This window comes from Haliotis cracherodii, unplaced genomic scaffold, assembly GCF_022045235.1.
Source record: "Haliotis cracherodii isolate W230 unplaced genomic scaffold, xgHalCrac1.p SCAF_7, whole genome shotgun sequence".
Lineage (NCBI taxonomy): Eukaryota > Metazoa > Mollusca > Gastropoda > Lepetellida > Haliotidae > Haliotis > Haliotis cracherodii.
The window spans coordinates 30,429,438-30,573,616 of NW_027266330.1; the positions used below are offsets into that span (position 1 = coordinate 30,429,438).

Below are 144,179 nucleotides of genomic sequence, written 5' to 3' on the forward strand. Positions count from 1 at the left end.
CAGGTCCGAAGTGGTAAACGTCTGAGACCTACATCACTTCGGGCTTTCCTCTCACATTAAGCTGACACGCCGCGATATAACTGGAATACTTTTAAAAGCGGCGTAAACCCCAATTCACTCACTCACTATAATTTTGCAATATTTTTAAAAGAAAGAAATGTGATGGCATATCCATCTAATCTGTCTCATCTATTCCACCCTATTGATAGGCATATTTAGTTCTCGTAAACTATTAACATCATCATCCAGTATTGGTGTCCACGTACTCAATTGCTATACAATGCGTTGATGTCACTCGAGGTCGTGCTCGGCCATGTTTTCCTTCTTCATGTGTGTACTTACACACTAGGTGTAAATGTGTGTGTGAGGAGAATATTACGCTGGCATTAGCAATTCTGGGGAACCTCTGACATTGGCCACACCACCTTACAAATGGACAAACTTTGTTGCTTAACTTAACTAGTGTCCTACACAGTGCAACATACTTCGTGTAATATGCGGAATCAATAAGAGTGAGTAAGTTGGGTTTAACGCCGCTTTTACAGTATTACAGTAACAGTAAACTACGGTTATAACGAACACGCTTATGACAAACTAACGGATGTAACGAACTAACTTTTAAGTCCCGACTGTATGCTGTAGTTATGCTGTATATATGCTTATAACGAATTACGGTTATAACGAACTAAAATTAGTAGTCCCTTTGAGTTCGTTATAACCGTAGTTTACTGTATATCGATGCGTGCAAGCTCAATTTGGGAGGAAAGCCCGAAGTGATGCAAGTTTACCACTTCGGTGATAACCCACGAGCACGGGTATGGTGCTGACAAACCTAGAAACATAATCGGGGCGAACCGGGATTCGAACCCACAATCATAGGTTTCTGGCGTGCCCAAGGGACGCAACTCTGCACAGCGAATAGCGGCGCCTTAGACGACTGGGCCACCCGTGCCCCCGGAATCAATATGGAAAAGGCCTTTTTGTGGATTACTAAATATTTTACCTTTGATTATGATTTTTTAAAATTAGGTATGAATATTGTATTATCCGACATACGTCCTCTCCCGGTGCGTTCATACGCCGTATTTATATAATGTATGATATAGCAATACTCCAACCATATACTTGAGAAGGGGACACCAGCAAGGGGTTTTACAGATTGTACCTTGGAATCGAACGTTGGTCTTTGGCGACGATCCAACGCTCTAACCATAGGTTTCTTCACCAACCAACAGTCGTGAGATATACCGAATTCTAAACGAGGCTTGAACATTCCTTTGACATTAAGAGTTTGATTGATACATGACTATCAATATATCAGACATTAGTTCTCTACAGGTGGGCTTTAAGAAGTTCCCATTCAACTTAAGTTTCAAGGTCACGTCACCCAGCTGGTCATGTGTCCTACCTTGTAGCTATAACTGACACAACCAGCTTGGCTATGTTTGAAATACCGCTCTCACTATTTGCATTAATATGTTCAGCATGTCAAGCAAATGCACCTTTCCTCAATCAGACTACATGACACATACATAAATGGCATTGCTGCAGACAGTTTTGTGAAGACTGCCTGCACGTCATGATATTCAAATAAGTTCAAGGTAAATGCAGTAACAGAGAGCAACTCGGTGCATTGCAAAAAAACACAATGACACCATTTAAAGTATTATAAGAAGACATGTATACATAAACGTAGGCCAAATAACGTGCTGGGCTATCTATTTGTGGAAAAAATGGTTTCTTTATTATTCATACAGACACATCTTTTAATAATACATCGCCCACCACAAGCCGCCTATTCACTCGTTTGGGACAAATGTTAAGAGAGCATGAAAGAGAAGCCACACCAAATGAATTAAGGTGGGTATTGCGATAGTTTCAACAAAATGTTTCCTCCATAAATTGCATGAGTGAGTGAGTATGGATTTACGCCGCTTTTAGCAATATTTCAGCAATATCACGGCGAGGGACACCAGAAATGGGCTTCACATATTGTACTCATGTCGGGAATCGAACCAGGTCTTCGGCGGGACGCTTTACCCCTACCCACTTTGCACCCATGTGCCCCCCCCCCCCCCCCCCCCACCCCCCCCCCCCACACACACACACACACACACACACACACACACACACACACACACACACACACACACACACACACACACACACACACACACACACACGCGACACATTCGCTGGTAAAATCAGTCGCTAAAGACTCACCTGATAGTTCGTATTCTCCTAAAGTGACACAAATTCCAGCAAATACCACAAACAATATACCAATCATGTTGGCAATAACACCAAGGGGGATGCGATTGTTCAGAGGAGTTTCAGAGGTACCCGTCCCGTGCTTGCTACATGTAAGTGAATACTGTCAACACTAGTCCGCCCGATATACAGCCGTCCTTGCTTGATAGCAGTCCTCTCAATATGCGCAGGTAGTCTCACTCAACACTCATCTGCGCATCCTCTTTCATGTGTGATAAACAGACATTACACAAAAGATTATATCCATGAATAAGTACAATTGTCAATGTGAGGTTAATATGTTTTTGTCAATAATACATCGGCACAAAATCTACAGCTGACTTGAAACACAACAGACATGTAACAACACTACAAAAGACTTGTAACAACACTATAACATACTTCACACTACACAACATACATGTAACACTTCAACAGACCTGTAACAACACTACGATATACATGTAACAACACTACAGCAGACTTGCAACAACCCTTCAACAGACATGTAACAACACTACAACATGCCCGTAACAACACTACAACATGCATGTAACAACAATACAACATGCATGTAACAACACTAAAACATACATGTAACAACACTACAACATGCCTGTAACAACACTACAACATACATGTAACAACACTACAACATGCCTGTAACAACACTACAATACGCATGTAACAACACTACAACATGCATGTAACAACACTACAATACGCATGTAACAACACTACAACATACATGTAACAACACTACAACATGCCTGTAACAACACTACAACATACATGTAACAACACTACAATACGCATGTAACAACACTACAACATACATGTAACAACACTACAATACGCATGTAACAACACTACAACATACATGTAACAACACTACAACATGCATGTAACAACACTACAACATGCATGTAACAACACTACAACAGACATGTAACAACACTACAACATGCATGTAACAACACTACAATATGCCTGTAACAACACTACAACATGCATGTAACAACACTACAATATGCATGTAACAACACTACAACATGCATGTAACAACACTACAACATGCATGTAACAACACTACAACAGACATGTAACAACACTACAACATACATGTAACAACACTACAACATGCATGTAACAACACTACAACATGCATGTAACAATACTACAACATGCATGTAACAACACTACAACATGCATGTAACAACACTACAACAGACATGTAACAACACTACAACATGCATGTAACAACACTACAACATGCATGTAACAACACTACAACATGCATGTAACAACACTACAACATACATGTAACAACACTAAAATATGCATGTAACAACACTACAACATGCATGTAACAACACTACAATATGCCTGGAACAACACTACAACATGCATGTAACAACACTACAACATACATGTAACAACACTACAGTATGCCTGTAACAACACTACAACATACATGTAACAACACTACAGTATGCCTGCAACAACACTAAAACATGCATGTAACAACACTACAACATGCATGTAACAACACTACAACATACATGTAACAACACTACAACATGTATGTAACAACACTACAACATGTATGTAACAACACTACAACATGCATGTAACAACACTACAACATGCATGTAACAACACTACAACATGCATGTAACAACACTACAATATGCATGTAACAACACTACAACATGCATGTAACAATACTACAACATGCATGTAACAACACTACAACATGCATGTAACAACACTACAATATGCCTGTAACAACACTACAATATGCCTGTAACAACACTACAACATACATGTAACAACACTACAACATGCATGTAACAACACTACAACATGCATGTAACAACACTACAATATGCCTGTAACAACACTACAACATGCATGTAACAACACTACAACATGCATGTAACAATACTACAACATGCATGTAACAACACTACAACATGCATGTAACAACACTACAATATGCATGTAACAACGCTACAACATGCCTGTAACAACACTACAACATGCATGTAACAACACTACAACATGCATGTAACAACACTACAATATGCCTGTAACAACACTACAACAGACCTGTAACAACACCACAACATGCATGTAACAACACTACAACATGCATGTAAGAACACTACAACAGACTTGCAACAACACTACATGTATACGAGGGCCATTCAATATATAACCAGCCTAAGCTATTTATCAGATCTTAACGGTTGCATGTTTGTCACGTGCTGTGCACCAATGTATGTCACGTGCATAGACACTCGTGATCTATAAAGATGGCAAGGGTAGATTCTGCCAAATTTTCTTTCGTCAAAGGTTGAATACAGGGCTGTTATTAGGTACCTCTACTTACAAGGGAAACCGGGAAAGGACATACATAATGAATTGTCAGATGTTTCGTATGCACAGGTCAAATTCTGGGTTGCAGAATTTAAGAGGGGTCGGGTGAACCTGGAAGATGAGCCTCGCCCTGGCAGGCCTGTAGAGGTGACAAATGACCAAACCAGTGAAGCTGTGAGACAACTGGTTGTCAAAGACAGGCGAATGAAGGTGTCAGAAACGGCCAAGGCCTTGGACATTTCAGAGGGAAGTGTCCATACCAGTTTGCATCATCGTTTGGGTAAGAGGAAGCTGTCTGCCCGATGGGTCCCGAAATGTCTGAGTGATGATCAGGAGACTGTACGTGCGTCAATGTGTCAGGCACTTTTGACACAATGCAGTCGGGATGCAGACAACTTTATGGAGAGAACTGTTACTGGTGATGAAACCTGGGTACACCACTATGACCCAGAACCCAAAGAACAGAGTAAGCAGTGGACTGGCTTTGCTTCACCCCGTCCCAAAAAGTTTAAGACCCAACCATCGGCTGGCAAAAACATGGCAACCATCTTTTGGGATACCAAAGGGGTCTTGCTCATTGACGACTTGCCACGTGGCCAGACTATCACTGGAGAGTACTACTCCGATCTCCTGGACCGTTTGCGGACTGCTATTGTTGCCAAAGCCCATTTCTGGTGTCCCCCGCCGGGATTTTGCTGGACTAGTGCTAAAAGCGGCGTAAAACCATATTCACTCACTCACTCACTCTTTTTCAGTTTTTTTTTACCAATGAAGCACTCACATATTTTCAGATGGTCAGCAGGATCATCTCCAAAGGGTACAACGAATGAAATAGTTGTTAAGATGCATGGTAGAACCCTGCCCCCAATGCTCAGTTTTGCGGAAAGGTTTTGAGATAATATTTTGTTGATTACTCACTGAAATTATTACTCACTTGATTCACAGCAAACACCCATGTTTGAACAGTTGTTGATACTTACATCTTGATATGTGCATTATTTGTTTGTTATTTGATGTCTTTCCTTTCACAAACTTTATACATTATTTACCATTGATACTACAATCATAAACAACGTAAGGTGTATCTGGAAGGCTTACGAGGGGTCTCCTCCCACTAGTAAGACAGCCCAGTTGTGAGACACCTTAAAACAACAATGTCAAACCTGGTTGCACATGTTAATCAGGTAATTAACCCCTATCATGAAAATGGACTTGTCTTATTTTTCTTATAGACAAAAGAAATGACTCAAGATGCTTGATACCCTCTTTTACTTTATTGCATTCAACATTTTAATTCATCCATCCCTTAAATCCATTGTTTTAACATATTCGCCACTTAGAGTTCAGTTAAAGTTAATATCACAGTTCACATCACAGTTCACATCGAGGATGTCACACTGACACAACCTTAATCCATCTTCAGAAGTTTGCCAACAGCATCCAAGAACTGGAGTGGTGTCTTGACACCCTGGGATGTAACCCTTACGAGGCAGTAATCCTCTATCTACTTTGATAAATAAACATCTGGCAATCACTATCAATACGAAAATACATAGTTCTGCGTGCTTGTAAGGGCGGTCGGGTAGCCTAGTGGTTAAAGCGTTCGCTCGTCACGCCGGAGACCCGGGTACAATGTGTGAAGCCCATTTCTGGTGTCCCCCGCCGTGATATTGCTGGACTAGTGCTTAAAGCGGCGCAAAACCATACTCATTCACTCACTCACTCTGTGTGCTTGTTGGGCTTCAGCTCCGCATTTAACTTTATTCCAGTTATATCGCGGTGTGTCAGCTTAATGTGGGAGGAAAGCACGAAGAGATGCAGGTCTCAGATGACCTCTGGTATGGTGCTGACAAAACCTAATCGAGGCGAACCGGGATTCGAACCAATCATAGGTTTCTGACACGCCCAAGGGACACAACTCTGCGCAGCGAATCGCGGCGCCTTAGACGACTGGGTCACCCCTGCCCCGCCTGTTTACATGGTTATAATCATCATATATATTATAGACATAATTATGACTGATGGAATTTATTCCTTTATGAGAAATCGAGAAAATGAGTCATTTAAGTCATCAAGGTAGATGCAATTTGTCAATTAACGTAAATAATTCCTCTCTGGTTTCTTCTACGGCTGGTTGTCATAGGTATGCGCGTCACGTGCCCGACTGAAAGGATACATTGCCTTTAGGTTATACAAACGTAGCCACTGCTTGATTGGTAGAATATATTCAGTGGATTATATGTGTAATTCCACACGTTTGTCCTAGTGTTGGTGTTGCATGGCACAATAGGTCCCAAGAATGTTGCGATTGTCTTCCTGCGGGTGTCGCAAGCAGACACGTCCCAAGCACCTCGTGATTGTCCTCCTGTGGATGTTGCGGGCAGAATAGGTTCCCAGGACCTCGTGAATGTCCTCCTGTGGATGTTGCGGGCAGAATAGGTCCCCAGCACGTCGTGATTGTCTTACTGTGGATGTTGCGGGCAGAATAGGTCCCAAGCACCTCGTGATTGTCTTACTGTGGATGTTGCGGGCAGAATAGGTCCCAAGCACCTCGTGATTCTCTTACTGTGGGTTTTGCGGGCAGAATAGGTCCCCAGCACGTCGTGATTGTCTTACTGTGGGAGTTCCGGCCACAACAGGTCCCCAGCACGTCGTGATTGTCCTCCTGTGGGTGTTGAGGGCACAACAGGTTCCCAGTACGTCGTGATTGTCTTACTGTGGGTTTTGCGGGCAGAATAGGTCCCCAGCACGTCGTGATCGTCTTACTGTGGGTGTTGCGGGCAGAGTAGGTCCCCAGTACGTCGTGATTGTCTAACTGTGGGTGTTGCGGGCAGAATAGGTCCCCAGCACCTCGTGATTGTCTTACTGTGGGTGTTGCGGGCAGAATAGCTCCCCAGCACGTCGTGATTGTCCTCCTGTTGTTGTTGCGGGCAGAGTAGGTCCCCAACACGTCGGGATTGTCTTACTGTGGGTGCTGCGGGCAGAATAGGTCCGAAGCACCTCGTGAATGTCCTCCTGTGGTTGTTGCGGGCAGAATAGGTCCCAGGCACCTCGTGATTGTCTTACTGTTGGTGTTGCGGGCAGAATAGGTCCCCAGCACGTCGTGATTGTCCTCCTGTGGTTGTTGCTGACAGAATAGGTGCCAGGCACCTTATGATTGTCGTGAGAGTTTTCTTCGATGGTGTTTGGTTTGTCATTCTGCGTGACTTGGTTGACTGCAGATAAGCATATCGTTGTTCATGCTGTCAAGCACCTGTTTCTGTGTAGGTTATTAACTGCTGTGATATAACATACGACAACATATCCGAAGTCTGAACTTAAATCTTGAATTGGTACATATTGTTGATGGTTACCAGCTGAGGGAACCCGATGCCAAGCAGAAGTATGAAGCTGATCTCATCTGATCTTAATTGATTATGAATCTGGGATTCGACTTTCGGCGCAATGCACAACTAAGTCAACACCTCAGTCATGACCAACGACACCTGATGTTTGTTGCTTAACGCCGCACTCAGCAATATTCCAGCTATATGACGGCGGTCTGTAAATAATCGAGTCTGGACCAGACAATCCAGTGATGAACATCATGAGCATTGATCCACGCAATTGGGATACGATGACATGCATCAACCAAGTCAGCGAGTCTGACCACCCGATCCCGTTAGTTGCCACTAAGGACATAGTCGCCTCTCACGGCAATCTGAAGAACAATTCCGGCCCAGTCGTCTAAGGAGGCGCGATTCGCTGTGCAGAAACCTCTGATTGCGGGTTCGGATCGGTTCGCCCCGATTATGTTTCTAGGTTTGTCAGCACCATACCCGTGCTCGTGGGTTTCACCAAAGTGGTAAACGTCTGAGACCTGCATCACTTCGGGCTTTCCTCCCACATACAGAAGACACACCGCGATATAACTGGAATACTGTTAAAAGCGGCGTTAAATCCAACTCACTCACTACTTTTGTGATTTTTGAAGTGGAATTACACAAGGTAATCCGATAGTACAAACTAACCACGCCCACCTACCCGTGGCTGTGTTATGACAACCAAGAGGACAATAAAACCCTGGTTACCAACATATTATAGCCACTTAGGCGTGCAATTCACCGGACGGAGCACAGTTAGTATGTAAATCCTTTAATGGGGTTACGCTTGTGTAAGCATCGACAAGTATCTTTGACAAGGATGTATATCTCACACAAACATAGATCGAATTACACATACCGACATGATGACTTATATGAGAGAAATGTGTTAACAATGAGCATGATATGTCTGTTTTTGCATCCCCCTGCCGACAGCTAACCATCTTTATAATACAGTGATGTATTTTTTCTAGCATTTATTTCCCAACTGAAAAAATGACTTTGTTTCACATAATATAAGGGTAAGGCTATTTTTCGGGGCATTGTCATTTGCAGGAGCCCGAGGTCTTCCATTTACTGCCCGACGAAGGAGTGCAGTTGAAAAGACCGAAGGCTTCTGCAAATGATAATGCCCTGAAAAAATAGCGTTACCGTTATTACAGCTAAAATGGATGGAATTTGTTATCAAATAAAAAGAAACAACAATATCGGTTTTGAAACATTTACTTCAATCAACACGAATGTCACTAATCCACTTTTACAAATATGGAAACGTCATAGACCAAATCAGATGACGTCACCATTAAACGTGACGTTACCTATCCCTATCCTATGACGTCACCTAACAACGGGCGTGATAATGGCCTGTTGTCAAGCAATATGAGGGCATTATCAAGTTACAGTGGCCCGCTCATTTCTGATAACATGCGGGCGGTTTAATGATAGTTCTATATTATTGAAGTTTAACCAATTTGTTTTCTGAAAAGCTTCATACACAAATCACAGATTTGCCTTGTGGGGATGTTTTCCAATTTGTCTACAGGTTTTACTACTCCATCAGTCATTTGTTCGAGCAAGCAGCTTCATTGTAATAAGACTGAGAAATCTGAGAGCTGTAATGGTATGATTTTGTGTAGGATTTTTATGTTTTTAACTCATCCAGTAGATAAAACTGAACTTGTTTTTTCAATATTTAAAGTTGTCCCTTTTGATATGCTGACTTATACTGACTGTGACCACAGATAGTTTCAAACACTTGATATTTGGTGCGGAACTGGGGCGGTGCGCTTACCGTCCTGTACGTGGAAAAGAGCTGGCAACCGCATGCCATTTTTGTGTGTCTTCATTGCTGCCTTGAAGCCAGACTGCACACACATGAACATGTAATAGAGGTTGAATGCCAATTTATGTATATACAAATAACACGTAACCATGGATGTCTTTTGGAAAACATTTAGTTTTGTGTAACCAATGTCTGATTGTCAATGTCTGATAGATAATTCATCACACTTTAAAAAATATATTTAAAGTGCTATCCATGTCGCCAAGCCGAATGGACCCTTTTTCAAATTTGGGATTAGGAAAAAGAAACGTTTGATGAAAAGTATTATACACAGTGAAACGTCCAATTTAACATCGTTTTGCAGCCAAGCATTCGTTATACAATGATGAATATATGATGATGATTGACGATAATAACTGATTACCATTACATTCAGAGTAATTATCATCATAGATGACCATATAATACACTGGATAATGACGAATGCTTCCGGACTTGCACTTTGCTATTAATTTGATGACTAGGTATTCCTCGTGAGTGGTTTGATCAGCAGTAAAACAGCGCCAACATACAGCCCCGCCCCCTGGAGATGGCACGATGTTATGTAGCTTCCGGACAGGTCACGGAGTATGCCTGAAACACGCGTATTGTTAAAGAGTTATCAACAGAACAAAAGATTACAAAACATACATTCCCAGCAACCAATAAGATTTGTTTGGTTCATTGTTGTTTAACGCCGCACTTGGCAATATGCAAGCTATATGACGGCGGTCTGTAAGTACGAGTCTGGACCAGACAATCAAGTGATTGACATCATGAGCATCAATCCACGCAATTGGGATCGATGACATGCATCAACCAAGTCAGCGAGCCTGACCACTCGATCCCGTTAGTCTCCTCTTACGACAAGCATAGTCACCTTTTACGGCAAGCATGGGTTGCTGAAGACCTATTCTACCCCGGATCTTCACGGGTCCAAACCATAAGAGGATCTAGTGGTCAGGCTCCTTGATTATGCAAGTAATCAATATCATTGTATCCCAAGACGTGGTTTGGTGCTCTTGGACTATTTTGTTCACACTCGATTAAACACTGACCGCCGTCTATAGCTGGAGTATTGCTGAGTGCGGCGTTAAACAAATGATTGTGAAATATTGCTAATATTAACTGTTCAATGCGGACAGGCATTTTTTTATAAACCAGTACACTGTTCTTGTCACTCTTTGACTCGACTCACTCACTCATTCGAGCTATTTTCCTTTAATATGGTTTGACTTTAAAAAGTAGGACAATAAAAATCATTTTCATACTAAATGACAAGACTTACCTATTATTGGATAACTGACTGTGATTACAAATCCATGTGCAAACTGGACATAACCGAGGACCTTGGCGAATCTTTCTGCCCCAAAAAAGTCAACAGCTATGATGGGATGCAGGGAGTAGAAGGACCCACTGAACATGCCAAACATGACCACGTACGTTACCATCAAAGGAAAGGATGTATAGTAGCGGACAAACTGGTACAGTGTCCCTAATATAAAAAAGGCCACGGCCAATATTTTGTATCTCTTAAACCATCCCTGGTCAGCTATGAATCCTGTACATGTCCTACAGAACAGATCAAGTCCAGCGTGGATGGTGACAAGGAGAGCACCTTGTCCATCGCCTATTCCATTTTCCATGGCAACCGATGGGAGGAAGGATGGATATGACATTACACCGATGCTGAATAGATGGAAGCACATGAAGACATAGAACAAAGGATTAGTGAACAGGGACGTGTCCATCATGTCGCCACACTTGACAAGTATGCTTCTTCTGCTTTTGGCTTTGCTAGTGTCTACAGGGTTTGACTTCGAATCAAATGCATACAGCTGGTCATGTTCCATGTTTTGATTTCCATTCAACTTCGACGGTAAAGAAGCTGACAGATTGGTGTTTGTGAAACCATAGTTCAATATATGGAGTCCTTTGTCAGGCTGATATGTGGTTGGAAACATGCTATTCAAATCACACATACTTTGCGACATTTGGCCGACTTTAAGTGGCACAAAAAATGTATTCGAGGTGATTTTATTTTCGGTAGTTTGGTTAATGTCAATATCCTGACCATGTTCTGCATCCTTGCAGTTGTCAGGGTGCCTCTTCCTCTTTGGTTTGATGAATAACATGGAAGCTGGTATCAGATGGAGATGCAGCCCTCCCAATATCAACATGGCTCCTCTCACTCCATAAAGGTCCAGAAGGTACCGCGTAAACGGGGGATACACCATGCCGCCAATACAACCCCCACTGTATGCTAACGACATAGCCAGTGCTCTGCGCCTTTCAAAATGTTCTCCAAGAAAAACAATCCCTGGAGCAAACACCATCGAGTTGCCAATTCCTGAAAGTATTTACAGGGTATAGAACACGTACATATGTTAATGTTAGATGAAAAGGCATGGTGTGCATCTCTTGCAATCATACCGTGTCGTCTTACCAAGAGTGAGTTAATCCTGCTTGCAACTATTCAAGGCGAGCGTGTGACAAAGAACTGTTGGATAAATGATAAATGGGTGAGTTAAAATTATATTTCACTGCTGTTCTATAACAAGAGAGCTTTGGAGTTGCTGCAAGTTGGAAATATTCCTTATTATGTTTTATAATCTTTGTTTGATGTCTAACGCCGCACTCAGCAATATTAAAGCTATATCACGGCTGTATGTAAATAATCGAGTCTGGACCAGACAATCCAGTGATTAACATCATGAGCATCGATCTACGCAAATGGGTCCTTATTATGAGTCAACATCACAAAATGACAGAAATGTTTTAACTCACTATTTTCACTCTCATTCATATTTCATTCATAGGTGGAAATGTTTGAGCTGCCTTGAGTGTCAGTAATTTGGCACTAACTGACAGCAGATTTTCACTTAACTCGACACGAAATATTTTTTAAACTTTATGAATTAAGTAAATGTTGGAATACAGCTGTGGTAGTCTTTATTCAGCTATCGTTTTCCCCGCAAGGAATTCCTCTTTAACAGTTTGGACCAACCGACAGTCTATTTTCGACTTTTATAAGAGCCTTATTCTTAGCTGTTCAGCATTGCGTGTCGTTTTACGGTAAGTCGTAGACCCATCATTCTCGCAGATTAAATTTTAATTTGAAAAGTTTATGTCACTGAGACTTTTGTGATCTTCGACATCACTTATAATGTTTTTGTGCACATTAGGAAGGAATCTAGACATTTTTCGCCCCAAAAAGCTGCAGATTGCTATTTCCTCACTCACTCTCTCACTCTCTCACTCACGCACTCACTCACTCACTCGCATGACTGTAATGGCCAAGTAGGGATTCTTTTCAGCAATCCCCAAGGTTGGTCAGATGGACGAGAGATAAAGAAATGTCCTTACCGACGCAAACTCCGGTCGTGAACATAAGGAAGCCGATTGACTGAGCGAAGACTCCCATCCCAACACCTAGAGCAAACAGGATGCCTCCAACTAACGTCACCGTCCTTGCCGATAACTTCTCCAGGAGGATGTTGCACGTGAACAGGGCTTTGAAAACATCATGGGACTGTCTATAATTGATTTGACTTGTTTGACATTTCATTGCAAATGCTTATACGCGCATTTAACAGTACTTCAGCAATATATGGTACGGCGGGAGTCACGGATCTACATTTAACACATGTTGGGAATAAAAACCAGGCCATCGTTATGACGAGTAAACACTCCCATGACCTTTAAGCTTTACAAATGCATATGGTGCTACCTGTTGACGGAATTATCGAAACAATGTTCGTTGTAAGAATTCATACATATATTCATACAATTACGTTGACGGATAAAGATAAATCTCATTAAAATCAGATCTTAGTTCTCGCTACCTCTAAACAAAGATCTGAGGGCATCCCATTACGTGTCAGAGGGGTCAGAGCGTCGCTTACCAGATCATGAAAGTGACAATCGGAATGTGATTTCTAATCATGCAACCTCGAAAACTTTAACACAGGGTATTCCGAACGATAGTAACGGGCTTAACGACTGAATCCATACAATCTAGACCATCTATTAGCCATTCCAGAATGTTCTTTTGTTCAGGTTTCAAATTTGTAATCGAGAATTTGTCAAAATATGTTTCGAAGCGTTGTAGCCAGTTTGAAATTAGTGCCGTAAAGCACGAGAAAACTGCCTTCTGATTGGCTATTGTCGACATCTTGTCAATCATTTCATTGGTCGGTCAAAGTTCGCGAAAGGTCGTTCTAACGTGACCCGTACTGGGATGTCCTCAGATCTTTGTTTAGCGGCGTATGCGATTGGATAAAGATAAGTTTAACCACAACTTAATACCTTTTAGAGGTGTTACCAAAACGAAACTCCAATAGTTTCAACATTAAGAAGGCGTCTTATTTTACCAACAAACAATAAATTGCACGAGATGGGATACATAGGCAACTTATGTTGCTTCTGTTCAGATTTGAAAGAAACTATTGAACACATATTTGAGTCGTGTACGAAGGTGAGCTCTCTTTGGATAGATTTAGGAAATGGATATTTGACAGAACACAGGTCAAATACGAATTACTAAAGACGTTGTCTTAACAGGTTATCCAGCACAGAACTACAACTCGGTAAATGTATTGATTATTGCATCACAGAACTACAACTCAGTAAATATATTAATTATTGCATCACGGAACTACAACCCAATAAATGTATTAATTATTGCATCATAGAACTACAACCCAGTAAATATATTAATTATTGCATCACAGAACTACAACCCAGTAAATGTATTAATTATTGCATCACAGAACTACAACCCAATACATGTATTAATTATTGCATCACAGAACTACAACTCGGTAAATGTATTAATTATTGCATCACAGAACTACAACTCAGTAAATATATCAATTATTGCATCACAGAACTACAACCCAATAAATGTATTAATTATTGCATCACAGAACTACAACCCAATAAATATATTAATTATTGCATCACAGAACTACAACCCAATAAATGTATTAATTATTGCATCACGGAACTACAACTCAGTAAATATATTAATTATTGCATCACAGAACTACAACTCAGTAAATGTATTAATTATTGCATCATAGAACTACAACCCAGTAAATATATTAATTATTGCATCACAGAACTACAACTCGGTAAATGTATTAATTATTGCATCACAGAACTACAACCCAATAAATGTATTAATTATTGCATCACAGAACTACAACTCGGTAAATGTATTAATTATTGCTTCTCCCATAACAGGGCTTGATCTCCAATCGCCAGCAGTGGTTTATTCGTAGTGGTTTATTTTTATTTACGCAATCTGATTGGCTGGCTGAGAGTGGAGAGCTGTGTCATCGTGTTTTGATTGGCTGTCTAAAAATAAATTCCGGCACTATTTTCGAATCGGGGATTCCCGAGGTCGTCTGGTGCAGGAAATACTCAGCTGTCAAAACATTAGGCCCCACCGTAGTGACGATGTTTCAATCACCGAAAGTTGGTGATCAAGTGAAAATTTGTGGAGGAGGAAGGGGTGTGATATGCGGAGATGTATCTGAGAATTTCGGCTTCCCGATGTACGAGATTAAAGGGGCACTGATCTAACGCAATTCCCCGGGACTGGTTGTTGCCTTTGTTATTGTTTTTTCCCAGTGAGTACCCGGATGTAGAGCAGAAATCTAGACTAGCTCGCGACCTCTGTTGCGCCATTCGTAAGCGCATTAGTCACTTTTATGGATACCGGTAGTAATAAGAGCGTATGGTCACATTGATCAACAAAATGAAATACAGTTTTGGAAATAATAAGGAAATGTAGGCATCTTTGTGGGTAGCATCGGTAATGGTGACGAAGTTTTGATAAGTCACTTGCTTGGTAATTTTGAGATTTTCGTTTACACTATTTTGACTTGCAACACAAAGTAAATATTTCACCTGAGCATTGCTTTTTTTATAGTGTGTATATTTTTTTACTGTCAAAATGTGTAACATATTTATTAAACGTCTAAATATTCAGTTATTTTACAAAGTGACTGAAAAACATTTCCATCTGTATTATTATGATAACGAATTCCAAACATTTTGATGTTTAATGTCATCACCAAGAGACTGAAAATGTTACGTTGAAAAGTACATTTCTATGTTGTTTGGCTTCTAATCCTACATAATAACCTGTTGTGATGTTTGTAGGCCCTTTTGATCGTCTTAATCTGGACAGAATTTTTAGTCAAAATGACTGAAATATTTACACATTTTAAAAATTGCCTGAGAGAATCACATTTTACAAATTGACGGTAATCTATACACGCTTACAAAGGAAATGACCTGTGAAAACAACGTCTATCGCGCATTGAAGAATTTCCCAACCAAGACGTAGAAAAACAAGAACGAATCGGTTCAAATGAAGGAAAACAAAATGCAAATACCATAATTACAACTTACCAAATTTATGTGTATAAATAGGCAGCTTCCTTATTCGAGGAATGTATCCGTGAATATCCACACAAAGGAATAATATCCCACTCGTCTGCAGCTATACAAAAAAACTTATTCGATGTCACGTGTCTCTGTATCTATCAAATATTCTAAAAGATATATATCGTTTCGGGTGTCAAGTCTCAAGGGTCGGCTGAGAAAGGCCACGTGACAACTATTTTCATTACGTCGACGGTTCCTAAAAAATCCATTGAGTTTGATAACAATGAGCAACCAATCAACGTATTATCAGTTAACCCTTCGAACAAATTGTATGTTGTTTTTACATCGGCACTTCACGCCATTATATGAGTGTATTCCCTTTGTTTTAGTAAACCTAGACATGTAAACACTCACTTTTGACATATCCACTGTGCAAGATAACAGTGATTAATCAATCAACGTATTTTCTGTTAATCCTTTGATGACTAGGAACGATCCGTTGATTTACAAAAAAAAGTAAATCAACTGATCATTCATCTCTTGCTGGGCTGCCACGTGCATATTACATAACCTCACTTCAAACCTGGATTTAGATTGAATAATTACCCCAGACACAATAAATGCCAAATGAGAACCTTTGTCAGGTAATCTAAGTGGTGCTACCACTAATTGTACCTGTAATAAATTCATTAACTGAGCATCAAGTGAATGACGACAAATAAACAAGTGTAGGGTTATACGAGAAAACGTGTATGACAACAAGGGAGTAGTAATTGTATTACACAATCCGAAATCCGAAAATGCTTTCACTGCATTGATACTTTTTTTAGTATTAAACTATAACCATCTGGGGTATTTCCAAATGACGACTTCCGATGAGCTCCGCCGTTCTTTTTGTCTGTTTGTTTAGGCTGAAGAAATTATTTAACATGCGCCCTTTGTCGAATCTTTATAGATCACAGTTAACCAATCAGTATTTATGCAAAAATGCGTAAAACAAATATTGCCTCCAGCCTCCAAGTTTATTTAGCTGTCCTTGCAGACGGTAGCCCAGTCTCTGGTCACGCTCAGTTGCGTTGCGTATCATCCGGGTACTCACGGGGGAAAAAACAATAACAAAGGCAACAACCAGTCCGGGGAATGGCGTTAGATCAGTGCCCCTTTAAGTCGCAGAATGGGAAGACGGTGACCGAAGCAAGATACCGCTTAGATATTACGGGACCAGGTGAGCCATTCCGGTAGATTCTTCACTGGGCGTTTTCAATGATAATAAAACAGCTAATGAAATACTTAATTAATTTATGTAAAAATACTAATAAACTTCCATATTGCTTTTGGTATTTTAAAAAATTAACCATCAAACACATAAGCAATGTCACGTTATAAACGAAATGTTGATATGGAGCCGATCGATCGTTTGTGTAACCCAGCGTCCAAAGCATATTTCATAGTTATTTGACAATAATAGAGACATAAACTTCATATTTCAAGAAAATAAAGACTCAAATAATTTGTATCTAACGCAATACTTCATTTTAATGAAGGAAACGATCATACCACAGCAGTTGTCTCCCCTTACAACAGGTAGAGTTTATCCAGATCAATATAATTCATCTATTTGGGCCTATATTTATTTGGGTTTTTTTTGTTTTTTTTTACCTTGAAGACTTCAATAATTGAAACATACAATTTCAGGGAAATTATGAAGCTCATTTTTTAAATAAAAAAACAACAACATTACCACATTTAAACTTGAATGTATTAAGTTATAAGTACCTTGATCTCTGAAAACTCAAGAAAGTAATATATGTATTTATATTTTTTCTTAACTATTTTGATTTCTTATAGGTAGCAGTGAAAAAATAATTTCATACTATTATTTTAGGTAGAAACTCACGAGCGAAAGAAAGGAATGGGTCAAAGAAAAGATCAAGAGAGAGTTCTCCATTCAGAGGTAAAATTATGATATAATTTTTTTTTGGAAATTCTGAAAAAATTGTTATTTTGGTTGGGTTCGAGGCTTGCCGAGAACTTAGCCATAGGAACGAGGCTTGCCGAGTACCTAACCATGACTTACCACAAGTATAAATATATACAATAAAATATACACACATAAATCGATGAATAACTGTTATTAAATCTCATGTTGTTTATTTGTAGATGTTAGACTAGATGGTTCAGATGATGAGTTTGATGAAGAGTTCAACAACTGGATGTCATGTAGCCAGGAGGAAATTCAGCAATTCATCAAGGCACAAGAAAATAAGAACACCGCCAAGAAAACTAATTCAAACATGACAACACTTGCCAAGTGGTTAGAGAAAAATAGAGGTGAAACAAGACCCCTTCAGTCCATCCCTCCACACAGACTTAACAGTCACCTTTGCAAGTTTTTTATGGATGCCAGGAAAAGTAACGGTGAAAACTATGAACCATCATCCCTTAAAGGTAAAATTACGCACTTTAGAAACATTATTAAAGTAATATCCAATATTATAAAAACATGGGCCTCAGATTGGCAACTTTTCACTATTACATTCACAGATGTTAACAAACATGATAAAGAAATTGAAGTTTAATATTTTGGTAAACATCCACATCATTCACTTACTGTCATTCTGATAGCAATGTATAGTGTATATTCCAAAATTAGGAACAATCTGATTACAGTTAGTTTAATAGATGACACATAATATTTGAACATCTTAAATTTCAAAGTAATTATACAAATCTAAATTTAAATATATTGTTATGATGATTTTAATTTTGGTTTATTCTACATTAGGATAATACACTTAATATCAAATTATTATTTAGAACAGTCTGCTTATTACTAAAAGTATGAAGCATGCTTATCTTCAAGTTCTTAAAGACATTTTACTTACAGGAATGTTATCATCATTTAACCGACATCTGAGGGAACACAATTACGCCTACTGTCTCATTAGGAGCGAGGAGTTCGCCCAACTTAATATGGTCATTGCTTCCAAACAAATGGAACTGAAAAGAAGTGGGAGAGGAAACAGACCTCGTAAAGCGGATTGCCTCACAGAGGATGAAGTTGACAGGCTTTACTCATCAGGTAAATCCATGTTATGATAAATTTATTCAGCTCTTAACATCCAAATATTCTGTGACAATTAGTTCTTTAGCTATGAAAAAACATATGAAAACAGCTAAAACTTTTGTAACGAGCGAAGTGGTGCTCTTCACATGTATGTTATAAAAGGTCTGTAGGTAATGTATAATTGGCAGGTGTTCTCTTTACTGATATAAAGTCTCCCTCTCTCCTTCAGGTCAACTGGGATCACACACACCGGAGGCGCTCCTGCACACTGTATGGTTTAACAATACCATATACTTTGGTATGAGAGGAGTGCAGGAGCACCATGATATGAAGTGGGGCGATTTGAAACTGAAGCAGGACGGTAATGGCGACGATTATGTCGCCTTCTGTGAGCGATCTACAAAAACAAGAGGTGGAGCAGATCCAAATAATATCAGGTAAGGAAAATAAATTGGTGATGATTTGTGAGTATGAATATTATATAAATACAACTTAATGTGCAACAAAACCAAAATATTCAATTGTTTAAAATATACTTCAATAAAATTGATTTTAATGTAATTTGAAATCATCTTCTGGTATGTTTTATGGATGAAAGAAATGTAACTCTTATGAATTATAATGAGTGACCTTACACAAATAATTTTGTAATTAATCAGTAAAATAGATCATCAATGATGTGAAAGATACTTTCACTATTTCTGTCTATCATGTGTTTGTCTTACAGACAAGTTGAGCCAAAGATGTGGGCTACCAAGGAGAACCCAGAACGTTGTCCTGTAAGGATGTTCAAAAAGTATTCAGAATTGAGGCCAACACACTACATGAAGGAAACTGATCCCTTTTATATATCAACTTGTACAGACATGAATAAGTCCAAGAAGTGGTTCAGGGGACAGCCAGTAGTGATCAACAAGTTGGGTTCCTTCATGAAATCTATGGCGAAAGCAGCAGGTAATATATGTTGAACTATATGATCTAAATATCAATATAATAAGAGAACATGTAAATTGTTTATATCAATACATGATAATGTTTACACTACAGTGATGATAACTTGACTTAATTACTAAATGCAGATTTAATATAACAAATGTAATAAAGTTTTCGAATAAACCATTATGATTCAGGTTTGACAGATGGAGGACCACAAGCCAAAAGGTTGACCAACCATAGTGCGAGAAAATATGTTGTCCAAAAGTTGTGTGATGCTGGTGTTCCTAGCAACCAAGTGATGCAGGTTAGGAGCTTCACTAAGTGCTAAATCAGTGAATATTCAAAGTTAAAAAATCAAATTTCATGTTTGAAAACTTGTAAAGATCTGTGCAACTTCTTTATGTCAACGTGATACAAAGAAAATACTTATAACTAAATTTTAGGAATGAAATTGACATACCCCATATCTCATAAAAATGTATTATTTATTAAGCTTATTGATTGCAGATATCTGGCCACAAGAATGTGCAAAGCCTAAATGACTACAGTTCACTGAACAGCAACCAACATAGAACCATATCTAAGATTATTGGTGGACAAGCAAAAAGACCCAAAAGCACACAAGGTCCTGTGAGCCCCATACCAGATCCTGTGAGCAAATTCATTGTTTCTTGTCATTCTCAAATGTGGGAAAATTAGACAACTCATTTAGTAACATTTTTGGTGTTATGATGGTAAATAGTATGTTCAAAAGTCAAATATTGAATTATTTACTGTGAAATTAGTTTAAAGAGCAAAATTCGTTTACAAATATTTCAATTCTTTCATGGAGTTGAGAAGATTCACCCAGCAATAATCAGCTGATAAGTTGCCTGAGTTGGTATTTATAGAATCTAGCCTGATAAATCCTGCTGACAGTTCCTTGAGCCCTTGTTTTTCGTTATCAATATTTTACAACAACAAAAATAATTTAATTTCCTCTTATTTGGGTTTATAACATTAGTTTCCAGCGGACAAATAAACGTTTGACGTGTTTACATACACTCGAAGGTGGACCTATTTAGTGTTGCGCATTGGGACTGATAGACGCGACGAGATGAATACAAATCGTTATTGGCCGGGTAGACTCTAATCCAAACCCATTTATAGATATCAAATCACATTAATAATTCTCAAAACGTTACTCCATCATCTTTTAATAATTAACAAAGCCCGTAAAATGAATGCAAACAAGTGCCTTGCCTGTCACGGGAAGACTCCTGTGGGTTGTCGTCGCTAGAGCCTATTTACTTGTTTTCGGTGCAGTTGTATTACTGGGCATATTTGAAAACGAGGCTCGGGGGAATCCCGAGTGGTTTCTGAACACAGGAAATCTTCAACTACGAGCTCGACATTTTATGGCGTATTGTTATGGGAGAAAAAGGATTAACCACTGTGTTCGGTTGTTACCGAAAAATCTACACACTCGTGATTAATCTGCCACGATTAGAACTCGGCAAAGCCTCGTTCTAATCGTGGCAGATTAATCACTCGTGTGTAGATTTTTCGGTAACAACCGAACACAGTGGTTAATCCTCTATATCACAGAACTACAACTCAGTAAATGTATTAATTATTGCATCACAGAACTACAACCCAATACATGTATTAATTATTGCATCACAGAACTACAACCCAGTAAATATATTAATTATTGCATCACAGAACTACAACCCAGTAAATGTATTAATTATTGCATCACAGAACTACAACCCATTAAATGTATTAATTATTGCATCACAGAACTAGAACTCGGTAAATGTATTAATTATTGTTTCACAGAACTACACAACAATAGATGTATTATACATAGTATCAAATTACATGATGTATAGATATACTGGTAAATGATTTAACAAACCACTTGCATAAATCTTAAAGAGGCGTTCACACAACATTACTCGACCAAGTACACTGAATCAATATATGATAACAAACATATCTTAGACATACTTTTTATCAAATATTACTCATTGTTGAGTTGGCAACTATTTAGTGTTGTGTTGCCAATGTCTGTGTTTTAAGTTTTATGTGACATTAAATTGCAACAGAAACTAAATAGATGAATTAGAAAAAAAAGAGAAAATGAATTCATACATAAATTTGTAATTCAAATATACTTCTCCAGAAATGTTGTCATGATAGAACAATGTTCTGTCGTGAAATAAACCACACGTCGTTCTTCGTTGTTCTTTGCAGCTTATCGCGAAGCTATCTTATTTAAGCAAATAATGAAGATACAAGCACATACAAGATACAGTGACTCACACATGATGCTGAAGACGACGGCGTAGACGGCCATTATAGACGCTGTGACTGACGCCGAGGACGAGAACTCTTCCTGGAACGCCAAGTACAGGATGCCAAAGACACGCAAATAGCCTGTGCTCATCAGCAGCATGAAGAAGACGGCTGGGGAGAAACATGGAAGGTCAAGTCTGTATCCTCATACAAGATTCTTGTCGCAAGCTTATACATGTGATATCTAATAAAGAAATGTATGACCAGTCGGAGTATATTGTTTCTGATATGAGATAACAGTATTATGTACAGGCTCTTTAAGGCTGTTAAAATATTTACCTGTATTTACCTAATGATGACTCTCTGAATGCAATCCGACCTCGGCAATGTCGGAAAAGTCCATTTCATGAACGGGGGAGTTAAGTATTTCCTTAACAGGCCTACAATTTCCACGGCGATCATCTGTACCTTTTCTCCTATTACTGATTGTCATATCTCTCCCACATCCGGATGCGATCGTTCGGCCATTGCCTTTCGCTGCGTTGCCTACCTACATCTATGGGGAAGAACCAAACTGACAGTTCCCCCTTAAAAAATAACGTTGCCCGGGACGACGTCATCAAGCTGCGAGCGACGTTCGAATCTCCAGAAATGACGTCATGATAGAACATTGTTTTGTCGTGAACTAAAACGCGCATCGTTCTTCGGTGTTCTTTGCGATTTATCGAGTAGATCTTATATTTGCGGACAAGCAGACCAAAGACAGACATTATCATACACAAGAAGGCAGCAGTATGCCATAGCATACAACCTGATGTGGATGCAAATGTATTGGAAATCCCACTGAGCCCTGGGTGGATGGTGGAACCTGACTAAAAAGTTGCACAGATCGTGGTGGAGTTTCTAGCTTGAAGCAAAGGTACCGAAATCAACATGCGCTCCAGACATAGCATTGGTTGCTGTGGTAACCTGGACTTCAATGCTTAGATATACATTATTATTCAATATTTTCGTACTGATCTTGTTATATTTATTACCAACCCTGTGATATATGTCCTTTGTCTACTGGTAGTTAGTATAACTATTAACCTGCCATTGGTATAGGGTTGAAGTATTGCTCACTGTATGTTCTTCAGAGGGGACGGGTGGCCCAGTCGTCTAGGGCGCCGCGATTCGCTGTGCAGAGTTGCGTCCCTTGGCCACGCCAGAAACCTATGATTATGGGTTCGAATCCCGGTTCGCCCCGATTATGTTTCTAGGTTTGTCAGCACCATATCCGTGCTCGTGGGTTTCACCGAAGTGATAAACGAGACCTTCACCACTTCGGGCTTTCCTCCCACGTTAAGCTGACACGCCGTGATATAACTGGAATAATGTAAAACCCAACTCACTCACTCACAATTATGTTCGTCAACATTTAACAAACTATATTCTGAACAACAACCGTATAACCGATGATTTGCAAAATGAATACCAGTATAGAGATCAACGGCCAAAGGGGAAGGGTGAGGTGAAATGGTGTTTAGCATCACCCAATTAACGATGTACATGTATGTGTGTGTGCTCATTGTACAAGTCCGGACTTAATATAAGCCGGTTTTATGGTGCTATCCCACTGACAAACCGTGCCTCAGTTTCACATGGATACCCCGACCAGTCCTCAATTTCTCCCTTTAATGCCGAGCACTAGGCTGGGCGGGAGTTGTGGCTGTCGCCTACAGAAAGACTTGACCTGAAGACATTAATATGATATATTTATCAACATAATCACCTTTCATATTGATACACTTTTGCGAACGACATTGTTCTTCTCTTGGCTGTCCAAACAGTTCTCCTTAAACGTCATGGTTCGATTCGAAATGGCTTCTTCTAAGAGCTTTCTTTATGTCTTGAGAACAGAAGAAAGTCTGACGGAGCCAGATCAGGAGTAAGTGAGTAATGTTTTACGCCGCTCTAAGCACGATTCCAGCAATATCACGGAGGGGTCACCACACTTGGCTTCAACACATGGTCCCTATGTGGGGAATCGAACCCCGGTCTTCGGCGTGACGAGCGAACGCTTTAACCACTAGGCTACCCCACCTCTCGAAAGATCTGAAGAATACGGTAGAGGCTGAAGGAGTTCGAAGCCACACTTGTGGATTGTAACCGCGGCTGTGGCTGTTTTGTGCACTGGTGCATTGTTCTGTGGAAATACAGGATAATGTCACAGTCATGTCAATATCCTGGTATGTGTCGCCATAGCTAAGGTCGACGATTAGATGTCCTTACTGGTTCGAACCTCGCTGGCGACTATCTTCCCACAAAATGTTATCATTCACAAACAATTGTGAACTAGTAATTCAGGATAGGTTTGACGTGGCGGTGCACAATTTGGGCAAACATGTTTGGTATATAATAGGAAGAGAGGGTGTACGCATGTTATGCACGTGCAGGACATGAAAATGAAACTGACTACCCTCCCGTGAACACACGTGTGGCTCCCAAGAGGTCGGCGTGACAAGTCGATACCAGAATTTAAATTACAAACAAATAAGCTTGTCAAAGCTAGATAAGCATGGCCAAATCATATATTCTCAGGCACGAGATCTGACCTATAATGTCATTAATTACATGGCGGTGGGATGTATAAATAAATCTCAAGCATTGCCACTGGTCTGTCTGTGTCTGCATCAGAGTAGAAGGTATCGCTCGTGACAAAGGCGAGAGTAGTTTCCTTAGCCCAAATATGTCGAGGAATCGCCCAGTGATGAAATCCCAAAACAGATGGCGTAAAACACAGCCAAGCCGTTTATGGAACGGAAAGATAATATTGCAAAGCGCATCCAGTACTTACGTGCCATAAAAAGAATACCGAGATGAAAACCGATCATTGCTATTGATGAAACGTGGTTGAATATACACCACACTGTCCCAACAAATTGGCAGTTGGAGGGAGATTTGGCTATAGGTGGGGATCAACCCTATTCCGGGGCCGGACCGGCGGCTGATCATAGCACATCTAGGGTCTGATAGCGGATCTGTATCAAATACACTGCTAATATTTGATGCAAAACTCAAAACAGGTGATTATCATGACGACATAAATGTTGATAATTTCCCCAAATGGTTGCTGAAACACTCATCCCAACATCCCTCCGTCCGTCAAATATATGTAATTGATATACCAGTTACTTGCACACTCCCGTTACACTGAGGAGTTTGACAATGAATAAAACAAACATAATACCAGTCCTCAAATAACGGTGGTACATACCCGTACAAACGACCCATGCGTAGCCCGTGTCCTTCGAAGTGACGTAGATGTAATTATGTTTGTTGTTCTGAATGCAATGACCAGTTGAGGCATTCAACATGGTTACATTCAGATCACTGCTGTCAGTTAATACCTTGGACATGGTGTCATTGTTTTCACAAAGACAAACTGAATCTTTGGGTACAGTTTCATAATCGCGGGTATTGTCGGCTGCAGTTCTCGACATAATATCACATATATGCTATTCGGATGCATCCACTGCCACCAATGTTCCCAGCATAAATATTTCGTAGACTACATAAACATGTTGGATGCGAGTAGTCAGTGGTTAAGTGGGCAGTAAATAGTCCATGCAGGTCGCTGATGTACGTTCTCTTTACTTAGTTCAAACAGTCGTATTAAAATAGATCACATATGTAGGACAGACGTGACTAAAATGTATTAGCGCAGAAGGTGCGCATCGTGGTGTTACTAGACACAGTTGATCTCAAACAAAAGGCCTTTATAAATTGGGTCGTTGAGGTTTATGTGGTGGAGAGCGTCGACGCATTAATTCAATTCCATGGCTAATATATTTCAATATATTTGTCGCATATGAAAAGTGAATGACGTTTGTCTTCAATTGTAGTCTACCTGTCTTACGAGTTATCCATTGAAAGAGATAATAGCCATTGCGTGTCCGTTGATGAGATTGAGAGAGAAGGAACGAGAAAGAGAGAGAGAGAGGGAGGGGGTGAGGCGGGGGGGGGGGGGGGGGGGGGGGGGGGGAGTGAGTGACAGAAACACTGGAACAGAGAGATTAAGGACTTTGTTTATCCTACTGATGAATAAGTGAGCTTAAATTTATCTTTGGGAGAGAGAGAGCTAGATGGAGAGAGAAACAGAGAGAGAGGGGGAGGGGAGAAAGAGAAACGGAGATGGGAGAGAGGGAGGGGAAATGTTAGAGGTGAGAAGGGGAAAGAGGAGGAGAGAGAAACAGAGACAGATCAGAGAGCCGCTGTGATTTGTGTCAGTATGATCCATTTACTAGATTTCACGAGGATCAGTTTCGAGCGACACCGTCACGGTGCTGTTTGTCATGGTCTCTGGTGCGACGTCATCACTGTTTATCAACTTGTTCACCATTCCACTGTTGTCATCGGTCGTCAAGTCGGAAGAGCAGCAGGAACGACCCTTCCGTCCACTCTGGGCAATTCAAAGGGTATCAGCGAAATCCATGCATTAAAGTTCATGAGGACTATCTTCAGTAGACACCGCCAAGGCCGCGGTGCATCCCGGTCTCAGGTGTGATTTCAACGCTAAAATCCCCTTCCCGGTCAGCGTGATCGAATGTGCACCATTCAACCACTATCGTGGTTCGTAGGAACAGTCGACCAACGGGCCTTGACACTCTCCGTTCCATTCGTGACCAACTCGTGTAGTTCCGGGACAAGCCGAATAGCGACGCGTGCCCCTCTCATGGCTAATTTTGCGACCGGATTCCGTCTTAGCGCAAACGGGCATACCTAAAACAATTGTCAACTCTTTGAGAAATGGTTCACATGTATTTCCCCATATATTATATATATATTTCTGATGCCAGTTATAGCACATCGGGACATGCGAAATTATACAGTATGATTGAACACATTTAACTGTGTCTTGGGTAAATTTTAAGATGCAAGACATATATAAAATCAAAACTTATTTCTGAGGGATTCTTTGACGAAGAACTTGAAATCATACGCGCATTCTGATTGGTTTGTCGTATTTCCGCACATACATTCATCGATAGTGGGACGAGTCTTCTTCCAGGTTACGGAAAGGGGCGAGTGATGACGAATGTCTCCATTCTGGACTCGAGGTTATGTCAACACCACGAAGAGCTCGTCGTCATCGCGGGGCGGTCGGGTAGCCTAGTGGTTAAAGCGTTCGCTCGTCACGCCGAAGACCCGGGTTCGATTCCCGACATGGGTACAATGTGTGAAGCCCATTTCTGGTGTCCCCTGCCGTGATATTGCTGGAATATTGCTAAAGGCGGCGTAAAACGATACTCACTCACTCACTCGTAGTCATGGCAAGCGTCTGTTCATTTCACTGCCACCGACGACACCAACAGAGGTCTAACCCACTGCAGCATCCGTGTGGATTCGTTCTTCTATTCTCCAGGGCCCTGTTCCACAAAGCGATCTTAGTGCTACGTTGATCGTAAGCCTATAGTAAAGTATGGGAGTTACGACCAACTTAGCACTGAGGCCGCTTTGTGGAACAGGGCCCAGGCCTATGCTGCTGCGGAATACTACTTCCCAGTACCTTGAAACAGCCGTACAAGACGTGTAAGCTCGCCTCTGCATTGGGTCCTCAGCGTCATCGCTTCTTCCCGAATATCAATGGATGGATACTTCGGACAGCCTCAGTCTGCCTTTCCCGGTAACTACCTCCGAGGCGTCTCCGTCGACGACGCTCTTGGCCTTACCAGTTTGGCCTCTTGGTACTTTCACAGCAAGTGATGACGTCCCGTCGACGTTGGTGACCTTTCCTCCTTAAACGTTGTACCTGAACACTGAAGAATCTCCATTGCGGTCTTGTTTGTCAATCCTGCTTCATTGTTTACATGGTTATACGACCCGTGAAGATCCGGGGTAGAATAGGTCTTCTTTTACATTCACGTCAAAGTTATGTAATTGAACTATGGCATATGCAAATTAACTGTGCAAGATAATAAACAAATAAAAGTTGGGTTGATGGTTAAGAAGCGGATTTCTTATGACAGTAATTGCATGACTACGATATTAAAATGTTCAGAGAGCTATGTGAACTGACACTAAGTCTTGCTATATTGTGGTTGGTTGGTTTGTTGTTTAACGCCGCACTCAGCAGTATTCCAGCTATATGACGTCGGTCTGTAAATAATCGAGTCTGGACAAGACAATCCAGTGATTAATATCATGAGCATCGATCCACGCAATTTTCGATCGATGAACATGCATCAACCAAGTCAGCGAGCCTGATCACCCTATCCCGTTAGTCGCCTTTTACAACAAGCATAGTCGCCTTTTTCGGCAAGCATGGGTTGCTGAAGACCGATTCTACCCCGGAATCTTCACGGGTCCGCAGTAACTATACCAGCCTTTTTCTAAACAATATTGTGTCATGCATGCTGTGATTTTCATGGATATGCATATTTATAATATATTATGTTTGGATACATTTGCACGGTTGTGTGCGGGATTTTTGGTAAAAAAATGTTGGAAAGGAAAACGACATGTATTTTGGGAGGTGCATCGCTTGTACACCCATACAATACAATAGGAGTGCCCCAAAATAATAGTGAGTGAGTTTGGTTTTACATCACTTTGAACACGTTCCAGTACTTAAGTTTCGAGCCATTAGTATTTACTTACATGTAATCATTCTTGTTTGATGTTGATATTTTTCTTTGAGGCTGCAACTTCCTTGTGATCATTCTGACGGGAATTCTTTTAACCAGTGAGTATAATCTTTCAGAACAATTCTGCTCAACATGCTGTTTCAGATGACTTCTGATATACTAATATACTGCATCACGTGTGCCACGTGTCCCATAAGCTCACAACGAAAATAAACATGTTTAATTACAATAAGCTAAACATATATATTTCGTTGTATTATTATGACCTCTGCATTCAGGATCGGGGTTTGCTTGGCTGCGTGTAATTTGTAGTCACACAGCGTTGATCATCATAAAAACAAATAAATGGGTAGTTTTGCTCGACTATTGACGGGCCGTCGTTATATGCTAGTAAATTGCACACTCCCGTTACACTGTGGAGTTTGACAATGAATAAAACAAACGTAATACCAGTACTCAAATAACTGTGGTACATACTCCACATAATATCACATGTACGCTACTCGGATGCAGCCACTGCCGCCAGATGTCCCTGTCTTATTATTTAGTAGTAAAGAATGGCTTGACGTAAAGGGCAATGTACTGGGTGCGAGCAGCGGGTGTTAGCGTATCACTAACTAAACAAGTACGAGTATTCCATGTACAAGGAGGTCGTTGGCATATGCCAACTGTGACCTATATATGCCTTATCTTAGAGTTCAGGACACACAATGTAGGACACACTGGTTGTTGTTGTTGTTGTTGTTTAACGCCGCACTCAGCAATATTACAGCTATATGATGGTGGTCTGTAAATAAGAGTCTAAGAGACACTCTAGTGATTGACATCATGAGCATCGACCCACGGAAGGTGAAACGGGTATGGTTCCGACTAGCCTTCAATCGTAATTGGGGCGAACCGGGATTCGAACCCATAATCTTAGGGGATTTATGCTAAACAAAAAGAGATAGTGATCATGAATATTTTAGGGATATTTGTTTGTGTTGAAGACTGAGCACACACTTTCATAAACATATTCCCAAAACGTGATCCCTACCATTTCGGTTCAGTATTATTCTCGCATATGAAAAGGAAATGACGTTCATCTTCAGTCTGTTTTGCGACTTATCGCTTGAAACCGTATTAAGTACAGGTTAGCGCAATCCTCCAGGGCGGTACAGACTTTTCCGCTCCCGGCGTCAGCTGTGGTCGCTGTATATCGCCGTAGAGGGGCGCTATCCGACTTCCATCCGCATGGGCCACAAGTGCATGTGCATCCCGAACTAGGTGAATAGAGCTGTTAATTAGTACTACACATCTTCATGTGTCGTTCCCTTCAGTTTGTGCTGGTTCCCACAAGCCGGGCCAGTCTCTCTTGTTGATGAGGTGTGTGGGTCAGTGATCAGTGATAACCCCTTAACCGGGGGTTGGTGGGTGGTGGTGTGGGGGAGTGGGGGTGGATTAAGGTATGTTCTATTCCACACTTCTTTATCACAGGTTCATATATCACAGATTCATATATCACAGGTTCATACATCACAGGTTCATACATCACAGATTCATTTATCACAGATTCATTTATCACAGGTTCATATATCACAGGTTCATATATCACAGGTTCATATATCACATGTTCATATATCACCGATTCATACATCACCGATTCATTTATCACAGATTCATTTATCACAGGTTCAAATATCACAGATTGATTTATCACCTATTCATTTATCACAGGTTCATACATCACTTATCACACATTCATTTATCACAGGTTCATACATCACCGATTCATTTATCACAGATTCATATATCACAGGTTCATATATCACAGGTTCATATATCACAGATTCATATATCACAGGTTCATTTATCACAGGTTCATATATCACAAGTTCATATATCACAGATTCATATATCACAGGTTCATATATCACAGTTTAAAAGTGAATTTAGACTGGGAACATTTTTTACAAAATATCAATATATTTATCAATGCAATTTTTTGTATATTTTTTGGCAAATCATGGTGCAATGCAATTGATACAATGGATACTTCTCACTGTACAAGACGTATGATACATACAAGGGCATCACAGAAGCTCAACTAGACGAAGAACTAGTCTCTGAATGAACATATTATAAAAAAACAGTTGTTAAATAATAGTTCAATGATATTTTGAAAAGGAGCCAAGATTCTCTCTCCATTTTCAGCCAGAAACTGCAGTAATCTAGACTTGCAAATAGTGTAGTCTTGCATGAACTGCATTGGAAATATTTGTTTCAGGGACTATGGATCACCAATAAGGTGAGAGACGGCGTCATGGTGGAAGTTCAATTATTTCGGCGAGTCCTGAGTACTTCAAGTCGGTCATCCAGGGCTTCATACATCCTCTTTCTGTGGCGGATGGTACCACAGACACCGAGTCTAAATTTCTAGACTTTTATAGTCAGTTACCGCCCTTGACTCGGGAAGATGATATTTTACCGCCGAAGCAGCAAAGTAAAATCGAAGGTGTCGTTAGTCATTTAAAACATGTGTTTAACGGGCAACACACATGTAGCAGTTATGTAAGAGATTTTAAGTACGCTTCATACACTAGCCTGTGTACTGTTCATAACTGAGATGAAGTGTTGCATTTTATTTCAATGTCTGTCTGTCAGTGTTGACATTGAAGCATTGTACATATCGTATACACAATAGCATTGCTTAGCATTCTTCAGATGTAAGGACAAGTGAGTTAGATACGCCGCTTTAGCAATATTGGTGAATGCTGATATACGTTCTAAACTAACGGGCAAAAGAAACGCCACCAAACAATTTTCTGGTCTAAAACAAAACAGACGCAAAATTTAGTAACAGTTGATGTTTTGTTATAAAAAAAACAATTATTCAAAAATGTTTTTTTGAAAATGACAAGATAAATAAACATGTACATAAAGTTCTGCAGACACATTTACCATGCTTGCTGTGTCCAGTATTCGATCACACACGAATAATCAACGTCGATCTCTTTTAAAGTCCTGTGCTACAGAAATGGCTCAACATCGTATGTGACCCCCTCCAGCAACGATGCAGGCCCTAACACGAGTCTCCTGACATCCTGATTAGGGATCCTACGCCATTCCTCCTGCAGGGCAATTGCCAAGGCATCCCTCGTCAATGGCGGCTGTTTTCGTAAGCTGCATCCAAGTTGGTCCCAGAGGTGCTCTGTGGGCGACAGGTCCGGTGTTCTGGATGGCCACTGTAATACGGCCATGTTGTTGGCGTTCAGAAAGTCGCTAGTGACTCAAGCTGTGTGAGGTGTGGCGTTGTCCTGCTAAAACAGCGTCCGTAGGTGACGTTGCAGGAAAGGAAGTACAAGGACAAGTTCTATTCCCTGACGAGTCTTCGTTTTCACCTCAGCCACAGCGATGGACGGATTCGAGTGTACCGACGTCGAGGTGAACGTTACGTCAATCTTTGTGTCAGGGAACAAGATCGATTCGGGGGCCGCAGCGTTATGGTATGGGGTGGGATTACTGCAAGACAGAGGACCCATTTGATAGTGGAGGGAAATTTCAATGGACAGAGCTACCGCGACGAGATCATCGACCCTTTTGTTTACCGTTGTTGCGTCGTCATGGCCCAGGCATTACTTTTCAACATGACAACGCCCGGCCTCATATTGCTCGACTTGTTCAGGATTCTCTTCAACAAAACAACGTGAATGTCATCCCCTGGCCGTCTCGCTCCCCTGATCTCTCACCAATCGAGCACATGTGGGATGAGTTGGATAGGCGCCTTCGACGTCAACCACGTGTTCCACAGACACTCCAGGAACTTCGAAACATGCTCCAGCAGATATGGACAGATATCCCACAGGACTTTGTGCGACACCTGGTCCATTCCATGAGACGAAGCTGCGTTGCTTGCATCGCAACCAGAGATGGATGCACACGCTATTGATTTGTAAATTGACATTTTGTCATGTTCATGATTTTTTTTTATTTAATCGCGCATTTTCTGAAGTCAGTATGGCAAATTAAACCATTTGAACACTAACAGGAGTCTTTTATCTGTTGCAAACCGAAATTGTTTCAGATTTGGTAAAAAACATAACTTTGCATTAAATCTTATTCAATGTCACAGGAACTTTTGTTGTTCAGTATATCCTACTCACTTGTGAGTGTCTAGTATCGACTGGCTTGCTGATGGGACTTGTATCAAGTGTCTACTGGGATGCAGCAGGTACTTGTATCTAGGACTAATTGGGTTTGTGTGTTTATCTGTTTGTTTGTTCACGATAAGACATTGTTCTATCATGACGTCATTTCAGGAAATTCGAACATATGCTCGCAACTTGATGATGTCGTATATTGGACGACGTTATTTTTTAGGGATGTGTCTAGTGAGTTGTTTCCCATAGCTTGAACTTGGCAATGCAGGCAATGCAGTGGCAGAACGATCGCATCCAAAAGTGGGAGATGAGGTGAGGTGAAATTGGGTTTAACGTCGCGTCCAAGATTATTGCACTTATATAGCGACGTGCATGTACGTGTGTGTTTGAGTGGCTGCTTGTACTAGTCCGAACTGATGCCGATTTATAGTGCTAGCCCACTGAGATACCATGCCGCAGCTTAACATGAATACCCCACTCAGGCACAGTATACTGACTCCGAGCCGACCAGTCCTTGTTTTAGCCCCATAATGCCGAGCGCCAGAGACGGTAACAACAAGTACCATCTTTTAACGTCTTTTGGTATGACGCGGTCTGGGATCGAACCCCGGACCTACTGCTCTCCGGGCGGACGCTCTACCACAAGACCACGGAGGCGGTCTCAAAAGTGGGAGAGATGTGACAGAAGGTATTGGGAGAAAGGTACAGATAATTGACGTGAGGATTGTGAGAATATGCTGGAAATACCAAATTTAACCCACCCGTTCATAAAATGGACTTGTCCGACATTGCCGAGGTCGGACTCTGTTCAGGGGGTCATCGTTGTTAAAATACGAGTAAATATTTTCAATGCGTGTACATTTTATGAACATCATTAAAGGGGATGTACAAAAAGCTAATATCACATATTAGACTGAGTGAGTTGGGTTTAACGCCGCTTTTAACAGTATTCCAGTTATATCACGGCGTGTCAGCTTAATGTGGGAGGAAAGCCCGAAGTGATGCAGGTCTCAGACGTTTACCACTTCGGTGAAACCCATGAGCACGGGTATGGTGCTGACAAACCTAGAAACATAATTATGGGGTGAACCGGGATTCGAACCCACAATCATAGGTTTCTGACGTGTCCAGGGGACGCAACTCGCGGCGCCTTAGACGACTTGGCCACCCGTGCCCCCTTCACATTTAAGAAATAACGACTCGTGGCTGTTCTTTATCGTACAATAAAACACTGCAGGGAGAATAAACCGCTCGGGGCAGCTCACTTCATGATTTATTCCCATGATTTGTTATTTATTTATGCAATGTTATATTGTACGACATACAACTCCCACTCGTTTTATATTTCTTAAATTATACAGACATTTTTGGGTGAAGTTTGACAACAGTTTTGCAAGTTCATATCCTTTCATACTTGTGTGAAAGATACATATATAGCCATAACCACTTTTAAGTAATAGTGTTTTTCCATTAAAATCATACACTAGCGTCATATTACAATACTACTTTGGATACCTCATGGGTGAAATATTCAATATCATAACCACGATTTCATAAACTTAATATACTAGTTGATGTGCACAGGGTACCTGCAACATTCACCATACCATTTGGTGAATTTCTCTCAACACCCTTGTTCAAGCACATAATTCACCTTTTCTTATCAAATTATCGCAAATTTGTATAAAACCCTTACGTCTGTCCTGTATAATACTATTAGATGTATTTTAATATCAAATACTTTAAAGAATGTGTTATAGACTAGTTTTGCAAGGACGTACGTACTTTTGAATATACCTAAGATATGTCCAGTCTTAATACAAAATCTCCCCAGAATACCTAATGGTCGTCCCTTATTGAAGATCGAAAATAGAAAGGGGCTTATGTATTCAACCTTGTGTAACACCAAGATAATTATCCCTTGTATCTAGCATACACTGGTATGATGCACGTTCATGTATCTAGGATCTACTAGGTTGATGAGGGTACTGGTATCTAGGATCTAGATGGTTATTGCAGGTAATAGTATCTAGGATCTACTGGGTTATTGCAGGTAATAGTATCTAGGATCTACTGGGTTGATGAGGGTGCTGTTATCTAGGATCTACTGGTTTATTGCAGGTGTTTGTATCTAGGATCTACTGTGTTGATGAGGGTGCGGGTATCTAGGATCTACTTGGTTATTGCAGGTGTTTGTATCTAGGATCTACTGGGTTGATGAAGGTGCGGGTATCTAGGATTTATCTTGGTTATTGCAGGTGTTTGTATCTAGGATCTACTGGGTTGATGAAGGTGCGGGTATCTAGGATCTACTGGGTTGGTGAGGGTGCTGGTATCTAGGATCTACTGGGTTATTGCAGGTGTTTGTATCTATGATCTACTGGGTTGATGAGGGTGCGGGTATCTAGGATCTACTTGGTTATTGCAGGTGTTTGTATCTAGGATCTACTGGGTTGATGAAGGTGCGGGTATCTAGGATTTATCTTGGTTATTGCAGGTGTTTGTATCTAGGATCTACTGGGTTAATGAAGGTGCGGGTATCTAGGATCTACTGGGTTGGTGAGGGTGCTGGTATCTAGGATCTACTGGTTTATTGCAGGTGTTTGTATCTAGGATTTACTCGGTCGACGGGGGTACTGGTATCTAGGATCTACTTGGTTATTGCAGGTGTTTGTATCTAGGATCTACTGGGTTGATGAGGGTGCGGGTATGTAGGATCTAGTGGGTTGATGAGGGTGTGGGTATCTAGATATGCAGATAAAAACTTCGGTAGGGCAACAGGACACCAGTCGGCCAGCAGCATCCAGCGAGAGGGTCCCGAGCAATCAGGGAAAAACGGCATACGAACCACGAACGCACAACCAAAGGGACGCAACTCTGCAAGGCATAACTGTAGACACCTGACGAACCCTTCCCTTTTCAACCGAGAATCTCGCCGTCAGGATAGGAATGATCTTCGAGATGCTTAAAAACGGAAAATTGCTGAGTGCGGCGTAAAACAACAAACCAACCAAATCAAACTGAAAAGAATCATCGAATAGATCCCTTCATTAATGGCGACAATTTTTCATTAGTTTAATGACATTCGTCCTTCTTGTGATGGGCCATCTAGGTGGTAGAATTGGGGCCACTCCCACCAGTGCAAATACTACACATCTATCACATAAAGACAGTACGTCGATGTTTTTGCCACCTATATTCATAGTTCCTTAACTGTAAAAGTCCCTCTCTGAACTTCATTAAAATATTTCGAAGCTTTTATTCGCTAATTGCATAAAGATACTTTTCTGGTTCTAACAAACTTTATATCATAAACTGTTATAAAAAGTAGATATCAATCTTGAGTAAATATATCAATAGCACAATCCTTAAAAAGCTTCAACATACTTATAAAACATTTTTTTATCAACAACTGTTTGTGACAGGCAAAAGTAACATGAACGCTTCTTTTTTTTGGAGGGCGGGGGGGCTTCATGCATTCATAATATTTTACACCAGCAACCAATACTACGTCCAAGTGAGTTGAAATACATCGGATATCGGCCATTTTCACCATAAACTATAGCATTAGGTGTTTTTGGTGCCATTGTAAAGAAGTTGTTGCAAGGCAGTAAGTGGATTTTAACTGTGCTCTCAAATCTATTGATCCCCCAAATTTCAGATGCATACGAAACAATCGGACTAGTCTGACAATGAAATAACTTAAAGAACACGTTGGGGACAGTAATAGATATGTTTCTAGTTGCAATAAGTAACTCAAATAAAGCCCTTTTGGCACGCTGACTTGGTTGATGCATGTCATCGTATCTTAATTGCGTGCATTGGTTCTCATGATGTCAATCCCTGGATTGTCTGGTCCAGACTCGATTATTTACAGACCACGTTAAAAAAAGAACAAAAACAACAATGTTTCAACTTGAACGATGACTGCTTTACTTACTTGTCGTTTTACATGCTAAAAAGTACCATGACCGCTTTGTCTAACAATAAAACACTCGTCACACTCTCATAGTTATAGAATACACGTGGCTGTTGTGTTTCTCCTTCTTCTGGCAGACATGTTTTGATATACAAATGTATCTAAGGTTGCGCTTCAGGCTGAAGACCCGGGTTCGATTCCCGACATGGGTACAATGTGTGAAGCCCATTTTCTGTGTTCCCCGCCGTGATATTGCTGGAATATTGCTTAAAGCGGCGTAAAACCATACTCACTCACAAAAATTGCATTTATTGCATCATTTCATGTGGGGTATTGCCCCAAATCATTGTGTATTAACACTGGTTAACTCAGGCTGAATCTGGTCAACCCGGTTGCTAGAAACGTGGTAATCATGGTTGACTCAGGTCAGTTTAATAATAGAAAACACGTAGCGTAGCATGAAACGTCGTCAAACTAATATTTTGAGAGGTCAGCCTTGTGGGTGTCATCAAAAACTCGCTTGGAACGAAAACGCGAAAGTGTTTGAAACGCACGTAAAATGTCGATCGTCATCTTGATTCAAGTTGTTTTTTTCGAAATAAATAAATGTACTTCTGTGTTCTCTTTGACCTTTGGGGGGAACGGGTTGCCCAGTCGTCTAATAGCGATTCGCTGTGCAGAGTTGCGTCCCTTGGGCACGCCAGAAACCTATGATTGTGGGTTCGAATCCCGGTTCGCCCCATAATTATGTTTCTAGGTTTGTCAGCACCATACCCGTGCTCGTGGGTTTCACCGAAGTGGTAAACGTCTGAGACCTGCATCACTTCGGGCTTTCCTCCCACATTAAGCTGACACGCCGTGATAAAACTGGAATACTGTTAAAAGCGGCGTTAAACCCAACTCGCTCACTCACTCTTTGTTCTTTGATGCAGAGTGAGTATGAAGGTAAGATCAATCGGGATGATTGCTTCCTTTAGCGTCAAACTCCCTTACACACACCTTCATCCTTGGTTATTTAGCAACGTGCCTATGCCTTTGGTTTTTACGATAACGTGTTCGACCCCGGCCTGCGTCACATTGCGTTCGCCTCCTGCATTTAGCTGTACCCGTTGTGTTAAAACTGCATCTGTTTTCAAACTTACAAAATTCAAATATGGCGAAAGATGGACCCCATAGGCTGTCTCTGTTCTTTGGGGGACACGGGTGGCCCAGTCGTCTGAGGCGATTCGCTGTGCAGAGTTTCGTCCCTTGGGCACGCCAGAAACCTATGATTGTGGGTTCGAATCCCTTTTCGCCCCGATTATGTTTCTAGGTTTGTCAGCACCGTACCCTTGCTCGTCTTAATATATGTTTATGTAAAACATAAATAACAAGAGCAAAAGTGAGCGTGGCTCACTAATACCCCCGACCCGCCTAGTGTGTCAGTAGTTTCAAATTAAATAGCTAGGATAGGGCTAGGGTTTGAAAAATTCATTTAAAAAAATGGAAAATTAATAAAAACATTTTTTTTTCTTTTGACTGCACCCCTCCATATGACACAGATTATATGTACTAAGTTTGAGATGAATCCCCTGAATAGTTTAAGAGAAATCGCGCGGACAAAGTTTTCGGACGGACAGATGGATGGACGGACGGAACCTTGGTTAAATTATATACCCCCGACCTTAGATAGTACAGCAGTCTGAAAGGGAAGTAACATTCGAAGTGTGACTCTTTTTTCTCAAACCGCCTCCGTGGCCTAGTTGATAGAGCATCTGCCCGCAGAACGTAAGGTCGGGGGTTCGATACCTGTCCCCGCCATGCCAAAATACGTTAAAAGATGGAAGTTGTTATTCTTCCGAATAACATAAAGGAGATTAAACAAGGGGTTTTGCCGGTTCGGACTGAGTGTTAAACTGTGTTTGGTATCTCAGTCGGCTAGCATCATAACACCGGCATTCGTGCGGGCAAGTACAATCAGCCGTCATCCTACAAGTCACCTTCCGATGCAGAGCAACCGCCTCCGTGGTCTAGCGGTAGAGCGTCCGCCCGGAGAGCGGAAGGTCCGGGGTTCGAGTCCCGGCCGCGTCATACTAAAGGCCAATTCTACCCCGGTTCTTCACGGGTCAATTTGACTGTGGCTAACTCTACCTCGACGGCGTTAAAAAATTCCCAAAAAATTAACTTGATTAATTACAGGCCGCATTCCATAGCTGGACTATTGCCGATGACGGCATGAAACAAGAATTTAAAGAACCTGTGAAATCAGAACATAACATTACAATTTGTCTACCGACAGGTTCCTAACGATTTCTAGTTACTAAAACACAAGGGGCGGTCGGGTAGCCTAGTGGTTAAAGCGTTCGCACGTCACGCCGAAGACCCGGGTTCGATTCCCGACATGGGTACAATGTGTGAAGCCCATTTCTGGTATCCCCCGCCGTTGAATATTGCTGGAATATTGCTAAAAGCGGCGTAAAACTATACTCACTCACTCACTAAAACACAGTGTTAGTTTTTGTCTGTTTTAGGCATGACCTTTATACGTGGTTAACAAAGACTCGACTACATGAAAGATCGACCCGTGAAGATTCTGGGGTAGAATAGGTCTTCAGCAACCCATGCTTGTCGTACAAGGCGGCTATGCTTGTCGTAAGAGGCGACTAACGGGATCGGGCGGTCAGGCTCGCTGACTTGGTTGATGCATGTCATCGATCCCGATTACGTGGATTGATGCTCATGATCTCAATCACTGGATTGTCTGGTCCAGACTCGATTATTTACTAACCGCGGTCATATAGCTGGAATATTGCTGAGTGTGGCGTTAAAGAACAAACAAACAAACAAACAAAACATGAAAGATCAACTCCGGCAGTATGGCGTTGTGTCTTATGATTAGCGACGTGTGTGTAGGTCAGCACTTAGTGCCGTCACAGACAATTCGCCACACGATGTCTACAGATCCTTACCACATACTTAAAACAAACGTATTAATAAAAGATACAATCTCGCATTTTGTCGAAACACTTACCTAAATGCGGATTTCGTTTATCCCATGTAATTACTGGCCATTGTAATATCGCGGGGCTTTGTTCAACAGCTTCCTTTCATTACAACCCAAGTCAACCTCAGTAGGTGTCACGGCAATCTGTATTTGTAGTTATATATAAACTATTGGCACATAGCCAGATTAATATGGCATTAAGGTATACGCTCTGACAACCTCTCTCCCCTCTAACCTCCCGTCTCATTGTACACAACCCGCTATTCACGTCACAGGTTCTGAGAGGCTTTGTCTACCGCTTACAGTATTCAGTTTACCTGTGTGGCACTGTATGGAGCTCAGCGGTGAGGAGATAAGGTATGAGAGAATTCAAGCAGTGTCTGGAGCTTAGGAGATCCGTTCACTGTTGGGAGCGTCTTGGTTGTTAATCCAGCATTGAGCGAGTCCTATTGGCCAGGCAGCGCGGAGCGAGATCACCTTGCTCAGATTATGTCGGTGAAGTGACGGACGGCCGTCGCGATATGGACGGACTGCGATAACTTGACTGACTCGCATTGATAGACGACGCCATTTTATTTCTTATGGATTTAAAAGTATACACGCGAATGTTGTGAAGTTTGGATTGGAGAGGTTCACCTGTGTGACAGTCTGTGACAGGAGTAAGTGACCGTTATTGAAAGTGTGACACACTTAAAACGTCGGAATGTAGATGGTGACAGTGATTTTGTTCCTGTGATCTCAACATACACTTGTTAACGCACTAACAACCCCTCGGATATTCTGTCGTACCCGTGAAGTCGCGAGTCAAGCATGGAGACGTACCTACAACGAACGTACGGACACAAGAAACAGGCAACGGACCAACGGAGCTTTCCTTTCTGGGACTACAGGTACAGTGTTTACTTCAATGTCTCACTCGCGACGCTTGGTAGAAAGTTTGCATATTTTACGAAATCTACACTGGATAGGAACTTGAATACAGTGGAACTAATAGAAATATATCACTTCCAGAAACTTGTAACGCACTTGTATTGATTTTAAGGATATTGCACGTGTATTGTTATTTATTGAGTCTACTAAAATACTGTCATTTCAATGATAAATCAGAGAGAGAGAGAGAGAGAGGGGGGGGGGGGGGAGGGGGAAGAGATTGAGAGAGACATATACAATTAGAGAGAAAAACTGATCAATGTTCATGAAATAAGAGAGAGGCAGATATGATTAGAGAGACAGGGAAAGACAGGCCGAAACCTAATGAGAGAGAGAGAGAGAGAGAGAGAGAGAGAGAGAGAGAGAGAGAGAGAGAGAGAGAGAGAGAGAGGTTTGATCCCTTTAGTCGCCTCTTACGACAAGCATAGTCGCCTTCTACGGCTGGCATGGGAAGCTGAAGACCTATTCTATCCCGGATCTTCATTGGTAGCCAGATATGTAATTAGAGAGATAGGGGAAATGAGAAATGCAATATGATATAACATGTTGCCATCAAAACTCATCATAACACATGTAATTTATAATATTGCCCTGTCATATTTGAACATGAAACTTCCCATCAAATATGATTTGCGGGGGCTACCATGTGAAGTTCAATATTGGCACGTTCAATAACTCGTCGTGCATACGTCGTAAGCGAAATATTAATTTCATCTGTCCCTAACAACAGAAATATACACAGGTACAAAACCATGATACCCATACGATGACACCGTTCACTATGTTTGTCGTTGCAGGACATGTATATATGAACTGGTATCTATCAACACCTGAAAGGGTCCGTGATGATACGGGGTAGAATAGGTCTTCAGAAACCCATGCTTGCCTTTAAAGGCGACTATGCTTGTCGTAAAAGACGACTCGGATGGGAGCGGGTTTTCAGGCCCGCTGACTTGGTTGATGCATGTCATCGTATTCCAATTGCGTGGATCGATGCTCATGATGTCAATGACTGGATTGTCTGGTACAGACTCGATGATTTACAGACCGTCGTCGGCGTTAAACAACAAACAACAACAACATATTAATGTAATTGCATTTATACTAGTCAGGTCTTGAAAGAGATATCCTTTCTCCCACATGATAAACCAAGCGTGTTACGTGTAAAACTGAACTTATCTACATATCCCTATCACAAGTTGACCAGTATATATGTACGTAGCCAATATCGAAATCTAATATACATGCCCACGAGCAAACATGAAACGTGTTTATTACCTGGCTCTGATTACCTGGTTACGTAAGTGTTATTTACCTTACAGCCGTAATCACTTCCACCTGCTAATCTACAGTCCAACCCCGTTATCTCGGACCTAGCATGGCCATGTATACATGTGTCACAAGCTATACGTGATCGCGTAATAAGTTACATTACTTCAACATGGTTTTATGATCAAAATACTAAATCGATTCGATTTTTTTTTAAATATAAAAGAAATCGCTTGATGCACAACTGCTGATGGGTATCTAGGACACCTATTTTTTAAAAAGGTGCATTTGGTTTTTTTCGTCACAAATTTACAACATTTCAAAAACGGTAGGGGTCATGCCGTTGCAAATTCATTTCTGGCCTTAGTCGTCACGGAACCAATATATTTGTACAAAACATGACCCAGTCTCAGATTATTTTCTACAAACTGATGCAGGAATGAGTGATGCTTAAATAGACATAATCAAATTTTGTTTTCAAGTACAGTACAGAAAATAAACTCGGAATACTTTCTTTTGTAATAAATATTATATTTAGGGTAACACTTTCTCGGTAAAGTTGAGTCCCATCCAGGATTCGAACCCACATGGCAGAGTCAGGCACCTAATCGCCAGCGCAAAAAGCCCATACTTTCTTTTGCCTCACAGTTCACAGGACCAATTACACAAGATGCGGATTTGGAATATATAATCAATGACACAGCATACAGTACCTTTAAGTGGCATTTTAGAGTCTGTAGTATAACTGTCGACAGGGTGGATGTGGGTGTCAACTATATATTCATTAAAGGCGACGTTTGTGTGTTGTTTAACGCCGTACCCAGCAATATTCAAGCTGTATAACGGCGGTCTGTAAATAATCGAGTCTGGACCAGACAATTCAGTGATTGACATCATAAATATCGATCAACGCAATTAGGATACGATGACATGCATCAACCAAGTCAGCGAGCCTGACCACCCGACCCCGTTAGTTGCCTCTTACGACAAGCATAGTCGCCTTTTACGGCAAGCATGGGTTGCTGAAGACCTATTCTACCCTTCACGGGTCTCAATTCGACGTTTCGGTACAGTGGCGAGAAACTTTTCAAACAAGTGTCCATCAGATATATACTCTGCATATGTAATTAATCATACTGATACGTATGTGTATTTAATTACACCAGAGGTGCATGTAATCCGTCTCTTGTCTGACTGATGGACAGGTCGAATGTTGCGCTCGATGTACCTGTCACTCATGATTAAGAGCACGACGTGTAATGAACGGGAATAGGGTCACAGATATACCTACGAAAATAACTAAAATATGTGCAAAGGGATGGACATATGTGTGTTGTCATTTGTCGATTATGAACCAAACACTTTAGGAATCATGAATATATTTTGGGGATGCTGCTTGGAAATTTATGATCCATAATATTATTGTTCAGTGGACATCGGGTTCGCGCACAAAGCTACCCTCCCATTTTGAGGCCATCAAGCGGTAAAAACGACGCTTATTTTCGTGTCCGATTGCCTGGTGCGAACGTTTTGTGCGAACGTTTTTACGGTATTTGGTCTTTTGAGTGCAGCAAGTCAATCACTGGATTGTCTGGCCCAGACTCGATTATTTACAGACCGCCGTCATGTAGCTTGAATATTGCTGAGTGCGGCGTTTAAACAAGAAACACGCATTAGACGCATCTTAGTTGGGTTTTTTTATTGGGCGTGTGCATATATATCATGTACATACATATGTATCGTGCCTATAGCATACAGATCAGTCATTGTATGTTTGTTGTCCATCTGTGATGATTCTGAGACAAACACGTGTTCGGTACACCACGTGTTCCCGGGTCGATGTGCATGTACTCTCGGATGTGTTAATTGCCGTTGATGAGCACCTCGTTCCTCAGTAGATGTGGGTTTGTAAACAAAGTTTGTTTATCTGAACTCTCTCGGGACGCGGTACGTATCTGTAGACGTACTCGCTATACTGTGCCAAGTTTAGGTTCAATGCAGCATACAGGGACACTCTATGGTGTCTCTGTGATCGGGACACTCCAAATACAGGACAGTTATTGCTGCGATTGTTTGTATGCATGTCTGTTTCTTTGATGATGTTTAACGCTGCACTCCTTATATCCTGTTTCTTCTGGGGTTATATAGGGTGTTTGTTGTTTAACGTTGCACTCAGCAATATTCAAGTTATATGACGGCGGTCTGTAAATAATCGGGACCAGGCAATCCAGTGATTAACATCATGAGCATCGATCAACGCAATTGGGATCGATGACATGCATCAAACAAGTCAGCGAGTCTGACCACCCGATCCCATTAGTCGCCTCTTTCGACAGGCATACGTGAAGACCAATGCCTAATAATAGTTCATAAATAATGGGAACGTCTAATGTAGAATGTACAAACAGTGAACTAAATGTTTATCTTAGTATCTGATGAAGCTGATGTATTCCGTTATCATCTTATAGTATTTTGTTTGTTGTTTAACGCCGCACTCTGCAATATTCCATATTCAATTTAAATGGAGTTGTTTGTTTCTGTCAAAATTATGAGTTTTTCAGAGATTTAGCGTTAGTCTATTGCAAAGATGTCACTAGAGTGCACTGCACCTAGAATTAAAGGGGTATTCGTGCACAGGGATACTCATTGAAAGTGGGGAGTTTCGGCTCGTAAATTGGCATATCATATAACTGGAATATTGGAGTGCGGCTTTAAATAACAAACAAACAAACAAACCACAGCCGTGATAATACTCATGTATTATGTTAATGTGTCGTGCTAATTTGACTTTTGATATAACACTTTGTGGAGATTTCCATATTTTAGACGCCATTCAACCTCTTGAGTCAAAATTACCTTTGATCGCATCATATAAACAATTTAAAGGAATATGGAATAATGATCTTCTGTTTTCACATTTGACTGTATCCTTACACATTTAACCTGAGACATTAAAAAAATTTAAAAAATGTCTGTGTGTCATCGTGTTACCAAAAGTATCCTGGTAAGAATTTGAAGGTCAGGTGGAAATTTAAAATTTTAGCTTGGATATTTTGCGTCAAGCATCTAATATTCTCAGATTTCCTTATGTAAAGAGCTGTACTTCAACGCAGGATGTCGGCTCTTCCCCGTCTCGCGAACCCCCCAACATTGCGTATTCGTCAACCGACCCCGGAATACCGATCACTCGGCCAGGATGCATGTCGACAATTTGTTTACTTTCCCTGAAATACCTGTGATTTTATCCGTCAAGGCGAACTCGGTTTATTGAAGATTGAGCTCTATTCCTGGGTCAGGCCAATCGCTTAAATAATTGGGCAATACTCGACAACTGCCAATCGACCGTCAGATGTCGAGCCAAACAACGGCCCGATACCAATTTTATACCGAGGATAAGCCTCCCGGGCAGTTGATTTTGAAGCCAAGCCACGACTGACGTAAATGTAACCAAGGCAAAAAGTTTGCCATGACCATGCGTTTAGGGAACACCAGCGTCTCAAGGTTACCGAGGATTATGACAAGTCCGTAGTTGGCAAACACACTGGTCAATAATGATTAACGACTAAACATAAATCGACCATCAAACCCCAACCCCCTCCCAACCCCCGCTTTTCTTTATCTTTCCCTATATTTTAACCCTATCCAATTTTATCATCAACTTTAAAAATTACATAGATTAATACAGGAAATAAGTTGAAGGATAACAAAACAAAATTAAAGCTGCAAGCAGCAATGGCGGGCTCCAAGTAACACTGTGCCCAAACGTCCATGTTCGAATCCTCAAAGGGTTTCCTTGAACCAACTCCGTCAAATGTAGGCACCACTTGCAGGGTATTGTCGCAAGGAAATTGGTGTGTGCCAGAGCGTCCAGGTCTGTTCTATAACCATTCCCGATCTCGAACATGTTCGAATCCATAAAGGGTTTGCATGTACCAACTCTGTCAAAAGATGTCACCGGAAATCGCCGCTACGAAATTGGCGTGTTCCAGGGGTGTCCAAAGTATTGATCAAATATTACCACCAAGCGGTGTTACTTTTAGCATACAACCAATAACAATAAATGAGATGCATATGGCACACTAACTTCATGTAAACTTGCAATAGTTTCTGTGGAGAACCTTACAAGATATGATCTTCAAAGCACAATTTCGTTGAAAAATATGATCAAAATCAAAATTCGATACGACCGTAACTAAAAAAGATATCCAAAATCGGCTATTAAAGTTTGATGCGTTATGTATGGAGACAATTATCAGAAAGTTTGAAAGCATTTCATGCAGTGGACTCAAAGTTGTTTGCATTTGAAGACAGGTACCCTAAAAACACTGTAAAAACCTTGAATCCAATATGGCTGCCAAACCATGTGACCAATGACCAAAGTCAAAGAACAAAAAATGTCAAGCAGCTTAAGCAGCAGATACATGCTAGGTTTCAACGTAATCGGATAAGCGGTTGTGGAGCAATAGGGCGAAATACATCTTCAAAATATTCTCTTCTTTTAGTTATCTGCCCTTGGCCTTTGGGCCTACGGCCTGGGGATTTGGGCGGGCACCAGTACCCACCGGTCCACATACACACACAAAATGTAAACATAATCGAGTCAGTGGTTATTTTTCTAGCTCTGGTACAAAAATCGGCGGAATAATAATAATATTAAATCAAACGCTAACACTGGGACTCTTCAGCCTTTCGGCTTGGTGACTCTTTAACAGGCCGTAACTTCTTTGTCAGTTGGGCTCAAGTCAAATGGATTATCGTTCTGCGTTCCTCAGGGCCCCGGGTTCCTGTCGCATTGTTGAGATAAAGTGCTAAAACCTGTTTCCCACCTCGTTCATATATTCGAATCCTCAAAGGGTTTACCTGTACCAGCGCCGTCAAATGTAAAGAACCTCTTGTGAGACATCACCACTACTACATTGACCTGGGTGTCCCAGGATGTTTAAACCAATTTCCAACTTCGACCATGTTCGAATCCTCAAATGGTTTGTTTGTACCAATGCCATCAAATGTAATGAACCACTTGCATGACATCCACATGTGTCCCAGTGTGTTCTTAACCCATGTTTGACTTCGACCATGTTCGAATCCCAAAATGGTTTGGTTGTACCAACGCCATCAAATGTAATAAACCGCTTGTGAGACATCACCACACGTGTCCCAGTGTGTTCTTAACCCATGTTTGACTTCGACCATGTTCGAATCCGCATATGGTTTGGTTGTACCAATGCCATCAAATGTAATGAACCGCTTGTGAGACATCACCACACGTGTCCTAGTGTGTTCTTAACCCATGTTTGACCTCGACCATGTTCGAATCCCCAAATGGTTTGGTTGTACCAATGCCATCAAATGTAATGAACCGCTTGTGAGACATCACCACACGTGTCCCAGTGTGTTCTTAACCCATGTTTGACCTCGACCATGTTCGAATCCCCAAATGGTTTGGTTGTACCAACGCCATCAAATGTAATGAACCGCTTGTGAGACATCACCACATGTGTCCCAGTGTGTTCTTAACCCATGTTTAACTTCGACCATGTTCGAATCCGCATATAGTTTGCTTGTACCAACTCCGTCAAAAGATAGTCACGGTTTGCAGGACATTGCCGCTACCAAATTTACGAGTGCCACAGTTTCCCAGAGTGTACTAAACCAATTTCCGACCTCGACCATATCCTAATCCGCAAATGGTTTGCTTTAAACAACGCTGTCAAAAATAAGGTACCGTAGCAATTGGCAATTGAGAAATGAAGAATCAAGTCTGAAGCGAGTCGGACCACCCGATTCGATTAGTCGCCTCCTGTGACAAGCATAGTTGCCTCTTGAGACAAGCATAGGTTGAAAAAGGCCAATTCTAACTCTGGTCGTCAAGGGTAGTACACATAATATTGAACAAGGCTGTGGAGAACGCGAGGGTATCTGCAAAGCCAGTGAATGGGGGTTTATAGTAGATTTATGAGGCGCTTCCTTCAGTATTTGTACTCAAGTCTGATTTTTTTACTTAAATCGAATAATACCACACCAAGCAGTGGTGCTTTCAGTATGCAACCCAGGACCAAATGAGCTGCATATAGTCTCAAAGTTTCATGCAAACTTTCAATAGTTTCTGTCAAGAACCTTACAAGCTATGATCTTAAAAGTAAAATTTCGGTGAAAAAAATGATCAAAATCAAAATCAAATATGGCCGCAACTACAAAAGATATCGAAAAATGGCTATGCTAATTTGTTGTGTTCTGTATGGAGACAATTCTCAGAAAGTTTGAAATCATTTCATGCAGTGGATTCAGAGGAGATAGTATTTGAAGACAGGTGCCCAAAAAACCCTGGCAAAACCTTGAATCCAATATGGCTGCCAAACCACGTGATCAATGACCAAAGTCAAAGAACAAAAATTATCAAGCAACTGAAGCAGTAGATACATGCAAGGTTTGAAAGTAAACGGACAAACGGTTGTGGAGCAACAGGGCAAAATATATCGTCAAAAAATACTTGTTTTTCAGTTATCTGCCCTTGGCCTTTGGGCCTACGGCCTTGGCTTTCTGGCGGGCACTAGTACCCAATGGTCTACAAACACACACAAAATTTGAACAAAATCGAGCTAGTGGTTATTTTGCTAGGGCAGGTACAAAAATCGGCGGAATAATAAATAATAATAATAATAAATAATAATAATAATAATAATAATAATAATAATAAATCGAACGATTACAATAGGGCTCTACAGCCTTTCGGCTTGGAGCCCTAAATATAGCTGCAAAGCAGCAATGGCGGGCTCCAAGTTACACTGTGCACAAACGTCCATGTTCGAATCCTTAAAAGGTTTCCTTGTACCAAATCCGTCACATGTAGGCACAACTTGCAGGGTATTGCCGCTACGAAATTGGCGTGTGCTAAGTCTGTTCTAAACCCATTTCTGACATCAAACATGTTCGAATCCTCAAAGAGTTTGTTTGTACCAACTCTGTCAAAAGATAGTCACCGTGTTCAGGACATTGGCGTGTTCCAGGGGTGTCCCAAATTTTAATCAAATATTACCACCAAGTGTTGTTACTTTTTCCATGCACCCAAGAACAGAAAATAAGATGCATATGATACACTAACTTCATGTAAACTTGCAATAGTTTCTGTCAACAAGCTAACAAGATATGATCGTTAAAGTACAATTTCGGTATTTTTTTTTATCAAAATCAAAATCCAATACAACCGCAACTAAAACAGATATCCAAAAACGGCTATTAGAATTTGCTGTGTTGTGTGTGGAGACAATTCTCAAAATATTTGGAAGCATTTCATGCAGTGGACTCGGAGTTGTTTGCGTTTGAACACAGGTACCCAAAAGACACTGTGAAAACCTTGAATCTAATATGGCTGCCAAACCATGTGACCAATGACCAAAGTAAAAGAACAAAAAATGTCAAGCAGCTCAAGCAGCAGATACATGCAAGTTTTCAAAGTAATCGGATAAGCGGTTGCGGAGCAATAGGGCGAAATACATCTTTTAAAAAGTCTTGATTTGTAGTTATCTGCCCTTGGCCTTTGGGCCTACCGCCTTGGGTTTTTAGCGGGCACTAGTACCCAACGGTCTTCATACACATACACAATTTGAACAAAATCGAGCCAGTGGTTATTTTGCTAGCTCTGGTACAAAAATCGGCGGAATAATAATAATATTAAATCGAACGATAACACTGGGGCTCTTTAGCCTTTCGGCCTGGTGACTCTTAAACAGGCTGTAACTTCTTTGTCAATTGGGCTCCAGTCAAACGGATTAGCGTTCTGCGTTTGTCCGGACCCCGGGTTCCTGTCGCATTGCTGAGATAAAGTGCTAAACTTGTTTCCGACCTCGTTCATATTCGAATCCTCAAAGGGTTTACCTGTACCAACGCCGTCAAATGTAAGGAACCTCTTATGAGACATCACCACTACTAAATTGACATGTGCCTGGGTGTCCCAGGATGTTTTAACCAATTTCCAACTTCGACCATGTTCGAATCCTTAAATGGTTTGCTTGTACCAACGCCATCAAATGTAAGGAACCGCTTGCAAGACATCACCACACGTGTCCTAGTGTGTTCTTAACCCATGTTTGACTTCGACCATGTTCGAATCCGCATATGGTTTGCTTGTACCAACTCCATCAAATGTAATGAACCGCTTGTGAGACATCACCACACGTGTCCCAGCGTGTTCTTAACCCATGTTTGACTTCGGCCATGTTCGAATCCCCAAATGGTTTGGTTGTACCAATGCCGTTAAATGTAACTAACCGCTTGTGAGACATCATGACATGTTTCCCAGTGTATTCTTAACCCAAGTTTGACTTCGACCATGTTCGAATTCGCACATGGTTTGGTTGTACCAACTCCGTCAAAAGATAGTCACCGTTTGCAGGACATTGCCGCTACCAAATTGGCGTGTGCCACAGTTTCCCATAATCGAATCCGCAATTGGTTTGCTTTTAACAACGCCGTCAAAAATAAGGTACTGTAGTAATTGGCAATTGAGAAATGAAGAATCAAGTCAGCAAGTCTGACCACCCGATCCGATTAGTCGCCTCCTGTGACAAGCATAATTGCCTCTTAGGACAAGCATCGGTTGAAAAAGGCCAATTCTAACTCTGGTCGTCAAGGGTAGTACACATAATATTGAACAAGACTGTGGAGAACGCTTGAGTATCTGCAAAGCCAGTGAATGGGGGTTTATAGTAGATTTATGAGGCGCTTCCTTCAGTATTTGTACTCAAGTCAATTTGTACTCAATAACTTTTACTAAAATGAAGTAATACCACCAAGCGGTGGTGCTTTCAGTATGCAACCCAGAAAAAAAATGAGGTACATATAGTATCAAAACTTCATGCAAACTTTCAATAGTTTCTGTGGAGAACCTTACAAGATATGATCTTTTAAGTAAAATTTTGGTGAAAAAAATTATCAAAATCAAAATCCAATATGGCCGCAACTAAAAAAGATATAAAAAAACGGCTATGCTAATTTGTTGTGTTCTGTATGGAGACAATTCTCAGAAAGTTTGAAATCATTTCATGCAGTGGATTCAGAGGAGATAGTATTTGAAGACAGGTGCCCAAAAAACCTTGGCAAAACCTTGAATCCAATATTGCTGCCAAACCACGTGACCAATGACCAAAGTCAAAGAACAAAAAATATTAAAGAACTGAAGCAGCAGATACATGCAAGGTTTGAAAGTAAACGGACATACGGTTGTGGAGCAGCAGGGCAAAATATATCGTCAAAAAATACTTGTTTTTCAGTTATCCGCCCTTGGCCTTTGGGCCTATGGCCTTGGATTTTTGGCGGGCACTAGTACCCAACGGTCCACATACACATACAAAATTTGAACACAATCAGGCAAGTGGTTATTTTGCTAGGCCTGGTACAAAAATCGGCGGAATAATAAATAATAATAATAATAATAATAATAATAATAAATAATAATAATAAATCGAACGATTACAATAGGGCTCTACAGCCTTTCGGCTTGGAGCCCTAAATATGTAAAATGAATTTGATAATTAAGATGATATATATATATTCAATAGATGCATCTCGACTCCCCGCTTAATTCATATTGACTGGTCATGTCAGCTCGTGTTATTTTCCGTATATTAACGATTAAAAGGTAAAACTCTTATTTTTACCTAATAACTTCTGTAATAATGTTGTTTGCATACTACATCTGTTCAAAATCGTGAAAATGCAACGTTTTCACTTTTTGAAACACGACCCAACCCAACACGGGTTCAACGCCAAACCATATCAATTTCAGCTCACAATAGCAAAAACCAATAATGACAACCCGTCAATCATTATGTCGTTTACCTCACGCCCCAGCACGTGCGGTGATGACCCGGCACAGGCCACCTGCTCGTGTTCCACGTGGACCAGCTGACATCTACCCGTAACGTTACAAGCCGTGGACAAACGATCGGTTCAACATAATACATTATAGATGACGTATAATAGCGAGCTGTTCACCTCTTTAACCACGAAGACTATGATCTTTGAAGTTGTACATTTTCCTAAGCATGGGTTGCCTATTCACAAATATGTTCAAAGCTTGGCGTCTGTGTGCAACATGTTTATAAGCGGCAATTCAAATGAATTGAAACGTTACTTAAAAAATGAAGTGTTTTTATCTTATCTTTGTAAACATTATCAAACATGTGTATTATATTCTCAGTACTTTGTTCAACATGTTATCAGACAGCTTGATGCTTGAGTTCTCTGCGGTTGTTCCCGCCATCAGTAGTGTAATCGATGTTTATCAACCATTTGTAGTTCAAAATCGTCAGACAGCGATTGAAGAACGTTGCGAGTGGCGGATAGCCTATCACAGAACTTTAATCCAACCTAGTTTAGTATCTAAACAACTTGAGATAATGTCAAAAGTGTAACAAGACAATATGGTGACTTCTCAGACGGTGGGTGAAGGTTATCTTACACATACCAGCGGTATCATTTCAGTGTACGAGATACAAACACACTCCACACGCGAGATACGATGACGCTTTCGAACTGCTCGACACAAACTAGCACTGAAGTGTTTTTGATAGCACGCCTCTATCGTGAAGTGATATGCAGGAAGACCCTTGACATCTCTCGCGCAACAGTAGCACAACAAAATACCCTTAAAGATCCAAGTAGAATAGGTCTTCAGCAACCCATGCTTGCCCTAAAATGCGAATATGCTTGTCCTAAGAGGCGACTAACGGGATCGGGTGGTTAGGCTCGCTGACTTGGTTGATGCATGTCATCGTATCTCAATTGCGTAGATCGATGCTCATGATATCAATCACTGGATTGTCTGGTCCAGACTCGATTATTTAAGACCGCCTTCATATAGTTAGAATATTGCTGAGTGCGGCGTTAAACAACAAACAACCAAAGGACAACAACGTCGTGATGAAACTAGAGCGACGTCTTCCTTGTGTCCTTCACACTAAAGCACAATTATTTATTCTCTTTGATGTCAAGCCCGGATCTTCGCATATTGGCAACTGGAATATCTCTCATTCAATGTAATCTTGTTAAATACAACTTAAGGATCGAGAGAAAAATTGACAGACGGAAAGAAAAATGTTCATGTATGACATAGGATGCAGTCAATTGCGAAGATTCACCAGAACATCTCGAATCATTTGATAGCGAGCCCTGGTGTTTGTGATCGGCTATGCAGAGGCATATGATTCAAGCAGTGTTGAGAACCTTGGCCCCGGGAGGGTAAGCCGTGGGGTGCTGTTGTGACCTTGAATCATGTATGCACGCTTTGCATCCTGTACACACTTGATCGCATTTCCTGTTTCATCCTCAAGGTGTCATAGTCCTTGCTAAACGATGAAGTCACTACTTGATTGCACAAGGTTCCATCCTTACCCCGTTTGTGTTCAAATGTTCTGCCTCTCTGTGTCAGCGCATTTGAGACTGGTGCCTCCGTCTTCCACGTGAAGACTGCCTTCGTAGGGGCCAGCAGCGTGGATCGTTGTTAGCGATATGAATAACTGGATTGTCTGGTTCAGACCGCCGTCAACTAGTTGGAATATTGCTGAGAGCGGCGTTAACAACAAACAAACTTTTGTATGTATATTTTGCACCACTTCTACATAGATCCATCAGTCTTATCCAGTCAGGTTGCACTCTCTCTATTACCCCCTCGGAATGAATTATCAATATCTATCATCATCATCATCATCATCTTCAGATGCGTTGTTCGTGAAGCCACCAGGACACCATCATGGTATAGCTTCACTTGCTTTATACAATGAATCATCCATGTCACCTTCATCACATACTTTAAGATGCTTTGTTGATGAACTAATAAGCAATCACTGGATTGTGTGGTCCAGACTCGATGACTTACAGACCGTCTCCATCTAGCTGGGATATGGCTGAGAGCGGCGTTAAAACAAAGAACAAACTTTTGTCTATACATTTTGCATCACTTCTACTTGTCTGTGGGGGGGGGGCGTTAAGCAACAAACGAACAATCTAATAATAACATTATTTTCTTGGGGAAGGCTGGTCGTTCAAGTATGCGCTCTTCACGCCGAAGGACCTTGTTTGATTCACCTTCTGACCCAGTACAATGTGTAGAGCTCATTGCTGTTGTCCACCGTCGTGATATTTTGGAATAATTTTAAAAGCTGGGTAAAACCGTTCTCACATAGTTCCGTTCTGTATACACTAAATCAAACAGTGCGACACCACCACAAGCCTTGTTTGTTTGTTTGTTTGTTGTTTAACGCCGCACTCAGCAATATTCCAGCTATATGACGGCGGTCTGTAAATAATCGAGTCTGGACCAGACAATCCAGTGATTGACATCATGAGCATCGATCCACGCAATTGGGATACGATGACATGCATCAACCAAGTCAGCGAGCCTAACCACCCGATACCGTTAGTCTCCTCTTACGACAAGCATAGTCGCCTTTTACGGCAAGCATGGGTTGCTGAAGACTGTTCATTTTCCTTTCCTTACAGAACCTCACTCGACCACACAGTAGGCCACAGGTCATAAAAGAAGCTATGTTCCTTCTCTAACAAACACTCATACACATTTAACCATCACTACATCAGAACAAATATTCGGTTTGTTTGTGACCGCCATGACGCCGATTGTCTCTCCTTTCTCACATACACCCCCACCCTACTCCTCCTCTCCCCCGCGCTGACCACCCACCTTCATGTTGACACACGGCTTTCTACCCAGCCACCACCCTCCAGTTCCTTTGTCCAACACTCACGGTGTCACCATAGTGACCTCGGGTCAGCGGTAGTCTGCTTTAACAATATTTACACAAACTTTATAAACATTCTTGCTCCATTTACAAAGTCCATTCGATAATCCATTGAGAAGGAATTCAGTTCCGGTGTGTAATGTGTTTATGATCAATGTCCACCTCGGTCCGACCACTATGGTCAATCTTGCCAGCTGGTCAGCCAAAGGCGGCCGTGTCACCATCGGGACGATGAGACAAAGCCGTTGTTTACCCATAACTCGAATGTTATGTGTATGTTAGCCTTGCTCCATGGCTGTGCTGAATAGCGAATCCACGGGTGTATTGTAATTCTATCCTTATAATAGGCAAGTCTAGATAAGTGGACAGTCTAAAGACGACAGGGACGACTTGTTCTTCTTATTTATATAAACAAGAAATTATGATTTAAACTAATAATTATTGCCTTAGAGACTTGTGCAAGTCTATGTATATGTGTGCTTGGTGGTATATGTGTTTGTCCCTATTGACTTCTCAGTCAGTACATTGTGGTGTGGTGTTTGCTTGGCTGGAGACAGAACACGGGCAATACCATATGTGAGATTATGCCATACGGACTGTTTGAGATATGGCTTGAAAGGTGTACGGATGTATGCTTAAAATATCCCTTAACGCTGTAGGTGTGACAATATCTTACCCCCATGCATGTATGGTATTTATATGACAAGAATACCAGCCACCGGTAGTCCGAATATCCTGTTTCTTCTGGGCTTATATAGGCTGTAGATTGTTGTTTGTTTGTTGTTTACTGCCGCACTCGGCAAAATTCAAGCTAAATAACGGCGGTCTGTAAACAATCGAGTCTGGACCACATAGTCCAGTGATTGACATCGTGAGCACTGATCCACGCAATTGGGATACGATGACATGTATCAACCAAGTCAGCGAGCCTGGCCACCTGATCCCGTTAGTCGCATCTTACGACAAGCATAGTCGCCTTTTACGGCAAGCATGGGTTGCTGAAGACCTATTTTAACCCTGTTTTCTGTTGAGACCAATTCTAACCCGGATCTTCTCGGGTTGTAGAAAGTGTAGATGAACACAAGTGGAATGTGTGAATAAACTCGGCTACGACCGTGGACACGTACTATTCTAATGTTACTTGTCATACACTACATGTAATTATCTTAAGCTATATTTCTCACAGATTATTATCATATGTCACACTTTTAAAACTGCCACGAAGATGCAGTTCCTCATTCATTGAAGCTGAATCTGGACCACGGCTTTATATCACTGAGGTCGTAGATTTAGATAATATGTTAACAACTTTTTATCTGTGTTGGCCGGTGAGAAGCGTAGTGTTACGTTCTTAATATTCTGTTGTTGCTTAATAAATACGAGCATTCAGTCTCATTATTCCTGATTGTATGCCACAAACGGCCCAGGTTATATTAATGTGCTGCAGAGTTGCGTCCCTTATCCGTACCAGGATCCGGCGATCGTTGGTTCCTGTGTGTTCGGTTCCATAGTCTATCGGTGCCAGTTGTACAGACAGCATAGCTCTCCTTCACTGAAAACAGTATGATTATCAATCAAGTCATGCGCAGTAACTTAGTTGGTTGGTTGGTTTGTTGTTTAACGCCGCACTCAGCAATGTTCCAGCTACATGACGGCGGTCTGTAAATAATCGAGTCTGGACCAGACAGTTCAGTGATTAATATCATGCGCATCGATCCACGCAATTGGGGTCGATGACATGCATCAACCAAGTCAACTAGCCTGACCACCCGATCCCGTTAGTCGCCTTTTACGACAAGCATAGTCACCTTTTACGGCAAGCATGGGTTGCTGAAGACCTATTCTACCCCGGAATCTTCACGGGTCCGCAGTAACTATACCAGCCTTTTTCTAAACAAATCGGCCTTTCTCACGAGAGTTCGACAAACACTAAGCTCCCTGCGCTATTATATCATACCGAAACATGATTTCAAATGCGACATTGGTGCCATAAATTTGACAGTGCAACTTTAAAAAAATGTTTTCATGATCACATTTTTATGTTGGTTTAAATCACGTCATTTATGTTTGAACATATATTCAGTAGATATCCACCGTGCCCATTTATTTTTATTGAGACATTTTATATCTAAGACACAACTCTGTTCAATAAGGCATGAGCCACTGCCACAGTCCAAGCCAGACACCATTATCACCTTAAATGGGATTAATCTTATCAGCCCTTTCTCACGTGTCGTCTTTAAATTGGGCAATTAAATTCAATAACCCTCCATGCCTGACTGACCCACGTCGCGGGTCAAGTGTTCTAATGGTGTCATCACAACGAGGCGTCATGTTGAACACGATGTTCCCGCAGGGTGCGTCAGGTCTCAGTGCTCAGCGTGACGCTGCAAGGCGGTAGAACGTGTGTTGAAATGCCTATTAAGTCAATGATATGGTATAAACGTGTGGACATTATAAACTCCGAACATGGTTGGGGCTGAGATACGGTCATGCACATGGCGGCTGTAATTATGATCGTATCGTAATCTCACGCCCCTGTGGGACCCGCTGAAGGGGATGGGTTGGAAATACAGGTATGCAAACTGGACTGTTATCTACGAAAGGGAATTTTGGTAATCGATGTTTGACACGTGACCTACTTTAAACAGGCCATTGTTGATTAGTGATTCGATTAAACGTAAACGTGGACGTCATTATATGACGTCAACGTTGTTGTTATTGTGTACATTGAAGTAAATGTTGTTTCACGTTTTAATGTAGCTTGTTGATTGGGTGTGGCTATTCCGTAAACAATTAGATCCACGACACTCATTTCGTTAATTCAATCTGAATTAATTTAGAATGAATTCAAAATATAATTTTTTATTACTGATTAACCACCAGAACGCTACTTCCAGGAATCTGACGCCACGTCTGTCCTTTAGTCCGTTTCTTTCCTCTGCTTATCTGCTTTAATCTATAACTTAATTTATTCATTGTCAAAGTTCAATAGGAGAATATACACGTCTGCCTCTTACCTACTCTGGTTTGAGAACATATTTGCCAGTCAGAAGACACAGCTCGTCGATATCTACATAACAACCACCTGGTCGGTGTTCTATTCATTGTACGAAGCAGGGCTAACTCCTATAGGCGGGATATCCCGTTATCAGTGACGCCCGCCGGACAGTTATTACTTACCCGCGTTATTACTTACCGTATATACTCTAACAAAGGCCTACTGGCATGAGGCGACTAACAGGATCGGTGGTCAGGCTCACTGACTTGGTTGATGCATGTCATCGTATCCCAATTGCGTAGATCAATGCTCAGGATGCCAGTCACTGGATTGTCTGGTCCCGACTTTAATATTTACAGACCGCCGTCATTTAGTTGAATATTGCGGCGTTAAAAACAAACAAACGAACAAAATGAATTACAGGAACAAAGACAGGAAATTCAGTCACCAAAACGGAAATGATTGATTTCAGATTACAATACCACATTCAATGTATGTTACACTTTCACATTTGAAATTAAATTTAAAACCATGTGCAATACCATTCGTCATCTTTCGCCCTTTTCCGTAGCCCTCAAGACTTTCCCGAAGCTCACACGACTCCTTACGAATATTGCAATGGCGAAAAAATGTACATGCGCAGTAAGAGTGACTGGTAATTCTGCAGTGTTTACATGTTTTCTACAACCCTTTTCATACCAATGTTACAATTGTCACACCAATGTGTCAAGTTCTGAATCAAGTAGTCATTACAGCTGGGTGAGGGAACAGTCAACAGTTAAAAATGTACAAACACAACCCACAAATCATTCTTTAAGTGTTGAGACATACCCCGACATGTTGACAGAGACTTCCAAGCGAATCCTACTTCGAGGTGATGAGCACTGTGGTGGTGAGTCAGAGCTTAGGAGTTAACTTTTTAGGTGAGGTGGGGTGAAATAGGGTGCCATATTATTGCACTTATTTTACGTGTGTGTGTGTGTGTGTGTGTGTGTGTGTGTGTGTGTGTGACACTGGTTGATATAGTCGGGATTAATGCCGGTTTTATAGTGCTAACCCACGGAGATACCATGCCGCAGTTTGACATGGATACCCACACAGACCTGTTCATTTTAAAATTAACTATACGATAATTAGATTTTATCTATTTATTTCAACTATAAATCCAATGGCTGTTCGTTTGTTTAACGCCGCACTAAGCAATAGTTCAGCTATATGAAGGCAGTCTGGACCCGACAATCCAGTGATTGACATGATCATCGATCCACACAATTGGAATACAATGACATGCATCAAACAAATAAGATAGCCTGACCACCCGATCCCGTTAGTCGCCTCTAGGATCTTACGACAAGTATAGTCGCCTCTTACGACAAGCGTTGCTGAAGACCTTTTCTACCCGGATCTTCACGAGTGAAATTGAAATTTTGTTTATCTGTTTCGCTGTACATTGCGAACCCCACACGTTGTAACTGTCCAACTAAATAGATCTAAAACAACATGATGAAACAAAATATATATAGTTAATTTCAGTCCCTTATAACTTTATAACCACCACGGGCGGCGCATGAGATATATATACGTCCAGTGGAGATTCCGGACTGGAATAGGTCTTCAATAACTCATGCTTGTTTTAAGGGGCGACTAACGGGATCGGGTGGTCAGGCTCGCTACCTTGGTTGATGCATGTCACAGCCTCTTTAGATATAAAGCCTCAGTGTTACTTGAGAACCTGATGCCCTTCGATTATCGCTTCTATTTAATTTCTCACAAGGATGCGTTGAGTACAGCTTTCTGCAGCCTTTAAAACTCATCTCACAATACTTAATTGCTTTTCTGTGACTATAAGGGTCACATAGCAGGATAATATTCGCCTATTTATCTTAATGTGAAGTTAATAAACAAAACAACTGTGGTTGAAATAACGTCTACTAAAACGATGAAGAAATCCCTTTCATCCAAAACAGACAAACCCCCCTTATTCGTGTCTTGTCATTTGCAAAACGATTATATATGAGAGGAGGAGACGATTATGCACAAGTTAACATTACACCCATGTTATTAAAGCTAGATCATGCGAACGTGAATTGAAACCCTGTAAGTTGATGAGGAAAAACACGGTTCACTTTCAACAACCACTTTCGTTTATCAAAGATAAATTACAACTATCGTCACGCTTGACGAATAGGTAAACTTTATGGCCCATTTCAAGATAATAATTATTGACTAGCAGTGTTTTATGATTCACTGTAAATTATAACCGTGTTTGTTTGGATGTTTGGCGAGTTCACAACGCTAGTGTTCACACGAGAAAAGCAAACAAACACTAGGCACTACCTGACTCACTACAAGTAGATAGTAGACATAAGCGTCATTACGGAGTATATACCTACGTAAACACCTGCCTCAGTTACGCCGGGACAACAGCCCGTGCCGTCAGGCCTCAAACAACGAAACGGGATATCTACATGCGTTACCTGACCCGTGAAGATCCGATATAGAATAGGTCTTCAAAAACCCATATTTGCCGTAAAAGGCGACTATGGTTGTCGTAAGAGGCGAGTAACAGGATCGGATGGTCAAAAGTCAAAGATATTTATTGCATGTAGGGCCTCCGGCCCATATACAAGAGAGTTACAAAAATAAGAAGTTTACATATTTGGATATATACTCATGTTTAACAATTTGTTTCTGAGGGAAATTGCATTTTTAACATATATCTATTAGCCAGTTTTAATATGACAGCATCATCCTTTGAAGAAAGAAGAGAAATAAAAGTAGGTACAGGATAATTTGACAGATAGCGTTCTGGTCTAAACTTTCTTCTTAGGTCACAATAATAATATAAGGACAGACAAAAGTAAAATGAATTTCATTTTCTATAGCTGAATGACATAATGGGCACAGCCTCTTCGACATTTCAGTGGACATTTTTCTGCCTTCATTTATCGTGAGATCTAACAATCCGAGCCCAAATTGAATAAATGAACGTCGAAGGGTTCTTGATGTTAATGTTGATAAGTATTTTTCTGGTTGAATAAGACTCTTAAACGTTCTGTACAAGTCATACCTTGAACTGTTTTCTAGAGTTGAATGCCATTCCTGATAAAACATATTTATAGATTGTACACGAAATTGTTTCAAAAACATCACCAACTGTTTGGTTTAACGAAACAAAGCCGTAGCCATGAGAAAACAAAAGGTTTCTTATAGGTGATGCCCATGTTACTTTGCCCATGTCATCTAAATGTACAAGCATGTTATAAGCAAGTTTGGGGATTCGGCGTTCATGCATTCCAAGAATATTAAACCAGTATTTCAAGCATCTAATTTGGGATTTGATATATAACGGGTATTTGCCACACTCGCCATAGACCATACAATTGGGTGTTGATAGACCAACGGATAAGAATTTTTTACAGGCTAAAAGATGTAGCTTTTCAAGATAATCGTATCGCTGAAATCCCCATACTTCTGATCCATATAACAGGATTGGTTGAATTTGGGCATCAAATAATTTAAAAAATATATTCGGTGTAAAATTTCCTACTTTCTGCGAGACAGACATTACATTGATTAAGGCCTTTGCACGTGGTTTTAAGACCGAGACACATTTCTTGAAGTTCATTGTATGTGTAAACATTACACCAAGATATGTATAATGGCTCAGAACATTAACGCATTTACCATCGAAAACCATCTTTCATTCAGTGACACCTGACCCCCTCTTCTGAAAATGACAGTATTTGTTTTATCATGGTTAACTGATAGTTTCCACTCTTTGGAGTAACATTCTAAAATGATAAGTTTTTTTTGTAATCCAACAACAGAATCTGATACTAAAATGACATCATCGGCAAAAAGAAGCATCAAAATTTCCATTACATTTGGGAGCAATTGAATACCATGTTTACCCTCAGCCATAATTTCATAATATAATTCACTAATAAAAAATGAGAAAAATATCGGGCTCAAGAAACAGCCTTGTCGTAAGCCAACAGGACAGTCAAAGACTCGGAAACATCGTCACCACATCGTACACATGATTTGATATTTGTCTACCTAGCTTTTAATATAGAGTACATAGAGCCACGAAGGCCAGTAGTTCTTAAACAGTGCCATAGTTTATAACGATCAACAGAGTCAAAAGCTTTTTTAAAGTCGACAAAGGCTACATATACTTTGTGTTTACGACGTTATAGACATTTTTGGATTATTGCATAAAATGTGAATATATGATCTGAAGTTGAGTACTTGTTTCTAAAACCAGCTTGAGTTTCGGGAATCTTATCTCGCATGTTAGCCCAATTCGTAATCCTAGAATTAAGCACTGATGTAAAAATCTTTCCAAGAATACTCATTAAGGATATGGGTTGTTAAACTCTCCTTTCTTGTGTTTTGGAATAGTTACAGAACAAGACCAGCTTCTTGGGAATATACCACTGTCAAACATCTTATTGAAACATTTTTGGAGAAAAGGCATCACCTCAAATTTGGAACATTTTATCATTTCAACCACAATATGGTCAGGACCAGCAGCTTTTCCACTTTTTAGATGTACTATAGCGTCCAGAATGTCATCCTGTGATATGGGTGATTCTAAAATAAGTTCGTCAACATCATTATAACATGAAGAGGAAACATCAAACACATCGTCAAACACATCGCTGTCAGTGTTGAAAACAGTGTCAACTGAAAAAACTTTCATAAAACGTATAAGCCACTCAGCCTTTGAGATACTAACTTTTCTTTGCCTGCTTTTTTAATGAACGTATTCTTCCCCAAACTTAGATGGAGAATAGATAGTATCAGTCAATTTTTTAAGCCTAAATTTACACAAGTCAGATTTTTTTTCCTACAGCAGGTTTAATGGTGATTTCTCTTTTTGCAGTAGATGTTTCTATTAGAAACACCACGTCTACGTCTAAATGTTCTCAATGCTTTTCGAGCATCCCGTCTAACAATCTTACATTCGTCACTTAATGGGGCCTGGTCTGGCTCGCTGACTTGGTTGATGCATGTCATAGTATCCCAGTTGCGTGGATCGATGCTCATGTTGTCAATCACTGGAATGTCTGGCCCAGACTCGATTATTCACAGGCCGCCGTCATATAGCTGGAATATTGCTGAGGTCGGCGTTAATCAACAAACAAACAATCAAACACAAAACATGCGTTACTGTATCACACGGTCCTTCTGGCGGCATAAAACATCATGCACACACTGAAGCTGCATGTATACGCATTCCTATTAGTGTCTCCGACGCTTTCCTTCCCCGTCGTCAACTGTGTCAGCATAACCGTCGGAGACGTGATGAGATTCATTAAGTACGACAGCATATTGACCTTTTAAGTGCACGCTGTACTTGCGTGTCTGCCGCATCAGTGTCTGCAGGCACAGCTCATTACATCTTTGAAAACTCGAACCCTGTTCGTTAGATTATGTCTTTTATATTTCAATGTATCAGTTAAGTTAATAATGTAGAAATAACACGTGAACAAAAATGTTATTTATTCATTTAAATTTCTAAAACCTGTTTGCCGAGTGCGGATTCACATCAATACAAAAACGTCTTAATTCTTTTGTCGTTATATAATTGTGCAGTTTATTAATAACTTTCTTAAGGAAATAAGTTTGAGAAGATTACTTTCGGTGGTCAGTATTTACATCATAATAATCCAGCGCTACTGAAGCATTATGTGGCGACTGACCCAGGACTAGTTTAATCAATACGTCAATAGAATCAACGGACGCTCCACCGCTAATGGAGAAAATTGCCAGGGCGCCTATTGTATATGGGGGGTGGGGGTGGGGGGTTGGGGGTATAGTTCTCCTATTCCAAAAATAATGCGAAGGAAATGATTTTTGATTTGTTTCATCTCGACTGACTTCGGGTCTTTAGAAAAAGCTGAGTTGTTGTCTCAGAATGCCTCAACTCGGAGCCTGAATGAATGACGCGAGTGAAGCGAGATATCGGGAAATAATTGATGACTGTCGACATTTTCTGAAAGAATGTCCCCGAGCAAAGCAGTAGTTTGTCAGATCGTTCGGCACATTTCTTACAAAGGTCGGAATCTTTGAGTTAAAGGCTCAGACTCCGCTTTTAGCAATATTTCAGCAATATTGCGGCGGGAGACACCAGAAATGGGCTTCACACATTGTACCCATGAGGGGAATCGAACCCGGGTTTCACCACTAGGCCACTCGACCGCTTCCTTAATCATAAGACCTCCTAAAGCTGATGTATGAAATGTTTTCAGCACTCAACACGAGTTGTGCAGCTATATTGGACAAGTCACTATAGCTGGCCACTTTTACTTAAAGGTATATAGGTCACGAGTGGCCCAGTAGGCTAAGGCGCCGCAATTCGTTGTGCAGAGTTGCGTCCCCTGGGCATGTGATCGTGGGTTCGAATCCCAGTTCGACACGATTATATTTTCTGGGTTTGCCAGCACCATACCCGTGCTCGTGAATTTCACCAAAGTGGTAAACGTCTAAGGATGCATCACTTCAGGCTTTCCTCCCACATCAAGCTGACACGTGAGATACGTGATATAGATGGAATGATGTTCGAAGCGGCGTAATACCAAGATCACTCACTCACTACAGTTCTGGCCATGAAGATCCGGGGTAGAAAAGGTCTTCAGCAACCCATGCTTGCCGTAAAAGGTGACTATGCTAGTCGTAAGAGGCGACTAACGGGATCGGCTGGTCAGGCTTGCTGACTTGGTTGATGCATGTCATCGTGTCCCAATTGCGCGGATCGATACTCATGATGTCAATCACTGGATTTTCTGGTCCAGACACGATTATTTACAGACCGCCGTCATATAGCTGTAATACTGCTGAGGGCAGCGTTGAACAACAAACAAACAAATAAAATAAAACACTACAGCTCTGTAACTCAGCAAACATAGAACCTTAATGGCTTCTGATTCCCTATACCTGTTTCACCCTAAACCCACTTGGTAGATTTACAATAATCCATGGATTAGGACTGGTTTTAAGGAAGTTTTACTGAAATACTAATCCGGGCGCTAATCTAAATCCTAGCAGCACCTAAAAGCCAGGTAATATGGTTGTCACCCACAACAACCGTAGGCAATAACATAACTTCGAAAAAATCATCGGTAGCTGTGATTCACAGGCCCGTCACGTCGCTATCGGTCGCAACGTCGACCCATGCCAGCAATACGTCAACGTTACTCGGTTTCATCATCGAACCATACCAGAAAAGACGTCAACATCGGAGGTTAGCTGTTGACAAACTACTGCTTTGCTTGGGGACATTCTTTCCAAAACTGTCGACAGTCATCAATTATTTCCCAATATCTCGCTTCACTCATCCAGGCTCCGAGTTGAGGCATTCTGAGACACCAAGTCAGCCTTTTCTAAAGACCCGAAGTCAGTCGAGATGAAACAATTCAAAAATCATTTCCTTCGCTGTATTTTTGGAATAGGAGGTCAGCTGTTGCTCTGGTTCACTGACCCTTGGCATTGAAGGCCTTAGCAACTAGCCCTGTCTGTATGTAATGTATCAGCAACGCCGCATGTGTTATGACGTTTGCTCCCCACAGTGTTCTAGACCCGTGGAGTTCATCTCACTCAGTCTGTCAATTTCAGAAAAATAGTTCCAGATCCCAAACTCAATTTTACGAGAATAAAAGAGCATTACTGTACATCTGAGCAGACATAGAAACGGACTCGTAGAATAAGTCTTCACCAACCATGCTTGCCGTAAAAGGCGACTATGCTTGTCGTAAGAGGCGACTAAAGGGATCGGGTGGTCAGGCTCGCTGACTTGGTTGATGCATGTCATCGTGTCCCAATTGCGCGGATCGATACTCATGATGTCAATCACTGGATTTTCTGGTCCAGACACGATTATTTACAGACCGCCGTCATATAGCTGTAATACTGCTGAGGGCAGCGTTGAACAACAAACAAACAAATAAAATAAAACACTACAGCTCTGTACTCAGCAAACATAGAACCTTAATGGCTTCTGATTCCCTATACCTGTTTCACCCTAAACCCACTTGGCAGATTTACAATAATCCATGGATTAGGACTGGTTTTAAGGAAGTTTTACTGAAATACTAATCCGGACGCTAATCTAAATCCTAGCAGCACCTAAAAGCCAGGTAATATGGTTGTCAACCACAACAACCGTAAGCAATAACATAACTTCGAAAATATCATCGGTAGCTGTGATTCACAGGCCCGTCACGTCGCTATCGGTCGCAAAGTCGACCCATGCCAGCAATACGTCAACGTTACTCGGTTTCATCATCGAACCATACCAGAAAAGACGTCAACATCGGAGGTTAGCTGTTTACAAACTACTTTCAGAAAATGTCGTCAGTCATCAATAAATTCCCGATATCTCGCTTTACTCGCGTCATTCATCCTGGCTCCGAGTTGAGGCATTCTGAGACACCAAGTCAGCTTTTTCTAAAGACCCGAAGTCAGTCGAGATGAAACAATTCAAAAATCATTTCCTTCGCTGTATTTTTGGAATAGGAGGTCAGCTGTTGCTCTGGTTCACTGACCCTTGGCATTGAAGGCCTTAGCAACTAGCCCTGTCTGTATGTAATGTATCAGCAACGCCGCATGTGTTATGACGTTTGCTCCCCACAGTGTTCTAGACCCGTGGAGTTCATCTCACTCAGTCTGTCAATTTCAGAAAAATAGTTCCAGATCCTAAACTCCATTTTACGAGAATAAAAGAGCATTGCAGTACATCTGAGCAGACATAGAAATGGACTCGTGAAGATCCGGGGTAGAATAGGTCTTCAGCAACCCATGCTTGCCGTAAAAGGCGACTATGCTTGTCGTAAGATGCGACTAACGGCATCGGGTGGTCAGGCTCGCTGACTTGGCTGATACATGTCATCGTATTCCAACTGCGTGGATCGATGCTCATAATTTCAATCACTGGATTGTCTGGTTCAGACTCAGTTATTTACAGACCGCCGTCATATAGCTGGAATACTGCTGAGTGCGGCGTTAGACATCAAACAATCAATCAAACAAAACAGTGTTCTAATATTCCAAGCTTACTGTAGAATGTGACGTAGAGGACGCTAGAGATTCCAGACAAGTCCAAACAAAATGACAGCTCACTGTGCAAAGATGTCAGTTTAACCCTCCCCCGCGTTTTCTGTCTCAGCACGTGGTCCAGCGTCTGCTGGGAGGGACAGGAGTGTATGGTCAGGGGAAATATTTGTTGAGATGACCACAAGAGTTACTGTGACAACACCACCGGTCACATGGCAGAGGGTCATGACCTCATCAAGGGTGAAGGTCGAAACACCTGTGCCTAATGTTTGTAAATACTGGCCCTTGGACGTGTAAGATGTTACTGCGCACTTCACGGGTGACCAAAGGTATACGTTAGTGGCAAACACGAGTTTAAAAAGTAAATATTTGCATCAGTACGGGTGTGTTTCTTTTTAAGTCAAGTTAACTCGGTCAGATCATTCCATGCTTAACTGGTGCTTAGCTCTTACAAAGTGCAGGCCTAGGCTCAACGTGGGCTAATCCGTGCTTAGCCTATGACGAACCCATGATCGGAATGGTGTAATTTCAGAATACTTAATTGGTGACGCCCAAGATCCACTTGGGGAATATGATCATAGGTTAGTGAGGTGAGGTGGGTTTAAGATAACTGCACTGATATAGCGACGTGCATGCATGCGTGCGTGCGTGCGTGCGTGCGTGCGTGTGTGTGTGCGTGTGTGGCTGCTTGCACTAGTCCGGACTAATGCCGATTGATAGTGCTAGCTCACTGAGATACCATGCCGCAGTTTAACATGAATACCTCACTCAGACACTGTAGGCTGACTCCGAGACGGCCGGTCCTTGTTTTAGCCCCTTAATGCCGAGTGCCAGACAGGGTAACAACAAGTACCAATTTTAAACGTCTTTTGGTATGACTTTTTAATGCACTAAGTGGTTGAGTTTGTCCTTTACCAAATATACTAGCAATGTCACGAAAAAATAGACTTCAGACTTTTACCCTCGTGGGAATGGAACCAGGATCTTCAGTGTGACAAGCGAACGCTTTAACCGTAAAGCTAAACGATTCCTTTCGAAGCGTCCTATAACGTAACGATGAATCCTTTCAATCTGTGGCGTTATAGAAGGAATTTATTCAACAAGAATTCAAACAATTTTGTTTGTCTTTCTGTCCAGTATTATTTCAGAACAAGCCGACGAAATTTTAAAATCATCCTCTAGAATTTGATTAATCAGAATTCACGTCCTTTTATTCGTATTGCTCATGCATGGATATATCCCTTAAAAGAAATGCCAAGAAACACGTTATTGCCCGATCATAACATAGGGGTTCCGCGAGATTTCAGACCTGTTTACGGCACCACCCACGGTTTACGACATCGGTTCGCATTTATGACTTTAATTTAACTTTACAATCATAATTAATTGCAGTCAATGTCAGTAAAGGCCGAACCCTTTTCCGGAAAGACGTAATCAAGATTTGTTTACCCTAGCAACGCCCCCAGCGACGCAGTTGAAAGGCGACAGGGGCACAAGAATGTAAATTGCTGGAGTAACTCCTTGTCGTCAAATAGTAATGTTGACTCAGACTTGACTCGTCCCGGGGTGTTGGGATCTCCTGAATGTGGAGTAGTGTTTGTGTTGTGTAATTACTTGCGTTGTAATATGCACTGAATACACGTGCCCCGTGGTTTGTTGACAGGACTGCGTGATTACCCCGATGCGACTTCCGAAATATTTGCTGAAAATAAAACAATTATGATGCTGTCCGTGATCAAAGTGAAGCCTAAAATATTAATTTTACAAACGATAAATAAAGGCACAGTGCGAGTAACCATGTTCTCTGCTTGAAGTAAATAATTTTGTTTATTTGTAATTTTATTAAATGAAATAAATGAAGAAGACTCCGATTACTTAAAGGATTGTTAACATGTCCCAAAGTTGACTGTTACTGAATAGCTTGTCTGCACTTCCGGAACCACTTGTAGAGGCATTTTACATCAAATTTCAATCGTAAACAACTTTCTGCATTTCCTTCTAACGGCAATCACGCAACTCGTATGTTTTCACTGGTAATGCAAAAGGACATCGATGCCTTAAAGTGATTTATTTACGAAGGTAGAATCAGTGCCGTTAATTAAGGACAAGCGTGAGTGAGTGAGTGAGTTGGGTTTAGCGCCGCTTTTAACAGTATTCCAGCTAAATCACAGCGTGTCAGCTTATTGTGGGAGGAAAGCCCGAAGTGATGCAGGTGTCGGACGTTTACCACTTTGGTGAAACCCACGAGCACGGGTATGGTGCTGACAAACCTAGAAACATAATCGGGGCGAACCGGGATTAGAACCCACAATCATAGGTAACGGGGAAATAATTGTGCGTCTATGGGGGATGTGACGAGTTGACATTCGATACTGTGTGATAAGCCCGATGAAGAATCGTTTGAAGATTTGAAAGTAAACCAAGTAATGTCTCGATGAATGATTTAAAAGGGTAACAAGCATAGAGGAACTAACCGTCTCTTGAAATTCTGGACGACCACTGCATCGAGTTTCCGTGCAGTGTGTTGAGAAGATCAGCAACCATGCAGAGTCCTTTGCTTGTATGAAGCCGACTGGCCTGAAAAGTGAAACAGAAGGCTTTTTGTTTGCTGCTCAGGACCAGTTGTTTCCAACTCGAAGCCGTCAATGTGCGATTTTGAATCAAATGTAGATTATGCCATGAATTTTATGTGACTGTCCAACACATTGTCAGTGGATGCCCAGCTTTTGGCACAAAGACAGTATCTTAAAAGCGACATGATGGATTGGCTCGATCTTTTTATTGCCATCTTCGCAATGCTTGCAGTTTTGACACAGAGGTCCATCCATGGTACGACCGAGAATATTTAGAGGGCGTCATGGACAATGGAAAATACAAAATTCTTTGGAGTATGGCCCGTATACAGCCTCAGACCTATCCAGGTTAACAAACCTGATCTTGTCCTTTTTCATAAATCCAATGAAATCATTGAGTTTTCTGCCCCCTTTGACACCAATGTGATTGACAAAGTCAGGAATAACATGGCAAATATGCGGACCTTGTGGGTGTGACTAGGCAATGCTTCATGGGAGAAGTCGCTGTCTGGGCTGCATGTAAAGGAGGCAAGGGCCCTGAGCTGATGATGAGCCTAATAAGCCTGACCGTGCCAGGATCACCCAAACCCTCTTTGCTGCATTCATTTATTTTAATCTGTAGATAATTATAATTTTTATTTATACAACGCAACAATTCTTAAGATAAATATGCCTTTGAAATCCTTATTTGAGCTGCACCATTCAAAAAGGCAATGAATCTATTTCTACACATACCTCCTTATAAACTCCCCGTGACGCCATCCCATTTAATAGACAATCTTTTGGTGACCCGCCAAAATGAAACCATATCCGAAACGTCAGTGCCAAATAGTTGTGTGATTATATTAAATGGATATCTATATATGTTTAAGGGAAGACAAACATGTTTTTTGAATGTATAACAGGCTGAGCAACTTAATTTAACTGTTAATACACAGGCTCACAGGGTATATGGATAAACCATAGTCGTTTGTGTGCACACGTTGTAGTCACAAAGAATGAAGATTATTTTTTCTGGAATTATTAATGTCAACACAACGTGCGAAATGCGCCCGTTTAGACATCAACCTTAGGCAAACGTGAGTTCACAAAGCCGCAGAGTGTGTAATCAGGGTTGTCTGTGTATAGAGTTAACCATGAAAGATGATGTTTCCCTGTGTTGTCTATATTATGGGTATATATTGTCTCTGTCAAACTGCTAGTAACCCCATCAACATTAATTTCACCACCTCATGGGTCTTGTTCCTGTACTCAACTCCCAAAAGTATACACATGAATGCGCTTTGAGCGACATCCTCATTCCCAGCATTGTAGACCCCAGCAGAGTATACACGCCCTACGCCCTACGCCCTACGCCCTCCCCCCTTCACCCTACGACAAACACCAAGATTCCAACAACAAAAAAACACCAACGCCCTGTGCTCTAAATCCTCCACCCATACCCCCAAAATATACACTACACATCTAATCTCCGCCATTTGACCCTACAAAAGCCCAACAAAATACGACCCGTGAAGATTCCGGGGTAGAATAGGTCTTCAGCAACCCATGCTTGTCGTAAGAGGCGAGTAACGGGATCGGGTGGTCAGGCTCGCTGACTTGGTTGATGGTTCATCGTATCCCAATTGCGTGGATCGATACTCATGAAGTCAATCACTGGATTGCCTGGTTCAGACTTGATTATTTACAGACCGCCGTCATATAGCTGGAATAATGCTGAGAGCGTCGATAAACAACAAACATCATCACCTCTACGTTCTAGCCTCACATCCTCACATCAACTCTCTACGTTATAAACCCTACATGCAAACCCAACAATATACATCTCCGCGATCCTATATTTGAACCCACCACCCAAACCCCAAACATAGTGTACACACCTCAGCCCTCTCCCTTTAGGGGGGCGGTCGGGTAGCCTAGTGGTTAAACCGTTCGCTCGTCACGCCGAAGACCTGGGTTCGATTCCAACATGGGGACAATGTGTGAAGCCCATTTCTGGTGTTCCTCGCCGTGATATTGGTTGAATATTGCTAAAAGCGTCTTAAAACCATACTCACTCACTCATAATCATAACTCATAATCAATGTAACAATAATGGTAATGTTCTTTGAACTAACTATACAGTACTCTTACGTTCGAATCTTTTAGCAGCTGTTATAGATAGAGTCTTGTAGGAGACTAACAGCACGATACAACACGACTTGCAAGACTGAACACCTCACCAGAACTTGTGCCTAATATCACGAGTCCTATTTTAAACACGTGTATTTCATACTGAGATTGTGGAGTGAATATTTATAAATCAATCGAGCCAATTTTTTTTGCAGCTCTGTTTACAAACGTAAAATGTGTAGAGCTTCAAACTAATTCCCGGAAGTGTGAAGGTGTTATATATAACAACATAATCATATTGTAAATAATACCAGTTTAGGAGCAAGTAGCTCTATGTCGTAGGAAGATGTTGCTTTGAAATAGTTACCCCTGACCCAGACTGTTACATACGTGTTTAACATGGGAAACATGCGTACTACACGTCATGATCCAAAATTCCCTTTCAAGTCAGGACTTCTAAATACTCCAGTCAACACAGGCATCGGCACACGTTTCTGCACTCGACTTTTCTGTTTGTCTATATTTATGTATGTCATTTTAAAACATAGTGCATATTTGTTGTACGATAGAGTTTATTAAGACGTCGATGTATTTTCAGAGTTAGCGTATCGCACTAAGCTGCTTGCTTTAAGTCACAGGGCGTTGAAGTGCAGTTTGTATTTCTAGTTTGAACTAACAAAACCGTTTTTGTTTAACATATGTTCAACTAAGATGGGAAGATAATCCTTCATCATCTAAGGTATCTGCACGTTGCGATCTGTGTACAAGAACACGTCTTGGTTGTACGTGGTTTAGGCAGGGCTCCGGCTACTTAAAGCCATTAGATTGGTTAGCGTTGCCACCTCTGTTGGACTTGTATGTCGCTGTGTGTGAACTGCCTAACGGTCTCCAAGTCCCCATGTGGACGGGAGATTTCACAAAGGGCAGCAAAGCCACAGATCTGGTTCTGCTAATTTTAAGAACAAACACAGTTCCCTCACAAAAGGTTTTTTTGCCGTGTATGTAATCGTTGTTTGAGAAGTTTACACGTTCAACAATGGGTCTTACAATGTGGTCTCTGGGGTGGTGGTCCCTGGGGGGGTGGTCCCTGGGTTGGTGGGCGGGGTGATTATGGCAGTGGTGGTATGTGAGTTGGGGAAACTTTAAAGGCAGACAAACAAGGTTTCAAGACTTTATTCATTTGGTATTTTAGGATGAGCGCAATACATGTATACGGCTACTGTGACAAGTCTCGGAGACTTTTGGGTTTGAAATATTCAATTTCACATTCAGTACATGGTGTTTAATCATTATGAACAGTACATGAATTAAAGGCTATATGACCAGTCTTATAATGAGTGAGTGAGTGAGTGAATTGGGTTTAACGCCGCTTTTAACAGTTTTCCAGTTATATCACGGCGTGTCAGTATAATTTGAGAGGAAAGGCCGAAGTGATGCAGGTTTCAGACGTTTACTACATCGTTGAAACCCACGAGCACGGGTATGGTGCTGTCAAAACGTAGAAACATAATCGGGGCACCAGTATTATAAGATGTTGATATATCATGTGGGGTGTGCATGATCTATGTTTGTTTGTTTTGTAACGCCGCACTCAGCAATATTCCAGCTATATGACGTCAGTCTGTAAATAGTCGAGTCTGGACCAGACAATCCACTGATTGACATCATAAGCATCGATTGCTATACGATGACATATATCAAACAAGTCAGCGAGCCTGACCACCCGATCCCGTTAGTCGCCTCTTACGACAAGCATAACGTGATCTATGAGATATATGAGTCATCCATGAGGTATATATGTGATCTGTGAGATATTTTGACATATGATATACTGATGGAAACGAATGAGGGAACAATGAAAGATACAGGGAAATAAGCTTCTCTTTCAGTATAACTGAAATAACCGACACATAAATTCAACACATGTCAGAATCAAATGTTGAGATGTTTGCGTGCTTTGTTTTTCCAACGCGTATTTGGTAGACACGTCATATATATATATACGTGTGTGTGTAATATGTCTGATATGTGTTATCTGTGAGGTCTATGTGTGATTTTGTTTATACGTGTGAAATTAATTATGCTAATTACTCGGAGCTATCGGAAATATTCGAGTAATCCATCGTTCTAGACAACCGGTCAGTATACCATTATGTCGAATAGGATTCTGCCGGAACCAGAAGGTTACATTTCAAACGATATACCAAGTGAATGAGATCGGTTTCATATACTTTATATTGTATTATATTGTAAACGAACGGTTTCCCAAAATTGTGTCTGTCACTCATAAATTAGGTTGAACAAAAACAACACAAAACAGCTGAAGTCAGTACAATTTCCACTGACCAATAGGACAGTATAACATTGGTGAGAAGAGTCCGTCCACCCATACACAAAGCCCATGTGAGGCAAACAGTCGGTATGGCTTACATTGCTGTCAGAGTGATTGACAGGGTCATCAATAGCTGCCATGTACATGACAGGTGCTTGTATCTCCTCTGCCGTTCCTACGTCAATGACAGGTCATGTTGTGGTTTATGGGGTATGTATTTAGGTTCATGATTGGTGCTCTGACACTTGTAAAGGCAGCTTGGTGTATGTTTGAGAGCAGTACTTCAACACTATTGAAACACATAGCGACCTGGGTATGATATAGGGGCAGTTCTGAAATAAATGGAACTGTCTCAGAGAAAGTGTCAAAACCATGCTCTTTGCCTCTGATGGCAGGACAGAAAATATTAGTTTGTGGAGTATGACGAAAAATATGTCTTTGAAAACAACTGATATGAGTGAGTAGCATTATACGCCGCTTTTAGCAATATTCCAGCAATATCACGGTGGGGGACACCAGAAATGGGCTTCACACATTGTACCCATGCCGGGAATCGAACCCGGGTCTTCGGCGTGACGAGCGAACGCGTTAACCACTAGGCTACCCCACCGCCCCCACCGATGTACCAAATTATGGAGAATGTATGTTTTCCTTCGAGTTGCCTGACTATGCAGATATTTCTCTTCTAAGATTGATTGCAAATTCTTTCAACGCGGCGGCATTTGGATAGTGACACCAGTTTGTTAAATGCCTTCATGCTATTATCCGTGACACAAGTAAAGTGTTTGGTGCATTTATTTCATGAGTGAAAACATACATTGTTATATCACTCCTTGATACCGTTATTTGCCAAGTTCAGGATATGCCGGTCCAATCAGTTGTGCAATTACCGGCTTGTACTAGAATTGTCGACGCCATTCCCTTCAGGATCCGGCGAGTCCTGACTATTTGACCGTTATTGAACGATATCAGATCATCGATTAGCAATTAGCAATTAGCAATTAGCAATTATTCGTCACAGCTACCGCCCAGAAGCGCGTGAGATCATGAAATCTAAACAAGTTAATGTTTTCGGTTAATGAACCTACAAAGATTGATCCATGTATGTGATCATGATTGATTTCTTTCATTAGTGTGCCAATCATACATATTTCCCTCAGTAGTCACCCTGAAGCAAGATCACGAATCCATGCGTCACTTAACCTTGCTGCTAAAATCGAGTTAACAAGGTGAAATGCGTCACATGTTATAAAACCACTCATGAGGATTACAATATTTAGCGTTTAAAGATCAGTTGGAATTATGACAAAATCATTCACGTAAGATGCTCCCAAGTGAGCACAAGTCAAATCTCCTACATCAGATCCCCATGAGCAGGTCTAAGCGCACAGGGCACATCTGTCGGGTCGCGGATTAACGGATTAGCCGCTACGAATGCCCAGATTATTGCCTATTCATCCCCACGTGGTATGTTCGATTACTAATCTGTACCTGCCCCTGTGGAGATCTGGTGACAATGTGACGCAGTCACAGCTGACTTTAAACTGGATACATACCCATTATTACGGGGATCGTGCTGTGTTAGATCTCTCTGAGGCTAAATGTGTTTGCTGCTATTTGCGCCTGTGTTTGACGATATCGATGACTATGTATTACCGAGCTTAATGGCTCAATCTCCGTACTATTGTGTACCCGTACAAGCTGCAACCCGAGTTGTAGAACGATAAGTATTGACTGTCAGTTGATCGCTCGTGTATTGGCGTTTAATAGTGAGTGAGTTTGGTTTTACGCCGCTTTAAGCAATAGTCTAGCAATATCACGGCGGGGGACACCAGCAATGGGCTTCACACATTGTACCCATGTCGGGATTCGAACCCGGGTCGTCGGCGTGACGAGCGAACGCTTTGACCACTAGGCTACCCGATCGCCCCTGACGTTTGATAAGTCATATAGCGAAAATATATCTTTGTCAAAACCCATAATATAACCGCAATTACTTGGCATCTATTAAATATAACTATATGGTTATACGCTTTGAATCAATACAGTTACTGTGCACCTTTTCAGATTGCTAAACGAAGCCGTTACTAACTGATTAACCATTACTAAAAGCCTCACGGTTTTGAATGTATACTGATGGCGCAAAAAAGGGGAACGTATAGTACCGAGCAAAAGAAAGCATACACATGGAAAATAATAAACGTTATCCAACGTAAGCCGAAATAGTCGCCGTAACACAAACGTAAGGTCTAAAACACAACCATCACCCTTATCAAACACGTCACCATCGAATTATCATTTTTTATCCGTAGTCACCGTCAAACATGGTTGTATACTTCCTTTTGCCCGGTAGTGTATGAAGCCTGGGTTTGAGTTTTGGACACCAAAGATGACCTGGTATTTTATGCCAATGTATTATTCTTCGTTTAATTTATTAAAATTTGAGAACTGAAAAAAATAAATTAGATGAATGCGGGACATAACTCATGGAGGCATCATTCCCAGAAATGTTCCTGTATCATATTGCCAATATTTTTTTCAAATTGTGTTTGCAATGTCATGTTTACTGCAACGACTGAGCTTTGTTTGTGTTTCCTGAGCCTAAAGCAAGTACAGATATACAGTCATATCGTTGTTGATGACACGATAGACATATTGACATCAATCATATGTCGCCAATTAACATTCACCTATGGCAAAAACACAAAATTTGCCCGGTTACCGCTAAGGGTTGACGACGCATGTTCTGGCGTTCTGATCGGATCTTTGACAAGACAAAGGACATTTGTCATCGGCTAATATAGATCTACTTCTGGCATGTCACTAAGGAAATTCTTGGCAATCCTAAAAGGGATATTATTGCACTTTTAACATGATCGCAGTGGTGAACAACGTTAAGCTAGTGTCTCGCAGACAAAGCGGCATTATTTCCTGTAGGTGAAATTATGTATATCAGGAATAACTGTTCAACCAGAAATCCTCCACGAGACATGCAAGGCTGTCATCGCACACTCATATCTCATAACTAATGTTCATGTCACACACAAAATCCCGTTCCGTTTGGTAAATACCCTTGTCTGCCTATCAGCGAACAGCATGCCACGTGAACAATCCCAAAACATTGTTTGAAGTCACAGCCTTTCGTTTGCTAACTACGGTGTAATATGTTAGACAAACAATCCTAAGTTGATGTTTGACGATATCCCTTGTTTTGTAATGCCCGTGTATGGATTCAGCGTCTTCGTGGTTAGAATTACCAGTGGGATGTGGCCTGTAACTAATCGAGTCGGACCAGACAATCCAGTGATTGACATTATGGGAAACCTTTCACGCCGTCGGGGTAGAGTGAGACACAATCACTCAAGTTGACCCGTGCAGATCCGGGGTAGAATTGGTCTTCAGCAACCCATACTTGTCATAAGAGGCGATAACGGGCTCGGGTAGACATCCTTCATAAAAGTACCCGCATCAATACCCATAACGATCCGGGGTAGAATAGGTCTTCAGCAATTTATTTCCCCCAAAAGGCGACTATGCTTGTCGTAAGAGGCGACTAACGGGATCGGGTGGTCCGGCTCGTAATTCACTCTTGGCTGGTGCATGTCATCGTATCCCAATTTCCTAGATCGATGCTCATGATGCAAAGTCTCCTTTTACGACAAGCATGGGTTGCTGAAGACCTTTAATTTTTTATACCCCGGATCTTCACGGGTTGCTTGCAATGGTACAACCACGCACGCACGCACGCACGCACGCACGCACGCACGCACGCACGCACGCACGCACACCGCGTTATCCATTCATCCAGACCTTTCATGTCCAGATTAACGGATATTCATGGTATATCAGGGAGGGATAACACTGTCAAATAGTCACAAAAAATGATACCGGATTCACTGTAAAGAACTACCACAAACTGGTATGTGTGACTACTGAGATGAATGTACTAGTGATGGAGCGGGTTCATGTAATCTGAATGGATTACCGTAGTCGCGTGTTCAGTACAAACGGCGTTCCACAAACGACGTAAACTGGCCAATAAATACTGTGTGAAATTCCATTGAGTATTTCGAACAATTACCCAATATTGCCCAGACCCCACACTCACACTCTCTTGTGTAGAGCAACGGCTTATCGGTTTCAAGGAACGCGCAGCGAACAATGAACCTTTGTATTTCTATGTAGAGTTTCTTCCAAAATGGCGTGACTGAAATTCTTAACTGCCCTGCACGAGGCTGTAACACGAGACATGAGCGCTCCCTTGTGGTCGTAAAGCCTCCGTCACCAAACTGACTAGAAGCTATGCGACAGAGGAAGGACATAGTTGTACTATGCCTGTTAAATCTGGTGCTAGGAAGTTGGATGTGTCTACAAATCAATCGCCTCTCAGGTATGTGCAGACAAGAATAGCCCCAGGGGACGTTCACACAGTTTTTCCTATCAAATAAGAGGCGAGGTGGAATGGGGTTTAACGTCGCGTTCAAGACGTTAAACCGTCGCAGTTACATTGCGACGTGCATGCACAGAGAGAGAGAGAGAGAGAGAGAGAGAGAGAGAGAGAGAGAGAGAGAGAGAGAGAGACTGAGAAATGTGTAAGAAATAATAGAGAGGCAGACAACGACAGACAGAAACAGATTATCCTATTAATAAGCTAGAGAGAGAGAGAGAGAGAGAGAGAGAGAGAGAGAGACACACACACAGAGATAAATAGTATTATTAGAGAGAGAGAGAGACGGAGAGAGAGTGTCTCCTTGTAGTAGTCCGGACTAATGTCGAAGGTTATAAATGATTACGCTTTGTTCGATACTCGAAAACGTCATCTTAACAGATAGACGTTGGGTAGCTCTGTTGTCAACGTGTTTGCTTGTCGTGTGTTTCGTATGGTTTTAGTCCGCCTTTATGTCGCCCGACCAATGCAGACGTGACAGAACCAGTCAACTGAATTTATTTGTGGAAGAGGAATTTTCATGATGTTTCCACCTATCACAGTCATCGACTCTCAAATAACTTCATTTGATACAAATTAAATATTAGTTTTTCGTTCCGCACCTGATTCCGTGTTTCAATATGTACCATTAACTATCCCTTCGGTTGAGTGGCAAATGAAAGGTTTGATTGGAGCAGACAATGCCACATCTTCCGAATTGAGATTAATCACAATATTCCACAATGAACTAAGATTATTCATCTGATACCGTCTCCGAAATTCCGAAATAACCAAAACCCGACTTTCACAAAAAACGAACCTAATTGTACATAGCTATAATACTGATTCGTGACAGTGATTTCGTTAATATTACACAAAGTCCCAGCGGCGACTTAACATCTATTCACGCCGAGGTAATACAGGATTTGAAATGAATTGAACAATATACTGTTACAATCAGTAAAGCAAAAGCAATTCCCACGGGTCTTCGCTAAAGCCAGTGATTTCTCGACGTGGTGGCCAACTTCGGCGTCGCGTTTCCCCAACAACTTAATCAGACTTCCATAATATTTGTTTATAACAGCTTCCCGTATTGCTGCAGTAGTGTAGAGGTGATATGACCTGCGACGATGACCATGGTAGTGTTCATGCCGGCGGTGCTGATCTTACCCCAGGGGCATGGTCAACACTTCGTTAATCCTTGGGTACACACGGCTTCAGATACGCCCTGCTTGGATTGTTTCCATGTGACACTCCCCTAACAGTCTACCAGACCCAATGGAATAAATTAAAATCGAATCCAACTCAATTCTAGATTAGTTTTGGCAAGTCTAGTGTGAAAGTAAGCATTGTTCTGGGCTCCGTTTGGATTACTTTTTTTCTTTTTAAGATATAGTTCTATATATTTTTTAAATAAAATACTTTATTTCTGTGACTAATTGTTAGTGTAACACTCCTCTGTGAACAAAGAAATTACGTTTTCAATATAAAACGGGTTTTTGTTATGTAATTGAAAAGTCTATTTGATATGTCTATTTAACCATCTCTTATTCCCACAACAGTTTGTAAAAAGTAATCTTTTGCTGGGTAATTTTGTGTAAAAAGAAATTTATGCAATGAAGACTAAGGTAAGAAATGAATTTGCAACCACATGACCCACTGCCATGTTTGATATGTTGTACATGTGTTACGAAAAATGTAATTTTTTTTTACTTTCAAAGATAAGATGACAAAGATACCCATCAACTGTTGTGTATCATGCGGACTGTTTGTGTTTCATTCTTTGAGTACTGACTAAGCGCCGGTACAGTTCATTTTTTAAATATGATATCGCTAAGTTAGGATGTTTTCAATTGACAATCAAACAACATATGTAAAAAGGTCAACAGTGAGATATAGTTTCTTTTGTAACTCAGTTTATATACTGTTACGATTTGGTCAATAGCACATTCCGTTACATAACGCATTGCTCATAAACACATTGCGAAATACAACTTTATCATTTTACACGTCGTACAACTGACGTGTGCAGTTTAATTGCATTAACTTGGTTGGTTGTTGTTTAACGCCGCACTCAGCAATATTCCAGCTATATTACGGCGGTCTGTAAATAATCGTGTCTGGACCAGACAATCCAGTGATTGATATCATGAGCATCGATCCGCGCATTTGGAATACGATGACATGCATCAACCAAGTCAGCGAGCCTGACGCCTTTTACGGCAAGCATGGGATGCTGAAGACCTATTGTACCCCGGATCTTCACGGGTCTCTACATTTATGTAGTTGGACAGTTATACAATAATACATAGTACATAGCCTCGGAATACCGACACACATGTCTCTTGTCACTGAAATGTATATATACCGAGCAAAATAAGTAAGGGATCATGATAATTTGGGGGGAATTTTTTCGTCGTGAAGACCGAGCCCCGAATTCCATAAAACTATTCTCAAAAATATTAATGTTTCCTAACTCTTTTTTTTTTTGAATATAAGTATTGTATAATTTTGTTATTAATACAATGTAGATATGGAAATCGAAACATAAAGAATATTAATATGCTATAAATAACGATGATAAAGAATGGTACAGCAATATTATCAACATCCTGTCTGTGTGGTATTTGTCTTTTTGTACCACAGCTGTTATTCCCGGCAGAAATTCTGCCTTTTGTCGTTCAAACGTATCATGCAGGCGCCAGGTCTTACACACAGCATTGTGTTATTTTCATTGTTAAAATAAAAAAGGTGTATTTATTATAAACTGGAATGATTATTGTATAAGTGACGTTTTTTCCATCAGAATTATGTTGTTGTGCAAACCTATCACATGGCAATACACGTGGCACTGACTTCGAGTTCTAAACACAGGCAAGGGAACGAAATATAACCTAGTACACAACCAGTATTTGGATAAAGAGGGTTTAATACTATACAAATAGTTACTCTTGACTCGGTCAATATGCGAAAACAAGGACCCGAGGGCCCGACCGTCGAAGGGGTTGGGTCCTAGGGTCTTTGTTTTCGTATATTGACCTCGTCAAGAGTACTCATTCGTTTTGTTATACCAAAATTCGCTTTACGTTTATGAAGACTTTAAACCATCCCCTGTTTCATTAAACTTAGCCGCGAACCGTGAAATGTTCGTACCAGACGCCATCTTGTTTTCTAGCAGACGAGTCTATATTTATCACGTGACAGGTCAATGCTGATCATGTGACGAGTCAATATTCGTGGTCAGTGTCAGTGAAATGATGTGGGGGTCTACATCGAAATGTGTTGATTTATACCGTGGTAGGGATTAACCAATGGAATTGCAAGATTCTTAATAGAGGTATAACAAAATTGTATCACAGCTCAAATTTAACAAAGACGGTCACCATCCCTGCACCATCCCCGTAACCCTACCTGCACCATCCCTGCTACATCCCGGACACTTCTGCGCATCGACCCAACACCGTCCCAGCAGCACCCCCACAACATCGCCGCAAATGCCCCATACCGTATCCGCATCACCCCCGCACCATACCCATAGCATCCCAGCACCGTACCCGCCTCAACCCCGCACCGTACCCACCTCACCCCCGCACCATCCCCACACCGTAGCACCCACCCCCACCCCCCACCCCCCCACCCCCCCACCGCAACATCACTGTACCTCTATTGCTTCTCTAATGTATAATATCTCCGTTGTTTCAGGTCACGGAGGGGGAGTTTCTCCACGTCGACGTCATCCAGTGACGGTAAGTAACTTCATCATGACATCAGGGCGGTAGGATAGCCTAGTGATTCAAATGTTCGCTTGTCACGCCAAAGTTCCGAGTTTGATATGTGTGTGAGCGCAATGTTTGAAGCCGATTTCTCAAGTGTCCCGTTATGATATTGCTGGAACCTTTCAGACTGCGGCATTATGCCATACTCACTCAGTCACGCTTGTCTATCACATTTATGTTCTTATATCAACCACGTGGTAAATGCGTTCGCTCGTTACGCTGAAGACCCGGATTCGATTCCCCACATGGGTACATTGTATGAAACCAATTTCTGGTGTCCCCCGCCGTGATACTGCTGGAATATTGCTAAAAGCGGCGTAAAACCATACTCACTCACTCACTCACTCACTTGTAATCAGGATGAGAATAGATTCTCCCCAAGAACTTACTAAACTGAGGATCAGGTGGAAATAATTTACGACCTGATTGATGGCGCGTCATCGTACCCTGACGGCGTGGATCGTTGTTCATGATTTCAACCATTGGTTTACCTTGTCCAGACTCGACTAAATGCAGGTTTCCATGTCAGATACGCTAAGGTGGACTTGTGACATGTGCGTTTGCTCGTTAGAGTCCTGATGGGAAGCTTGCCTTCTTGTCTTCTGTTGAGGGAACAATGAAGTATGGCTTTAACTCAACTCTCGGTTATAATATATTGGCCGCTCAAAACAGCGTTGTAAACATTTTTAGGCGAAATTTAATGCATTAATTTAAGCATTGTCAAAACCAAGGGAATGTCTCATTTCAGGTTTTCTGTTGAAACATTTATAGACGCTCTACATGTATAACGTATTTAATAACACTAAGGAAAGAAATTATATACTATCCAAAACACGTTTTCACAGGTGATATCGCTTTGTTGAGATCAAGTGATATCTCTCAGGCGATATCTTCATCGGTTACCATGACATTGCAGCCGATTGTGATGTCATCGGTTACCACGACGTCACAATGAAATGTCACTAATTTTATCTCTCTCAACTGAAGCTGGTTAGCTGGGCTCTGTGTCACCAAGCTGTGGCAGCGCTACGAGTGTCGAATGTTTGAATTAAAGTATAGGAGTTGTGGTCGTCTTAACGCTAAGATCTCTTTGTGGAACAAAGCCCTTTACTCTCGAGACACTAGTCACAATCTGAAAAAAGGTGGCACAATAATTTTGATGATGAATAGAATATTACCCTCGTATCTTTTGATGCGTGCCGAAGATGAGACTCGCTATGTATCGGTAATTTTGTCATGTTAAATAAGGAACTAAACTGTCTTATTATAATTTGACTCCAGCAATCCATGTTTATCGTAAGACGATTGGGGGCGGTCGGGTAGCCTCGTGGTAAAAGCGTTCGCTCGTCACGCCGAAGACCCGGGCTCGATTCCCAACATGGGTACAATGTGTGAAGCCCATTTCTGGTGTCCCCCGCCGTGATATTGCTGAAATATTGCTAAAAGCGGAGTCTGAGCCTTTAACCCAAAGATTCCGACCTTTGTAAGAAATGTACCGAACGATCTGACAAACTACTGCTTTGCTCGGGGACATTCTTTCAGAAAATGTCGACAGTCATCAATTATTTCCCAATATCTCGCTTCACTCGCTTCATTCATTCAGGCTCCGAGTTGAGGCATTCTGAGACACCAAGTCAGCTTTTTCTAAAGACCCGAAGTCAGTCGAGATGAAACAAATAAAAAATCATTTCCTTCGCATTATAGTGTGAAGCCCTTTTCTGGTGTCCCCCGCCGTGATATTGCTGGAATATTGCTAAAAGTGGCGTAAAACCATACTCACTCACTCACTAAGACGATTGGGTGATCAGTGACTTGGTTGGCTGCTTGTCATCGTAACCCGGCAACGTGGAGCATCGCTCATATTATCAACCACTGGATTGTCTGTTCAGAGTCGATAATACACAAACCTTTATCATATAGCTGGGATATTGCTGGCGGCGCTTTAAACAACAAACAAAACGAAACAACACCTTAAAATAGCGCCGTCACCCCTCCCATTAGGTGATATTGATTCTCAGTGAGATGTTTCTATGTTTATCTTTCTTTTACGTTCAGGCCAGTAACATAAGTAAAGGCTTCTGTCATGATGGTCACTATTTGAGTTGTGCAGGCGCCATCTCTAACTGTTGTTCCAATCCCTCGCCTCACAAGCCGTTAACCCGTCACCCCTCCCTGTGTGTGGCCCGTGTGTATTAGAGGCAAGGGCTGTCCCGCCCACACATGTTCATCCCTCTGTACTCCTCGTGGGGGACAAACACGTTGAATCGACGCCAACTCTTACCCCGGAATAGACGAGCCACGTCGGTGTCATCACCAACATCCTTGTGTACTCGTGTACTTTCTCTATCATCCTCCCCAGTGCGGGCGGTTGGTAGCCTTGTGGTTAAAGCGTTTGCTCGTTGCGCCGTTCAGGTTCGATTCCCACTTGAGTACTGTTTGTGAAGGCTATTTCTGATGTCGCCCGACGTGATATTGCTGGAATATTGCTAAAGTCGGCGTAAAACCTATTCACTCCATCCCTGATCCATATCGTCGAGGGGGCACGGGTGGCCCAGTCGTCTAAGGCGCCGCGATTCGCTGTGCAGAGTTGCGTCCCGTGGGCACGCCAGAAACCTATGATTGTGGGTTCGAATCCCGTGATATGACTGAAATACTGTTAAAAGCGGCGTTAAACCCAACTCACTCACTCATATCATCGATATCAGTACCTCCGGTTCCTGTGTCTGTCAGGATCCGTGTGTCGTGAGTTCGAATCTTACACCCGCCCCGTGGTTCTTCATCTCTACATCAAGGCTCTCCGGTTTGGTCAACGTGGTGAACGTCAATGGCCTACGTCATTTTGTGCTTTCCCTTCATTAAAATGTTGGACCGTGAAATAACTTAGGTACTGCTCAACGCTATGTCAAAATCACTCACTCACTCACTTACTCTCTCACTCACTCAATCACTTACTCACTCACTCACTCATTCATTCACGTCAAGCCAAAACACGTCAAAATACTGTATTTATTGTAACCCCTCCCGGAGCTCGACATTAACTGGATAAAACAAGATCTGCTGGGTATTCTGGCCAGTATACTGTGTCTGCGTGGATTATCCATTTTAAACAGTCGCATGGTATCTCAGTGGGCTAGTACTATAAACCGACATCAGTCCGGACTAGTACAAGCAGCCACAAACACACGTGCATGCACGTCGCTATATAAGTGCGGTAATCTTGAACGCGACGTTTAACCCCATTTCACCTTACTTTAATACAACCGATATTCTGGATTGTCGCGAATCATTGCCTCGTCTTCATTTAGTATAGGGCTATGTTCTGTCATACTTTGGCTATAAACCTCCTTTGTTCCCCAAATCTCAAACGAGGAGGCCTATTACTGTCTTCTCGCCGTTCCCGCCCTTCACTCCTCTGCTGTTGGCGAGTATTAACGCCCTTAAACATTAACAGTAAACTGCTAATTTGGAAATTCCCTTTAAGCTGCTAAGTCAACTAACGAGCTCTCTGTAAATTGATTATTTTCAAAAAGCAAACACATCGTCTCGACACACGAAATTGAAGTTTGTTGAGATTAAGCCGCCTAGAGATTAAATATGCTGATAATCCCAACATGAAGCATCTCACACCCTGGACACACAGTGGCGGAGACGCCAGTGTCCGAGTGGACAGACTCATAGGCCGGACTTCGCTCAAGAGACCGCAGCATCACAGATATGGTCAGGGCCACCGTTGTAGATTTATCCTGGCTTTGTCCCCGCATTCCTTTTCTTAGTTCCTTGTTCTATGTTTCACATGTCCTGTTTTTATATCCTATTTCAGTTTCTCTGTTCCCTCTGACCCTGGTCCCCGTCGTCCGTTCCCTTTCTCATGTCCTGTTATCTTGTTCTTCTCCTCAAACCCCCGTTCACCGTACCCTATTCTGTTTCCCCTGTATCAAGAGCCTTGGACTCTGTATTTCTTGTCCTGTGTTCCGTGTCCTTGTTCTTGTCCAATGTTCCCAGTTCTCCGTTCCCTGTTCTATGGATTTTTTTACCTCACCGGATCACTGGCATCTGTTTTGCTTATCCAGCTCCTCGTGTGCATTCTCCATAGCATGTTCCCCGTTCCCACGTCATGTTCCCCCGTTCCACCGTTCCCCGTGCCTGTCATCAATTCCCCTATCCCCTGTGTTGTGTTCCCGCTCCTCGTGTTCCGTTCCCGATTTCCTCTTCCCGTGTCCTGTTCCCGGTTACCCGTGTCCTGTTCCCTGTTCCTGGTTCCTCGTGCCCCGTTCTCGTTCCTCGTGTCATGGCCCCGGTTCCTTGTGTCCTGGTCCTGGATCCTCGTGTCCCGTTCCTGGTCCCTCGTGTCCTGTTCCTGGTTCCTCGTGTCCTGTTCCTGGATCCCAGTGTCCTGTTCCCGGTTCCTCGTGTCCTGTTCCTGGTCCCTTGTGTCCTGTCCCCGGTTCTCTGTGCCTGGTTCCTCGTGTCCTGTTTTTGGTTCCTCGTGTCCTGTTCCCAGTTCCCCGTTCCTGGTTCCTCGTGTCCTGTTCCTGGTCCCTTGTGTCCTGTTCCCAGTTCCCCGTTCCTGGTTCCTCGTGTCCTGTCCCCGGTTCTCTGTGCCTGGTTCCTCGTGTCCTGTTCCCAGTTCCCCGTTCCTGGTTCCTCGTGTCCTGTTCCTGGTTCCTCGTGTCCTGTTCCCAGTTCCCCGTTCCTGGTTCCTCGTGTCCTGTTCCTGGTTCCTCGTGTCCTCTTCCCAGTTCCCCGTTCCTGGTTCCTCATGTCCTGTTCCCAGTTCCCCGTTCCTGGTTCCTCGTGTCCTGTTCCCAGTTCCCCGTTCCTGGTTCCTCGTGTCCTGTTCCTGGTTCCTCGTGTCCTGTTCCCAGTTCCCCGTTCCTGGTTCCTCGTGTCCTGTTCCTGGTTCCTCGTGTCCTCTTCCCAGTTCCCCGTTCCTGGTTCCTCATGTCCTGTTCCTGGTTCCTCGTGTCCTCTTCCCAGTTCCCCGTTCCTGGTTCCTCATGTCCTGTTCCCAGTTCCCCGTTCCTGGTTCCTCGTGTCCTGTTCCTGGTTCCTCGTGTCCTGTTCCCAGTTCCCCGTTCCTGGTTCCTCGTGTCCTGTTCCTGGTTCCTCGTGTCCTCTTCCCAGTTCCCCGTTCCTGGTTCCTCATGTCCTGTTCCCAGTTCCCCGTTCCTGGTTCCTCGTGTCCTGTTCCCAGTTCCCCGTTCCTGGTTCCTCATGTCCTGTTCCCTGTTCCCCGTTCCTGGTTCCTCGTGTCCTGTTCCCAGTTCCCCGTTCCTGGTTCCTCGTGTCCAGTTCCCAGTTCCCCGTTCCTGGTTCCTCGTGTCCAGTTCACAGTTCCCCGTTCCTGGTTCCTCGTGTCCTGTTCCCAGTTCCCCGTTCCTGGTTCCTCGTGTCCTCTTCCCAGTTCCCCGTTCCTGGTTCCTCGTGTCCTGTTCCCTGTTCCCTGTTCCCCGTTCCTGGTTCCTCGTGTCCTGTTCCCAGTTCCCTGTTCCTGGTTCCTCGTGTCCAGTTCCCAGTTCCCCGTTCCTGGTTCCTCGTGTCCTGTTCCCAGTTCCCCGTTCCTGGTTCCTCGTGTCCTGTTCCCAGTTCCCTGTTCCTGGTTCCTCGTGTCCAGTTCCCAGTTCCCTGTTCCTGGTTCCTCGTGTCCTGGTTCCTCGTGTCCTGGTTCCTCGTGTCCTGTTCCCAGTTCCCCGTTCCTGGTTCCTCGTGTCCTGTTCCCAGTTCCCCGTTCCTGGTTCCTCGTGTCCTGGTCCCAGTTCCCCGTTCATGCTTCCTCGTGTCCTGTTCCTGGTCCCTTGTGTCCTGTTCCCGGTTCCCCGTGTCCTGGTCCCTGTTCCCCAGTTCCCATGTTATCTTGCCTGTTCCCTGGCCTCATCAACTAGATTCCGTAGACCTTCATTGTTCACCAGACAAATGCTGGGTGCTCGCAGTTCAATTGCCTTGAAAGATGAACTGTGTTCCCTTTTACCTCATTATCCGACGAAGTAGGAATGAATCGTTACCGCTTATGACAGCTTAAACTCGTTTGAGCAAATTGCTCTGAAAGCACCAAACTTTCGATTTTGTCGTGGATTGTGGCGTGTCGGATCGACAGTACATGCTCGTTTCATAGAAATGTTGTAACATGTTTGAAGTAATAGAGATAAACACTTTCAGCCGTTGGTTCCAACGATGATTTTGTTTGTTTGTTGTTTAACGCCGCACACAGCAATATTCTAGCTATTCGAAGGCGGACAGTAAATAATCGAGCCTGGACCAGAAAATCCAATGACTGACATCATGAGCATCGATCAACGCAATTGGGATCGATGACATGCATCAACCAAGTCAGCGAACCTGACCACCCGATCCCATTAGTCACCTCTTACGACGAACATAGTCGCCTTTTACGGCAAGCATGTTACTTGGTACCCATGGAACAGTGGGACTCAACATACAAGTTCGTTTTTGTTTCTTGATTTGGCCATGTTCTTAAATTCTCCAAAAGTGAGTATGGTTTTACGCTGCTTCTAGCAATATTCCAGCAAGATCACGGCGGTGGACACCAGAAAGGGCTCCACACATTGTACCAATATCGAACCCGGGTTTTCCAGTGTGACGACCGAACGTTTTAACCACTAGGCTACCCGACCGCCCAAATTCTCTGAAAAGACATATTTGGCTATGTAAACCTCTTTTACCCTGAAATCGCATGAATGATGGCGCTGAACCTTGACACATATGTTTCTGCTTACGATGACATCACTGTTGGTTCAAATCATCATGTGTTAGTGTCAGCTGTTTGTCCTCAATGGTTATGCCGAACATATTTGACTGATACTGCTGACAACAACCTGATGTAAGTATATGTTGGTACTTTAAACCGTTGACAACTTATCCAGGAGAATTACAGTGCCGTGACACTATTTACAGTAAACTACGTTTATAACGAACACGCTTATACCGAACTGACGGATATATCGAACTACTTTGGGGTCCCGCCCATTTGCTGTTTATATGTGTCTACAACGAACTACGGCTATAACGAACCAAAATTAATGGTCCTTTTTAGTTCGTTACAACCGTAGTTTACTGTAGTTGGTATTGTTAGCAAACCAACGGACAAATCTGTACGAATTCTTGACCCGAGGTTGACGCGGAATGAAAATATTGCTGTTTTCCGTTTCTTTGACGGGAGCTAAAACCTAATGACCTGTCGGACACCTATGGTGTATGTTACTGTCTGAATTATTCAAATAAGTAAAAAACAGTTCCATATGCGTGAGAGAAATATCTGCTAAACGCAGAGCCGATTTACCATCCCAGCTATGTGTTCATGAATCAATAACAAATAGTGATGATACCAGGTGTTCGCGAAAAGGTCGGCGTATCCTTCCCCACCTGTGACACCCGTCACAAACACATGCAAAGGCAAGACAGGGTTCATTTGAAAATCCCACGGGAACAAAACTGTGTTTTCAAATTTCGTATTATTCTATCTTAATCGTCATTCTCTCATATCATTTAGGTAAAATTATTATAATGAGTGAGTGACTGAGTTGGGTTTAACGCCGCTTTTAACAGTATTCCAGTTCTATCGCTTAATGTGGGAGGAAAGCCCGAAGTGATGCAGGTCTCAGACGTTTACCACTTCGGTGAAACCCACGAGCACGAGTATGGTGCTAACAAACCTAGAAACATAATTCGGGCGAACCAGGATTCAAACCCACAATCATAGATTTCTCGCGTGCCCAAGGGACGCAACTCTGAACAGCGAATCGCGGCGTCTTAAAAAACTTGGCCACCCGTGCCCCCGAAGTTATTATAATGCTTTTGAAGACCCTCTTTTATATTTTGATGTCAACATTGTTCATAGACAACAAAAAACAACACAAAATTGAAACTGTTTTCTTCACGTTAGACGAACTAACCTGACTCGATAAAAAACAAAACAAGCAAATATAAATTACTTAATATCAATTCTGCAACGATTCAGGGATCGTTGCTGACGGTATCACTGAGTGCGTAAGCCAGCTGATGATTACCCAGGCTGGTGCAAGATCCTAATGCCCTTGTGTACACCGAGAAAAGGATTTCTCATTTTGTTGTTGAGATAAACGACAGATAGGAGACAAGCAGTCAGTGAACAAAGCAGCTTGTAGAACAAGGGAAGTCCTCTGCCTGATTGCACCCAGGAAAATTGTAATGTATCGCCGTCATTATACAAGTCTTCTTCCGATGCGGAGCTTGTGCGTCCGTGGTTTACTGGAGAGCGAATGTCCGGGGTTCGATCCCCGGCCGCATTATACCAAAAGATGTTAAAAGATGGTACTTGTTACCCTGTCGGGCACTTGGCATTAAGGGGATTAAAAAAAACTGGTGGGCTTTGAGCCAGTATTCTGTGTCTGAGTGGGGTATTCATGTTAAACTGCGGCATGGTATCTCAGTGGGCTAGCACTATAAATCGGCATCAGTCCGGACTAGTACAAGTAGCCATACACAGCCACACACATTACATCCCAATTGTATGCCAAAATCTCTCTATAGTTCACCATTTCTATTGCACTATTTTTCTATAATCACTTTTTGGTCTCATATTTCTATGTCCCAATACTCTCTATACTTCACCTTGTCTTCACATTTCTCTATATACTTCACATTTCTATGGACCAATCCCTCTATACTTCACATTTCTATGGACCAATCTCTCTATACTTCACATTTCTATGGACCAATCTCTCTATACTTCACATTTCTATGGACACATCTCTCTATACTTCACATTTCTATGGACCAATCTCTCTATACTTCACATTTCTATGAACCAATCTCTCTACTTCACATTTCTATGGACCAATCCCTCTATACTTCACATTTCTATGGACCAACCTCTCTATACTTCACATTTCTATGGACCAATCTCTCTATACATCACATTTCTATGGACACATCTCTCTATACTTCACATTTCTATGGACCAATCTCTCTATACTTCACATTTCTGTGGACCAATCTCTCTATACTTCTCATATCTATGAACCAATCTCTCTATACTTCACATTTCTATGAACCAATCTCTCTATACATCACATTTCTATGGACACATCTCTCTATACTTCACATTTCCATGGACCAATCCCTCTATACTTCACATTTCTATGGACCAATCTCTCTATACATCACATTTCTATGGACACATCTCTCTATACTTCACATTTCTATGGACCAATCTCTCTGTACTTCACATTTATACTGGCTAATATCTCTATACTTCACATTTCTATGGACCAATCTCTCTATACTTCACATTTCTACTTTTTACATTTGAGTTCATTTGCGACTCTACAGATGCCCCATACTCTGGTGTCCTGTCATCTGAGTATAATGTTCTCACACCCACACCTTCCTCCCATCTTCCTTGTTCCGCCGTCATCAACATCCGACTTCCTCACCGCATGGTTGACACGTACAACAAACGCCGTCAGTTTGTGCAAATTGGCTCTAGCCACATTAGCGCTGTACATGGGGGCACATTGATTGTACGAGGGGATCTTGAAAGGGAAGTCACGACCTAAGAGGACTAACACTTTAGTGCTGTGTCGGAATCAATGAGGCAATCAACATTCTTTAACATGTTTGTATTTTGTGCCATTGATTACCCAGACCAATTGACGCCTTAAAGGCACATTCCACTGCCCAGGTTATCCATGGATATCCTAGAACCTGTAAATAACCTGAATGTCTTTTAAAATGATAAACCTCGTCTTAAAATGGCGTATGTAATGATGCTTTATTCGTTTTTCCTTAATTATTCCTTAATTATTAAGATGCGTTTCTTTTAATATGCGTGCTCCAAAAAATCTCTTCCTAAAATCTCAGGTTAGAAACACCGTCTTGCAATGAATGCCGCATTAATTTATCATATACACCGTCTTGCAATGAATGCCGCATTAATTTATCATATACGCATTATTTTGACATGAATTTCTGTTTTTAAGTGAATATGCATGATCAAATAAGATCATTTCCTGGTATCTCCTTTGCAATTAACGTATTAGGATACCTGCGTCATTGGTTTAGCATAAATGCTGTTTTATTTGCACTTCTTGTAAAAGTAATTTTGGGGTAAATGTGTGTGTGGTTTGAGACAGCTCCCGCACATCCTGTATTGAAGTTGTCGTGTGTTTGTTTGTTGCGTAACGCCGCATTCCAGCTATATGAGGGGGGTCTGTAGCCGACAAACCAGTGACACGGGGTATAATGACCCCCGTTCAACCAAGTCACCGAGCCGGACCACCCAATTTATTAAGTCGCCTCGTACAACACGCATAGCTTGCAGGAGACCAATTCTAACCCGGAAACAATACTGGACAAACATGACGTATTACAATAATTGCGGCATGGAATTATCCTACGATTACTATTTTAGGATTCGTTTATTTTAAAAAGTTATTTTTGGAGTGCAAAGGTGTGATCAAACGAGATCTCTTCCTGCTTGCCAGATAAACACCTCCCCGACACGAACATGTGTTGTATCAGTAAACCCATGCAATACTTCAATGTTGCCCATACTGAAAAACACGTTTGTCTTAAATTGACTTGATATATCCCGATAGTGACCATCTTTTGGTAGGCAAAATATTTTTGTAACGTCAGCCAAATAAAATTCCATGTTAATTCAAAAGTTCCTATTGCCCGCTCTTGTCAAATCCCGTCTTAACCCACTATGGTTAATTCCAGTCTTAACCCACTATGGGTCGATATATCGAATTTCTTTTTAGGGTCAACATTTTTTGTTAAAAATACAATTCAAATTTTAAGAATAAAATTTCATGTAAATTCAAAAGTTCCTATTGCCCGCTCTTGTCAAATCCCGTCTTAACCCACTATGGGTCGATATATCGAATTTCTTTTTAGAGTCAACATTTTATTGTTAAAAGTACAATTCAAATTTTAAGAATAAAATTTCCTTTTATATTTAATCTTTTCCATATTCAGCTATACTGTTTAATAGTTCATAATTAATTGTGAAAAAGAGCGGGCCTTCAAGCGCGTACTTGAACTTAGGTATAAGCGACACTTGACCTAACCATTCATAGTATTTATTAAGTTAATGTATATCCCCTAAGTAGATACGCATGTACAGTTATGGACGTATATTTAACGTAAACATAGTATGCAATCGAATACTTGTTAACACAATACTCCTTTTAAAGATAGAGCACGTTTATTTTATAACCTTTCTTTATAAGGTGAAATACTTCCTATTTTGAAGACATTGTAAGAATGGCTGATGTCAGTCAACAGATGGGTAAGTGAATATGGTTTTACGCCAACATTCAAGTTATATCACGGCGTGTAAACACCAGAAGTCTATTTCAATGTCTCCGCCGATCTAATGCTGGAGTATTGCTAAAAGCGGCGTAAAACTATACCAAGTCACTTCAGGTGAAATGGGGTTTAACGTCGCGTTCAAGGTTATTGCACTTATATAACGACGTGCATGCACGTATGTCTGTGTGTGTGACTGCTTGAACTAGTCCGGACTGCTGCCGATTTATAGTACTAGCTCACTCAGATACCATGCCGAAGTTTAACATAAATACCCAACTCAGACACAGTATACTGACCCCGAGCCGAACCAGTCCTTGTTTTATCCCCTTAATGCGTGTCGTTATTACGAGGACCTCGATATCAACCACTAGTGTGTCCAGATCTGATGATAGTTTCGAAACTTGAATATAACTGACTGCAGTCTCTCCCTAGCTGTTTCACCTTGTATCACGTTTTCAACGATGTATTTCTGTTTGCAGGTAGCAGCGTGTCCTCAATGAGCTCAAGCAGGTCAGACGCTGAGAGTGAAAGTGTCAGCCTATCTGGTTCCGACTCGGACTCTCTGCTCCAGAACGACCCCACCAAGCTGACCGTCCAGTTCTATGCGGACACCCATGAGGTCATTCCCCTGCTTGACCTCTACCAGCCTGTCCTAAGTTGGATAGACTCGGACCTTCAGCTCTTCAAAATCAGAGAAAGAAGTTCCAATACTGATCGTGAGGAAACACTTTCAGAGCATGTGTCCAGCCTCGCTATCATTGTGTTCCTGCACGAAGAAGGTATGCTTGGCTGTGAACGGATACAATCAGCCAGACGCCATTTTGAAAAACCGCCATGGAAATTTCATCATTCCGAACAACTCGTAAAGGGAAAGATAAACCCGTATCCCTACAATTCACAAGAATTTTACTACACTTCGTCCGATCTGCCATTGTGGGCGGTGAGGCAAGTGCATTATGGGAAAGAGCACATCCGGTTGGTTGTGTACGCGAGTGATGAAAACTGGGATGATATGCTTGATTTCTATAAACTCATTCTCGGAGCTGACCCTGAGCTGTCGAGATCAGACTTCTGTCTCTTCACGATCCATGCCCAGATACACTACAATGTTCAGTTCGCCCTGAAGCGTCTACCGGCCACCACGTCTCCAAAGATCCTCCAGTCCGTCACCCTGCAGTTCAAAGTGGCGGAGGTCGGACATATCGTTCCCCTCTTCCCCAACATCTGCCGGCCCTTGTGTGACAACCGGTGGGAGACGACGGACCACGATGGCAACTCCATCGTGCTGGAGGTGACAGGTTCATCACCCAATACGTCATTGGACAAGTCCTTCTCAAGGCTGACCACCCTGGACTCTTCTTTAGACAGGTCACATGGTCAGATGAGCCTCAGTTCCTCATCCAGGAGCAGCGTCTGCAGCAACAAAGAGATGCAGCAGGAAAGGACACTCAACTGTTCCTCTTTCAAAGAACAGGTCCAGAGGAACAGTTTCAAAGAAGCGGAACTGAGGAATTGTTCTTCGTTCAAGGAACGGGATCCACGGAACTCGTTCAAGGACGAGGAACAGATAAGCTCCTTCAAAGAAAGGGAACCGAGGAATTGTTCTTCATTCAAGGAACGGGATCCACGGAACTCGTTCAAGGACGGGGAACCAAGGAACTGTTCTTTCAAGGAACGAGATCAACGGGCCTGTTCCTCCTTCAAGGAACAGGAACATAGACACAATGATTTGAATAACTCAAAGCAAAGCAAGACATCTCTTGCTGAAAATAAAAACTCTCAAAGCGACAAACAACACCCTGTGATCCAGAAGGACCATCCACATTCCCGCGGTGTATATACAGACAATTCCCAACCATACAACTCACCTGCTTATTATATAGACGCCCAGGCAGGTCACCTACAGACTGAGTCACAGGGTTTCTACGTATGACCGCTGGATGGTCTTATCAAACAACCCCTCTTGACAATTCTCTCGAATTATGTTGAAGAGTACCAGAGAGATTCTGGCCACAACCCGTCGAGTGGCTCAACCAGAACCAGGAAGGCTGATTGAAGTCTTTTTAGAACGTTGGACACGTCAATAACAAATCTCCAGGAAGAACAAACACGGTCTGAATTATATAGGGTCGTTTTGGGACTTTGAGATTTCAAAAGCTAAATGTCCAGAAAAGATACAACTGCTACAGAAGAGAATCTTGATCTTCTTATCACAGAAGAATGTGTTGGTTGTAATGACACCCTTTGACGCTCACATATTTGACATTGTGGTATCTGTTATAGAGACGCACACTCCATGCCTTATACAAACTAGAGAACAATACACAGGGACGATGGTGAAAATCGAGGAAAAGGACATATGTATTTCTGTGACACGTTGAAGGCATCAGGTGAAAACGAGTAATAAAAGACGACAATGATCCTAAACACGTCTATCTTGCCAGACAATGAAACGACATTTGGTCGCTTGAAACATGGACACGAAACTGGAGTGTTCCATCAGTCGAACAGGACCTAGACAATAAAGTGCTTCATCATTCACAGCGGAGGCATCCTGCGTCTTGATCGCACCCTCGTTGTGACCTTTTGCTTCCGGGTCACATTCTCAATATGGACATTCTCCATCCGGGTCACAGATTCGTTGAGTCTGTTATGCGCACAACCAGGAAGGGATATAACGTGGGGTTAGATACCGTGACCTCACCCCATGTTGATATGTAAATAAACAGCTGCGTTTTTCTCATGTAACGTTGTGTATAGCCATCATCGTCACACATATATTTATATTACACGTTACTGTGACGAAACCAATATTCAATCTGTGTTCCTACTTGTAGATCCTATTTGGGGAAACTCTTTCGTCACATAGTGACCTACGATCTGTGCATATGATCTTAAAGGCAGTGTCATATTTGGTATTGATACTTTCACAAAATAATATTTCGGATTAAGTCTAATTTATACACATTTGTCAATGTCACTGAAACCCAGAATTCTACGACTCCATATAATTTATGCCTACTCTCAGTTTACAAATCATAAAACTATTATGAATGCATTTTAAAACACTGTTCTTTACGGTTAGACGCGCATGCGTACTTCAGCTTGAAGAGAGTAAGTGTTATTTATGTCGATTGTGACAGAGGAATCTCCGTTATATTGATGCTTTTTTGTTTTTGTATTGTTATAAATTGTGTATTTAACGTCATATTTGTGTGAAATACTCTAAGCTATTCAACAGAGGGGTGTGTAGAGACTGATCTAGATTGAAACAGTGACATTAATGCGTCATTTCATATTCATCATTCGGAAATCAAATTAGATAGGCCGGACGCTGTGCAGAGGGTTGTCCCTTTGCTACGAGGTTCAGTTACTTCCGGGTTCTTGCGTGGATCGATACTCATGATGTCAATCACTGGATGGTCTGGTCCAGACTCGATTATTTACAGACCGCAGTCATATAGCTGGAATATTGCTGAGTGCGGCGTTAAAAGACAAACAAACAAACAAACAAACAACTTCCGGGTTCGATCCAATTCGGATCTTGGTCCAAAGTATAGGCGTTACAGCCGTATCAGAATATACGCAATGTATTTTATTAGGGACGTAAACAAGGCTTGATTTTTTGTGTCTGTCTATGGTGTACACTGAAACCCGTTTATCCAGAAGGCATCATTCCCTGTAAAAACAAATGTCCGGATTATGGAGTCAATAAGACATACACGTTCAAAGTGATAGTACGGATAAACCGAGTTTTTCCAGATTACCGGGGTTTCATTGTGATATTTTCACTATAGCGATGTACCATTCATGTCAGTACTTACTAAACCAACTATATCACAAATACAACCATTTCCTATAGGTTGTTCACGGGAATAGGAAGTTCCGATTTACGCAATGTAATTTTATGGGGTATTCTCTGTTAAAAAAGAGAATGGCCAAGAATGAAATCAGACAATAGTGAGCACCCCGATCGTATATATATATATATTGTCATATTTCAGTGAAAATACCAATGCAGTCGGGAATAACCCATGATACGCACAACAGGTTTGTGACGTCATGAATACCTGGACGATAAAAGTCGTACTGTAGGATATATGGGAGGTTTAAGGTGGGGTTATAGTAGCGATTTCGAAGGGGAAAGCATATTGAATCAGTATCACAATACAATTCGTGATTGCATTGATGTGATCTACGATTGCATTTTATTCCTGTTATTTTTGTATTAACTGATGGTGACTAAATTGAAACAAGTAAAAAACGGTTGTTCGATGGTAATGTATTTGATACGGGTGACATAGTTGTGTTTTGGAAGTTTGCAGTATTTCGGCGACTGTTATCAGCCGAGTATTGTTTTGATAACCTTTGTAATAGTTTTGTCAAATCCAATTTTCAAGCATATACTTTATTTCGCCAGGCAGTTTATATAAAATAGATGGGTGTTTGATACCAAATATAAAAAGTTTAAACATTTATTTCTGAAGTTCAGATTCCCGTGGTTATTGTTAAGTTCCAGATACAGTATTCGTGACAACTGTCTCAGACAGGCTTAGAGGTAGACCCTAGATGACCAGACATTCAGTTGGATATCAGAATGTACATGACTTTTATTCAGTAAAACTCATGCAACAAGCTCTAAGTATGAGATGTTTCTAGGTACGTAGCATATTGGATTATTTGAATTATTGTATTGATGTGTTCAACCTTACGCCAGAAATCAAACTCTTAGTCAGGTGTCCAGGACTATTAACCTAACCCCTGAGACTAGTCCCATTTTCATGTTATTCTAACTACCAAACGCCCAAAGTCAAATCAATTCATAGAAAATCTACACGTGTAAGAAAATCGGCATCCCTTAGCTTTTTATCTTTAACTTATATTTCTTTTTAAATTTTACACACAACGACTTAGTTCTAAATCTTTCCTGTAAGATAAAAATTAAAAAGGGATAATGCATTATATTTTTCTTCTTTAAATTCGAGTTTAACAAATTTGAATTTTCAAATTATCGCCACGTTTACACTTTTCTTTGTTGTTTAGTAACTCTTTTTGTAAAAAATTACTGCTTACTTTCAATGTCAACCGTAGATTTACAGCAGTTCAAGAAAACCTGAACTTGACTTCCTCTCTGCCCAAATACACATATAAACAAGGGGACCGTGACTATCACAACAAATGTTTATTTGTTTACACATTTGGCAGATACACCAATCTTTGAAGCCATTATATTTTCATCATCAACGTTATTATTTTGACATTCATAACTGTATTTGATCACAGTACTTTGTTCGCTGGAATACACTGCTATCTGAGCATAAGCTCAAATTGAAGTTGTTGACAATATTGTTGTATTTTACACACAAAAAATTGTTCCTCACGACAAATGCCTTCTAGAATTAACATGTTTGATACAATGACGCGGATGACGGGGGTACACAAGAAAAGAATGTTGACAACGCGTCAGTGTGAACCTCGACTTGAAACATTTTGTGTCTGTCAGCTTAACATGTACATTCGAGCTGGAAGCGTCAACACCATTGACGTGTTTCCCATGTGTTTGTGAGTCACTGTGGCCCTGTCTTTGTCTGCCGTTCCCTGTGTTGTGGTCAGTAATAAATTCATTTGCATACATATTTGGTGTTTATTGCGTATTTCATTTAATATTTTTACGCTGGTGACAGGATCCAATCCAAGTTACGCCTTGATAATGATGCTTGTTTTATTTTCAACACTGTATCCGTCCTTGCTTTCATCAGTTTGATAAAATAATGTCCACGGTCTGTGGTATTGGACTGTCCCTCGACATTATTGTGACGTGCTGTTGTATTTCTGAAATGGTTTTTTTCAAAGCGGCGGAACAACACATCCAGTTGCTCACTTGATAAGTGTTTTTAACTTGAACGGGCGCTGGGCTCACCGTGTGGTGAATCCATTCGCTCGAAACGCCGAAGACCCGGGTTCGATTCCCGACATGGGTACAATGTGTGAAGCCCATTTCTAGTGTCCCCCGCTGAGATACTGCTGGAATATTGCTAAAAGCGGTAAAAAACCATTTTCACACACACTTATAACTTAACACAAAATATTTCTCGTAACACATCCATGAGACAAAACGTTACATCGTTCCAACAATTACAAAAGTTATTTTAAATAATATATAATAATGCATCTGTGGGCGAATGATTGATATTATTTGGCTTTGTCACAGGATCTTGTAAGTAATCCAATGCACTACAGGCATTTAAACCAGAGGTCGATTGCATGCACCACGATGACTTGATAAACACACATTGTAATGAGACACGGGAGGCGCTGCAGTTCGCTGCGCAGAGTTGCGTCCCTTGGACACGCCAGAAACCTATGATTGTGGGTTCGAATCCCGGTTCGCCCCGATTATGTTTCTAGGTTTGTCAGCACCATACCCGTGCTCGTGGGTTTCACCGAAGTGGTAAACGTCTGAGACCTGCATCACTTCGGACTTTCCTCCCACATTAAGCTGATATGCCGTGATATAACTGGAATACAGTTACAAGCGGCGTTAAACTCAACTCACTCACTGTAATAGATCATATGCGATGTTCATAAAATCTACATGCTTTAAAAATATTTACCCAATTTTTTATGATAATGAATAGAATCAGACCTCGGAAACATCGGCCAAGCCCATGTTACGAACCAAATATATCAAGTTGCGAGCGCATATTCGAATTTTCAGAAATGACGTCATGATAGAATAATGTTTTATCGTGAAATAAACCACGCTTTATTGTGTATTATTCTTTGCGATTTATCGCGTAGCTTTCTTGTATTCGAAATATAAGACAGTGATAAGTGTTGTCCAAGAATGTATTTTATGTTTATAGACATCCAGTGACGTCATCCTATTGATCTCCGATCGGTCCCGATTAAATATCATTAAGGGAGATGTTATTATAACCCGGGTATTTTATATTTACAACTTCCGATGATATCATAACATGTAAAAGTCCCTCGCAAGAGACATAGATAGTTTGAAGACAATGCAGACAACGAAATGAGGTTAAATCAAATGACAAATGTTTCCTGTGTATTTCAAAGGATTGAATTTACATATCTGTGGGCAAATGAGTGATCCACTAGACATCAGAGGCGCGACTAAACCAAATGCTTTTGAGATAGTCTTTTTAAAAGTGCCCGTAGGCCAGGAGAGACATTTTACGCCCGTTTCTTGTGGTTCATGGAACGTATGTTTGAAACAGGCTTTGGTAGTGTTTTAGCTGCGTCATCGTGCTGAGCGTTCATGACATTATGAGAACTTGCACGTGTTTAAGGCACTCATGGGTGCAGCCAATTGTGTCTTGTTTCATTATCTTGCATATATATATATATATATATATATATATATATATATATATATATATATATATATATATATATATATATATCATGAAGCCATACTGAACCAAGTCATACAAAAATAAAAATTGACTCAAAGAAGGCCCCCAAAGAAGTTTTATAGAGTTCTGCGCACACACACACGCACAACATCCCCCCACCCCACCCCCACCCCACCAACACACACTACCCTCCACCATCCCCCATCTCACAATCAATGTCCCCCTCCTCCACAAAAAATAACCATCTCCCCCACACCACCCTCAAAACTTTGACTTTCAGAAGAGGGCTTATCATACTTTACAACCATTTTACTTACCATATATACGTTCATATGACCCATCCCCCTGTACATGTGTCATTATTCCATGCCCCCAACCCACCCTCCATAATAAAGGACCAGTACCTAAATAATGTTCAAACATAAAGATGAGACAATTCTTAGAATCTTTGTGAATACCGCCCATGGGCCCGGCTCCTCAAAGCGATCGTAGCCCTAATTCCCACATCTGATCAGAGGTCGGACGCCTTGTCCCACATGACCAAAGAGGTTGACCCCGTCAGCAAGTTGACAAGGTTAAGATGTCATCCGTGGGATGACTCCTCGTCCTGCTACACTAAGACAGTCCTATTAATTCTATGGGGGAATATGGTAGTGACGACCACCTTACCTCTACGTTCGCTTTGTTGATCGGACCCTTGAATTCCCACGGTAGGACAATTTAATTCAGCTAGTTATTAGACGCAACATGTAATATTACCATTGTCCAAGGGAGACTACTCGGACAAAAAGGACATATCGTTGAGCTTAAAGGGTATCATTGAACTTCTTTGTCGGTGGTATTCACGTGTGCCAGACTACCTACAGTTTCAAAAATAACGTTTCCATCAAGAGATTTGAAAGCCTTTGTAAACATGTTGACAACTTTTGTGTCCAACCAAGATGTCACGGGAATAGCAGGACTCTCCAACATGCTGTTTCACCCAGCAATGAGAGTGAGTGAGTATGGTTTTACGCCGCTTTAGCAATATTCCAGCAACATCACGGCGTGGGACACCAGAAATGGGCTTCACACATTGTACCCATGTCGGGAATCGAACCCGGGTATTCGGCGTGACGAGTGTTCGCTTTAACCACTAGGCTACGAGACCGCTAATGAGGGTGGTGTATTATATCACTACCTACAGTGACGTGCATGTTTACCTCTATTAGTTATAGGATGATGGCTTTACCCAGTGACACAACAAAGGCTGGAGTGAACAAGATAAATGTTGCATCATTATAGAATCAAAGAACTGTAGACCTGTCAGCGTTTAATTTCATGTGGTAAAAAATACCTACGTCACATCATGACGTCATCTGACGTATGTGCCATCTAAAAAACAATTCACTGATCATAAGAAGTTGTATTTTTTTCTGAAGACGTGAAATCGGATTATTTGCAGCAACAGTAGAGGCTGCAGAGGTGTGAAGTGTGTACCATCGAGATGAATGTGAAGAATCAACTCAATCAACAGCTTCTCCATCAACAGAGAAACAAAGAGACACAGTCGTGATTTCAAGCGAATATTTCAATAATACGAAAATAATGTAAACTTATTGCTAATAAATCTAAAACGTAGTAGTGAAACCCACCGGAAGACCTTCCGTTGTCTCCGAGCCGGTCCACCCCGCACTACACTACTAAAAGCTGTAAGTAAAACTCTATTCACAACAGTCAAAACAAAACACTCGGAACTTAACTCATGGGGTGTTTGTTTGTTTGTTTGTTTGTTTGTTTGTTTGTTTGCTTGTTTGCTTGTTTGTTTGTTGAACACCCGATCCCGTTAGTCGCCTCTAACGACAAGTATAGTTGCCTTTTCGGGCAAGCATCGGGTTGCTGAAGATCTATTCTACCCCGGATCTTTATGTTGTACAGGTAAATTAAATATATTGAGGCGAAATGTATCTTAACGGAATCGATAAATAAGATCATGTTAATGTTTATGCAGAGGTTAGAACCTTAAAAATACATTGTGAAATATGGCTTTTTAATTTGTAAGCCTCACGTTTTGAGAGATTGAAAATGTCTATGTTTGCGTTGACTGCATGAATTGTCCTGATTGCTCAAGCTCTCAAATGTGGTTCAAATAGCCACATCTAATTATAAACACCGGTTTGCTTTTACTGTCTCCTTTACTAAAATGAATGTGAAGTCTTCACGTGTGTGACCAACGGTTCGACATAAACATTAAACGATATCAAACACGCTTCAGCGACAGAATTATTGAAAGATTTTACGAAACTTCACTCAACTTTAGCTACCATGCATGACTACAATGTTTTTTTTGCGTTCGTTTTGTTCGTTGTTAAACGCCGGACTTAGCGATATTTCAGCTGTATGACGGCGGTCTGCTGTCATTGAGTCATAGTGATCTGGAATGGGCCCACAGGTATGTCAGTGATTGAGTATGGTTTTACGCCGCTTTTAGCAATATTCCAGCAATATCACGGCGGGGGACACCAGAAATGGGCTTCACAAATTGTACCCTTGTCGGGAATCGAACCCGGATCTTCGGCGTGACGAGCGAACGCTTTAACCACTAGGCTACCCGACCGCCCCTACACACACACAGTTATGTCAAAGTATGTTAGTTACTCAATACACCAGACGAAGACGGTTCAATACAGATTACTTCACCGATTAATACCAGTTAAAAAAATCAGATCATGATCGGTGTAGTTTCTGTTTTGCTAACGAAGAAAATATTATACAAACTTGATTATTCTCATTTTACCCATAATTAATTGAGTACATGTTTTATATCCAGCAAGAGGTGCAAATCGCTCTTTTAGTATCAGAGATTCTAAATATAGTCAGTGAGTATGGTTTTACGCCGTTTTTAGCAAGATTCCAGCAATATCACGGTGGGGGACACCAGAAATGGGCTTCACACATTTTACACATGTGGGGAATCGAACCCGGGTTTACGCCTTGACGAGCGAACGCTTTAACCAATGGGCTACCACTCAATATAAATTAATGAAAAGAATGATGAGGGTCGTCCCGTCGGTGTGAATTTGCGATTACTACAAAATTCAAAGGATGTGTGGCTATACATTTTGTGCAGAAATCTTGACAGAAAATCTAAAGTGAGAATATCTTTAAAGTGTTTGGGACAACAGAGAGCTAGAAATTTGGCGCTTTTCAGTATACGACTGTGACGTATCTTTTGCATCACAAGGAACTATATGACGTCATAAAACCCGTACAGATTCCTGGGTAGAATAGGTCTTCAGCAACCCATGCTTGCCATTAAAGGCGACTATGCTTGTCATAAGAGGCGACTGACGTAATCGGATCACACCTCGGTTTCCCTCATTCCTGGAGACACAGCGCTTGCGTCAAGTCACAGAAATTGCCCTCTGAAGTTCGGAAACGTATCCAACTGTGAGTTGAACATGGCTCCGGATTTGGTAAAGGTCGTATTCAAGCTGTACCATCTACCAGACTAGATGGAAAGATGTCGGAAAGAGGGCGAAAGAAATGCTGTCAACGTAGCTCTGCTCGGCTCAATCCGTAGGCTGGGCCGGTGGATTTAAGAGGCCGTATGAATCAAGACGTACTTTTCTGAGTTACAAAGAGCGTTTCTTCGTTTTAACGTTTATTCACGTGCCTGTTACCAAAGTGAATGATTTGTTGTTGTTGTTGTTTTTGTTTAACTCCGCATTCAGCAATATTCCAGTTATATGACGGCAGTCGAGTCAGAACCAGACAATCCAGTGATTGACATCGTCAGCATCGATCTACGGGATAGGATGACATGCATCAACCAAGTCAGCGAGCCGGACCACCCGATCCCGTTAGTCGCCTTTTACGACAAACACAGTCGCCTTTTACGGCAAACATGGGTTTGGTGACCTATTCTTCCCAGGATCTTCACAGGTATCTGGGTGAAAGAATACATGTCTACCAGTGAAGCAAACTTCCCGCGCTGTTCTCTGTCATCTTGTCCATACAGATTGTGGAGTGATCCGGCACAGTTTAACATAATGCCTTATATTTTCAGATACAGAAACGGAGAAGAAGGCAGCTTTGAAACCAAGGAAACAACGTGAACAGAAGCCACGAAGTCACAGGTCATTTCGCAGACAGGTTCCTGGACTTGTCTGTCACGTTGCCAACTTCCTTATAATAATTATTGTAAATAGTTGCATAGTATCATCTTGTAAATATCATCAAATTCGTTCAAATACATTGTCATTTGAAGACAAAGTTACTAATCGTGTTGTGTACGTACTGTACAGCTGGTGGTGTAAATAGATGCAGCATTTCATGTGTACATAAAGACGTCTGAGACCTGCATCAGTTCAGGCTTTCCTCCAACATTAAGCTGACACGCCGCGATATGACTTGAATACTGTTGAAAGCGGCGTTAAACCCAATTCACTCACTCACTGTGTACGTATAGCCGTCATACAGAATAAAACCCATTCTCAAAACATACATAAAGTATTGTGGTGTTTACTTAACCATTATGATGTGCGATGTGAAAGTTGCGAGATGGACGTAATTACAGTCACTCCTCTGAGAAAAGGAGATGCTAGACCACGGCCTCCCATCCTTTGTCCTGTCCCGGATGTGTCCAGCATTAGTCGCCTGTTGGGGTACATGGGAAAACTGAAATACAGACCGCCGTTATATAGCTGGAATATTGCCGTGTGCGGCGTTAAACAACAAACAAACAAACGAACTATATACCGTCAGTGCACGTGCAATACGGGGAGAGATGAGCATGATTGATTTCTGTGCAACACTTCCTCTGTCATGTTCCCAGACTGTCCACCCGTACAAGGTTGCAGGATTAATCAATCTTAAAAGATAGATGTATGTAGTTGAAGGTGTTTTAATTTAATGGGTGATTTTAATGATGAAAAGTGTGTTAAAGGCTTAATTATTTGTTTTTCGGAGTTGAAGTTGTTTTACACGGGAGCGAGTTTAGTTTACCATATGACCTCGGTTGGTTGGTTTTGTTTTGATTGGATAACCGAGACTTTTGTCACACCGGCATCTACATTTTCCGTTCACAAAATAAATCCCCAGATGCATTCGGTTTTACAACTACAAGGCAGAACTGAAGGAATCTCATGAAAGCGAGAGACATTTACAAACACTTTATTAAACCAAACAAGCATCAAATTCGCTTTGCATTCTATATTTGTTATGCATAGAGCTATAGCCATATGCAAAGTACGACTATACCGATAGATCGAGGGTCCCTATAAGAATGACGCAGCCGACCACTTTCGCAACTTTCTATTTGATTTAACGTAGTAGGTTAAGCGTGGTGAAATGAAGTCGGATTAAACTATCTGGACAGATAACTGGACGTAATATGGATGCTCCGGTTGTGACATTGCTTCCGAAGGTGTTTGTTCATGAATGAGCATATACGACTGCACGACCAGATCACTCAAAGTGAAGAGTACCGATACACCACATTCGAAAACTCCGTGGAAGTGTGACGGACTTCTGTTTTTGTGGCTCAAACATCCCAAATGTGAAAATAACATTCCTAATTGATCTCGAGCGTAAAACGCTGTGAGTAGATCACGGTTATCTTTTCTTTTTCCAATGGTGACCTTGGCCTTCGTTCGAAGCTGTCACCTACAAGACTTGAGTTTGTTGATTTCCACGTCTTCAGTGTAGGGTCATACAGTTAACATAAACGTCTTTGGCGAGCACTCTGATTTCCCTCTTCCAAAATGGTACAGAGAGGATATAAATTCCGCTGATAGATCAAGGAAATCGAACCATTTTGATTGCATGGCCGGGATCACGTCGGGGCGAAGGAACGAGTGTGGTCCGAGATTCAAAGCGCGACGCTAATTGACCTTTTAAGGGGTTTTTTTTACAGTTGTCATGCGTACTAACGAGAATGCACTTGAAATACCATAAGTTGAAAACATTCTTAAAATAAGATTTTGAGCGTTGATGATGTCATGTTTGCACACACAACGGCAAGAACATGTTGTTTATACGTATGCATAGAAATGTTAGCAATGCCCATATTTGGTCATATATCAATATTCATGCACAACCACATTTGCAACCCGTTTTAGTTTGGTCTGTTCACGAACTAAAGCTGTTATGTATTTACACTTAAATATATACTTCACGTTGGTAATAAATAAAATACCACACTCATTCTCGTTAGATACCATTTTTACGAAACGTATGAACTTTGCATGGTATCCACTCGTTTCGTTAAAATGGCATCTAACTACAATGAGTGTAGTATTCTCTATTTATAACTTGCCCGCGAAGAGATCATCCGTTTAATAAACATACAGCTGTATTACACATTGTGTAATACCAAAACGCGTGCTTATGTACTCTCTGAACACGTTTCACGAACAAATATTGAAAGCTCTCAACATCCCTTGGCTTGGCGTATTTCGAAAAGCGCCAAATGCCAAGCTCTCTGTTGTCCTAACCCCCATGGTGCCTGGACGTCAGTCAGCCTGCATAACTCTCAGTGCCGCACTGTGATGACGTCGCGGTTTCAAAAGTGTTTCTTCTTCTGTAACCAAATTGTATAGCATGCATCTCGAGTTGATTGTCTTTCCAACAGTATCTAAAGTAAACGAATCCAAAAGATCTATGCACTGCCTAGCCATCGGTTAAAAAGCTGGTATTACAAGTTTAAAATTCTTACAACACAGGAGGGTTCAAGGGGGGTACACCCTCATTTTCAAATATAATTGCAAGTTCATTCTATTTCTAGAAAAAATATATTCTGTAAGACAACACAGCGGGTTTCAATGGGGTACCCCCCAACCCCCTTTTAATTTTAAATGTAAACTATGGGGGTAAATTGCATCCATGAACGCACATTCATACATTCATAATTGTACACCTTGTAACTCCGACTTGAGGAGTATCGTACTCTTTGTTTGTTTGTTAATGCAAAAATCAGTAATATTCAAAAGAAGTATAATTTAGTTTCATATATATCCCCTCCCACATACGCATTGTGCAAATCATCCCCTATCGTACAATGTCATGATTGTATACTCCTATGTATTTTACTCCTGAATATCATAATTTTTCTCAGTAATTCATAAACATGTGTACGACATATATCTTACTTTTATTAACTCTCGCAAAAAGCATAACACAAACATCCTAAGATTTTATATACACTATACGAATCTTGACGAATACAATATAGCCCCTTCCAGAAGTGACATAACATTTTTAAGAATATTGCGCCCTGTACACATAACGATTATAAACGGACGCAAATAATATCCACTGGACACACAGGAATATGGATGTTGGGATGATTAAATTAAAACTGTAGGTTTAATTTGTATGATATTTCTGTTCTGATAAGAAATACTATCAATGTTTGGACATTCCATGTCAGTGTCTATACTCTGTCAATAAATGTCGTTTCAAACAAGAAAATCCCTTTCTGAAAGAAGCAAAAGCCCTCACACATAATTTGTATGTTTTTTGCTGTTGGTACAGCGGTAATTAAACTGGTACCCGAATATATTCCCGGGACCCCCCAAATTCATTACCGAGTCCCCAAGACTCGGTAAATCCCTGCGACACCATTGCTGGGATGATCGATCAAAGACACTGTCTTCATGCAGTAAACGTTCATCATGTAAGAATATTGCTTCATATGGATGTCCGTTCCCGTGTTTTTCCAGGTGAACAATTAACTTGCCTTTGCGTGTGTTTGTTTCCCCTTTTCGCCATATCCTCCGAGTGAGTTCGGTTTTACGCTGCTTTTAGCACTATTCCAGCAATATCACGGCGCCGAACAACAGAAATGGGCTTCACAATTTGTTTGTTTGTTTGTTTGTTTGTGGTTTAAGGCTGCATTCAGCAATATTCAGGTCGACCAATTGACAGTTAAGTGAGTGAGTTGGCTTGAGCAGTATTACAGTTATATCACGGCGTGTCAGCTTAGTGGGGGATGAAAACCCAAAGTGATGCAGGTCTCATACATTTATTTACAACACTGGTGAAACCCACCAGCAGGGTGCTGAGAAACATCGAAACATAATCGGTGTGAACCGGGATTCGAACCCACGTGTCAGCTTAGTGGGGGATGAAAACCCAAAGTGATGCAGGTCTCATACATTTATTTACAACACTGGTGAAACCCACCAGCAGGGTGCTGAGAAACATCGAAACATAATCGGTGTGAACCGGGATTCGAACCCACGATCATAGGTTTCTGGCGTACCCAAGGAACTAATTGCGGCGCCTTAGATGACTGGGCCATCCGAATGTGATAAAGTTTGTTTGTTGTTTAACGCCACACTCAGCAATATACCAGCTATATGACGGCGGTCTGTAAATAACCGAGTCTGGACCAGACAATCCAGTGATTAACATCACGAACATCGATCTACGCAATTGGGATAGATAGACAGATATTCTTTATTTCCTCCAATTGAATGACGAGTACAACATGCAGAGATAATTATGTTACATGATTAACATGGATTGGGGGTATATTTAAGTATGTTCATAAACATACAAGTTTTTTTAGCAGGTATCAACATTTCTTTATAAAGTGGTTTACATTAATGATTACTTCGGACCACACATCTCTTTCTAATTACGTAATATATTATTTTGGACATCCACCATGCAAAAACACAAGAATAACATCATCTTCCTCCCAAAAAACATTTACATCCAGAATACCACATATGGTGTTTAAGAGTAATTCATAATGATCGTACAAGACATAAACACGTGCTTTACATTATTACTGTCAACATGTTTACAATAACATTCTCCAGAAATAATTTCAGCTGATCCATAGAATACAAGTCTTGCAATATTACTTAACTGGTCATAATTCTTCACGGCTGGCTTCCAAAGATAGTGTTCATTAATGGAAGTCTTGAATTAAGATGAAGAGAAAATACTTCATCTCGATGAGATTTAATAGCATCATTTACAGCCTTGGACCAGCATTTCTTATTACTAAATTGACAATTTTTGACATAGTTAACAAGTGTATCATTTAAGTTATAGTTCTGTACAAGTTGTAGCATATTATGTATCGGATATTTTCTACTACATATATTGCATGTTAAACTATCTGTACACATAAATTGACCCAGGCGAGCTAGAAACATTACTTTAAAAAAACAGTTATACTTTGCCTTTCATAACTTTCCAAAGAAGTAGAGTGCTCTTTTATCTATCATAGATAATGTAATACAATAAACTACGTTTATAACGAACACGCTTCTAACGAACTTCCGGATATAAAGACAGTTTCTTGGTGCGCCTGTGGTCACTGATCGTTCTATTTTACAAAATTAACGTTGTACAGCTTCAAGCATTTCATATTCTTTAAGGGGAAGTTTACCCATACGCTGCATCCATAGAGGCCACATGACAAGATTACCCTCTCCCAGATACGTGCTGCAGATATAGGATACAGACCACCAAAATTCAGCCCATTTTTATGATAAGTTTTGACGAATGCGAGAAACTTTTCACATGCTAATTTTGTACGTTCAAGTGCTCATTTATCTGTACTGAGATATACCCCTGCATATTTAATGGAACATGCATATCGCCAATGGATACATTTATGATTTGAACCTTATTGTCTGAGCATAGAACTGCACACTTGCTTACATTATGCCACTTATAAACATAGTGAGTGAGTATGGTTTTTCGCCGCTTTTAGCATTATTCCAGCAATATTACGGCTTCACACATTGTACCCATGTGGGGAATCGAACCAGGGTCTTCGGCGTGACGAGCCAACTCTTTAACCACTAGGCTACCCAACCCGCCCACTTATGAGCATAGTTTTGAACGACATCCAGTAGATTTTGCAGGGCTTCATTAGAGATACTCGACAAAGAAGTGTCGAGCAAGACGTATCCCAGGACATTTACCCCATGGCAAAATGGAACCAGAATTTGAGTTTCCAAGTTCATATAGGAGGTCATTTATAAAAAAAACGTGAAAGGCCAGACGGACATTACTCTACCTTGACCTACTTCTTTATTCATGACATTGATCTAAGCAGTTGGGATACGATGACATGCATCAGCAAAGTCAGCGAGTCTGACCATCCGATCCCGTTAATCACCTCTTACGGCAAGCATAGTCGCCATTTACGGCAAGCATGGGTTGCTGAAGACCTATTCTACCCCGGATCTATACAGGTTGTACCCATGTGGGGAATCGAACCCAGGCGTTCGGTGTAACGCTTTAACCACCACTAGGCTACAACACCACAAGCACCCACCCCTCCCTTACCCCCATATCCTCTGAACCATCGGATTCTTGAAACTGGAATGTAGTGATAAACTCAATTTGGACTCTTTAAAATTGAGCAGGCGGTTGTTGTTTTTGAGGGTAGATATTTCTTCATTCTTCAGCTACTGATGCAAAACCAAATATTTCTCTTAAATAATAATAAAAGCCTAAATAGTTAAGCTTTATAAGTATGTTTTTTTTATTATTTTGGCAGACAATCTCGTTTTACCAAAAAGTTTGAAGCTTGCTCATTCTTTTCAATCATTTTCTGGGTAAATTAATAATTTCTTTGATAAAATCCACGTTTGAGCATTTTGATCAAACCCATATATGCTAAAAACTAATGCAACAATCAAACAACGATATCGAGTCGACTCATAAAAGACAATTTCCACACTGGGCCGTCCAGTAACACGGTTTCAAAGTGTGAGCGCTTGCTAGGTCACGTAGTAGCTACACGCTGTGTTGCATTCCACATATATACTGAGGACCAAAGGAATCGATACATCTCAGTTGATTTTATCATAAATAATCTTTGATTTTCAATTACAAATATCTTAAGCTAGCGATATCATACCCAAAAAAATTATACTGGCACTTTGCCAGCACTAAAAAAATACCCTCAACATGGTTTCATTTTTTAGGATTTGATTTAGAACTCTTAAAAATTAAAAACAGTAATTCGCATAATACACAACTACTGATGGGTACCTAAAATATTTTATCTTGAAAATCAATAAATTTGCTCTTTTCGGTATAAATTAATAACATTTCAAACATGTTAGGGGTCATGTGGCTGCAAGTTCTTTTCCTACCCTAGTCTGCATCGAACCAATATATTTTTTCCCAAAATCACCTAGTCACAGATTACTTTTCACAAACTGTTTCAGGAAAGAGTTATGGTTAAATAGACATATTTTACAAAAAATGTTTAACTTTTCCATTACATAAAAAACAATCTCGGCATACTTTCTTTTTACCCTTAGTTAATATCTTTTTCGCTCGTGTGGTACTTTATACATATTGTTCCTAATTCTTTAATATTTTTTAATCATAATCATCATAATGATCAAAATGCATTAAAATGTTAAGGCCCTTGGCAACTCATATTCGACTTTCCATTGTCTTATATCTCCATTCTATTGTGGTGAATACCGCTAAAACATTACCATTTATTAGTAAAATTCATGTGCGAAATTTGGAACTAACAAAATCCAAGCCATATTACAGAGAGGGGCGTCAAAATCAGCTCTTTTGGGTGTACCCATGTGGTGAATTGGTGTGACGAGTCAACGCTTCACGTTCAAACCCTACCGCCAATGGCTTTGTCGGTTAAGATTATTTATATAAACAAATGTCAACTCAGGTTAGAAGTGTTGTATATTTCACGCAGGTGTTCACCAGAATAGTCACGTGATGTCGTGGTTACGAGTCTAGCCAATCGGGAAACACTTCCGGTGCACGAGATTTTCCTGCGCGTCATCAAGACTCTATGAATCGAAGCAGACGACACTTACTTTATCATATGCTCCGGTGCATGTTAATTTAATTTCAACAAGCTGTTTGGAATTTATTTAAAATCGCGATTACAATGGGCTTAAACCCCTGTTTCTCATGTGTGTATTATTCACGCGCTACTTTAAACGCTGCTTTTAAATCTTTGGTCTGTCATGTGCATTATGAAGACTTTTCACGAAGAAACATTGTCAGCGTTATTTCAAGCCCTGTCGTATGTTTTCACTCTGGAGAGGACGTTGAACAAAACGAGAAGGTAAGCGAAGCAATATGTAATTAAACAATCTGTAGGTGAACATATAATTATGTAAATGAATAATCGTTGTGGCTGTAATGATTCGCAAATGTTATGTTATATTCGATACAAAACAGCACCAGGGCACAAGGCCGGTAAGAACGTTTCTCAGTCACTGTGTATGTGTGTATATGTGTGTGCTTGCGTGTGTGTGTGGAGGTGGTGGGGGGATTTTCCATGTCTTCAATGATTGAAACATATAATTTAATGTAATATTACAGCATGTACATAAAACATATCGATTCTAATTTCTGTGTCGCAGCAAATACTCTGTATGTATGCATAGGTTGTTGGCCAATGTGCGGAGGCGTTCGACAAAATTCTCCTTGTGAAAATTTATTGAAAAGAATAATTCGGTGTGTGTATAGTGTGCACGCGCGGGTTCGAATCCCGATATGGGTACAATGTGTGAAGCCCAATTTTGCTGTCTCCCGCAGTGATATTGCTGGAATATTGCTAAAAGCGGCATTCGCTATCTAAAAAAGACTGATAAATGATATACAATGTACCACTTGTTCGTTATAACGGCAACGAAACTGTTTTCTATTGTTTACATTACTGGTGTTGTATGGAGAAACCACATTGTTGAAACGTTCGCTTCTGTGACGAAAATCCGGCTCTGTGCCCAAATTGGGTAAAATGTGTTAAATCCATCCTTGGTCTTCCAGTCGTAATGCGGTTGAAATATAATTATTATTGTGTAATTGGTTAAGTTGAAAACACCAACGACATACATGTAAGAACATAAATGACCGTTTTAACCATTCACTGCAGCTCCATCTTGTCCAGCTCCGCTATGAAAGGTGCAGTAACATTAATACATGCTGTTTTCTTTGTGAATCCTAAAACCTGTTGGTTTAATATCAATAAAACTTGGTATTAATTGCAATAAAAACGAGTTTTAGCTCCGTCGATTCAGCAGTCCTACTCCGACGAGGGTAGTTGTTTGGTCCGCTGTAAGCAACCGCAAACCTAGTACCAGAGTCTAAATAGGGAGGGTGAGGTTAGGTGTCACTTTTTCCTTCGGAATTTTTATCAACAAATTTTAACAACTTGGTTGAAGCATGTCATCGATCCCAATTGCATACCATATTTGTCCCGACAAATGGTTTAAAATATATTTGCCAGAGGTTGATTTTGGTTGGGTTTGGTATGGTGTGACAGAATATGTATATGATTCGTTTTAACATAAAATTTGTCTGTTATCAAAAATGTCTAGTGTTTCAATATTTCTACGGACCTATATGCACTAACTTGTCATCGATAAAAGTGCCGGTATTGTAAGGTTCCAGCTTTTCTACATTAATCATAATATGGAAGCATTCGAATGTGGCAAGTCAAGCCAAGTAAGCCTCTTGTTTGAAATTGTCTAATAATTCATATTAATGGAAGTACATATCCTGACGTATAAAGACATATTATATTTATGTCGCAGTACACATTCATTCAGAAATTTCCGTGATTAATACTTACTGGTCACCGACCAGTTACTTATTTTTATGTTTTCTCTGACATATTCCGTGTATAAAGTTGACTGCACCAATAACTTTTATTTTTGTGAATTTCTGTCCGTCGAATAAGAGTCGGTTGATTTCTGTTATAACATCTACGATAGGGAATCAAAACAGTGGAAATAGAACTTTCCCGTCAACTTATTGTCTTAACAGAACATACGACGTGATCACACGCACCGCTTTAGTTATACAAATTGCATTTTTTAGTATCTCAGGTATCGCAATCAAATTTTTCCCCATCAAAATGAATAGGAAATGCTATTATCAATTTGTCGTCTGTAATCTGACAAAAACCAATATTCCCAAAATTCGATCTTCTTTATCAGTAGCATCAAACAAACATGGCGGATTGGTGTCCCGTATAATGCATGTGTACCCAAATAGGTTTCAGAATTGTATTTTGGGGAAGAAATGACAGAAAGATAGAAAGCAATGACAGAACTGAAAATGCATCATCGTGTTGTATGGTTTATATTTCGCGTGAAATACTCGCGTGACACAGCCCGCGAGTATTTTCTAAAGTTGTATTTCAGCAAGGTGATTATGGTATTTTTTTCTAATCATTTCCTCACAAGCGTCCATTTTATTAATCATTTTCGGTTAAATATTTCTCTCTTCTAATGAAAACGAGCAAAAGAAAATGAGATGCGATCACGTGCGCGCTATAACGGGGAGCTAGCGATAATTGGTCCTCAGCGATAACTGGTCATGAAATTGTCAGTGTTTTTTACATCAAAACAAAATTGACGGAAGTGGTCGTGATTAGTTCGTACGCAGCCTGTCAAAGAGAGAATGTTACAATACGAATGACAGTTTGGAATGTTTATTTGGAAGAAATCCCGGTTACGTCCATGTAGGTTTCAGTGTCCCTGCTCTTTCATTAGTGATAAACACTTCGGGGTAATTGACATCGAACATTTTCAAAGGACAAAATGTGAAAGATCGCTAAACAGCCCTATCAATACTCAAATTGACATCGCTCAATATCTGGCATCGTTATTATTTCTTGATAATGTACAAGATTATAACGTAAGAGTACCACCCAAGAGTAAATACATAGATTTAATCAAAATCGTTGGAACGTATTCATGGGCAGCTAATCTATTCAACGAACCTATTTTCGATCACTCGTAACTGTATGTCATACAAGCATATTGCTTCGTTGTGCAATCACACAGACCGCTCAATTATACTTCTGGTGTTATGATGTGTTGTTGATGGTTTAATCTATTTTATAAAAAAAAGAAGCTTGAAACTAGATGTAATTGGACAATATTAATACTTGAATTTGAAAGCTCAAGAAGCATAGAGTAGAGTATATTGAATACAGGCAACGATAACTTGCACAGGTGAAAGAAGGCAATGTTATTGCTTTTTGCTGTACAATTATAAGTAATATCTACATGACGTGAAAGAGAAAATTACGAAAATATGAATTACTTCGATTGAAGTACAGTTCATGTGCACAAAACTTTGAACAAATTTGTTTCACAATAACCACTAGAAAACATGCATCTCTCGTTTCAGCATATATTTCGCACTTGGCTGCCTCGCGTAGACCTTTGCTCAAAATATTACTTGTATGGTCAGTCCTTGAAAGACAACATTTTCTTTCATATTGTTTTATAAATACGACTTTAGAAGTGTATATTACACCTTGGTATGTACATGCACATTCAAACACAGTCGTGATAGTTTATTTCCAGTACAGTTTTCCATTTCATCTCATTTTACAAAAGGAAAAGTTTGAAATAGACAATGGTCGTTGTTGAATGAAAGTAATTATAGAATTATTTGTCATATATTCTTGGTATTGAACTTAGAAAATATAACTAAGACAGTCCTTAATATAAATGGTTTTCAGTTATTATGTCTTTCCATTTTTCGTTTGCTTAGCTAAACCCCAACTTGGAGGGAACATGCAGAATTTAAAATTGTTAAAAAAGAACCACAAGAACGCATTTATTTTGCTCTTAGACAAGATTTTTATTTACAAATTCTATTTCTTACTAAGGTCGGGTGGTCAGGCTCGCTGACTTGGTTGATGCATGTTATCGATCCCAAATGCGTGGATCGATTCTAATGATGTCAATCACTGGATTGTCTGGTGGTACAGGCCGCCGTCATATAGCTGGAATATTGCTCAGTGTGGCGTTAAACAACAAACAAACAAACAAACAGAATCTTACTAAGGATGCAAAGCAAGGTAATTATTACAAAATATGTATGTCACTTATCGAAGTATTTGATAATTTATAGAATGCACAGTGAAAAAAACAAATGAAAACTATTTAAAACATCAAAACGAAATCACAGTTAGTATACACTGAAATCATTTTGTCCTTCAGAAATCGATTATGAATTTATCAATATATTTATGTAAATTTAGTTATATTTACTGGTTATAAATTGAACAACGCAAGATTCTAGAGATTATTAGAGGCTAAAATATTAAAAGGGTGTTTTATATTGGATTTTGACAGCCTTCTCACTGTAAAACATTCCATTCCTTAACTCAACTATATGCACATTATTTTTTTTGGAATGTAAGGCCTTCATAAACAGATATGAAAGGCACATATGTCAACATAATATAATTAGAAAGCGGCCCCAAATATTCTAACAGTGTTAGTCTGGTGATAAACGGTCTTATTCACTCGTGCTTCGCCGTGGTAATCTTCACATTCGTGGTGTATTAGTCTACTTTCTAGTTCTGTCAAAGAGAATATATTATTATTATTATTATTTGGAAACTGAAACCACGTGTATCCACTATACGACCACAACATTAGATCAGATGTTTAACGTGACGTCATCCACGTCACAACACGCGAGGTCCAATCACGACAAACACAGACGACAAAATCACAGCGGCAAAAAACACCGTCTATTTAGCCTACACAAATCGTCATTGAAAGAGTTTACTCTCTGCTGACTTTTCAGATAACATATGAGATAAGAGTTGAAGACTTTCAATAGATTATCCTATGATAATATACTCCATTTTCTGAGGAAATTTATAATGTGTATATGATGATGTATATACGTACATAATTGATTATCAATTATATTGTACAATCACAGCATGTACCACGACTCACGGAAAATACTATTTCAGCAAACCAATCATAGCGCCATTATCACAGTTTCAATGAAAGGAAAAACAAATCGAAATCGAACTTTACAGTTCTATAAGCGGTTAACCCAAATGCAAAAAAGCTGTTGCTGTCATCATTTTAGAAGTAATGTCGATGTATTCAATAGTTGTTTTATGTTGTATTGCGTGTACTGTCGACAGAAACGGGGGCGGGTCGCGAGCTACATGTGGGGACTTCTGTCTGCGTTTCATGCTACGAGGTAAGCAGGTAAATCCCGTCAGCCCTTCCCCAACAAAGCTACCAAAGACAATAACCTTGAAAACTTCGTATGTTGGAATTTTAACCGGTCTACACTCTAAATCTATTAATTCTAATATTGAACACTGGACGCGTCCACACGTTCTGCCGCAGAATACTAATGTTTTATTTCCGACAGCACGTGTTCTATTGCTGAACGCCTGTGATCTTTTGTAGAACGATCGTGTTCTCTCCTCGGAGAAGTCCATGCACATTAGCAGAGATAATGTGCTGAATATCGTTAGATATATTTAAATTCGACCATATATTTATATTTTCGGAATATTATTTTAGAGAAGAGAGGCTGATAGATTGGTAAGTCAAACAGAAAATGTTTATAAGAAAGGGGAAATTTTGAGTTTGATGAATAATAAATAGTTTATAAACACGGCATACAATGTGTTAATAATAACTCATATGTAGTCAAACTAAATATAACAAGAAACGTTATTGAAATACAGCTCATTGGTAATACATGGAAATAACTTGCCAGCATTACGGAACATTTACGTGCATCAGAACACTGGCATTCTATTAGCTAAATTTACCTGGGGCATTTATGTGTACGGTCTTTTGCTGAACACATGCGTTCTCTCCACGTGTTTTTGAACATTGGGGTTCTCTTTTTCTAACTAGCATTCAAAGCTGCCCATGCCCTGTGAACCATAGCACTTATGATGTAGCATTTATTTGGCGCTACAGTTTCCTATCATCTGAAGGGTATATGTGGTAAGTATCCATCTAGAAATACTATTGTTTCATATTTTATCCTTACCCAAAATTATGCAATATTTCGGCGATAAAATCATGTGCTGATCACATACGAAGTAAAATCCGCTCCATATTCCTCGCCATTTTAACCGTCATTTCTGCCATTGTTCCACAGGCATTATTCGCAAATTGTGAGATGAAATCTCAATCCAATTTGAACATGTGACTATTGAAAGTTTCCGAAATTATGTTCAAGTAACATGACTATCTCTATTTCAGGTTCTATATGAATCCAGACTAAGTTCATCAGAACGTGCGATGCGGGCAGCATGCAACAAATCTCTGAAAATCTAAATTGGTGGTCACAGGGCATGATCAGCATGCATCAAAATCAGCAGAGTAGCGTAAGTATGTAATGAACAACGAGAACTAAACCTACACAGGACATGCTTTTGGGTATTTTATGTGACAAAGTTTAGAGAAACAGTCTCACGTTGTTGTTTTTTGTTTCTATCACAGGGTGCTTTGCAGATAATTAGTACAATGGAAATTATTGAACACAGGACACGTCTACGCAAAGGAGGAATAGAAACCAGGTTCTGCAGATCAATTAGGAAGGTACTTTTGTATATTTTGCTTTAGTCTTTATCAAAGTAAGTTACTCTGTCAGTCAAGTTGCATATTTGGCAAAACATTTTGCAACCTGTAAATAATGAAACAAATCTGATTGTCACAGTATTCTTGTGTTTACTAACGAACATTTGTTAGAATAATGTCTAATGTAATATGTAAGAATTTGATAGATATATGACTATGACAAAATAAATGTTTTTGGTTGTAGGATGTTGCGGAATCATATTTGACATGAAATTTCCTGCAGCATGCAATGGGCATGTCGGTACTTCGATGTAGAACACTTAGGTTTAGAATGTACAGGACATGGTGCCGTTCCTTTCGTCCAAGACAGTCATGATCAGCAGGCAGCCAAGTAAACAATGCAACAATTCCTTTCACATTTTAAAACAAGTATTTGTTTGCGAAACCATAGTCAGGTAGACGGCTCATGTTTTGTCCTTAAAGTAGGAGCAAATCTAAAAAGTATGAACACCTCAGAAATGAGGACTTTTAAAAGTATTATTCTATCAAACTAGTCAGATGGTTCGATGTTGGCCTATCAAAGAAAAATCCTTATGAAATGTAAAAAAAATAATTTATGACACAGAAAATTTCAAGCACTAAACCTAGGATTATTCAAGGAAAGACAAATGTGTGTTTTTTCATTGCAAATATGGTAATTGGTAATTCTTGTTTCGTGATGGCAAGGGCACAATTATACACACCAACTGTGGAACTTGTGACACAACAGCTGATGAAGTTTGATACTGTGCATACAATGGAAAAACAGGTTCGCAGCCGTACATATATGCGAAAATAAACCACATACAGAAAGTTTGGGGTGGGGGTGGGGGGGTGTAATCATGTATTTCTCTTCACTCCACCAAGACGGCTGGGATACATAGAACATGATAAGGACCTATACTTACTGGATATTCAGAAACCCCTCACATGATCAAGGATGTCAGATCCTAAGCTGGTGGTGATCTGCATTTATTTTGAATATTTGTACTTCACATTGACTGACAGACGAAACCCTGTTGATCACATTTCACGTTGGTTCATGTTCATTTAGGGGACTTGCATGAGCGTCACTGTCACACACCTGCATACTGCAACAAACCTTGAAAGTCCTGCCACACTAATGACACATTATTTCATTGGTGAGAACCATGAAAAAATACACAAGGTAGGATATTTCCATGTACCTTTCTCCAACAGAACAGAACTGCAAGAATTGTCAATGTACGTATATGTGCCCTTTTCCTTTTTCAAAAGATAACTTTCTCTTATAAATATATGGCTCACTCACCAGCTAAAGCGCCACCCTGGTTCTTGTGATCAAACAAACAAAAATATCATGTACTGTTACAAGAAACTAATGTATCGTATTCATATGACAATTAAATTTAAGAATATTTTTTTTTGGAAACAATTTAAACAAACCACTCTATACACAAGATTAATGTCCACATGAGTTGTGTATGTATATGCTCATAAGGATCGTATCTATTTCTTTATTTTTTTGTGGAATACGAAACTTAAATAATGTTATCAAATAGTTACTTATTCACATAATTGATGTTCAGGTGAAAGAAAATAATTGTTGAATAAAATATGTTTAAACAAAAGATAATAATTGAAGTTTAATCAGTTACACTGTGCTGATGCATTGATCATGCATATTTAGTATCCATACATCATTATGAAAAAAGAGCTGCTAAATATAAAACTATAACTTAATATTTTAGAAGCTGTGAACAGCTGTAAATAATTAAATATTAACAAATCTATCATCAATACGCAATCTTGGCGGTCTCTATATTGATGGAATAAATTTTAAATTGCTCCGAGAACTATCCCACATTTAATGAGAAACTAATACTGAAAGTATGCATGTAGTATGTTATTGATATATACATCACGCACTTGCGTATATCCTATCATATTCTACATCGCATGAATGCTACACGTTTTGTCACGCCTATTTTCGCGCGCCTATGGAGGCTGATCATTGCCGATCGACACTATCTTTAGACGTATTGCCTGGGACACAATTATTACAGTGAAAACGAAATCGTCAGTGTGTACATCGCAGAAACATGAATCATATCCCTTTATATCATCGAATGGTGATCCTTATGTCAACAAAAGTTCAAATAAAAGATACGGAGGAACTTGCATGTGGCGTGTTGATTCATCTTCTACCGTTTCCGGGTCACGGGAGCATGCAAGGTCAAACGAATTCCAAATACGCCAATTATATCGTGAAAATCACATTGTTATTTCACATTAGTGGTGATTAATGATAATTTGTAGTGATTTGTGATTATCGGCACACTACCCCTGTCTGTGACATCACATCCGGTGACCTTTGCACCTATTGAAATATTGCTGTCAGATTTCATGATCTTTATTTTCGTTTTTCTCTCGGCGTATTCAACGGAAAATGACAAATCGTCAACTTTCGCCAAGGCATATAAATCAAAGCAATGTAAACTCTGTTCATATTAAAATAGCAATAAGTTATGCTCCTGCTTCCTGGTATGATGAGTTGTGACGCACCACTTCATATAATGCGTTCGTCTCTAATGTTTCAGCTCCAGTTGTGACACGCCACTTCATATTATGAGTTGGTCTCTCATGTTTCAGCTCCAGTTGTGATGCGCCACTTCAAATTATCAGTTGGTCTCAAATGTTTCAGCTCCAGTTGGGACACACCACCACCATATAATGAGTTGGTCTCTAATGTTTCAGCTCCATTGGCGACGAGTAACTTCATATAATGAGTTGGTCTCTAATATTTCAGCTGCAGTTGTGACCCACCACCTTATATAATGAGTTGGTCTCTCATGTTTCAGCGCCAGTTGTGATGCGCCATTTAATATAATGAGGTGATCTCTAATGTTTCAGCTCCAGTTGTGATGTGCTACTCCATATAATGATTTGGTCTCTAATGTTTCAGCTCCAGTTGTGATGCACCGATCCATATAATGAGTTGGTCTCTAATGTTTCAGCTACAGTTGTGACGCACCACTTCATATAATGAGTTGGTCTCTAGTGTTTCAGCTCCATTTGTGACGAGCAACTTCATATCATGAGTTGATCTCTGATGTTTCAGCTCCAGTTGTAATGTGCCACTTCATATAATGATTTGGTCTCTAATGTTTCAGCTACAGTTGTGATGTGCTACTCCATATAATGATTTGGTCGCTAATGTTTCAGCTGCAGCTGTGACGCATCACTTCCTACTATTATGAGCTGATTATTTAATGATTCATATCCAGTTCAGACGCATCACTTAGACGAAGCAGATTATTTTTCCAGACAGAATAATTGTTTCCATATTATGGTTTAAACTCGGCGCTACTTCAAGTCCATATAGTGTCTGTAGCCACGATGACTTTGACTGAATGTAAACTTGTCCTACAATTGTAGGTTATACCTAGACGACCAAGGTGCCTGGACATGGGTTATACATTGCAACTGTCCGTGGTCACGTGGGCTCCATTCTGAGAAAGTCATGCTCTGCTGGACTTTCTCTGTGAAGAATGTGGTCAGTAGATATAGGGGTGTATTTTGCTGGTCCGAATGTTCCGAGTAGTGGAGAAAGTATAACCTTCCGCATTCATGGTGAAGTGTAAGAATGAGTTGCGGGTGCTGTCCACGCCCAATGATACCCCAGTTACCGTAGAAAGGCAGTTGTAGTGTCAGCTGAGGTCGTCTGGAAGTCTGACCTCTATAGCACATATACTGATAGATATTAAAAAGCTCTCAGCTTCGGGTTCAAATGAAGCGATACATTGACTCCGTTTGGCCATTATTTAACACAATAGTCAGTGCAAAGATTTCGTGTTATGGACACCTGTTTTGCATACCCATTCAAATAATGAGGTGATCTCTAATGTTTCAGCTCCAGTTGTGACACGCCACTTCATATCATGAGTTGGTCTCTAATGTTTCAGCTCCAGTTGTGATGCACCATTTAAAATAATGAGTTGCTCTCTAATGTTTCAGCTCCAGTTGTGATGTGCCACTTCATATAATGAAGTGATCTCTAATATTTCAGCTACAGTTCTGACGCACCACTCCATATAATGAGTTGGTCTCTAATGTTTCAGCTCCAGTTGTGACGCACCTCTTCATATAATGATTTGGTCTCTGATATTTCAGCTCCAGTTGTGATGCACCAATCCATATAATGAGTTGGTCTCTAATGTTTCAACTACAGTTGTGATGCACCATTTAAAATAATGAGTTGCTCTCTAATGTTTCAGCTCCAGTTATGATGCACCATTTAAAATAATGAGTTGCTCTCTAATGTTTCAGCTCCAGTTGTGATGTGCCACTTCATATAATGAAGTGATCTCTAATATTTCAGCTACAGTTCTGACGCACCACTCCATATAATGAGTTGGTCTCTAATGTTTCAGCTCCAGTTGTGACGCACCACTTCATATAATGATTTGGTCTCTGATGTTTCAGCTCCAGTTGTGATGCACCAATCCATATAATGAGTTGGTCTCTAATGTTTCAGCTACAGTTCTGACGCACCACTCCATATAATGAGTTGGTCTCTAATGTTTCAGCTCCAGTTGTGACGCACCACTTCATATAATGAGTTTGTCTCTAGTGTTTCAGCTCCATTTGTGACGAGCAACTTCATATCATGAGTTGATCTCTGATGTTTCAGCTCCAGTTTTTATGTGCCACTTAATATAATGAGGTAATCTCTAATGTTTCAGCTCCAGTTGTGATGTGCTATTTCATATAATGATTTGGTCTCTAATGTTTCAGCTCCAGTTGTGACACGCCACTTCATATAATGAGTTGGTCTCTCATGTTTCAGCTCCAGTTGTGATGCGCCATTTAAAATAATGAGTTGCTCTCTAATGTTTCAGCTCCAGTTGTGATGTGCCACTTCATATAATGAAGTGATCTCTAATATTTCAGCTACAGTTCTGACGCACCACTCCATATAATGAGTTGGTCTCTAATGTTTCAGCTACAGTTGTGACGCACCACTTCACATAATGAGTTGGTCTCTAATGTTTCAGCTCCAGTTGTGATGTGCCACTTAATATAATGAGGTGTCTCTAATGTTTCGGCTCCAGTTGTGATGTGCTATTCCATATAATGATTTGGTCTCTAATGTTTCAGCAGCAGCTGTGACGTATTACTTCCTACTATTATGAGCTGAATTGATAATGAATTATATCCAGTTCAGACGCATCACTTAGACGAAGCAGATTATTTTTCCAGACAGAATCATTGCTTCCATATTATGGTTTAAACTCGGCGCTACTTCAAGTCCATATAGTGTCTGTAGCCACGATGACTTTGACTGAATGTAAACTTGTCCTACAATTGTAGGTTATACCTAGACGACCAAGGTGCCTGGACATGGGTTATACATTGCAACTGTCCGTGGTCACGTGGGCTCCATTCTGAGAAAGCCATGCTCTGTTGGACTTTCTCTGTGAAGAATGTGGTCAGTAGATATAGGGGTGTATTTTGCTGGTCCGAATGTTCCGAGTAGTGGAGAAAGTATAACCTTCCGCATTCATGGTGAAGTGTAAGAATGAGTTGCGGGTGCTATCCACGCCCAATGATACCCCAGTTACCGTAGAAAGGCAGTTGTAGTGTCAGCTGAGGTCGTCTGGAAGTCTGACCTCTATAGCACATATACTGATAGATATTAAAAAGCTCTCAGCTTCGGGTTCAAATGAAGCGATACATTGACTCCGTTTGGCCATTATTTAACACAATAATCAGTGCAAAGATTTCGTGTTATGGACACCTGTTTTGCATACCCATTCAAATAATGAGGTGATCTCTAATGTTTCAGCTCCAGTTGTGACACGCCACTTCATATAATGAGTTGGTCTCTCATGTTTCAGCTCCAGTTGTGATGCACCATTTAAAATAATGAGTTGCTCTCTAATGTTTCAGCTCCAGTTGTGATGTGCGACTACATATAATGAAGTGATCTCTAATATTTCAGTTACAGTTCTGACGCACCACTCCATATAATGAGCTGGTCTCTAATGTTTCAGCTCCAGTTGTGACGCACCACTTCATATAATGATTTGGTCTCTGATGTTTCAGCTCCAGTTGTGACGCACCAATCCATATAATGAGTTGGTCTCTAATGTTTCAGCTACAGTTGTGACGCACCACTTCATATAATGAGTTTGTCTCTAGTGTTTCAGCTCCATTTGTGACGAGCAACTTCATATCATGAGTTGATCTCTGATGTTTCAGCTCCAGTTGTGATGTGCCACTTCATATAATGAAGTGATCTCTAATATTTCAGCTACAGTTCTGACGCACCACTCCATATAATGAGTTGGTCTCTAATGTTTCAGCTCCAGTTGTGACGCACCTCTTCATATAATGATTTGGTCTCTGATATTTCAGCTCCAGTTGTGATGCACCAATCCATATAATGAGTTGGTCTCTAATGTTTCAACTACAGTTGTGATGCACCATTTAAAATAATGAGTTGCTCTCTAATGTTTCAGCTCCAGTTATGATGCACCATTTAAAATAATGAGTTGCTCTCTAATGTTTCAGCTCCAGTTGTGATGTGCCACTTCATATAATGAAGTGATCTCTAATATTTCAGCTACAGTTCTGACGCACCACTCCATATAATGAGTTGGTCTCTAATGTTTCAGCTCCAGTTGTGACGCACCACTTCATATAATGATTTGGTCTCTGATGTTTCAGCTCCAGTTGTGATGCACCAATCCATATAATGAGTTGGTCTCTAATGTTTCAACTACAGTTCTGACGCACCACTCCATATAATGAGTTGGTCTCTAATGTTTCAGCTCCAGTTGTGACGCACCACTTCATATAATGAGTTTGTCTCTAGTGTTTCAGCTCCATTTGTGACGAGCAACTTCATATCATGAGTTGATCTCTGATGTTTCAGCTCCAGTTTTTATGTGCCACTTAATATAATGAGGTAATCTCTAATGTTTCAGCTCCAGTTGTGATGTACTATTTCATATAATGATTTGGTCTCTAATGTTTCAGCTCCAGTTGTGACACGCCACTTCATATAATGAGTTGGTCTCTCATGTTTCAGCTCCAGTTGTGATGCGCCATTTAAAATAATGAGTTGCTCTCTAATGTTTCAGCTCCAGTTGTGATGTGCCACTTCATATAATGAAGTGATCTCTAATATTTCAGCTACAGTTCTGACGCACCACTCCATATAATGAGTTGGTCTCTAATGTTTCAGCTACAGTTGTGACGCACCACTTCACATAATGAGTTGGTCTCTAATGTTTCAGCTCCAGTTGTGATGTGCCACTTAATATAATGAGGTGTCTCTAATGTTTCGGCTCCAGTTGTGATGTGCTATTCCATATAATGATTTGGTCTCTAATGTTTCAGCAGCAGCTGTGACGTATTACTTCCTACTATTATGAGCTGAATTGATAATGAATTATATCCAGTTCAGACGCATCACTTAGACGAAGCAGATTATTTTTCCAGACAGAATCATTGCTTCCATATTATGGTTTAAACTCGGCGCTACTTCAAGTCCATATAGTGTCTGTAGCCACGATGACTTTGACTGAATGTAAACTTGTCCTACAATTGTAGGTTATACCTAGACGACCAAGGTGCCTGGACATGGGTTATACATTGCAACTGTCCGTGGTCACGTGGGCTCCATTCTGAGAAAGCCATGCTCTGCTGGACTTTCTCTGTGAAGAATGTGGTCAGTAGATATAGGGGTGTATTTTGCTGGTCCGAATGTTCCGAGTAGTGGAGAAAGTATAACCTTCCGCATTCATGGTGAAGTGTAAGAATGAGTTGCGGGTGCTGTCCACGCCCAATGATACCCCAGTTACCGTAGAAAGGCAGTTGTAGTGTCAGCTGAGGTCGTCTGGAAGTCTGACCTCTATAGCACATATACTGATAGATATTAAAAAGCTCTCAGCTTCGGGTTCAAATGAAGCGATACATTGACTCCGTTTGGCCATTATTTAACACAATAATCAGTGCAAAGATTTCGTGTTATGGACACCTGTTTTGCATACCCATTCAAATAATGAGGTGATCTCTAATGTTTCAGCTCCAGTTGTGACACGCCACTTCATATAATGAGTTGGTCTCTCATGTTTCAGCTCCAGTTGTGATGCACCATTTAAAATAATGAGTTGCTCTCTAATGTTTCAGCTCCAGTTGTGATGTGCGACTACATATAATGAAGTGATCTCTAATATTTCAGTTACAGTTCTGACGCACCACTCCATATAATGAGCTGGTCTCTAATGTTTCAGCTCCAGTTGTGACGCACCACTTAATATAATGATTTGGTCTCTGATGTTTCAGCTCCAGTTGTGACGCACCAATCCATATAATGAGTTGGTCTCTAATGTTTCAGCTACAGTTGTGACGCACCACTTCATATAATGAGTTTGTCTCTAGTGTTTCAGCTCCATTTGTGACGAGCAACTTCATATCATGAGTTGATCTCTGATGTTTCAGCTCCAGTTTTTATGTGCCACTTAATATAATGAGGTGATCTCTAATGTTTCAGCTACAGTTCTGACGCACCACTTCGTATAATGAGGTGCTCTCTAATGTTTCAGCTCCATTTGTGACGCACCACTTCATATAATGAGTTGGTCTCTAATGTTTCAGCTCCATTTGGGACGAGTAACTTCATATAATGAGTTGGTCTCTAATATTTCAGCTGCAGTTGTGATGCACCACTTCATATAATGATTTGGTCTCTAATGTTTCAGCTCCAGTTGTGATGCAACACTTCATATAATGAAATGATCTCTCATGTTTCAGCTCCATTTGTGACGAGCAACTTCATATCATGAGTTGATCTCTGATGTTTCAGCTCCAGTTTTTATGTGCCACTTAATATAATGAGGTGATCTCTAATGTTTCAGCTCCAGTTGTGATGTGCCACTTCATATAATGATTTGGTCTCTAATGTTTCAGCTCCAGTTGTGACGCACCACTTCACATAATTAGTTGGTCTCTAATGTTTCAGCTCCAGTTGTGATGTGCCACTTAATATAATGAGGTGTCTCTGATGTTTCAGCTCCAGTTGTGATGTGCTACTCAATATAATGATTTGGTCTCTAATGTTTCAGCTGCAGCTGTGACGGATCACTTCCTACTATTATGTGCTGATTTTTTAATGATTCATATCCAGTTCAGACGCATCACTTAGACGAAGCAGATTATTTTTCCAGACAGAATCACTGTTTCCATATTATGGTTTAAACTCGGCGCTACTTCAAGTCCATATAGTGTCTGTAGCCACGATGACTTTGACTGAATGTAAACTTGTCCTACAATTGTAGGTTATACCTAGACGACCAAGGTGCCTGGACATGGGTTATACATTGCAACTGTCCGTGGTCACGTGGGCTCCATTCTGAGAAAGCCATGCTCTGTTGGACTTTCTCTGTGAAGAATGTGGTCAGTAGATATAGGGGTGTATTTTGCTGGTCCGAATGTTCCGAGTAGTGGAGAAAGTATAACCTTCCGCATTCATGGTGAAGTGTAAGAATGAGTTGCGGGTGCTGTCCACGCCCAATGATACCCCAGTTACCGTAGAAAGGCAGTTGTAGTGTCAGCTGAGGTCGTCTGGAAGTCTGACCTTTATAGCACATATACTGATAGATATTAAAAAGCTCTCAGCTTCGGGTTCAAATGAAGCGATACATTGACTCCGTTTGGCCATTATTTAACACAATAATCAGTGCAAAGATTTCGTGTTATGGACACCTGTTTTGCATACCCATTCATATAATGAGGTGATCTCTAATGTTTCAGCTACAGTTGTGACGCACCACTCCATATAATGAGCTGGTCTCTAATGTTTCAGCTCCAGTTGTGACGCACCACTTCATATAATGATTTGGTCTCTGATGTTTCATCTCCAGTTGTGATGCACCAATCCATATAATGAGTTGGTCTCTAATGTTTCAGCTACAGTTGTGACGCACCACTTCATATAATGAGTTTGTCTCTAGTGTTTCAGCTCCATTTGTGACGAGCAACTTCATATCATGAGTTGATCTCTGATGTTTCAGCGCCAGTTGTGATGTGCCACTTAATATAATGAGGTGATCTCTAATGTTTCAGTTCCAGTTGTGATATGCCACTTCATATAATGAGTTGGTCTCTAATGTTTCAGCTCCAGTTGTGACGCACCACTTCACATAATGAGTTGGTCTCTAATGTTTCAGCTCCAGTTGTGATGTGCCACTTAATATAATGAGGTGTCTCTAATGTTTCAGCTCCAGTTGTGATGTGCTACTCCATATAATGATTTGGTCTCTATTGTTTCAGCTGCAGCTGTGACGCATCACTTCCTACTATTATGTGCTGATTTTTTAATGATTCATATCCAGTTCAGACGCATCACTTAGACGAAGCAGATTATTTTTCCAGACAGAATCACTGTTTCCATATTATGGTTTAAACTCGGCGCTACTTCAAGTCCATATAGTGTCTGTAGCCACGATGACTTTGACTGAATGTAAACTTGTCCTACAATTGTAGGTTATACCTAGACGACCAAGGTGCCTGGACATGGGTTATACATTGCAACTGTCCGTGGTCACGTGGGCTCCATTCTGAGAAAGCCATGCTCTGTTGGACTTTCTCTGTGAAGAATGTGGTCAGTAGATATAGGGGTGTATTTTGCTGGTCCGAATGTTCCGAGTAGTGGAGAAAGTATAACCTTCCGCATTCATGGTGAAGTGTAAGAATGAGTTGCGGGTGCTGTCCACGCCCAATGATACCCCAGTTACCGTAGAAAGGCAGTTGTAGTGTCAGCTGAGGTCGTCTGGAAGTCTGACCTCTATAGCACATATACTGATAGATATTAAAAAGCTCTCAGCTTCGGGTTCAAATGAAGCGATACATTGACTCCGTTTGGCCATTATTTAACACAATAATCAGTGCAAAGATTTCGTGTTATGGACACCTGTTTTGCATACCCATTCATATAATGAGGTGATCTCTAATGTTTCAGCTACAGTTGTGACGCACCACTCCATATAATGAGCTGGTCTCTAATGTTTCAGCTCCAGTTGTGACGCACCACTTCATATAATGATTTGGTCTCTGATGTTTCATCTCCAGTTGTGATGCACCAATCCATATAATGAGTTGGTCTCTAATGTTTCAGCTACAGTTGTGACGCACCACTTCATATAATGAGTTTGTCTCTAGTGTTTCAGCTCCATTTGTGACGAGCAACTTCATATCATGAGTTGATCTCTGATGTTTCAGCGCCAGTTGTGATGTGCCACTTAATATAATGAGGTGATCTCTAATGTTTCAGTTCCAGTTGTGATATGCCACTTCATATAATGAGTTGGTCTCTAATGTTTCAGCTCCAGTTGTGACGCACCACTTCACATAATGAGTTGGTCTCTAATGTTTCAGCTCCAGTTGTGATGTGCCACTTAATATAATGAGGTGTCTCTAATGTTTCAGCTCCAGTTGTGATGTGCTACTCCATATAATGATTTGGTCTCTATTGTTTCAGCTGCAGCTGTGACGGATCACTTCCTACTATTATGAGCTGATTTTTTAATGATTCATATCCAGTTCAGACGCATCACTTAGACGAAGCAGATTATTTTTCCAGACAGAATCACTGTTTCCATATTATGGTTTAAACTCGGCGCTACTTCAAGTCCATATAGTGTCTGTAGCCACGATGACTTTGACTGAATGTAAACTTGTCCTACAATTGTAGGTTATACCTAGACGACCAAGGTGCCTGGACATGGGTTATACATTGCAACTGTCCGTGGTCACGTGGGCTCCATTCTGAGAAAGCCATGCTCTGTTGGACTTTCTCTGTGAAGAATGTGGTCAGTAGATATAGGGGTGTATTTTGCTGGTCCGAATGTTCCGAGTAGTGGAGAAAGTATAACCTTCCGCATTCATGGTGAAGTGTAAGAATGAGTTGCGGGTGCTGTCCACGCCCAATGATACCCCAGTTACCGTAGAAAGGCAGTTGTAGTGTCAGCTGAGGTCGTCTGGAAGTCTGACCTCTATAGCACATATACTGATAGATATTAAAAAGCTCTCAGCTTCGGGTTCAAATGAAGCGATACATTGACTCCGTTTGGCCATTATTTAACACATTAATCAGTGCAAAGATTTCGTGTTATGGACACCTGTTTTGCATACCCATTCATATAATGAGGTGATCTCTAATGTTTCAGCTGCAGTTGTGATGCGTCACTTTTTATAATGAGTTGGTCTCTTATGTTTCAGCTCCAGATGTGACTCGCCACATCATATAATGAGGTGGTCTCTGATGTTTCAGCTCCAGTTGTGATGCGTCACTTCATATAATGAGTTTGTCTCAAATGTTTCAGATGCAGTTCTGACGCACCACTTCACATAATGAGTTGGTCTCTAATGTTTCAGCTCCAGTTGTGACGCACCACTTCATATAATGATTTGGTCTCTGATGTTTCAGCTCCAGTTGTGATGCACCAATCCATATAATGAGTTGGTCTCTAATGTTTCAGCTACAGTTGTGACGCACCACTTCATATAATGAGTTTGTCTCTAGTGTTTCAGCTCCATTTGTGACGAGCAACTTCATATCATGAGTTGATCTCTGATGTTTCAGCTCCAGTTTTTATGTGCCACTTAATATAATGAGGTGATCTCTAATGTTTCAGCTACAGTTCTGACGCACCACTTCGTATAATGAGGTGCTCTCTAATGTTTCAGCTCCATTTGTGACGCACCACTTCATATAATGAGTTGGTCTCTAATGTTTCAGCTCCATTTGGGACGAGTAACTTCATATAATGAGTTGGTCTCTAATATTTCAGCTGCAGTTGTGATGCACCACTTCATATAATGATTTGGTCTCTAATGTTTCAGCTCCAGTTGTGATGCAACACTTCATATAATGAAATGATCTCTCATGTTTCAGCTGCAGTTGTGACGCACCACTTCATATAATGAGTTGGTCTTTATGTTTGAGCTCCAGTTGTGACGCATCACTTCATATAATGAGTTGGTCTCTAATGTTTCAGCTACAGTTGTGACGCACCACTTCACGTAATCAGTTGGTCTCTAATGTTTCAGCTCCAGTTGTGATGTGCCACTTCATATAATGAGGTGATCTCTAATGTTTCAGCTCCAGTTGTGACTCTCCACATCATATAATGAGTGGTCTCTAATGTTTCAGCTTCAGTTGTAACACGCCACCACCATATAATGAGTTGGTCTCTAATGTTTCAGCTCCAGTTGTGACTCACCCCTTCATATAATAACTCCATTTGTGACACGGCACTTGATATCATGAGTTGGTCTCTAATCTTTCAGCTGCAGTTGTGACACGCCACTTCATATAATAAGATGATCTCTAAAGTTTCAGCTCCGGTTGTTGCGCACCACTTTATATAGGTCTCTAATGATTCCACCCCAGACTCCTGAAGATCCGGGGTAGAATATGTCTTCAGCAACCCATGCATGCCGTAAAAAGGGACTATGCTTGTCGTAAGAGGCGGCTAACGGGATCGGTTTGTCAGGCTCGTTGTCTTGGTTGATGCATGTCATCGTATTCCAATTGCGTGGATCGATGCTCGTGATGTCAATCACTGAATTGTCAGGTCCAGACTCTATAATTTACAGTCCGCTTCATATAGCTGGAATATTGCTTAGTGTGGCATTAACCAACAAACAAAACTGTAACGCGCCACTTCATTTAATCAGTTGATCTAGTGTTGTCTCTCCAGTTGCGACGAAGCGGTTCGTATGATGAGTTGGTCTCCAATGTGTCGCTGCTGTTGTGATGCGCCGCTTCATATAATGAGTTGCTCTATAGTAAGGATAGAATTGATATACATCCATGGACTTATCATTCTGTACAGCCTTGATAATTAAGGGGACTTTTCTCTACAACTTGGTACACAAGAAGTCCTAGTCAAACAGGGCTGACGGAGAGGGTTAGGGGAAGGCTCCTATGTGCTGTGTGCCGGGAGCCACAAGAAAGTGCCAGTCAGTGTGAACCCAGGGGAGAGTTGGGATACACAGAGTGGCAGCAAGTCTCAAATAGCTAGAATAATGCTGAGTGCGGCGTTAAACAACAAACAAATACTAATCATTAATTCATCATTTGTCACCATGCATTTGGTGTCGTTGCTAGCCCGTCTACCGTCATGGCCAGCGCAGAACCATTAACTGGGATACTGAGAACACCACGAACCATGTGTAAAAAACTTTGAAATTCCATTTGCCTGCAACATTTGGGAGAATTACCCCGTTGCATCCACATCAGGTATTCATGCCAGAGGCTTTTGACGTCCAATGTGAACAGTTTAGTACTGTGGAATATCTGCTTTAGACTTCATTGCGTCATTGTTTTGACATCCAGGCGAAATGAACGTTTATCATGTTATGGGGCCGAAAGTGAGTCTGATTACGCAGAGGCCTGTATTAGGAATATTATAACAGAGGATAGCAAACGTAAATAGAAGAACGATTCAAAGAAGTATTATTATGAATCATAGTATATTCGGCACAATGGATATCGCCTTCTATTACAAATGCTGAATCAAAGTCCTGTCTCGACAGGTTCCACTGTGCATGGTAATATTTTATGTGTGAAGGAAATATGTCCATAATAACAGTAAGGTAGCACAGTGTCTCAATCAAGTATTGGCACGTCAAGCCGAAACGGCCGAGTTCGATTCCTTATATCTGGCTAATGTTTCGTATGAAGCCCATTCCTGCAGTCCTCTGCCGCCGGGATATAGCCGTAACATTGGTTGAAGCATATACCACCATACCCGTGCATTTAGTGCACACACCGAAATCAAACTATGAGGTACATAATAACTAAGAAATTTATTTGATAACAGAATAATAAACACATATAATATATCCATTGTAATTAAAAAGGTGTGTTGGGTACACTTGCTTCAAGTAGCCACGGCACCAGCAAATATTAACACACTCGGGGTACTGTGACACGCAATCAACCAAGACACCGAGACCGACCACCCAATCAAAGTAAGTCGCCTCTTACGACATGCACAGGCTACTTGAAGCAACGCCTACTTCGGACTCCCCGTAGGGTGGCATCAACATTTAAGGTCATTGAAACATTTTTGTTTGTTTTTCAACGCCGCATTAAGCAATATTCCAGCTTAATGACCACGGGTCTGTAAATAATCGAGTCTGCATCAGACAATCCTGTGATTGACATCATGAGCATCGATCAGGCAAATGGGATACGATGACATGCATCCCGTTAGTCGCCTTTTACTACAAGCATGGGTGGTTGAAGACCAGTTCTTATATTATATGAATGGATCCCTGGAAAACAACAGAGATAAACATGACATTGTAAAAGTTCAAATAAACTACTACTACTACTCTGTTGTAGATGCCAAACTAGAACCTTTAGTATTTCCTGTCAGCTAACTTAAGCCCCATTCACATGGACAAAATTTACACATGTAAGCAAAAGTATATTTACATTGCGTTCACATGAAGTTTATGCAAGGCAGAAGTAAACATCATTTCATAATAAAAAGTGTGGACTTTTATCATTTGAGGCCATGTTGCTGTTGAAGATAGTCAACCAGAGGCGAAAGAGAGAATTTCCATACTTTCTTAGTATGGGATTAGTCTTAGCTTTATGCCAGGAAAGAGAACTGTGGAAGAGAGAACGTTCTCAGCACTGGTGGAACAATGTCGTCAAAGGATCATTTGATGATAAACTGTGGATCGATAACTTTCGCATGACATGCGTTCTTTGCAAGGAACTACAGCCGTATTTTCCTGCACATTCGGAATTTTTTACTGATTATCAGTATCTTGGATTTAATATGCTTACGTAAGCAAATAGAGATTCTGTTCACATGACCAGAAATACTCCAGGAGCATTTATACTTATGAGTAAATATACTTTAACTAGACCTCATCAGGTGTAACAAATATACTTTTACTCATGTCTCTTTACTCCTGGAGTATATTTACTCACGTAAGCAAATGCGATTACATGCCACCATAAGTAAATTTAGTTATGTCAGTATATATACTCACGTAAGTAAAAGTGTCCATGTGAATGGGGCTTTAGACATGGCCAAGAATGTATGCTAAATCACGCTGCATGCATATATGTCAGGTACATGTATATCAACATGTTAGAAATGAATTGTATCAATTTAACTTCTTTTTCCCCTGCTTTGTCCAACTCTGGAAAGTAAAATGTCACTTTGGAAATGAAATATGACGCTTGTGCGTACTAACTGGCGTAAATAGTCACAATGATTTTAATCTATCATATTTTATTAACCGTATGGCCGACGATATTATGTGTAATATCTGTTTGATATCTTGCACAGTGTGCAATTAGTGATTATCGAAGCTGATTGGTCAGTTAAACAAAGATCAATTTTCATTTGACAACGGGACTATTTTTTTCTCATTCCATTCATTCACAAATCTACGCCATTCATTCAAACGTTGTACGTGCTACAATCTCACTGATTCGAGATTTTTACAAGAAACATAGTTTCATATCAACAGCGTGATTTCTCTTCTCTTTTTTTTTCATTTATTTCACGTGATTTTCATTTTACTGTAAAACCCAAAACTACGACTGCGTTGTTTGTAAACAAACATGGATGACCATATGACACCTGCAAAAAGTAAATTACCTTCTTAAAGCGGACGGAGATCTGACTGACATGAGTGAGTGAGTATGGTTTTACGCCGCTTATTCCAGCAATATCACGGCGGGGAACACCAGACATGGGCTTCACACATTGTACTCATGTCGGTAATCGAACCCGGGTCTTCGGCGTGACGAGCGAACGCTTTAACCACTAGGCTACCCGACCGCCCTGACTGACATGAAGAGTTATTAGTATAATTCAACCTCTGAACACGTTTAATGTCTTTGTTGTCAAAACTGCTTATGGTCAGACGCTTCAGAATTCGAACTGTCTACTATGAAGGGGATCAAAGGTATCACAGAGCGTTACCTTAGCATGATTACCAACATCTGCTCGCGAAATCGATGCACTTTGCTCAACTCGGAGAGGTTTTGAAATAAAAACAAAAATAATTAAAAATACAAGGAAAAGGAAACTTACCCCGAAAAGCTGATCCTGTTTACGATAATGAACAGCTTGGCACCAAGTCTACCGTGTTAGTCTATCAACAGCTATTCGACCATTATGAATCAAAATATCAACAAACTGCTGTCATCTACTAGAGCTGAAGGGGCCGTTGTCGGCACAGGTACTACTACAGAAATGTACCCTAGGTACGTTTCTGTGTACAGAAATGTAATAACAACACAGTGAAAAACCTACGTAGACAACCCGATTGTCTGGATATAATTCTTTGGTCCCAGAGACATGTTACATTGTAAATTTGACTTCTTAAGTACAATAGCAGTCAGTATGGTTCTAAAGGCAACTAGCCAAATGAGCAATTACCAGGCATGTGCGAATTGGCCTGTTAATCTCTAACTCAGAATAGGTACAATGTGTGAAGCCAATTTCTGGTGTCCCCCGCCGTGATAATGCTGGAATATTGCTAAAAGCGGCGTGAAGCCATACTCACTCACTCTAACTCATGAGTTGACATTGAATTAATACTTTTTGTAGGGGACAATGAGTCGATCGGCCACATTAGGATTTTATGGGTGATTCAATCCGTATGGTTGGAAGAGTAACTTCCCTTTAGAAAATCCACGTCGCAAAGCATAACTTGAACAATGTTTCTTAAATTCTCGAAATGATCACTAAGAAAATAGATCACAGTACAAAGAGATGAACTATAGAATGCAAATGTCGCACAACAACAGAACCGGAAACACGTGCTGATGATAGTGCTTCGCCGCCGTCGATGAAAATGCCACAAGGGAAGATGTAGCACATTTATAATCTTTTCAAAGTAGTAGCAACATTGTTGTAACGAACCCCCACAACGTTGTGAGTGCGTTTGTTATTTTTAACCATGAACCATACTTCTCAAGGGCAGGTAAACCAGTCTAGGACAGAACGTATCTCCCTCTATATGATTATTGTCCAATAACACCTTTGTTGTGCCCCCCCCCCCCCTTTTTTTATTTCGAAAAAAATCTTTTTTTCTGTAAAACTTACCCCCAAAGACAATAAATAGATCTTAATTGTGCATCCACCCTTTTCAAAAAAGCTGTATCCGCCCATGGCCCCGATTATGTTTCTAGGTTTGTCAGCACCATACCCGTGCTCGTGGGTGTCACCGAAGTGGTAAACGTCTGAGAACTGCATCACTTCGGGCTTTCCTCCCACATTAAGCTGACACGTCGCGATATAACTGGATTACTGTTAAACCCAACTCACTCACTCACTTTCCAATGTTTACTCATCCCCATGTAATGTTCTCAACTCCGATCATATTCCGCAACAAACACGAACGTTTTAGTGTAATATTGGACCGTTAGGTTTGTTTTAAAGAATAGTCTCATAATTATTTATCTATTCCGTATGTAAGTCAAAGATATGTGCATGCACGTGTGTGTGTGTGTGTGTGTGTGTGTGTGTGTGGCTGCTTGTACTAGTCCGGACTGATGCCGATTTATAGTGCTAGCTCACTGAGATACCATGCCGCAGTTTAACATGAATACCCCACTCAGACACAGTATACTGACTCCGAGCCGACCAGTCCTTGTTTTAGCCCCTTAATGCCGAGTGCCAGACAGGGTAACAACAAGTACCATTGTTTAACGTCTTTTGGTATGACGCGGCCGGGGATCGAACCCTGGACCTTCCGCTCTCCGGACGGACGCTTAACCACTAGACTACAGGGGTAGTCTCGTACCCATGTGGGGAATCGAACCCGGGTCTTCGGGTCGACGAGCGAACGCTTTAACCGACCGCCCCGAGAATGTGAAGAAGAGACCAATAGAGTTTGTGGATTTATTGGGTTTTGTGTATGGAATTCGAATTATAAATAATCGAGCATGAGCAGCCTGTGGTCGATAGAGGGAACAACCTTATGTATATTAGCCTCAGCAGCCATTTTTACCAATCGAACCCAGTCTGTGAAAATAACGCTGTTGATTAAATTACAACAGGTAAATAAGTGCGATGTCGTCTATCCTGCTACCGGCTTGATCGGCAGGTGTGACGCCCTTTACCTCCAGCTATGCGCTAAGTAGGTCAAATACTTCCGGGTCTAAGGACTGACGTTATGTGAGCGCACAGCGAGTTTATGGAACATGAAATTCATACATGCTCTACAGTACTCATGAAAAAAGGTCATGAATCGCATCGCTTTTAATGTTTATATAATGATTAGTGAAACAATTCATAAAATTGAATGTTGTGACAAACTGCATGCTGAAACCCTAAAATAATTGTTGAATTAAAGTTTATTTTTATGGGGCAGCGAATCTTGAGGTGTTACCGGATTACCTCCCTTTGATTATCACATGATCAACAAAAATGGCGACATTGAAGCTCTGGAGGACGTCCGTAATGACCCGGTTCAGTGTTTTAGTTTTCTGTGGTAAGTTGGTTTCTGTTTAGAATGTTTACATAACCTTATGAAAATGTTGATAGTCTGTGATTTTTTCATTTATATCCTACTATCGACGAAGATATCCCTGCTGAACAAACTGGACAATTTTACTCGATTGGCCAGCCGTCACAAAATCTGCACACATGATCACAAGGATATGACCATGTCACTGTTATTGACTTGGATCACACGGACATGTAGTGACTAGTATGCCTAACTATGTCGAATAATTTCATCAAACACGATACGTAAATTGTAAGTGCCCATTTCATTTAGAATACGGCACATTTATGTATCTTTTTATCATTTTAGTGTTTTTGGATAATATCTGTTTCCTTTAGACATTTGTTTTTGTTCATATAAGAATACAAGGTTTTTGAAATTCCTTCCAGAATGATCACACATATGGGCGTTTGATATAACTACATACCTTCTGTGATCTATCAGTATCCTGTTGTAAAATTGTATACTGATTATAATATTAATGTACATATTCATCTGTGCAAAGGGTCCATGTACTGTTGGAAGATATTAACATAGGAGTCCTGTGAGAGTCAATAATTTGTGGTATATATAATAGTATGGGTTTTATACATACAAGAAGTTCTATGTACATATGTACCAGGTCACCACATAGTGGTAGGTTATGCAGTGTTGATTCCCCGGAGCATCTTACCTAAACTGAACTAACTCTAGACATTCCTCTCTGTTCTCGAGTTCAATCTGAACCCTGATCATGCTGATTAGGTCATAAATATTAACAGTATTTAATGAGCGAGTGAGTATGGTTTTATGCCGCTTTTAGCAATATTCCAGCAATATCACGAGGGAGGACACTAGAAATGGGCTTCACACATTGTACCCATGTCGGGAATCGAACCCAGGTCTTCAGCATGACAAACGAACGCTTTAACCACTAGGCTACCTGACTGCCCCAGTATGTAATGAGGAGTTCAATGAGCATGATCAGGGTGGTTGGCAATCCGTGTACAATGGGGAATCCATCCAATCCGTAAACAGTTGGGAGTAACATCTTCCAGTTAATGGAAGTTCAGTGATTATCATTTCAGACATATGTATGTCATGACTACATGATAATTATCATTTGGAATTAATTGTCCGGCATCGGTCTCTATGACCATGATGACCGTGTTGATATACGTCACGAAAATGTTCACCTCAGTGTTAGAAATTAATGGGTGTACTGCACGTCCTTTAGGTATACAAGAGCAGTGTTAGAAATTGGCACTAGTCCTGTAGTTCTTGCCAAGCTGCCCAATAGTTAAGGTATCCTAAGGACTTTTGGGAAATTTGCAATTTTGGGGGATTTTGCTATACTTTATCATTATAAGGACTAGTGGACTAAAACCGTCGGTTTCTATTGCTGCAGAGAAAAAAAACTAACATGTTTAAAAAATATAGAAATGTGAATGCCATGTGTTTATTTTGCTCTCTAAAATATCGACTAGCAGAATTATGAGTCGATTTTGCACACTAAATCTATTTGGTCGAAAATAAGTCAACTTAGCATGCTCAGAAAACGATGCTATGCAATCCACTATTCCATTGGCACTAATCATGCTGATCCATTGCTGCCAATTATGCTGATGTTCCTGTGTTTCAGCTGTGTTGAGTGTGAGTCTGGCTGGCCAGGAGCTGGTGATCACACATGCCCCGAGTTATGTGACATTCCAACAACAAGCAGACCAGCTCCACACCAGTCAGGTGCCCAAAGTCCTCGCTCACACACTTGGGCTGAAGACAGAATCTGTAAGTATAGGAACAGTTGACATGTGGCGTGTAACACACAGGAACAACATGCTTTAACTATGTTGACATGGATGCAAATTCACAATTTACGAGTCAGTATGTCTGTGTTAAAGGTATCCCAAGGGCTAGTAGAATTGTATGTGCAGGGATTTATTGCTGACTTGTGTAAAACGACAGCTCAATGCTCACTCATGCTCCATTTTCAAGCTTGACCATATGGCTTTTAAACATGTTTATTTTAACATGACTTTGAAAATTTATGTCCAGTTGTGTCATGTTGACAAAAGAAACGCTGATAGCCCAAGTTGGTTAATATGTGAAAATTACTCGTATCCAAGAGATGTCAGATAACTGTTATGTTGTGTGAACCGTCGCTCATGAACGCATCACATGTGACGTCACTGATCTATGGCTCGAGATGCACCATTTCTCATGCAGGATTAGTGTGTAAAGTTTGGTAATCATGTGTAGCATATCGTGATAAGAATAAAGAACCTCTGGTAACACTTGACTGATTTTTAGTTTTGTCATTAAGCGGAAATATCTCTTCTTTAGCATGTTTAGGTACATACTTCTCTACGTGTTTCTATGGTTCACATTTCTTTTGATAATGAGTATATAAAGAGACCACCTTTGTGGTGTAGTTGACATAGCCTTTGCCTGGAGAGTTGAAGGTCGTTGGTTTGATTCTCGGTCCTGTCATACCAAAAGATGTTAAAAGATAGTATTTATTGTTACCCTGCCTGACGCTCGGCCTTAAGGGGCTAAAACAAGAACTGGTCCACTCAGAGCCAGTAATGAGTAAACAGTTTCTGAGTGGGGTATTCGTGTTAAACTGGGGCATGGTATGTCAGTGGCCTAGCACTATAAACGTGATCAAAGTGACATTAGTCTGGACTAGTACAAGCAGCCACAAAAAAACACATGAACACAGACACACATTCATGCGTGCACGTCATTATATAAGTGAAATAATGTTGAACACGACATTAAACCCTGTTTCACCTCACCAATAAGATACAGGTTACATGCAAAATTATATACAGGTTACAAGGAAAGTTCCTGCAATGCCTGTGGTGCAGGCTCTTGGTAACAATATCAGCATTCTGATACATGACTTATTATTTCTGTTTCAGGACCTCGGATGGAAGGGGCTGGTACAGGGCTCAATGTTTAAGAGGCCCAAGGCCAATGTTCTCATGACAATTGTCACCCATCCCGATCAGCCACTGCCTCTCAAGAAACTGGCCAAGTTCCCAGTCGATGATGTAAGTGAAGAATTCATAAGTCATAATTGTTTGTACAGCCCATTCAAACATACATATAACTAGAAAGCATGTGTTTAATCTGTAGTCTCAGTGGCAGCAGTTTACCATGCTAAGTTGCCTCCCTTATTTAGGCCAGGATTCACAGATTGAATTTCCCAATTCTCCCTGTCACATTATGATGAGTAACATTGAGTATTCAACCTGGATCACTTAAGAATTTTCTTCCTGTTATCCAACAGGTGACACTTATGATACAGGTGTTATGCCTCAACTTTGTTATTCACAAGATCATTTCACCCTTGAACATATTCACAACTGGAAGTGTTATAGCCAATTCCAACAGCAATATTCTGGGTTAGAATAAGTCCCCAGTAACCATTGCAACGTACGCTGTCACAGGAACGGAAATTGGCACCAGCCCGTCAACCCTGACTGATTTTGTTAATGTTAAAGGTATCCTAAGGGCTAGTAGAATTTTTAAACATGTTGGACGGGGCTATTGCTATGTGACCATTCGGACCTGTAGATGTTCTTATGAGGAGAAGAATGGGTCGGTAGGTCAGACTCAATGACTTGCTTGACTGCATGGCATCATACTCTGTTGCTCATAAAATCAAACGGGGCGGTCGGGTAGCCTAGTGGTTAAAGCGTTCACTCTCCACGCCGAAGAACCAGGTTCGATTCCCAACATGGGTACAATGTGTGAAGCCCATTTCTGGTGTCCCGCGCCATGATATTGCTGGAATATTGCTAAACGCGGCGTAAAACCATACTCACTCACGCATAAAATCAAACACTGTCTGGTCCAGACTCGATTATTAACCATGTTTACAGACTGTCATCATGTCATTGGAGCACAGTATTAAAGAACAAACAGCTTTTTGTATCCAACTTTGTTTACCTGTAAAAATAAACCTGGTAAAGAGATTCCATGCGTTGTACATGTTGTGTAACTGAAAGGTTTTGGTTTTATTGTGTCGTCCCTGAGTGGCCTGTATATTCACCTCGCTATCTCTGTTGCAGGATGTTGCCTTCCCAGACGTGGAGGGCGTGATGAATTCCTTGCAGGGAACGTTCCTGGACCAGAGCCCTCTCATGCTGGATCTACACGCAGACAACAATGTAAGACCTGTGTTCCATTTTATGGCTTTGTTTGGGTTGACCCATTGTATTTGCATCTAGGGTACCCTACATCTTTTAACTTTAAGGTGAAGGTTATGACAAGGACCCCTCCCTTGATTTTCATGCTTAATTTTAAGCGCTGTATGGCCCTGTAAATCTTTATTTGGACTGTTGCGTTTTCTCAAATAAGTGGCCCACAAGTCTAATCATGCTAATGTGCAGGATGTACACCAATAATAGCTACTGTGAGTGAGTGATTCTTGTTTTACTCCACATTTAGCAATATTCCAGCAATATCACGGCGGGGGGACACCAGAAATGGGCTTCACACATTGTACCCATGTGGGGAATCGAACCCGGGTCTTCGGCATGATGAGGGACGGTCGGTTAGCCTGGTTAAAGCGTTCACTCGTCACCCCAAAGACCCGGGTTCGATTCAGGACATGGGTAGAATGTGTGAAGCCCATTTCTGGTGTCCCCCCGCCATGATATTGCTGGAATATTGCTAAAATGGCGTAAAACCATACTCACTCACTCGACCTGTGAAGATTCCGGGGTAGAATAGGTCTTCAGCAACCCATGCTTGCCGTAAAAGGTGACTATGCTTGTCATAAAAGGCGACTAACAGGATAGGGTGGTCAGGCTCGCTGACTTGGTTGATGCATGTCATCGATCTCGATTGCATGATTTCAATCACTGGATTGTCTGGTCCAGACTCGTCATATAGCTGGAATATTGCTGAGTGCGGCGTTAAACAACAAACCATCCATCCATCATACTCACTCACTCACCCACTTTGGCATGACGAGCAAACACTTAAACCGCAAGGCTACCCCACTGCCACCAATTCCAGACAGGAGGCTTAAATCAAAGTCTCAAAGATTGACTGCCCATAACACACGTCTCTTCACATTCATTCACATACAGGAAAGTAATGCCTTAGCCATAGATGCCACAGTTTACATCACAGTTTGATTTGGAGATTAAGTTTGACCAGAAGCAAGACATTGCATCTTATATCCATAAA

General features: G+C 41.0%; 5 protein-coding genes across 5 annotated transcripts in view; 3 read left to right on the plus strand and 2 right to left on the minus strand.

The window, feature by feature from the left end:
• LOC139447665 (uncharacterized) overlaps positions 1-2,367 on the minus strand; it is a 19,996-nt gene extending 17,629 nt beyond the window's left edge. The window contains exon 1 of the mRNA XM_071229093.1: positions 2,224-2,367. Coding sequence (XP_071085194.1) covers positions 2,224-2,290 — 67 coding nt within the window. The 5' untranslated portion in view covers positions 2,291-2,367. The remainder of the gene's footprint in view (positions 1-2,223) is intronic.
• A 7,691-nt stretch (positions 2,368-10,058) lies between these two features.
• On the minus strand, positions 10,059-25,980 carry LOC139448522 (monocarboxylate transporter 5-like). The gene is made up of 5 exons (XM_071230078.1): positions 25,755-25,980; positions 22,526-22,669; positions 13,183-13,329; positions 11,105-12,166; positions 10,059-10,410 (listed from the first exon to the last, which is right to left on the minus strand). The coding sequence occupies exons 1-5, from the start codon at positions 25,978-25,980 to the stop codon at positions 10,298-10,300; spliced, it is 1,692 nt and encodes a 563-aa protein (XP_071086179.1). The 3' UTR covers positions 10,059-10,297.
• Positions 19,221-20,917, plus strand: LOC139447813 (uncharacterized). The gene is made up of 5 exons (XM_071229298.1): positions 19,221-19,297; positions 19,512-19,719; positions 20,010-20,236; positions 20,413-20,522; positions 20,726-20,917. The coding sequence occupies exons 2-5, from the start codon at positions 19,583-19,585 to the stop codon at positions 20,915-20,917; spliced, it is 666 nt and encodes a 221-aa protein (XP_071085399.1). The 5' UTR covers positions 19,221-19,297; positions 19,512-19,582.
• A 14,660-nt stretch (positions 25,981-40,640) lies between the features above and the next one.
• On the plus strand, positions 40,641-99,346 carry LOC139448178 (protein FAM124A-like). The gene is made up of 3 exons (XM_071229699.1): positions 40,641-41,055; positions 82,326-82,369; positions 94,192-99,346. Exons 1-3 carry the CDS (start codon positions 40,976-40,978, stop codon positions 95,643-95,645), a joined length of 1,578 nt encoding a protein of 525 aa, XP_071085800.1. The 5' UTR covers positions 40,641-40,975; the 3' UTR covers positions 95,646-99,346.
• Positions 99,347-138,900: 39,554 nt separating this feature from the next.
• The window catches only part of LOC139447160 (renin receptor-like), a 16,697-nt gene continuing 11,418 nt past the window's right edge, over positions 138,901-144,179 (plus strand). Inside the window, exons 1-4 of the mRNA XM_071228352.1 lie at positions 138,901-138,980; positions 140,617-140,762; positions 141,899-142,030; positions 143,054-143,152. Of these exons, the coding sequence (XP_071084453.1) occupies positions 138,917-138,980; positions 140,617-140,762; positions 141,899-142,030; positions 143,054-143,152 (441 nt within the window). The 5' untranslated portion in view covers positions 138,901-138,916. The remainder of the gene's footprint in view (positions 138,981-140,616; positions 140,763-141,898; positions 142,031-143,053; positions 143,153-144,179) is intronic.

What these genes read in the sequence shown, in the direction of transcription:
- LOC139447813 (XM_071229298.1), top strand. Translation starts at nt 19,583, where the DNA reads ATGAGAGGAGTGCAGGAGCACCATGATATGAAGTGGGGCGATTTGAAA. An exon ending in GCAGATCCAAATAATATCAG is followed by an intron (nt 19,720 to 20,009) that starts GTAAGGAAAATA and finishes TTTGTCTTACAG; the next exon opens with ACAAGTTGAGCCAAAGATGT. An exon ending in CTAGCAACCAAGTGATGCAG is followed by an intron (nt 20,523 to 20,725) that starts GTTAGGAGCTTC and finishes TATTGATTGCAG; the next exon opens with ATATCTGGCCACAAGAATGT.
- LOC139448522 (XM_071230078.1), bottom strand. Translation starts at nt 25,980, where the DNA reads ATGTCGAGAACTGCAGCCGACAATACCCGCGATTATGAAACTGTACCC. An exon ending in CGCATGGGTCGTTTGTACGG is followed by an intron (nt 22,670 to 25,754) that starts GTATGTACCACC and finishes GTTTCTCCCCAG; the next exon opens with CCGTCTTCTTCATGCTGCTG. An exon ending in CGTCGTCTTCAGCATCATGT is followed by an intron (nt 13,330 to 22,525) that starts GTGAGTCACTGT and finishes ATGTTTTCAAAG; the next exon opens with CCCTGTTCACGTGCAACATC.
- LOC139448178 (XM_071229699.1), top strand. Translation starts at nt 40,976, where the DNA reads ATGGAGACGTACCTACAACGAACGTACGGACACAAGAAACAGGCAACG. An exon ending in TTTCCTTTCTGGGACTACAG is followed by an intron (nt 41,056 to 82,325) that starts GTACAGTGTTTA and finishes CCGTTGTTTCAG; the next exon opens with GTCACGGAGGGGGAGTTTCT. An exon ending in GTCGACGTCATCCAGTGACG is followed by an intron (nt 82,370 to 94,191) that starts GTAAGTAACTTC and finishes TTCTGTTTGCAG; the next exon opens with GTAGCAGCGTGTCCTCAATG.